The sequence below is a fragment of the Lynx canadensis genome, chromosome C1, assembly GCF_007474595.2.
Source record: "Lynx canadensis isolate LIC74 chromosome C1, mLynCan4.pri.v2, whole genome shotgun sequence".
Classification (NCBI taxonomy): domain Eukaryota; kingdom Metazoa; phylum Chordata; class Mammalia; order Carnivora; family Felidae; genus Lynx; species Lynx canadensis.
Window position 1 is genome coordinate 47,199,644 of NC_044310.1, and position 144,179 is coordinate 47,343,822.

Here is a 144,179-nt window from a genome sequence, read left to right on the forward strand (position 1 = left end):
GCAGAACGAGCTGGCATCAAATCCAGCTCGGACTGCAGCGCGTAGGCTCTTAAGGGAAAGACTAACCAGAACGTTAGCCTGCTGGACAGAACTGGGAGACTCACACTGTGAGGAGCTTGCCCAGACAACGCTGAAAGGCGATGCTAGTCACTATTCTATTTTTTTTCTACTATTCTATTCTCATACTGATTCAAGAGGCACCTCTCGGGGTGCCTGGGTGGCTCAGGTCATGATCTCACAGTTTGTGGGTTCAAGCCCCGCATCAGGCTCTGTGCTGACAGCTCAGAGCCTGGAGCCTGCTTCGGATTCTGTGTCTCCCTCACTCTCTGCCCCTCCCCTGCTTGTACTCTGTCTCTCTCTCTGTCTCAAAAATAAACATTAAAAAATTAAAAAAAAAAAAAGAATAGATCATCTTCAATTCTGTGTTGTACTCGATCAGGCAATGGCCATCCTTTTGGAAATGACCTCTTTTAACTAATAATCTTACAGCCCAGACTAAGACAATGCTAGAATATAAGAATCAGCAGGGGTATAGCTGTTTGGATGCTGTAAAAAGCATATACATGTTAACTATATTCAAAACCCATAATAATCCTGGGAAGTAATCAGGGCAGATGTTACAATCCCATGTTGCTCCCCCCAAAATAAGACTAGTCCTCGATCTCTCAAGGCTACTATAACATCAGAAGAACAGTTGTAGAAAAAAAATCAAATTCAACTTGTCTGTGTAGAAAAACAATAATTGCTTTTAAAAAATATCTTTAAATATAGAACAACAGAACACTTAAGTAGACCATCCATCATCCCTAACCTACAAAAATATACTGGTCAAAATTAATACATGTTGATTTTACTTTATATTCTGAAGAGAAGAAGACAGCAATCTGACTTCAGACCCATGTGGCCCAGGATGAGGTCCCAGGCCCCTTATGGTCCACAAAGATGGTACTGGGAATCTTTTAGCTATGCTTAATATTTCAGAGAGCCTAACTAAAAATTTTATATTTTCTCTCACATAATTAGGCCACCCAGACTAATTAAAATCACAATTTTTTCTCTTGGCTAGAATTTTGATAATAGCAGAAATCACATGATGATCAGAGGTCCTGATTGGTGTTTGATGATATCACAAAAATTCTGAGACGTGCAAGCAGGATCACACTGTGACTTGTGCCCCACACCCAACTAACTCAACTCCTAAACAGCCAGCATAGCAAGAAACCCTAGTCACGAGTCTATACCCTCCACTCCTTCAAGACAGAACTGTGTGCTGTAAAAGTCCATGCACACAGTTGGGTCATACAAAAGGGGTCCTTGATTAAAAGGCTGGGAGTCACTGGCCTACCTCTAAAGACTATTGGTTCTCGGATAGAAGTTAGGGGTTGGTGTAAAGGGGTATATACGGAGAGGGTTCCTTCCAGTAATGAAGTGAGAGATATTTCTCACCACAGATTAAGGAACTCTCTAGGTCCGAATAAAAACAACGTAAGGAGCACCTGAGTGGCTCAGTCGGTCAAGCTTCTGACGCTTGATTTGGGCTCAGGTCACGATCTCATGGTTCATGAGTTCGAGCCCCATGTCAGGCTCTGTGCTGGTGGTTCAGATCTTGCTTGGGTTCTCTCTCTCCCTTTCTGTCCCTCTCCCCTACTCTCTCTCTCGCTCTCTGAAAATAAATAAACAACAAAAAACCACATTATAAGATGATTAATAAGAATTTTAGCCCTCCCATATATGAAGGTACTTAAATATTTTTACCACCTGTCATAGAGTATTAAAATGAATGCATTTAAGAGAAAGGAGGGCTCCCAAGGGAGGGGTGAAGGAAATGAACACTCTTCATCACCACTTCCTTTATGAGATTTGCCACCTGGAGTAGCAGTAACTAGCTGGAGAGCACAGACTTTGGAGTCAGCAGATGAGGGTTTGAATCTCAGTTCTGCCACTATGAGTGGAGTAGTGCTGGGCACACAGTTGCCTAGTATCTTTGAGCTTTGGTTTCCAGATAAAGAATGTAGGTAACACCTCCCTCCGCATAGAGTGTGGTATTGCTGAGAGAGCACCGGATTACAAATCAAGAACCCTTTCCTTCTGATCCCAGTTCAGACGTTCACTTGAAGTGCATCCTCGGGTAACTTGACTCACTCCTCCAAGCTTTAGTCTTCTTCCTTATGAGTAAATAACACCACTTGTCCTTCCAATCACATGGGCTGGTTTTGAGGATAGGAGCAACGGAAAAAAAAATATCTTACGGATGATAAAGCAAATACACTAATGCAAATTTACTATCAACAGAAACAAAACTTAGGCAATATTGTTTTTGCTCAGATTAAGTTATCATTTCTGAACCAAATCTGCCAAGAATTATCTTGTTTCTTTGCCTGCTGAAAGAGGAGAAACGTAACAGGTTTTTATTCCAGTTACTGAACAGGCGCTGTGGTTGTATGTGAGCCACTCTGTTTGTAGGGTGCCGACTGTAACCATCCTCAGCTCCAGCCTGTCGGCATCACCCGTCCCCTGTGGTGGTTACTGTTTCCGGGTTGCTCTTTAGAGATTGCAGTTAGTATTGAAGGTTTTGTTTCAATAGTTGCAAGGTAACCTTGGCAGCTGCTCGCAGCCATCTTGACATCAGCAGGGAAGAGTGAAACCAGAGCTGAGAAAAATCACAGAGAAAAAGCCACTGCTCTGACGATATCACAATACTCTGGACTAAATCATGTCCAAAGCTAGTGTGCTTCTGGGCTTTTTTGTTAGGTGAGGCAATAAATTTTGAGTTTTTTTTTTTTTTTTCCTGTTCTTGCAAGTAAAATAATCTTAAGAAATACACCATATAACATTGAGCAAGTTTCATTAACCCTCTCAACTTCACTATCCTGATCTACAATGGGGGGTAAAATAATACCTATCACACACAGGGCTGCAGTGAAGTTCATCAGTGCTTGAAGAATGCTTAGCATGGTGCGTGGTACAAAGTAAGCCCTCAATAAATTGTGGCTATTTGTATTATGTTTGGCACTCTACACATTATGCTAAATGCTTTCAGTACATCACCTTCCTTAAGCATCATGTCAACCTCACGACAATCTTTTTTCTTAAATAATTTTTTTAAGTGTTCCTTTATTTCTGAGAGAGAGAGAGGCAGAGTGTGAGCAGGCGAGGGGCAGAGAGAGGGAGACACAGAATCCGAAGCAGGCTCCAGGCTCTGAGCTGTCAGCACAAAGCTTGACGAAGGGCTTGACCCCACGAACCGTGGGATCATGACCTGAGCCAAAGTCGGATGCTTAACTGACTGAGCCACCCAGGCACCCCTACAAGGTAGGATTTCTTATCCCCATTTTACAAATTTAAAGAAAAATGAGGGTTAGAGACTTGAAGTGACTCGTCCAGGGTCCTATGGCTACAAAGAGGCAGAGATTTCATAACATATAACTGTTTCTCCTTTTTTATTTTTTTCATCATCCTTTGCCCCGGTGATGTGAAGTGTACATCATCAGTAAAATACCAATTGGATACCTATGTCAAAAATCATTAGTTACCAGAGACATAGCAGTAAATACACATATTCTTTTTAAATTTAGTTTTAGAGGACACCCTTACAATGACCCAGATTACAGCGGAGTTTAGATTGAATTTGTGCCTTGTATTTACTGGCATCATGCTCCTAACAACTGAGAAACTAACCAATGACACCTAAATCCTATAGGCACATGAACAGCCCTGTCAGTATGGTATGCAACTAAATGCAGAGCTTAGAGGTCTTTTCCATATAGAACTTAGAGAATATGTATACATATTACATCCAACTATTTAATTTCTCCTAAAACCCTGAACTGAAATGTAACATTTCTTTTGTATTTTGATCCCATGGGTTAAAAAAATGTCTTTTTCACAGGCACTATAAAGGAATTCTCTTGATACTTTCTCTGTTCCTTCCGACATGTCAACTTATATATGTTTCCTACTAAGTCCGAACAGTACAATTAGATGTGATAACAGGATGGAAGGAAATATCGACTAGGGCCTCCACGACACTATTTTCTCAGGAAATATACAGGGAAATCTGACGGCATGTCTTACTGTTTACCTCTAGGTGACATTCTCCAAACGTCTTTACACGTTATGGAATGCCTCAGACAGGACTGCAATGACTACAACAGTTAATCTGAACCTCCTCCTTACAAATGTTATCTTGTATGCAGATCAAGAAAGTCCTTCCCACTCATCTGTAGTAAGCCCTGGAAAATATAAGCAGCAGCCCCTGAAATTCTCCTCATAACTAGGTACATATCTTGTCTAAGGAGAGGTGTCAGGACACATCCCAAATGCGAAGTCACGGGCTTTCAGAGGCAGCGGGGAGAGGCTCCACTGTCCTAAATTGCCTCACCCCCTGCCTCTTCGTGTACATTTTTTGATGGAAAGGTGTGAGAGGAGTGCCTAGAAAGTCATCCTGCAGGTAGGTGATCCTGATTTTATAATTAGGAGATTTTTACCTATACTGAAGCCCTATATGAGGACACTAAGACACAACCGAGGATGGCATTTGTTCCCTCTGATAGCATAGTTTTAGATATCTGAGAGCTGTGGAGACAGACTGATCTGCAGCCAGACAGATGTAGCTCTGTTCTTTCTAGGTGAGAGTCCCTGGGTGTACCACATAACCTCCCCAAGCCTGCTTCTCATTGTAAAATGAGGCCACTACAACCTACCTCATGGGGTTTTGGAATAAATGGGTCCAGCTCATAGCAGACAGTCAATAAAAGATCGTTTATTTCCCCTGCAATTCTCTAAGAAACCATTTAATGTAATGTGTCTTTAGAAAAATGTCCCTACCAGGAAGAGAACCTCAACATCACTAGACTGCATCAGTTTGGGAGTAGAAATAATTTTATACACATAATAATACACTTTAGAACCCTATTTTCAGATTTCCAGAATATACAGTAATTTCTGAGTACCGCTCGGGCTGTGCCTAGTGCTTCTTCTCCCACTTCCTTCCAACCTTTTACTGATGTCTGCTGCCCAGGGAGGTCAATTTGTGGGTGGCACCTTCTCCCACATCCTTGGTGGTACCCTCGATGACAACAGGGTGGTTGCCTTCTCTAAGAACGCCCAAGACTCCCAAATTGTAATGTCGTGAAGGAGCCAAGGTGACACAACTTTGTTAGGACTTCACAACATTAGCAGCACACTGTGTCTGCAAGGAAATGACCCTACCTCCTCGCTGTGTTTCTCATTGTCACTTGGACCACAAAGAGCACTCCTTTTGCCTCCTATGAAAACAGCTTCTTCAGCTTCTGCCTAGACAGTCCTTTTTCCCCTCAGAGTCCATAAGAGAAGACCAGTAAGTTCTCTATCCCAAGGTCCCCTGTTCCACATAATCCTATCCAAGTGCAAATCAATTTCTGTAAACAGTGCTTCAGACTGATGGTCAGTTTCCCAGTTCACCATAACCACCCAGACTTTGAGCTCCAGTTTAGGTTCAGGAGGAACTCTCTCTACAACAAGAATTACTGCACATTCTGACTTCTCATCCACTAGAGGTCTGCCTCCAAATCAAAACCAAGTATGAGACAGAGTAAAACATAATACAAATTTATTCTGTGACATTTTCTTCATTGAAGATATTTTAAAATAGATTAAAATACATCAATATTTCATGAAAATACCTAGGAGAAGAAGTTAGGTAATACCTGTAATATACATGATTTGACCCTGAATATACAATTTTTGTATTTCAAACATCATTTTTTTAAAAGGAACATAAAAATGGTAAGAATTGCTGCATTCTTCATATATCCCATGTCTCATAAATTTTAATTCAACTGCCAGTTCTTTTCTCAACTATATATGTTAAGGGTATTTGCTTCTGATTTTGAATGGTAGGAGTATCCATTTTCTGTTTCTTAGCAGTGATATTTAGGTCTTCTTTTTCCGATTCTTCAAGAAAATGCTTCATGCTGAGTTTGAACAGTAATCGAGGGTCTGGTCCAGAAAGTGGTGGGCAATTACATGTCTCTCTAATTTTAAGGGCCTACAAATGAAGAATACAATACTCTGTGTAGATATATGTGTGTGTGTGTGTGTATATATATATATATATACACATATATATACATGCATATATTATATACATATAAATATATACATAAATTATTCCAGTAATTCCTACTATGCTCTATGCAAAACAGTGAAATATAAGAATACATTCTATATTTTTGGAATAAAAAGTATCTTAATTACAACATGTGAAAGAGGACCATAGAGACATTCCTGGTAAATAGTTACATTTTTATTATTTGTTTATACAATAATATATTTGAAAAAAATATCTGCAGTGACTGTCTGATGTCCTATTAGGGATAAATGAGAGGTATCTCTATGATTTCAGTCACACTAGAGCTGACTGTGAGAACACCATTCAGATTTAAAAAGATCTGAAGACTCCAAGACTTTCTCAAGGAAAGGAAAACAAGAGGATATACAAATATGAACATATTGAAGAAAGATACATGTAACTAGGACAGTCTGAGGGAGCATTGATGCTAATAACCTACAAGATTAAGCAGATCAAAATCATGACAATTTTTAATTCCCGGAAAAACAAAATGCTACAGGAAAAGTAATCACAGAATGATGACATGGTTCAGCTGTGACTGGTGTTTACAGTTCTAAAAACAATGAATCTTGATCTACCCCAAATCACAAACAAACAACTGGAAGAGGGAGAGCTGGATACATGTGGGTGCATGCACAGGTGTATCAGTGATAAGGGAGCCCTTCGTTCTCATCCTCTACGGGGAAAAGTAAATTGGAAATGCTTAAAACTGGAAAGTTAGGAAGTAGCAATATGACTATGTGATGGTAGACGTGGTGGGAAATACCAAAAGAATTATTTAAGAGCTGGAAATGGTTACCCTTAAAACTGAGGGCAGGTAGGGGGATTGGAGCTTTAAATAACTAGACTTGAAGATCTATGTGATTCTTTACAGTGGTTTCATAAAGGACTTTAAGACATAAAAACTAAAATAGTAAACTAAAAAAAATTTTTTTTAATGTTTATTTTTTGAGAGAGAGAGAGAGAGAGAGAGAGAGAGAGAGAGAGAGAGAGAGAACACGAGCAGGGGAGGGGCAGAGAGAGAGGGAGACACAGAATCCGAAGCAGGCTCCAGGCTCTGAGCTGTCAGCACAGAGTCTGACACCAGGCTCAAACCCATGAACCGTGAGATAATGACCTGAACAGAAGTCGGGCACTTAACCGACTAAGCCACCCAGGTACCCCTAAAATAGTGAATTTTTAAAGCAAAAACATTTTATATCTAATGGGGGTTAAAAGAAAGATATTTAGGGGAGGGAGCTAGTTTAGTTTCTTATTACTTATAACTTTAATTTTTTTTTCATGTTTATTTATTTTTGAGAGAAAGAGAGACACAGCGTGAGCAGGGGCTGGAGGTGCAGAGAGAAAGAGAGAGAGACACACACAGAATCCAAAGCAGGTTCCATGCTCTGAGCTGTCAGCACAGAGCCCGATGTGGGGCTCGAACCCAGGAACCAAGAGATCATGACCTGAGTTGAAGTCACACACTTAACCAACTGAGCCACCCAGGCACCCCACTTTTAACTTTTTTATAGTGATGGATGTTAAGGGATGTAAGTAAAGCTGGGAAGGAAACAATCAATGTTTGTGGGGATAGTAAAATTTTAGAAAGATTAGCCTACTAAGGTCTCACTGTTAAATATTGATGGGGGCAGAGAGGAGGAGGGGTAGCTGGGGAGAAGACCTGAAGGCTGAAGGACAAGAGGGAAGAGGTACGTGGGTACCTGGAAAAAGAGCATTCTAAGTACCAGCAGCAGGGATGCAAGGACCAGAGATGGGAGTGTGCCTGGACTGTTCTAGAACAGTGAGGAAGCTAGCACAGCTGGAGCAGAGCAGGGCATGGACAAGAGCAGATTATGTAGGCTCTCATAGGTCATAGGGTTTTAGGTTTTACTATGAGTGGGGCTGCCTCTGCTATTTGTGGGGTCCATGGCAAGAATATAAACACTCAGATACCATATGTTTAAATATCTAAAAGCAGTAAGTCAAGCTAATAAACTACTGTAGAAAACATGTTCTATTCTCCCACTTTGAGAAATACACATTCAAAATGACCCTGAAGGCAGGTACAAAACTAGAATTCTTGAATTTTGGAATGTGTAAGGTTGCAGGGAACCTACCCACTTCCTGTCACTGGACTGCTGTCCACTCCCTTCTCCTATCCCTGGCTTCCTGGGCACTATGAGGAGCTTTGTGTGCATGTGTCCAAGGGAAGAGATCCACACAGGCCCAGAAGCAGGCTCAAAAGTGTTTGGGCAAGGAATTCCATTATCCCAAATACCCACAGTGCCACATGGTAGGGGCATAGGTTCTTAGATGGGAATATTCCTTTAAGTTCCAAAGGAGAGAAGGGCATGCAACCAGAGGAAAACCAGAAAAAGGTCTTCTACATGGGTAATGCCAGGGCAGGAGCTTAGATCTAGGAACACTTCTGATTCTGAAGAAGGCTATGGTTTACCAAAATAAGCTAAAGAGGAAAAAGCATTGAAGTGAAATTCTGTGGTGACAGGGGCCTCGTCTGAATTTTCTTTGTATCTCACAATCATCTACTGAGCATTAAAAAAATGTTCATTAAACTTAACTGAAAAATCAAGAAAACGTTTCACAACTATAGCACTGAAATAAACAGAAAGTCAGACCCTCAGCAAAATGGTGACCTACTGCCCAAAGCAGAACACCTTTGAGAGTGTAAGATGCTATTAAAACTCAACTGAGACATCAGGCACAAAATGAGCCTGCCCTGGCAAAATGGGGACACACAGTCCACTCTTGCTTTAACCCCTTTACAGCCATGCTGATGTCCTTTTCCAAGTGAGAAGCCGCTATGTTATGGTTGCTACATCACATGCCTGAGACCTTCACTGGTGTCAGTAAAGGGGCAAGTATGGAGCCTAGCAAGTAACAGCTGGTAAAGCTGAGTTTAGCAATGAGAGATGCAAAGCAGCAAAGGGAAAAGCAGAATGCCATCTAATCTTTTATATTCGGTAAAAGCTTTTCTCTCTCCCCTAAGTCCTTTTATTCAGTATTTTTACATAGTTCTAAATGGCCAATATTTAGAACACCACACTGAATGATCTGCTAGGTACACATCAGTCAGGATACATAGTCATGATCCCTGCCCTCCCACAACTTACTTTGCATTTCCCCATCACTGGGCATTTGAATTGTTTCCACAGTTTCATTTTGTTTTACTTGGCTTTAATAAATGACCCTACGAAAATCTTTGCTTAAAAAAAATGTTATAACTTCCATTTGGGTTTACTTGAAGTATACCTGCCAAAAGAATGATGTGAACAGAGTATACTTTTAGTTTATACAGGACCAGACTGCTTTCTATCAGAAAGGCTTTACCAACTTATAATGTCTTCAGCATACAGGCCTATTATCTAAGTTATTCATAATCAGTATAACATAAGATTTCATGATTTTTAACTAGATAATAACCATATAATTCCAAAATTAGAAACCTTAGAAATCATCAGCTGCAGTTTACAGATTGAGGAAATTTAAACCCCAAAGAGGTTAAGCGACTGGCAGGGAACAAAAAATTGCTTGGCAAATGTTTATAGCAGCTTTATTCATAATTGGCAAACCTTGGAGCAGCCAAATGCCCTTCAGTAGGTGAATGGATAAGTAATCTGTGTTACATCCAGACAGTGGAATATTATTAAGCACTAAGAAGAAATGATCTATCAAGCCATGAGAACACATGAAGGAACATTAAATGCATATTAAGTGAAAAAAAAATCTATCTAAAAAGGCTACACAGCATATGATTCTGACTATATACATAACATTTTGGAAAAGGCAAACAATGAAGACACTAAAAAGATCCACGGTTGCTAGGGCTGAGCAAGGAGAGGAGGACGAATTGGCAAAATATTTGTGGGGCAACGAAACTACTCTCTGTCATACTGTACTGGTGAATACAAGTCACTATACATTTGTCAAAACCCACAGAATGTACACTAAGAGTGAACCCTAATATAAACTATGGACTCTGGGTCATAAAGATGGGTCAGTGTAGGTTCACCTTCTGTAATAAATGTACCACTCCGGCACAGGACTTTGATAGTGGGGGAGACTGAGCAAAGGCAAGGGGTATATGGGGAATCTCTCCTGTACCTTCCATGAAATTTTGCTGTGAACCTAAAACTGCTCTTAAAAATAGTCTAATTTAAAAAAAAAATTTTGGGAAGAGGCACAAAAGTAAGAAGACTTAGAAAAAAAAAAAGGGATGAGAATCTACTTCTGTTGTTTTGTTTTTAATCCTCTTACACTACATGCTTTCGTACTACATTTTTTGCACCACATTGTTTCTTGCGTAAATCTTTTACTGAATAAACGTACTTTTGAGATGTCTGACCTACGTTTAATTGCTAGAAAAACTATATATTCTTCATAAAGGTATTCTATGAATATTTCTACATGTGTGAATCCTCTCCTCCAACTATCGATCAAGCAAAATCCTATTAGACCATAGACATTTCTATCAAATCTTCATCTATTTTGCACAGCAAGATTTTATCACATATGTTGGTAAAATATTTTTATTTTCTACTGTCCTTTCCACGTTTATTTTATTATATTTCAGGGTGTCAACATCTTTTATTTTTATAAATTCAAATCTATCTTATTAAATATAGCTTCATCTCCTTAAAAGTCAGCAATATTTTCCCACAATACAACAAGAATATGCCTTTCTGTTGCCTTTACTTCATTTTCTGCATTTAACTGTATGTACTCTACATAACACGTACTTAATAAATACATGGTGGATTTTAAACAAACACCTATAAAACACAAGCTATGAATAAATCATTATAATAAATGTCATAGGGAAAACACTCTTTAAGAATCGAGAGTCTAAGAGAAAGCAGGAATGTATTCTAATAACAAAAATATACACTTCTAAGAATCCCAAGGAAGATTTGGAGTTAAATATGGAATTAGCCAACCTAAGGATTCCCATTAGACATGAAAGAAACTAACATATACTGTTCATTTTCTATGTGCCTTGTCCTGTACCAGGTATTTTACTTATCTAAATTGGCATTATGATATGAACCACTTTTAATATTTATTTTTGAGAGAGAGACACAGAGTGTGAGCAGGGGAAGAGCAGAGAGAGAGGGAGACACAGAATCTGAAGCAGGCTCCAGGCCCCGAGCTGTCAGCACAGAGCCCGACACAGGGCTCGAACTCACAAACCGTGAGATCATGACCTGAGCCGAAGTCGGACGCTCAACCGACTGTGCCACCCAGGCGCCCCTAATATGAACCACTTTTAAAATCTCGGGCCCGATGTAGAGTATTTGTCATTGAAATGTCTTAAAAGAGAGAGAGGCAAGGAAAGAGGGGAAAAGGCAGGACCTTACGACACAAATACTTAAGTATGTACATAAAACAGGAGATATTATCACAATTTTACAGATGAAGAACCTGAAGGTTAGATTAGGCAACTTCTGCAAAGTTAGGTGGGTGGTAGATCCGAATTAAAACCCAAAGCTCCCAAGACCGCTGCTATTTTTATTGTACTTCCCTTAAGCATCCTTTTCCCATTATTAACTATTAGTTTGCTACATGCTAAATTTCCATGAGGGAATGTAACTGCTACTCAACTGTACTGCCCAATTTTTCTATTTTTAACCCAGTATTATTTAGCCTATCTTTCCTATTATGACCTAGCATGCTATCATTTAACAAATATTCATTAAGCATCTCAGGGACTGTCACAGGCTCTATGGATACAACAGCAAACAAGGGCCTTAGGTTGTAGGGGAGGAGACAAGACAATAAACAAGTAAACGAGATCACTTTCATTGTGTACATGAAGAAACAAAACCATGAACTTTCTTAGAGAGCAGCTGCATGGAAGAAGGGCTATTTGAAATGGGGGGAATCGAACAAAGCCTCCCAGGGGAGATGACGTTCGTGTAAAGAGCTGAGGGAAGAATATTTCAGGCAAGAAGATTGAGTAGAGAAGCTGTGAGGAGGAAACAAGCGCAGTGTGTAATCACTGGAATCAAGGAAAACCTGGGGGAGAGGGACACATGAAAACACTGGAGAAGGAAGCAGTGGCCCAATCACCTGACTCAAAGACTAAGGAATTTGGATTTTCATTCTAAATTCAAGAGATGTCATTGAAAGGTTTTATGCAGGGAAATGACATTGAAAAGACCGTTCTGGCTGCTATACTGAAAACAGGCTGTCGGGGTTGAGGTGAAAATGGAGCAGGAGGATTAAACATGAGCTGGCTGCAGTGAATTGGGGGAGAAGGGGATGCTGGTGACTTTACTAGGGCGGTAGCAGCAGGGATGGAAAAGGCAAAATCACAGGATCTTCTTGTGGGAGGACACAGAGAAAGAGGAAAGAGAGGGATCAAAAAGGATTCCTGAATTCTCTCCTGTGTTAACAGCATTGCTTTCATATGCTACCCATGTATCTGAGGATAATTTGCTTGCTCCGAGGAAATAATTATTGTTACTTGGCACTGTATTGTTTGTTGGTTCATGCCCAGTCCATAAATTCTTTTAAAGGTATTTTTTTAATCAATTTGTGAAAACAAAATGTTCATAAAATGAATAATTAACAATATCCCTTTTTTGAAGCTAGAGTTAATTATTCGTTGAATAACGGTTCTTCAAACTTTCAAAAAATTCTTCAAAGTAAATCCCCACCAGGCCTAGCTAGGTGCTCTTTTCTTTGCTAATTTGTTATGACTATGGATTTCTAATACAGTCGTTTTTATTTATTTGATTTAATTATACCTTACCTCTTTCCCCGAGAATTAATTTAAGGGGGTACATTCTCGTTACAATTTCTACTTCTAGATGTACCCACATAGGCAGTTCTCTCTCTTACACATACACTTATGCATGCACACATTTTAATTACTTCTGATCTTGACCTGAGCCATTAATTAACACCATCTACCTAAAAATAACATGCTCTCAAGTATTTTGGTTTTCCTGCATTTTAATTATTGTAGCTTTTCTACTGATCCTATTTATATTTTACTCTTTGTCTGATTCAATAATTTCCACTTTGACACAATTTCTAAAACAATTAACTATTAAAATTTTGTTTATTTCTACTTAATTTTATTTTCCCTGTCTGGGGCACACTGTATTTCTCAATTTCCTTTCTCTTTTTCTCTATTACTAATACAGACATTTAAATTGATAATTTTTTGACATATATGTTTGACACTCAATCCATGAAAATATAACTACAACCACTACAAAATTTTTTTATTTTAAGGCATGTTCTCACTGTTTATGGATTTCTCTATTGTCCTATATGTACAACAATTTTAATTTTCATGTAGTTGCCCATATTTTAATTTTTGTTATATTAATTTTAATGTACTATGTTCTGATAATTTGAACCACAACATTTTTATATTAAGTATACACGTTTCTGCCCAAGTTAACGACTAATATTTTTATGAAAGTTTAGTATTTTATGTATTTGTATTTTATGAAAAAATACATCTTTTTCCTAGCATTTCGTTTTTTATGTCAGTTGAATCTTATTTTTCATATTTTCAACTCAATTCTTTGTTAATTCCTTACTTGCTCTGTAGTTTTCTAAGAATAGTAGGGTGGAAGCTATAATCACAGTCATAGATAAACAAACTAAACTACATACTCTATCTAATTCTTGATCGTCAGTAGATTCTGGAAAGAGAACTGCTGCTGAATACTTCGTGGCATATTGTTTTATGTGTTCCATGTATTAAAGTTTCTTCTATTTCAAAAGAAAGAAAAGCTGGTTTGGCTAGATAGCACACTCGAGTGTATTACCTCCATTGTTCGTTGTTTTATCTCTTTTCCCCTAAACTCTTATACTTCTCCAAAGTCTAAAAGGAAAAATTTAAAGTCATTCTTACTCATATGTGTCTTTAAATTTTCTCTTTATATATGGCAGCTTGTAAAATCCTGTCTTTGCAATGAAGATTAAACACTTGATAGATTTATATACCTAGGCAACATCATTTCAGGGTTTCTCAGCCATAATGCTTTGGGATTCTTCTAAAAGCCCACTCTGAGAAGTGTTATCTAAATCAAACATGTGATACAGAAATCACAGTCAAAGAAACTAAGGCGTAAGTGAAGGTTCTGGACTTTACCACTGTTATATGCAGCCCGACTTGTGTCTTTTCAGTATTCTTCCATTTTTCAGATATTTTTTTTAGATGTGGGTCTTTTAGTTTGGTTGTGCTATGTTCCTTTATCTCCAGCATCAATAAGTCTTTGCTCTGGGGCATCAATTCTGCTCTTCCCAGCCTCCACTGAAACTTTTAGAGCTTGTCTGCTATATTCACAAGTTTAGCAATTTTCTGGAACGGATGTATCTTACGTTTGTAAAATCACTCTTTCTTCTTCTGTCACTTTCAATGTAGTTAGATCAGCCTTCTCATGCCAGCTTCAGGGGGCACCTAGCCTGTCTTCTCCAATGCAGTAAAGCTTTTAAATTATACCTGAGACTTGGGGTTTTTGTTTTTTGTTCTTTTCAGATTTTTCTACTCTTTGAAGTTTATCCTACTGGAAGAAAATGGGCATTTCATGGGCATTTCAGAGGCTTTTTGTGATTGTTATTTTAGATTTAGTTTAGATGAGGGTCCTTTTGGTGTTATTAGTTAAGGGCACTCAGACGCTAAATGTCTTTTAAATACAATTACCTATGATCACCTTTCTTTCCAACTATTATGTACTCATCATCATTGTGATGTTTTAAAAACCTCTCTTAACTACCTCTTAAATCTACTCTTCACGGGAGAAAAATGTGGCTGCAACATCTTTTATTCCGTTAGATTTGATTCGGTTGGTCTGAGCTCCTTCTTCATTGTTCTATACAGATTCCTCCTGAAGATGCACATACAGGTAAGCCTTTTAAGACAGAGGACAATGATAGTCCCCTCAATCAAGAAACTTCTCAGGTTGATGAAAACCTGGCTACAGAGTCCTAAAAGCATTACCCCACAATCACGTGCTGGCCTTACGAGAGAAAACCATGTTGACAAAGGAAGGGTCAGGCCACCACCATTCAAATCCCTGGTCAAATGTGTCAACACTAATGTGGAGCAGCCAGATTAAGGAAATCCTAATATGAAAAGCACAGCTTCACTGCCTATCAAATATTCTTGTCAAAACTTAACTTCTGTCTACAGGTATATAGAGAAACAAGTGTTAAAAAAAAGAACGAATAGGCCCAAAATAGAGTCACCTCTGATAAGCCCCACATCATCAAACCAAGACTTTAACTACTAATCTAACTGCAGTTTCAACCTCTTCCAGAAATAGAATTTTAAACCAGTAAATCTGGATTTTCCTGGTCAGCACTTAGTGAGGTCATCTGCCAGATGGTCCCCTTCTTTCCCCCAAAGAAGGATGAGGTAACCCCTCTTTCCCTGTGCCCTTCTGCCTACAGAAGTCGCTATTTCATTCAGCTCTTTGGAGCTCCTTTCCATTGCTAGATGGGATACTGCCCAATTCATTAATCACTGAATAAAGCTAATTTAATCTTTAAATTTACTCAGCTGAATTTTGTTTTTTAACACAAGTTAGGTTAGACAATCTCACCAAAAAAAACAAAACAATCAATAAATATAGACTGTGGGGCTAGATTTGTTGAGCAAGTCAATGGCATGTTTAAAAACAAACAAAAACGGGGTACCTGGGTGGCTCAGTCAGTTAAAGGTCTAAATTCAGCTTAGGTCATGATCTCACGGTCCAGGAGTTCAAGCCCCATGTCAGGTTCTGTGCTGACAGCTCAGAGTCTGGAGCTTGCTTCAAATTCTCTGTCCCATCTCTCTCTACCCCTCCCCACTCACACTCTGTCTCTCTCTCTCAAGAATAAACAGTAAAAAAAAAAAAAGAGAGAGAGAGAGAGAGAGACAGAAAATAAATACAACAAGGATGATGGTTATGTGACTACTTAAAAATAACAAATCCTTCCATGTATATATAAGCCTGACAGGATGATTTGATTTATTATCTTTACTTGAAAGACAAACGGATGACAACAGAAAATAAAAACCGAAAAAAATGTGAAAGACTAGGAAATGGGCAAAAAAGATCATCAGGGTATCCTCTCAAGTGCATCCTTCAGCGTCACCTCTGCCTTTCATGGCCCTAGAGTTGTTTTACAACTCTGTAAGTAGTAGAAAACTATTAACAATGCAAATACTTATCCACAGAAATGTAAGTGAACCATCTGGTGGAATGCAATTGATTATTGCCTCATAACAGATCAATTTTGCATTTATTTATAAAGTCATTTCAGCATTCCTACTTGTCTATATTCTTATGGTTCTTAAATTCTCCTGTAAGCTTCCTGTAACCTATTACTGGCTCTTTCAGTAATAGTAAGTTAAAGAAAATCTCAGATATTGTTCATCTTATATTTGCGTAAGTCATGATTTTACCTTAAAAAAAATTTTTTCCCTCTAATTCATTTTCTTTCATAAACTACAATGAAAATTGGAGTCGGATTAGTTTTTTAAGGGGTCTAAAAAATAATTATAAACAACTAAAATTTTAATAAATACAAACAATTAAATTTAAGGCCAACTTGGCACAGGTCAATTTTCTTCTAGAAAGATAAGAAAAAGTTTTCAAATAAATTTATAATCAAACACTCCTGACGTGAGAATGATATATTATGAAATGGGTGTATTTTATTCCCAGTAACAACTGAAGTATTTATGCAACTGCTAGTGCACATCAGGACTCTTCTGGGCTCTATATATCAAGGAAAACAGTTATCAATTACTCACTCATAAAAAATAAAACTATAATAATTAGGTTTTAAAGAAAGAAAAAAACAGGAGAAAAAAACTATTGGCCACAGAAGCTTTATAATTAGGTTAAAAGCTTCCTTTGAAAGTAGAAACCAAGTCATTTCAAGAGGAAAAAAAAATCACCTCAAATTTTTTAATGTTTTCTAAAGATATCATACTTTTCTTTCCTCTAAAAGCATTTTTTTTTCTAATAGCCCATTCACTTCAGCCTCAAGTAGATACACATCACATGCACCATAATGTTTTTTTAAGGTTTTAGACAATGTTACTGTCAGGCTTCCTGGCTTTATATGATTCAGAGGCCAATTCAATTACAGCAGCGGCTATGATATTTGCCTTTTCCTCCACACTCTCCACGTCAGACAAAATGAAATTCTGTAAGGTGAACAGTGTATGCTTGTGTACACTGGCCAACAACGACATTTCACTTCAGTGTTAAACACTCGTATTTCCTAACTCGTGAGATGTTTAATATTAACGATTTATGCATTTACTTTGTCCAATTATAAATGCATAAGAGAGATTTACAGGACTTCAACTCCCAGCTTCCTGAAAGTTTAAAGAATTCAAGATAAAATGAGATTAAAATGAATGCATTTATAGCCTGCTAGCAGCTATAAAAACTGAACGTGGTAAATTTGAACATCAAGATTTAAAAAACAGTTTAAAAATAAGGCTGACATTGAAAGCTCTAAGAAACATTAAGAAATAAATCTTATTCAAAATTATTATAATAATATAACCCCAAACAACAATAAGGCCATTGAAATGTTTTTCCTTTATATTCTGTCATTCTCCACCTCTTCCCCCTAACCAAGAAAAGGATGGCAGAGAGTAAGGTGGTGAGAGAAACAGAAAATTAAAAATTCAGTCTAAATGCTTTTGGTTATAAAATAAATCTTTCAGGTAAATTTCTACCCTGGGTTATCTTACAATTTCCCTTATTCACATCTATTCATCCATATTTTATAACAGTCTTTATAGGAAGAAAGTTAAATAACGTTATCTCTTTCAAGGACAACTTATGTTATACATAAATTTAAAATCTGAACAGTGTAAGTAGAATTTTAAAACTGTCATACCACTAAACATCAACAGGTTGATGTAACATCTGTTCTTCAATTTTTCACCCAAGTTGTTATGGTAACCAAAATACGTGGAGTATTTGTTTCCTAAATTTAACTGATTATTTCAAGTAAATAAAATTATAGCATATCATCTTATTAACTACAAATATTATTAATACTATAACCCTATACTTATCCTTTTTAAATGCTAGTGAATTATATTTAATAGGCATTTCTACATGCTTTATACACATTAAAAGAATAGCAAGGGTGTATATTTTTTCTAACTTGGGGGCATTTTCTTGATTTAAAAGCAAAACAACAAAACAAATAACTAGTCTATTTTCTAAACAATATTCAAAATTATACGATTTTAGTGCTTTGTAGGAGCTATAGATCACATTCTTTCCAAACGTAAGTCAATCCTATTACTCTTCTAGTCCCCTGCTCAAAATTTTCCACTGGTGGCCCATCTGTGAGCAAAATCCAAAGTCCTTACGTTGACTACAAATCCCACGTTCTCCCTTGCTTCCCCATCCAGCCACACTGGTTTCCCTGTAGTCTCTCATATACACCAGGCTCACTCCTGCCCTAGGGCCTTGTACTTACTATTTCTTCTGCCTGGAAAGCTATTGTCCTAGGAAGCCACATGGCTCATTCTTTCATTTATTTCAATTCTTCATTCAAATACCATCTTCTCAGTGAAACCTTCTCGGACTGGCCCCATTTCAAAGAGCTATTCCAACACCTCTACCACCTGTGCTCACACGTTATCTATCTGCTATGGACTGAATAGTTCCCCCTGTCCCAAATTCTTACGTTGAACCCCTAACCTCTAATGTTATGACAGTATTTAGAGATGGGGTTTTGGGAGGTAATTAAGTTTAGATGAGGTCATGAGGGGGGAGCCCTCATGAAGGGATTAACATGCCCATACAAGAAAAGAAAGAGACATCAACACGCTATCTCCCCCCACGTAAGGACACAATGTTCTAGAAGGCAGCCATCTGCAAACCAGAAAGACCTTACCAGAAACTGAATCTGCAAGAAAATTATTGGATTTCTGGCCTTCTGAATTATGAAAAAATTAATTGCTGTTGCTTAAGCCAGAACCTTGATCTTGGTCTTCTAGCCTTCAGAACTGTGAAGAAATTAATTTCTGTTGCTTAAGCCACACAATCTCTGGTTGTGGCAGCCCAAGCTAATACATTGTTCTTCTTGTATTTTCCTCATCAACAGTCATTACTAATATGCAATGTATCAGTAATTTATTCTATACATTACTAATTAATGCTATTTATTGTCTGTCTCCCTTTACTGCGTAATAAGCTTCATTAGGGCAAGGTTTTTTGTCTATTATGTTCATAACATCTATGGTCTGACATAACATGTAATCAATAAATATTTGTTGAATGCACAAAATACAGATTTTAAAATAAATGTTGATATGCTATGGTAGAAAATAATACATTTCTTTGATGACATTCAAGGAATCCAATAAGAAATATATAATCTTTAATAAGCTAAATTTTTTTAGAAAATAAAAATTATCAAGATTTGGGTTCTCACAGAACCAAATCATCTTACTTTCCTGATTTTCCTGATCTTTTTTCCTCTTATAAATCTGATTTACCAGAAGCTCAATCTTTATCCTACTAATTAAATAGGGAAACTACCTTATACAGTTAACTCTGTCCAGCATCTTTTTCTCTGCTTACTTCCTAAGTGAACTCATCCATTCTGCTTCAACTATAACATTTTCAAGTAGCTCTGAAATCCTCATCTCTTGCCTAGATTTCTCTGTCCTATGGCACGGTATTCCCAACTATCTTTGAGATGTGTATCACTCCAGGGTTACTGTCAGCAATGTCAAAGACAGAAGCTTTAGATAGAATATAACACTGCACTCACTTAAGTAAAAAACAAAACAAAACAAAAAAACAACAAAAAACAAAAAACCAACGACAACAAAAAGTAGTCTTTATTAGTAGTAGTCTATAGATTCACATAATTCTATATACTGCCTGAGGAACTGCTTTCTTTCATTACAGAAATTAGACTTACAATGTTAGGGAATTCCAATCTCTGAATTATGACTATGTATTCTAATTAACAATATACTCTTGTACTATCAGTTTCACTTCAACCACTGAATTATTCCCAATATTGTAGTAGAGTTTTATTACTTTCAAATTGAATTTAATCACTTGGGGGGAAAATATAAGAAATTATATGAGGTTTTCAAATTAAGTTTCTAAACTAGGATAGTTTATTTTTAGAAGAAAAAAATCTCCCTGTGTTTTTCATCATTGGTTGCCAAATAACGTTTGCTTCTCCAATCACTTTTCCTCATACTTACTAATCAATTCATTATTATTTTAAAGACTTCTCTAACGCATATTTCTTACAGACTTTAGGACAGATGAAAGTTGGCTAGAAGTCATTATTCACTTTACGCAAACCATATACTTTTAGAATTTCACTGAGCAAATATGCAAAGAAAAGAAATTCTGAAAGAAAACCATGTGGTTATTATGACTTTAGAGACAGGCTAAACCTCCCAAGGTGGTACAAGGTCCTGGGTCTCAGGGAGGACCAAGAAGATTCTCAGAGCCAGTGACCTTCAGCACTCATAAATTACTAATGAAACACATACGATACCAGTTCTATGTTGCCCTATTTTAAGATGAAGGATTATTATACATTATATCAAGTAAATTTCACTTATGTTTCTTTCTCAAAATTTTTTCCTTCAAATTAGGAATATAAACGAAGTATATTTAGAAAGGTCTGGCTATCCCCCAGTACTCATGAAAGGTACAAAGTATGCCCAAACTGTCAACAAATTCTCTCATTATTCCTTTCAAGATATATCCAAAATCTCACCACTTCTCTTTCTCTCTTCCACCTCCATAACGTCTTACTAGGATTATTGCAAGAGCCTACTAGTCTCTCTGATTCTGCCCTTTCCCCACTACAGTCCACTCTCCACACAGGAGCCCCAGTGATCACTGTAAAACACAGGAGTCAGGTCAACTCTGCTGAAAACCCTCTACTAGCTTTCCCCCATCACTTGACATAAAAGTCAAGTCCTTACAGTGATTTAGATGACCTTCCATCGTCTGTTCCCCTTAAGTTTCAAGCATTCTCCCACCTTTCCTTACTCCATTCAGCCCCAATGTCTTCCTTGCTATTCCATGAACACACCCAACATGCTTTCATTTTAGGTCCTGTGCACTTGCTGCTTCCTCAGCTTAAAAGACTCCCTCCAAATATGCATAAGATTGGCTCCCTGGCTTCTTTCCAGGTTCTATTCAGTGAGGCCCTTCTTAACACATGAACAGAAACTAGCAGACTTTCTCCACTGCCCAGCCCTCTCTATTACCTTTGACATGCTTTATATTTCCCATCGTGCTTATCACCACTTGACATACCACACGTATGTTTGTTTATTATTTGTATTACCTAAGTAAAATGCTAGCTCCAAGAAAGCAAAGCCTGTTTTGTCCTTGCTCATTCCCAGCAATAGAACACAGAATAGGAGATTAGTAATGAGTATCAACAAATACTGATCACATAAATTAATGAATGAATCTTGTGATTGTTTCTTATCTTAAACCAGATGCAGGCTACTATTCCTTCAAATTGCATACCACTACATTTCAACTTTTCTTATGAGAGGTCATATTCCCTGTTGTATTAAGAATCAATTTGTACTTAGCATGAAAGTATCAAGAACCATATCTTACTTCTATTGTATCCCCTGTACCTACTAGCATCATTTCTTTCTTATAATATGTACTCAATATTTCTTAAGTTGAATTTGAAGTTATACTGAAAGATACTTTTATAATACACCTGGATCTGTTGTTATCCTTTAGCAAACAGCCCAATACCAATTCTTAAATTCTAAAGAATATTCCGCTTTTACAACCAACCAGCAAATTTAATGCAAGTGAAACAGAAAAGAGATGTAGCCTGGCTTAGAGATGTCTGACATGCATTCTGCACTGATGTGATAACTAAAGAACACATTTTGAATGATGTTAAGTCAAAAGATTTTCAGAAGATAGTAAAAACTACTTGAGGGAAAGCTGCTTCAACTTGATCCATTCAGGAGTTCTACCCAAAAGCAAACAAACAAAAAAACCAAAACACTACATAGCACATACTTTACCTTTATAAACAAATAACTAAAAAGAAACTAATACAAAGAGATTTTTTTTCTAAGAAAACAAATTCTAGCATCAATATCAAGATAACCAACTGACCTAAAAATTGTGTACAAGTCATTAATGGGTATTTTTAACAAGCTTTTTAACAAAGGTTAAATCACCAAGAAGATACTAAATTAGGATCAATATGTTGAAAAAAAATGTGCCTTGAGTCTTAGACTTTAGCCAAATCAGTTAAGTTTAAAAGGTATGATACTAAAAAGGTTAAACCATCCACCAACAAGAAAAGTCAACTCTACTCCAATTTATTCCCCAAGACTGTGGACAAACAGGATTTTACTTTTCAGTCAAGTCTTTTGAAAACTGATAACCCATGATTACAGTAATCAAAATAATTGATAGGCTAGACTAGAACTCTCTTTTTCTAAACATAAGAAGTAACAACATTAAAAATAAGTGATACAGTAAAAATAAAGTCTTGCCTTATACAGTCTTAGCTCACCTGAGGTATGAGTCTATCCAAGTGTTCAGCTCGATTTCCATGAGAAGGGTGTGTGGATAACCATTCTGGCAACTTGGGATGACCCTGGAGGCTATCTGCAAATTCCATCTGCTGCCAAAACACTGAACTGGCTCTGACGTCCACACAAGCCTAGAACAAGAATTAATGACAGAAAAAAATGAACTTAGTTATGAGAACATTTTTAAAAATTTATCTTTATGTCATTACATTTTAAAGGCATTTTCTACCATTATTTGCACATGATATATCTGATCAAGGACTGGTATCCAAAATATAAAAACTCAACATCCAAAAAACAAATAAACCAATTAAAAAAATGGGCAGAAGACATGAAGAGAGATTTTTCCAAAGAAGACATCCAGATAGCCAACAGAACATGAAAAGATGCCTATTGTCACTTATCATCAGGGAAATACAAGTCAAAACAACAAGATATCACTTCACACCTGTCAGAATGGCTAAAATCAAAAACATAAGAAACAACAGGTGTTGGTGAAGATGTAGAGAACAAGGAACACTGGCGCCCTGTTAGTGGGACTGCAAACTGGTGTCACAGTGAGAAACAGTATGGAGACTCCTCAGAAAGTTACAAATAGAACTACTTTATGATCCAGCAATGCACCATTGGGTATTTAACCAAAAGATACAAGAGCATGAATTTGAAAGGATATTTGCACCCCTGTGTTTACAGCAGCATTATTTACAATAGCCAAAATATGGAAGCAGCTCATGTGTCCATCAATTGATGAATGGATAAAGAAGATGTGGCATATATATACAAAGAAACATTATTCAGTCATGAAAAAGAATGAAATCTTGCAATTTGCAATTACATGGATGGAACTTGAAGACCTACTGCTAAGTGTAGTAAGTCAGTCAGAGGAAGATGAATACCATATGATTTCACTCATATGTGGAATTTAAGAAACAAAACAGGGGCGCCTGGGTGGCTCAGTCAGTTAACTGTCCAACTCTTGATTTCGACTCAGGTCACAACCTCAGTTTGTGGGTTCAAGCCCCAGGTCAAGCTCTGTGCTGACAGCGTGGAGCCTGCTTGGGATTCTCTCTCTGCCCGTCTCTCACTTGTGATCCCTCAAAATAAATAAACACTGAAAAAAAAAGAAACAAAACAAACAAGCAAAGGAAAAAACTTGACACAAAACAAGAAACAGATTCTTAATTATACAAGCCACACTCATACTAGAGGGGAGAAAGAGGAGGAATGGGTTAAACAGGTGATGGGGATGAAGGAATGCACTTGTGATGAGCACCAGGTGTTGTATCGAAGTGTTGAATCACTGTATTTATACACTTGAAACCAATATAACACTGTATGAAAACTGGAATTAAAAACTTAAAAAAAGCAAAAAAGAAGTAGCAAGAAACAAAGAAAAAGGCATAGGAATGAAAAAAAAATTTCTATCAGTATTTTAATAAAAGAATAATATACTCATTACTTTTAAAAAAGCTCATAAAATATAGTATTAGAGAAGCCCAGAAGAGAATGCCCACCCTCTCTCTCCATGTATAACACTGACAGTACACTCACTCCCAAAGATAACCCATTATTGTCAGTATGATATATATTAAGAACACGTATTGAGGGCAAAAATCTTCCACACAAATTAGTATTTTGTTTTCATAAAAGAGAGGTTTTAAAATCTAATCCATCATGCCAAGATGGCAGAACAACATGGAAGATTTTTTGCGTCTCTACTCCATGAAATGCAGCCAGATGAACACTAAACCATCTTACACACCTAGAAAACTGACCTGAGGATTAACACAACAATTTGCACAACCTGAACCACAGAACTAGGCAGGTACACAGCATGGAGAGGTGAACCAGAGGAGAGAAGCCACAGAGGGCAGGGAGCTGTTTTTACTTGCAGAGAGAGGACAGAGACGGGGGGGGAGGGAGAGTATGGGAAAAGCACCCCCCACCAAAAGGAGCTGGAGAGAAAGTGGAAAAGTGGAAACAGCCACAGGGACTGAACAAAAAAGGGAGAAAGGAGAAAGTAGAGGGTTTAAATTCCATTAAGACTCTATAAAGAGGGGGAGCACAGTCTGAAACTCTGCAGCTCAATACCTGGCAGTGTTCTGGTGGGAAGGATGAATCCCCAAGAGCAGAGACCAAGGTCCAAGGGGTCCATGGGACACATGGGGAGTGGCAGTTCCCCTGCTGGGGACATTTGGTAGAGGCTGTGCAGCCACCCCACAGGCAAAGGTACCAGCAGACCCCGGAGAACAACCACATTCCCTGGTGTTGGAACAAGGATGTTAAGAGCAAAGCCTGGAGCCAGATGCGTGTTGTGATTTTCCATAAACCCTGAAACACTGCTGGTAAAAGATCATGCAAACATTTTCTGAGGCGGGCTGGCACCCAGGGGCAGTCTCTGGGCATCAGCAGCAGCACAGTCTTGCAAACATTCCGGGGGTGGTCCACACCCAGCCATTGCTCAGCGAGACCCTCCGCCAGAGGATCTGAGTGGGTCAAAGCCACAGTCCCTCAGAAGTGAGGTGTTGGGAAACACAGCCACATCTGAGATAAAACTCAGGATGGAGGTGCTACCTGGCAGCCTGACAGCTTAGTCACAGACAGTGCAGAAGTGGGGAGGGGACACAAGCCGGAGACTAAGGAGGGGTGCTTGACTGCCAGTTGTGGAGAGCACAGAGTTCTGATACTAGAGACTGGGTAGCAGGGTGACACCATTTTCACCCCTCCCATGCATGCACATACATGCCTAAACACACCACAGCAATCCACCCCAGTAAGCTAAGCAGCACCATCTAGTGGAGAACTGAGCCATTACACTAAACCCCGCCCAACTGGGCCAACAGTGCTCTTGACAAACACAAGACTCTCAACCTGCTTAGTTTACAGACTATAAACTGCTTCATAGCTTGACTTCTACGGGAAACCAGTTGTATCATTCTTAATTCTGTTTGCTGGTCCTTTTATTCAATTTTTTTCTCTTTTCTCATTTTTGAATACAGAAAGAAAGAATTTATTTTTATTTTCCATTATTATTAAAAAGATTTTTCTTTCATTTTTTTCTACTATATTTTTTACTTTTTCATAAATTTTTAAAATTCTATTTTACTTTCATCATTTCATTTTATTTTATTGTATTCATTTTTCAAATTTTCAAACGTTTTCCTTTTTCCTTTCTTTTTCTTTTGTCTTTGTTATCTTTTCTTATCTTTCCCTTTTTTCTCTAATCTGTCCAGCTTGTTTCAACAACCAGACCAAAAGACACTGAGGATCTAGCATCCTTTATTTGATTTCTTTGAACGTTTTTAATATTTTAATTTTAAGGGTTTTTTTTCTTTTTTACTTTATTAATTCCTTTTTTTTCCTTCAAAATGACAAAACAAAGGAATTTACCACAAAACAAAGAAAAGGAAGAAATGACAGCCAGGGACGTAATGAATACAGATACAAACAAGATGTCTGAACCAGAATTTAGAGTCACAATAATAAGAATACGAGCTAGGGTTGAGATAAGATTAGAATCCCTTTCTGCAGAGATAAAAGAAGTAAAGCTACTCAGGATGAAATAAAAAATGCTATAAATGAGCTTCAATCTCAAATGGATACCACAGGGGCAAGGATGGATCCGGCAGAGCAGCAAATCAGCAATACAGAGGAAACTTAGGGAGAAAATGAGGCAGAAAAAAAGAGGGAGACTAAGGCAAAAGAGCATGATATAGAAATTAGAGAACTCGGTGACTCATCAAAAAGGAGTAATATCAGAATCATAGAGGTCCCAGAAAATGAGAAGAGGGGAAAAGGGGTAGAAAACTTATGTCAGCAAATCAAAGTGGAAAACTTATCTAACCAGGGGAAAGACACAGATATCAAAATCCAGGAAGCAAAGAGGACTCCCATTAGATTCAACAAAAACCGACCATCAACAAGGCATATCATAATCAAATTCACAAAATACTGAGGCAAGGAAAGAATCATGAAAGTAGCAAGGGAAAAAAAGTCCTTAACCTACAAGGGAAGACAGATCAGGTTTGCAGCAGACCTATCCACAGAAACTTGGCAGGCCAGAAAGGAGTGGCAGGATATATTCAATGAGCTGAATTGGAAAAATATTCAGCCAAGAATTCTTTATCCAGCAAGGCTGTCATTCAAAATAGAAGGAGAGATGAAAAGTTTCCTAGACAAACAAAAATTAAAGGAGTTTGTGACCACCAAACCAGCCCTGCAAGAAATTTTAAGGGGGACTCTCTGAGGGGAGAAAAGACAGAAAAAACAAAAACAAAAACAACAAAACAAAACAAAAAAACCACAGTCCAAAAGCAAAACAGATTAGAAAAGACCAGAGAACACCACCAGAAACTCCAACTCTATAAGCAACATAATGGCAATAAATTCATATCTTTCAGTACTCACTCTAAACGTCAATGGACTAAATGCTCCAATCAAAAGACACAGGGTAACAGAATGGATAAGAAAACAAGTTCCATCTATACGCTGTTTACAAGACACCCACTTTAGACCTAAAGGCAACTTCAGATTGAAAGTAAGGGGATGGAGAACCATCTATCATGCTAATGGTCAACAAAAGAAAGCCGTAGTACCCACACTTGTATCAGAAATCTAGATTTTAAAATAAAGACTGTAACAAGAGATGAAAAAGGGCATTATATCATAATTAAGGGGTCTATCCGCCAAGAAGACCCAACAATTGTAAACATTTATGCTCCAAATGTGGTGGCACCCAAATATATAAATCAATTAATCACAAACATAAATAAATGCGTTGATAATAAGACCATAATAGTAGGGGACTTCAATACCCCACTTACAGAAATGGGCAGATCATCTAAACAAAAAGTCAACAAGAAAACAATGGCTTTGAATGACACACAGGACCAGATGCACTTAACAGATATATTCAGAACATTTCATCCTAAAGCAGCAGAATACACATTCTTCTGCAGTGCACATGGAATATTCTCCAGAAGAGATCACATACTAGGATGCAAATCAGCCCTCAACAAGTACAAAAAGATTGAAATCATACCATGCATATTTTCAGACCACAATGCTATGAAACATAAAATCAACCAGAAGAAAAAATTTGGAAAGATAACAAATATTTGGAGACTAAAGACCATCCTACTAAAGAATGAATAGGCTAACCAAGAAGTTAAAGAGGAAATTAAAAAGTACACGGAAGCCAATGAAAATGATAACACCACAGCCAAAACCTCTGGGACACAGCAAAGGCGGTAATAAGAGGAAAGTATATAGCAATCCAGGCCTTCCTAAATAAGGAAGAAAGGTCTCAGATACACAACCGAACCTTACACCTCAAAGAGCTGGGAAAAGAACAGCAAATAAAACCCAAAACCGGCAGAAGACAGGAAATAATAAAGATTAGAGCAGAAATCAATACTATCGAAACCAAAAAAAAAAAACCACCACAAAACAAAACAACAACAACAACAAACATAACAGATCAATGAAACCAGGAGCTGGTTCTTTGAAAGAATTAAAAACACTGATAAACCCCTAGCCAGTGTGATCAAAAAAGAAAAAAGGACACAAATAAATAAAATCAAGAATGAAAGAGGAGAGATCACAACAAACACAGCAGAAATACAAACAATAAGAATATATTATGAACAATTAGACATCAATAAAATGGGCAATCTGGAAGAAATGGACAAATTCCTAGAAACATATTAACTACCAAAACTGAAACAGGAGGAAATAGATAATTTGGACAGACCCATAACCAGTGATGAAATCAAATTAGTAATCAACAATCTCCCAAAAAACAAGAGTCCAGGGCCAGATGGCTTTCCAGGGGAATTCTACCAAACATTTAAAGAACAGTTATCACCTATTCTCTTGAAGCTTTTCCAAAAAATAGAAATGGAAGGAAAACTTCCAAACTCTTTCTGTGAAGCCAGCATTACCTGGATTCCAAAAACAAAGACCCCACTAAAAAGGAGAACTACAAACGAATTTCCCTGATAAACATGGATGCAAAAATCCTCAACAAGACACTAGCCAACCATATCTAATGATACATTACAAGAATTATTCACCACAACTAAGTGGGATTTATACTTGGGATGCAGGACTGGTTCAATATCTGCAAAACAATCAATGTGATATATCACATTGATTAAAGAAAGGACAAGAACCACACGATCCTCTCAATAGATGCAGAGAAAGCATGTGACAAAATACAACATCCTTTCTTGATAAAAACACTCAAGAAAGTAGGGATAGAAGGAGCATACCTCAAGATCATAAAAGCCATATATGTAAGACCCAATGTTAATACCATCCTCAATGGGAAAAAACTGAGAGCTTTCCCCCTAAGGTCAGGAACAAGATAGGGATGTCTACTCTCGATTGTTATCCAACACAGTATTGGAAGTCTTAGCCTCAGCAATCAGACAACACAAAGGAATAAAAGGCATCCAAATCAGCCAGGAGGGAGTCAAACTTTCACTCTTCGCAGATGACATGATACTCTATATGGAAAACCCAAAAGATTCCACCAAAAAACTGTTAGAAGTGATCCATGGGGGCGCCTGGGGGGCGCAGTCGGTTAAGCGTCCAACTTCAGCCAGGTCACGATCTCGCGGTCCGTGAGTTCGAGCCCCGCGTCGGGCTCTGGGCTGATGGCTCAGAGCCTGGAGCCTGTTTCCGATTCTGTGTCTCCCTCTCTCTCTGCCCCTCCCCTGTTCATGCTCTGTCTCTCTCTGTCCCAAAAATAAATAAACGTTGAAAAAAAAAAAAAGTGATCCATGAATTCAGCAAATTCGCAGGACATAAAATCAATGCACAGAAATCGGTTACATTCCTATACACCAATAATAAAGTCATAGAAAGAGAAATCAAGGAGCCAATCCCATTTACAATTGCACCAAAAATAAAATACCTAGGAATAAACCTAACCAAAGAGGTGAGAAATCTATATACTGAAAACTATAGAAAGCTTATGAAAGAAATTGAAGAAGACAAAAAAAAATATTCCATGCTCCTAGATAGGAAGAACAAATACTGTTAAAATGTCAATATTACCCAAAGCAATCTACATATTCAATGCAATACCTATCAAAATAACACCAGCATTCTTCACAGAGCTAGAACAAAAGACCCTGAATAGCCAAAGCAATCTTGAATAAGAAAAACCAAGCCGGTGGTATCACAATCCCAGATATCAAGATGTATTACAAAGCTGTAATCAAGACAGTATGGTACTGGCACAAAAACAGACACTCAGATCAATAGAACAGAATAGAGAACCCAGAGGTGGACCCACAAACGTATGGCCAACTAATCTTTGACAAAGCAGGAAAGAATATCCAATGGAATAAAGACAGTCTCTTCAGCAAGTGGTGCTGGGAAAACTGGATAGCGACATGCAGAAAAATGAACCTGGACCACTTTCTTACACCATACACAAAAATAAACTCAAAATGGATGAAAGACCTAAACACAAGACAAGAAGCCATCAAAATCCTAGAGGGGAAAGCAGGAAAAACCTCTTTGACCTCGGCCGCAGCAACTCTTTACTCAACATGTCTCCAGAGGCAAGGGAAACCAAAGCAAAAATGAACTATTGGGACTTCATCAAAATTAAAAGCTTCTGCACAGTGAAGGAAACAATCAGCAAAACTAAAAGGCAACTGATGGAATGGGAGAAGATATTTGCAAATGACCTATCAGATAAAGGGTTAGTATCCAAAATCTATAAAGCACTTATCAACCTCAACACCCAAAAAACTAACACAGTGAAGAAATGGGCAAAAGACATGAATAGACACTTCTCCAAAGAAGACATCCAGATGGCGGACCGACACGTGAAAAAATGCTCAACATCACTCATCATCAGGGAAATACAAATCAAAACCACATTGAATACCACCCCACACCTGTCAGAATGCTAACATTAACAACTCAGGCAACGACAGATGTTGGTGAGGATGGGGAGAAAGAGGATCTCTTTTGTACTGCTGGTGGGAATGTAAACTGGTGTGGCTACTCTGGAAAAAAGTATGGAGGTTCCTCAAAAAACTAAAAATAGAACTACCCTACAACCCAGATACTGCACTCCTAGATATTTATCCAAGGGATACAGGTGAGTTGTTTCAAAGGGGGCATATGCACCCCAATGTTTATAGCAGCGCTATTGACAATAGCCAAAGTATGGAAAAAGTCCACATGTCCAACAACAGATGAATGGATAAAGAAGATGTGGTATATATATACATACAATATAGTATTACTCGGCAATCAAAAAGAATGAAATCTTGCCTTTTGCAACAAAGTGGATGTATCTGGAGTGTATTATGCTAAGTGAAATTAGTCAGAGAAAGACAAATATCATATGACTTCACTCCTATAGGACTTTAAGATACAAAACAGATAAACATAAGGGAAGGGAAGCAAAAATAATATAAAAACAGGGAGGGAGACAAAACATAAGAGACTCTTAAATATAGAGAACAAACAGAATTGCTGGAGGAGTTGAGGGAGGGGCTATGGGCTAAGGCTTAAGGAATGTACTCTTGAAATCATTGTTGCACCATGGGCTAACTAACTTGGACGTAAATTATAAAAAATAAATAAATTATTAGATAAAAAACAAAAGAAAATAACAAGAATATGTTAACGCATATACAATATAGAAATATGTGAACTGCGAGATCAATAACATAAGGTGTGGTGGGGGGAGGAAAAGTAAAAGCATAGGGTTTTTGTATGTAACTCTTATCAGCTTAAAATAAGCTATTTTAACTATAAAACATTTTATGTAAGTCCCACGTTAACCATGGAGTACCTATATAAGATACACAAAAGAAAAAGACAGGAATCAAAGAATATCAATACAAATATCAGCAAACCACAGTGACAAAAGGACTAAAGAACTATTAAGACAAAGAGAAAACAATTAAAATAGCAACAGTAAGTTCTTTCCCTATCAGTAATAACTTTAAATGTCAATGCATGAAACTCCTCACTCAAAAAATAATGTCTGAGAGAATTAAAAAATAGATCTAACCAAATGCAGTCTACCAGAGACTCATTTAAGATATAAGGGGGCGCCTGGGTGGCGTAGTCGGTTGAGCGTCCGACTTCAGCCAGGTCACGGTCTCGCGGTCTGTGAGTTCGAGCCCTGCGTCAGGCTCTGGGCTGATGGCTCAGAGCCTGGAGCCTGTTTCTGATTCTGTGTCTCCCTCTCTCTCTGCCCCTCCCCCGTTCATGCTCTGTCTCTCTCTGTCCCAAAAATAAATAAACGTTGAAAGAAAAAAAAAAAAAAAAGATATAAGGACACAATGGAGATTCCTCAAAAAACTAAAAATAGAACTACCCTACAACCCAACAATTGCACTACTAGGCATTTATCCACGGGATACAGGTGTGCTGTTTCAAAGGGACACATGCTCCCCCGTGTTTATAGCAGCACTATCAACAATAGCCAAAATATGGAAAGAGCCCAAATGTCCATCAATGGATGAATGGATAAAGAAGATGTGGAATATATATACAATGGAGTATTACTCGGCAATCAAAAAGAATGAAATCTTGCCATTTGCAATTGTGTGGATGGAAGTGGAGGGTATTATGCTAAGTAAAATTAGTCAGAGAAAGACAAAAATGATATGACTTCACTCATATGAGGACATTAAGAGACAAAACAGGTGAACATAAGGGAAGGGAAACGAAAATAATATAAAAACAGGGAAGAGGACAAAACAGAAGAGACTCATAAATATGGAGAACTGAGGGTTACTAGAGGGGTTGTGGGAGGGGGGGATGGGCTAATGGGTAAGGAATCTACTCCTGAAATCATTGTTGCACTATATGCTAACTAATTTGGATATAAATTTTAAAAAATAAAAAATAAAATAAAAAGATACAAGGACACACACAGGTTTAAAGTGAAGGACTAGGAAAAAAATATACTATGCAATTAGTAACCAAAAGAAAGTGGAGGTGGCTATACTTAAATCAGACAAAACAGACTTAAAAACAAAAATTGTCACAGGAGAAAAGGGCCATTATATAATGACAAAAGGATCAATAAACATGGACACTATAATAATTATAAATATATATGCACCCAACATCAGAGCATCTAAATAGATAAACATTGATAGAACTGAAGGGAGAAACAGATAGCAATACAATAGCAGTGGGAGAATGCTAGAAGCTACTTTAAGTAATGCACAGAACATTCAGATAGAAAAATTAAGATGGAAACAGTGGACTTTAACACTATAGACCAAATTTATCTAATACATATATACATTAACATAAGCAGATACTCATCTTCTCAAGCATACATAGAACATTCTTCAGGACAGATCACATGTTAGGTCACAAAAAGTATCTTTTCCAGCCACAATGAAATGAAAGTAGAATTCAACAGCTGAAGGAAAACTGAATATTCACAAATATGTGCAAATTAAATGACACACTCCTGAACAACCAATGGGTAAAATTAAAAATGAAAAGGTAAATTACAAAATATTTTTGCAACAAACAAAAACAAAAATACAACATATTAAAACTTACACAATGCAGTAATAGGGGAGTTTATAGCAATAAACATCTACATTAAAAAAATCCCAAATAAACAACCCAACTTTATACCTCAAGGAACTGTAAAAAGAAGAAAGTAAGTACAAAGTTAGCAGAAGGAAGTAAATAATAAAGATTATAGGAGAAATAAACAAAATAGAGAAAAGTAAAGCCAATAGAAAAAAAATCAATGAATAACAGCTAACCTTTTGAAAAGATAACTGAATTAACAAACTTTTAGCTAGAACTAAAAAAAAAAAAAGACTCAAATAAACAAAGTCAGAAATGAAAGAGTAGACATTACAACTAAAGTCACAGAAATAAACAAGATGCTAAGAGAAAACTACAGTTACATGCCCCCAAACTGCATAATCTAGAAGAAATGGATAAATCCTGGAAACATAAAACCTACTCAGACCAAATCATTAAGAAACAGAAAATCTAACCAAACCTAAAACAAGCAAGAAGATTCAATCATCTAACAAGAAAGAAACATCCAGAACCAGATGGGCTTCACAAATTAATTCTACCACACATCTAAAGAAGAACTGACACCAATCCTTGTCAAAATCATACATAAAAGTTGACAAGGAGGAAGCACTTCCAATCATTTTGCAAGGTCAGCAATATCTTGATACCAAAGCCAGACATTAAGAAATATTAAGAAAACTGCAGACCAAATGTCCTGATAAACACAGATGCAAAACCCCTCAATAAAATACTAGCAAACCGAACCCAAGAGCTTACTGAAAGAACTGTAGAACAGGGGGAGTGAGGAGAAATGGCAGAGTAGGAGGATCCTAAGATTATCTCCTCCCATGGATATATCAAGGCAAGAACTACATGCTGCGCAACTCACGGTGTAAATGACCTGAAGACTGACAGAACAGATCTTCCACAACTGAAGACATAAAGGGAAGGTCACAACAAGAAGGGTAGGAGGGGCACAGACACAGTAGGGAACCAAACTTATGGCATAGCAATCAGTACAGAGGAGAAATAGTAACAGGTGTGGAAGAGGTAGGGGATCAGGCCCAACATCTGGCCCTTCCAACCCTGAGGACCCGAACCAAGAAGGCAAATCCCCATAACACGTGGCTTTGAAAATCAAAGGGGCTAAATTCCAGGGGAGCCAGAAGGCTATAGGGAACCGAGTCTCTGTGCTTAAAAAGCCAGGGCCCTGTATTACTCAGTCAGAGACCCAGCACAGAAGCACCAATTTGAAAAGCATCTGTGTTATACATGAAGGTGATTTAGTGTCTGATTTTAGGATATATGCCAGAGCAGTAGGAATCTGCAGATTTCTCTGGGAACAGAAGTGATGACAGGCTCCATTCTTCTTGTCCTCTTTTAGCCTCATTGGCTGGATGTTGTAGGAACCAGTTCTGACACACTCCATCACTGTGCTGGACCATCTGCCCCATTTCAGCATTCCTCTACAAACCTACCCCAGCAGGTACTCCAAAGCAGCAACCGCCCTGCCACACATGGCAAGCAGCCAGGCCAGGAGCAGTGCCCCTTTGAAGTGACTGCTGTCCAGGAGAGGGGAGCAATAAATCCCACCCCCTAGCACGGCTATAGTACCTACAGCCAGGTTTCTCAGCCAGGTGACAAGCCCTGCCCACCAGTGCACCTACAGCAGTCACAGGAGGTCATCACGGACAACGAGGCTGAGGGCTGGCCCCATCTACCAACATACCCAAAGTGACTGCCACCAATCCTCAGCCAGCTGCACGAGGGGCAAGCCATGTCCACCAGCGTGCCCACCGTAGTTTCAGTCACTTGTTGTTGATGGGAAGGCTAAAGGCCAGCTCCGGCCACCAACACACCCTCAGTATTCACAACCAAGCCACAACACAGGGAATACCCCTAGAGCACCTGGTTCTGGTGACCAGGAGGGACTGTGCTACTGGGCACTACATGACACCTTTGATATAGGCCACTACTTTCAAGACCAAGAGACATATCTGACCTAATTAATACACAGGAACAAACACAGAGAGTTAGACAAAACGAGAAGACAGAGGACTGTGTTCCAAACAAGAGAACAAGACAAACCCTAGGAAAAGAACTAAATGAAATAGAGGTAAGTAATCTATCTGATGAAGAGTTCAATGTAATGTTCATATTCACCAGACTTGAGAGAAAAGTGGATAAACTTCAGTGAGAACTTCAATAAAGAAATAGAAAATATAAAAAAGAGCCAGTCAGTGCTGACCATACAATAACTGAAATGTAAAATACACTAGAGGGAATCAAAAGCAGATTAGAGAATTCAGAAAAACAGATCAGCAATCCAGAAGACTGGGTAATGAAGAGCAATGAAACTGAACAACAAAAACAAACAAAGAAATAAACAAAAAAAATAGAAAAAATAATTTAAAAATGAAAATATGACACAAAAATAGGCATATAGATCAATGGAACAGAAATAGGCATATAGATCAATGGTATAGAAAGCCCAGAAATAAACCCATACTTATATGGTAAATTAATCTATGACAAAGGAGGAGAAATTATACAATGGGGAAAAGGCAGTCTCTTCAATAAATGGTGCTGAGAAAACTGGACAGGTACATAGAAAAGAATGAAACTAGACCACTTTCTAAAACCATACACAAAAATAAAATGGATTAAAGACCTAAACGTGAGACCTGAAAACATAAAAATCCTAGAAGAGAACACAGGCAGTAATTTCTTTAACATTGGTCATAGAAATATTTTTCTAGATATGTCTCCTAAGCCAAGAGAAACAAAAGAGAAAATAAACTCTTAGGACTACAGTAAAATAGAGAGCTTTTGTACAGAGAAGAAAACCATCAACAAAACAAAAAGTCAACCTACTGAATGGGAAAAGATATTTGCAAATGATATATCTGATAAAGGGTTACTATCCAGAATACACAAAGAACTTCTTAAATACCTCCACACCAAAAAAAACAAAACAAACAAACAAACAAACCCCTTAAATAACCCAATTAAAAAACAGGCAGAAGACCTGAATAGATCTTTATCCAAAGGCATACAAATGGTCAAAAGACACATGAAAAAGTGCTAACATCACTAATTATCAGGAAAATGCAAATCAAAACCAAAATGAGATATCACCTTACACCTATAAGTAAAGCTAAAATCAAAAATCAAGAAATAACAAGCGTTGGTGAGGACATGGAGTAAAAGCAACCCTCACACACTATTGGTGGGAATGCAAACTGTTGCAGCCACTGTGAAAAACAGTATAAAAGTTTCTCAAAAAATTAAAAACAGAGAAACCATATGATCTAATAATTCTATTACTGGCTATTTATGCAAAGAAAACACAACATTAATTTGAAAAGATACATGCACCCCAGTGTTTGCTGCAGCGTTATTTACAATGAACAAGATATAAAAGCAGCCCAAATATTCATTGATAGATGAATGGACAAAGAAGATGTGATATATATACACACATACATACAATGCAATTATTACACAGCCATAAGAAAGGATAAGATTTTGCTATTTGTGACAACATGTAGAGAACCAGGGTGAAAAAAATTGCTAAGTGAAAAAAGTCAGATTGAGAAAAAGCATATAATTTCATTTAATGTGGAATCTAAAAACAAATGAATAAAATAAACAAAAAGCAGAATCAGATCTATAACTACAGTGAACAAACTGATGGTTGATGGAGAAAAGAGGGTGGGGGAATGAACAAAATGGGTGAAGGAGAATGGGAGATATAAGCTTCCAGTTATGCAATACATAAGTCACAGGAATAAAAGCCACAGCACAGGAAATATAATCAATGCTACTGAAACGTATTGTATGACAGATGGTAGCTACACTTGTGGTGAGTATGGCATAACATATAGACATATCGAATTGCTATGTTGTACACCTAAAACTAATATAACATTATGCATCAACTGTATTCAACTTAAAATTTTTAAAAATAAAAAATAAACATAGAAAATTTTATAACAAGGATATAGGTTAAGGGACCTCTGGGACATTAAGCACATTAACATTTGCATTATAGGGGTCCCAGAAGGAGGATAGAGAGAAAGAGGCAGAACATCTATTTGAAGAAATAATAGCTGAAAACATCTCTAAGCTAGGGAAGGAAACTGACATCCAGTTATAGGAAACTAAGAGAGCTCCAAACAAGATGAACACAAGGGGGTCCACACCAAGACAAATAATAATTAAAATGGCAAAAATTAAAGATAAAGAGAGAATCTTAAAAGCAGTAAGAGAAGAGCAAACAGTTATGTACAAGGTAAACTCTGTAAGGCTATGAGCTGATTATTCAGGGGACTTACATATCCGAACTTACATCAATGGATAGATCATCCAGACAGAAAATCAATAAAGAAACAGTGACTCTAATGACACCTTAGACCAGATGGACCTAACAGATATATACAGAACATTCCATCCCAAAACAGCTGAATACACATTCTTTTAGGTGCACATGGAACATTCTCCAACATAGATCACATGCTATATTACAATATACACCTCAATAAATTTAAGAAGATTGAAATTAAGCATCTTCCCAACCACAACAGTATGAAATTATAAATTACAAGAAAAATACTAAAAAAAAAAAACAGGAGGCTAAATAACATACTACAATACAACCAATGGGTCAGTGAGGAAACTAAAGAGGAAATTTAAAAATATCTGAAGACAAATGAAAATGAAAATAAAACAGTTCAATATCTTTGGGTGACAGCAAAATCCGTTCTAAGAGAGAAGTTTATAGTGATACGAGCCTACGTCAAGAAACGAGAAAAACAGCAAATAAATAATCTAAATTTACATCTAAAGAGACTACAAAAAGAACAAAGCAAGCCCAAAGTTAGTGTAAGAAAGGAAATAATAAAGATCGCAGCAGATATAAATGGAATCTAGGAGCTGGTTCTTTCAAAAGATAAAATCGGAAATCCTTTAGCCAGAATCATAAAAAAAAAAAAAAAAAAAAAAGGAAGCAGCGTCAAATAAATGAAATCAGAAATGAAAGAAGTTAAAACCAACACCACAGAAATACCAAGGATTATGAGACCACTATGGAAAGTTACATGCCAACCAATTAAACAACGTAGGAGATGACAAGAAACTATACACAGAAGACCCTAAAGATTCTACCAAAAAACTACTAGGACTAATAAACAAACTCATAGGGGCGCCTGGGTGGCTCAGTCGGTTAAGTGGCCGACTTCCACTCAGGTCATGATCTGACGGTCTGTGAGTTCGAGCCCTGCGTCGGGCTCTGTGCTGACAGCTCAGAGCCTGGAGCCTGTTTCGGATTCTGTGTCTCCCTCTCTCTGACCCTCCCCCGTTCATCCTCTGTCTCTCTCTGTCTCAAAAATAAATAAACATTAAAAAAAAAATAAAAATAAAAATAAAAAAAACAAACTCATAAAATTGCAAGATACAAAATTAATATACAGAAATCTATTGCCTTCATAAACACTACTAACAAAACAGCAGAAAAAGAAATTAAGAAGACAATCCCTTTCACAACTGCATTAAAAAGAACAAAATACCTAGCATTAAATTTAACCAAAGAGGAGAATGACCTGTACTCTGAAAATGGTAAGAAATTGATTAAAGGAATTAAAGACAACACAAATAAATGGAAAGATAGTCCATGCTCATAGACTGGAGTAATTAGTATTGTTAAAATGCCCATAACTACCCAAAGCAATCTACAGATTCAATACAATCCCTGTCAAAATACCATTTCTCACAGAACTACAACAAATAATCCAAAAATTTGTATGGAACCACTTCAGACAAGAAAGTTAGCTGAAGCAATCTTGAGAAAGAACAAAGCTGGAAGTATTACAATCCCAGATTTCAAACTATACTACAAAACTATAGTAATCAAACAGTATGGTAATGACACAAGAGTAGACACAGAAATCAATGACCCAGAACAGTGAGCCCAGAAATAAACCCATACTTACATGGTCAATTAATCTATGACAAAGGAGGCAAGAATACAGAGTGGGGAAAAGAGAGTCTCTTCAACGAATGATGCTGAGAAAACTGGACTGCTACTTGGGAAAGAATGAAACTGTACTACTATATTACTACATATCCAAAAAGGAACTCAAAATGGATTAAAACCTAAACATAAGACTTGAATTGATAAAACTCCTACAAGAAAACATAGACAGTAATCTCCTGAACATCAACCTTAGGAATACTTTTCTGGATATGTCTCCTTCAAGGAAAACAAAAGCAAAAATAAACTGAGATGACCTCAAACTGTAAATGGTATAGGAAACCATCAACAAAATAAAAAGGTAACCTACTGAATGAAGAAGATATTTTCAAACAATACAACTGATAAGTGGATAATATCCAAAATAAAAAACTCATACAATGCAATACAAAAAAAAAAATATCCAATCAACAAATAAGCAGAGAACCTGAATAGGTATTTTTCCAAAGAAGGCATGCAAATGGTCAACAGACACATGAAAAGATGTTCAACATCACTAATCATCAGGGAAATGTAAATCAAAACCACTATGAGATATCACCTCACACCAGTCAGATGGGTAGTATCAAAAAGGTAAGAAATAACAGGTGTTGGGGAAGATGTGAGGAAAAGGAAACCCTTCTGCATTGTTGGTGGGAATGCAAACTGGTGCAGCCACTGTGGAAAACAGTATGGAGTTTCCTCAAAAAATTAAAAACAGAAATACCACATGACACAGTAATTTCACTTCTGGGGATTTACTCAGAAAAGAAAAAATGAAAACACTAATTCACAACAGACAAGATATGGAAACAACCTAAATGTCCATTAATAGATGAATAAAGAAGATGTGGTATATATATACACAGTGGAATATTACTCAACAATTAAAAAAAATGAAATCTTGCCACTCATGGCAACATGGATGGACTCAGAGGTTATTACGCTAAGTGAAATAAGTCAGAGAGAGAATCACAAATACCATGATTTTACTTAATATGGAATCTACAAAACAAAACAGATCAACAAGCAACAACAAAAAACCAGAAACGGACTCACAGAACTCATTGCCAGTGGGGGGTGGGGGGTGGTAAAGGAATAGGAGAAATAGGTAAATAGGTATAAAATTCCAGTTATAAAATAAATAAGTCACAGGGATGAAAAGTACAGCATAGGGAATATAGTTAATAAGATTGTAATAACTTTGTATGGTGACAGACTGTAATTACACGTATCATGGTGAGCACTGTGTAATGTATATAATTGTTGAATCACTATGATGTATCCTTGAAATTAATATGTCAAGTATACTTTAATTTTTTTTTTAATTTTAAAAATAAATTGTACTAGCCTGAAAAAAAATCATACACTATGACCAAGAAGATTTATTTTTGGGATACAAAGATGATTCAACATACAAAAATCAATTAATGTAATATACTACATTAACAAAATGAAGGATAAAAATTACATGATAATGTCAACAGATGCAGAAAAAGTATCTGACAAACTTCAACACCCTTGCATTAAAAAAAAAAAAAGTCAACAAACTAGGAATAGAAGGCAATTACTTTAACATAATAAAAGTCATATATGAAGAAACCCCAGCAACCATCATATTCAATGGTGAAAAATTGAAAGCTTTTCCTCCAAGATCAAGAACACTCTTGGAGCACCTGAGTGGCTTAGTCAGTTGGGTGTCCAACCCTTGATTTCAGCTTAGGTCATGATATCACAGTTTGTGGGTTTGAAACCCACATCGGGCTCTCCACTGACAGTGTGGAACCTGCTTGGGTTCTCTCTCTCTCCCCCTCTCTCTATGCCCCTTCCCCACTCAAGCTCTATCTCAAAATAAATAAATAAACATTTAAAAAATTTTTTAAAATTCTTGTTACTTTTATTCAACATAGTACCAGAACTCCTGGCAAGAGCAATTATGCAGAAAGAAAAATAAAAAAAGGTATACATATCAGAAAAAAAGAAGTTACCTGTTTGCAGATGGCATGATCTTCTATGTCGAAAACACTAAGGATGCCACAAAAGAAAACTGCTAGAGTAAGTGAATTCACCAAATTACAAAAATCAACATATAAAATTCAGTTGTGTTTCTATATACTAACAACAAACTGAAAAGAAAATTAAGAAATAATCCTGTGGCACCTGTGTGGCTCAGTCGGTTAAGCATCCAACTCTTGATTTCAGCTCAGGTTATGATCTCATGGTTTGTGAGATCGAGTCCCATGTCAGGCTCTATGCTGACAACACGGAACCTGCTTGGGATTCTCTCTCACTCTGCCCCTGCCCTGCTTGCTCTCTCTCAAAATAAATAAATTAATTTAAAAAAAAAAAAAAAGAATCCCACTTAGCATCAAAAACAATAAAATACTTAAGAATAAATTTGACTAAGAAGGTCCAAGACTTGTATACTAAAAACCACAAAACATTAATCAAAGTAATAAAGAAGATACAAATAAATGGAAAGATACCTGTGTTCATGGATTGGAAGACAATGTTAAAATGCCCATGATATCCAAAGCCATCTACAGATTCAATATGATGTCTATCAAAATATTGATGGCTTTTTTTTATAGGAATAGAAAAAACAATCCTAGGGGTGCCTGGGTGGCTCAGTCAGTTCAATGTCTGACTCTTGATTTTGGCTGAGGTTATGATCCCACAGTCAAGGGACACAATTCCAAGCCCTGTGTCGGGCTCTGCTTAACTATTCTCTCTGTCTCCCTCCCTCCCTCTACCCTGCTTGTGCTCCCTCTCTCTAAAACAGAATAGAATACGGCAATCCCAAAATTCACACAAAATCACAAAAGACCCCAAAAAGGCAAAAAAATCTTAAGAAGAAAGGCTGAGGCATCACACTTCCTAATTTCAAGATGTACTACAAAGCTACAATAATTAAAATAATACTGTCATAAAGACAGACATACACACCAAATGAACAGAAAGAAAGTTCAGAAATAAACTGTAGTCAAGTGATCTTTGACAAAAGTGCCAAAAATATACAATGGGAATAGTATAGTATCTTTATCAGATGCCATTGGGAAAACTGGATATCCACATGTAAAACAATTAAATTGGACCCTCACTTTACACCACAGACAAAAATAAAATTAAATTAATTAAAACCTTAAACATAAAATTTGAAACTTGTGAAACTCCTCAAAGAAAACATAGGAGGAAAAGCTTCATGATATTGATCTTGGCAATGATATATTGGATAAGACATCCAAAGCACAAGCAACAAAAGCAAAAACTGACACATGGGACCACATAAAACTAAAAAGCTTCCGCACAGTAAAAGAAATAATTAACAGAATGAAAAGACAACCTACAGAATGAGAAAAAATATTTGCAGACCATACAATTGATAAGGGGTTAATATTTAAATACAAGGAACTCCTACAACTCAATAGTAAAAAAACAAATAACAGTATTAAAATTGGGCAAAACACCAGAACGGACATTTCTTCAAAAACAACATACAAATGGCCAATAGGTATACTTAAAAATGCTTAATATCACTAGCCATCAGGGTAATGCAAATCAAAACCATAATGAGAGATCACCACATCTGTCAGGATGATTATGATTAAAAACATAAAAAGTGTAAGTGTTGGTGAGAACACAGAGAAAGTAGAACCCTAGTACACTGTCAGTGAGAATGTAAAATAGTGCAGCCACTACAGAAAACAGTATTTAGGTTCCTAAAAACAAAAATTAAAAGAACTATTATATGATCTAGCAATCCCACTTATGGGTATTTATATGAAAGAAATGAGTATGGAAGGTGGAGCCTGCTTGGGATTCTCTTTCTCTCTCTCTCTCCCGCCCCCCTCCGCTCCTCCTCCACTCGTGTGCTCTCTCTCTTTCTCAAAAAAAAAGTTTTTTTTAATTTAAAAAGAAGGAAATCCTACCATATGCAACAACATGGATTAACCTTAAGTACATTACACTAAGTGAAATATGCCTACTCACAAAAGGACAAATACTGCATGATTCCACTTAGGTGAGGTATTTAAATAGTCAACCTCACAGAAGCAGAGGGTAGATTGTGGTCACCACGGGCAAGAGACAGGAAGAAATGGGATGTTGCTATTCAAAAGGTAGAAAGTTTGGGGCGCCTGGGTGGCGCAGTCGGTTAAGCGTCCGACTTCAGCCAGGTCACGATCTCGCGGTCCGTGAGTTCGAGCCCTGCATCGGGCTCTGTGCTGACGGCTCAGAGCCTGGAGCCTGTTTCCGATTCTGTGTCTCCCTCTCTCTCTGCCCCTCCCCCGTTCATGCTCTGTCTCTCTCTGTCCCAAAAATAAATAAACGTTGAAAAATAAATAAATTAATTAAAAAAAAGGTAGAAAGTTTCAGTTATGCAAGATGAATAAATTCTAGAGATATGCTGTACAACATTGAGTCTATAGTTACCAGTACTATGCTACACACTTAAAAATCTGTTAAGAGGGTAGATCTGAGGTTAAATGTTCTTGCCACAAGAAAAAAAGAGAAAAAGTGACAATCATAGATCGAAACAAATATTTTAAAAATATTCAGCCCATCACAAATCTAATTCACTTGCCTCAATAAAAACTATGACAAAGTAAGGAACCTGTGTTTACCAAGTGTCTGGAAGTATATTAAGAAAAGATGGGATAATTTCTAGACAAGTAAAACTCTTAAAACCAGTAATGGTCACAGTTGACCAGGGAAATAAGAAAATACTTCAGTGAAATATATAAAATATTTCAGTGAAATATATTAGTCCTGGAATAATTTTTGAGGCATTATACTGGCATAATGAGAAGAGTACAGGTTTTAGAAACAGAAAGACCGGGTTCAAAATATCACTTATTTATGGGGCACCTGGGTGGCTCAGTCGGTTGAACGTCCAACTTTGGCTCAGGTCATGATTTCACAGTCTGTGAGTTCAAGCCTTGCATCAGGCTGTCTGCTGTCAGCGCAGAGTCCACTTCAGATCCTCTGACCCCCTCTCTCTTCCCCTCCCCTGGCTGCACATGCACATGTGCGCTCTCTCTCTCTCAAAAATAAACACTTTTAAAACAAGCACTTATTTATTTTGACTAATAATAACTCACATGGCACTATATGCCAAGTACTGTTCTAAGCATATAACAAATATTAACTCATTGAATCATCATAACAAATTTATGAGGTAAGTACTATTACACTCATTTTACAGATCAGATGAAGAAACCAAGGTCCACAGAGGTCAAACAATTTGCTGAAAGTAACATAACACAAGTAGACTGGTTAAAAAGTTTGTGACCTTGGACCAATAACTTAGTCTCTGGGAGTCTCAGATACATCTGTAAAAATGAAATTAAAGCAGTGGATCATTAGGATTAAATGTGATAACTTTTGTAAAATATTCAGCCCAGAGCCCAGAACCCAGAACCCAGTGGGTACTATTTCTACTCTTACTTTCCCCTGGTGAGCAACTAATATTGCAGGATGTTAGGTTTGGTCATAAGTGATGGTATTACAAATTTATAACTAAACAAGGATTTAGTTTAATTCAGCCTATAATACCAATATGCACGAATATGCATTAAGGGACATATTAATTGACAACAAATTTGTTACTATTCAATTAGAAACTCAGTGGGATATGATATTCATAAGAGTACAATAGTACTCTATTCTTACATTTGAACATTCCCCAATGTTCAATGCCAGAAAAAATGTATAAATAAACCTAGACCTAGTATATCCTACCGGTAGCCAAAGCTTTCATTAGAAATGTGATGACGAAAGTGTCTCTAAAATTTGCTCTCTATTCACCTAGACTCTGGAATAAAACTCTTGCCAGCCATAATCCTAAGAAGTGAAGTCTGACATTAGCAGTTCTGAGTCATTTTTCAGAATGCCATTAACACCGTACACTTGTCCCGGTCCCTCTGGCATCCTCGTCCGTATTTCACACAGACACGTGGTAGGTAAAACAGTCATGTGAGATAATATTACAAAGGACTGTGACAAAAGGGTGGGTGGACTCCTCAGAGGTAGAAGAATACACTGAGGCTATTTTAACGTTTGTTTATTTTTGAGACAGAGAGAGACAGAGCATGAACGGGGGAGGGGCAGAGAGAGAGGGAGACACAGAATCGGAAGCAGGCTCCAGGCTCTGAGCCATCAGCCCAGAGCCCGACACGGGGCTCGAACTCACGGACCACGAGATCGTGACCTGAGCTGAAGTCGGATGCTTAACCGACTGAGCCACCCAGGCGCCCCTACACTGAGGCTATTTTAAAGTAAGACTTAAAGGCACCAAAACAAATACCGAAATGGTCATCTTAGGAGCAGTGCTACAGAAAGCCAAAATTGTTCCCAGTGCATTAAAATATTATAAAAAGTTCCATTTCAGAAACAAACGTACCTTTATCCTCGAAGAGAAAAATCTCACTATCTGTGAGACCTTTGGCAAGTTACTTAATTTCTCTATCCCTTGGTTCCATCTGTAAGATGAGGATGATAATAGCACCTATACCTCATGTGTTAAAGAGTTATTAACACATGCAAACACTCAGAACAGCGCCCAGCACAGAGACGTTAATTAACATTACCGCCATTGTTGTCGATATCATCAGCGTTCTCAGTACAACTGTCATCAATGTCAGCATCAACTACCAGGAAACTGGTTCATTTCGGTCTCTTTCATACATTCATTTTCCCATTACTTCTGATGACATCACTCTCTAAAGCTCACTTTAATCTGGAACCCAGTTCTTGTCTCAACATTTTCTAGTCAATAATTAAAAAGTGCTCTTTTCCAATGGTTTCAGCTAAACCATTCTCAATATCTGCCAATTCCTCTCATTAAAAACAAAAACAAACAATAAGAAAAAAACCTTGACTTATTAAAACTATGTTATATGCCCTAAGAGAAATAGAAAGATTTACAACATTTTCTAATTCAGTTCATTTTAATGTTTTTTGCACCTTTTGACTGCTGACATGTCAGTTCCTCAATCAATACAATAAGGTTTTAATCAACTTTCATGTACATATTTTCCCTATCCTAGATAAAGTTTTATCATAAGACTCAACATTGAAAGCTAAAATCACTGCAACTAAAAAATTAAATGAACACGCAAAAGCCTGTCTTGTTTCTTCAGGTAACACAATGAGGTTCAAAATAAGATGTAAAGCATGATGTATGTGTACTTTATGAAAACTGACATTTATAACACACTAGTCAATGAGATGTTCTCATTTACTGGTTTCTATTCTCAAACAAATCACTAAGCAAATCATCTTAAAATCTTTGTGTGATTTCTCACACAAATCATCTAAGGTATCAACCCAAATAGAACAAAAATAGTCAGTTTGCTATGACAAAGGCTCAGATTACTAACCTGGAAAATTCTGAGACCTGGATTCTAGCATGGGCTCTTCCTAACTAGGTGTATGTTACAGGACAAACCACTTTACCTCTTTGGACCTAATTTCCCTATCTGTAACAGGGTAAGGTTAGATAATCTCCAACTTTCCTTCCGGCTACAAAAGTCTATGATTTTAACCTATTATTTTACAGAAAGTTTAGAATTTAAAGTCGATTTTATTTATTACCTATTTCTGTCACTAGATGGTGCTATGTGCATAGTTATCCATATTACTTGAAGAACTCATCTGGCAACATCTCTCAACAGGAGCAGTTAGAAACTTTGGGGGCTAGACAATTCTTCCCTATGGAGGGCTCTCCAGGCCATTATACAGTATTTAAGATACCTCCCTGCCATCTCTCACTCCTGCATGCCCATTAAACACCAGTAATCTTTACTATTCTAATCACTGTGACCATCAAAACAACCCTATACGGTGGTCTACTAAAAGGCTGCTCGCTCCTGCATTACAACCACTAAAAAAAAATGTTTCCTTTTTCATATTTAAGAAACAGATACTAAAAATAAAAATGATTTAGCTGTTAGTGAAATCAGTCATTTCTGTAAATGAGTGTCAAGTGTCAAATTACCTCTACAGTGACAAATAAATCTACACACACAAAATCAAAGACTTAATTTGACTGTCAGCTAGTAACCAACATCTTGGTATTATTCTGTGATTAAGTCACACCTTAGTCCAACCAATTTTTACCAACCCTGTATTAGCCTTTTTGATAATTTATATAATGATAAATTTAATGTCTTATAAATGAAAAATTAAAACCATAGAAATGTAAATATACAAAATAAGCTCACACCCAATAACAAAGCAATAAAAAAGGGGAGACAAGTGGCCTATTTTCAAAGAGGCCTCCTGAGTAACTTGATTTTAATGAATTTTCCATAGTCTGTTTAGCCCTTGGCCTTGAAATCACATAAATCTAATGGGACAGCACATGACCAATAGATCCATCTCACAGGAACAGTTCCCATTAACCAAGCTCACAAGATTGATAGAAAAGCAGAATATCACCTTATTAATTTGCTGCAATAACTCTAACTGCCAAAACTACCAAGGGCACAGAGCATTTGTGTCCTCAAGCCATCATGTTCTCTCTCTTTTAGGCATGGTACGAAGGAAGCCACGTTATAATCAGAAGGTTACCTAATAAGGACAGAATTAGGAATAAGATAATTATGTTCTGTGATTTGAATATTAAGTGGCAAGAAGTCAAGAAAGTCTGATTCATCAATGTTCAAAGAAAGGATATAATCCACAAATAAGAATCAAGAATAGCGGGGCGCCTGGGTGGCACAGTCGGTTAAGCGTCCGACTTCAGCCAGGTCACGATCTCGCGGTCCATGAGTTCGAGCCCCGCATTGGGCTCTGGGCTGATGGCTCAGAGCCTGGAGCCTGTTTCTGATTCTGTGTCTCCCTCTCTCTCTGCCCCTCCCCCGTTCATGCTCTGTCTCTCTCTGTCCCAAAAATAAGTAAACGTTGAAAAAAAAAAAATTAAAAAAAAAAAAAAGAATCAAGAATAGGACATGCAAAATAACCCTTTTTGGTAGATACTGTCGTGATTCCCATTTTTCAGACTAAAAACGGGTCTCAAAAAGGTTAAGTGATTTGTCTACAATTACGCAAAGAAAGTAAGAGTTCAAATACATGTCAGTCTGACTCTAGAGTCCAAGATCCCAACCACTATGCTGGATAAGATATAAAATCCTGAGAACTGCTAACAAAGAAGGCTCTACCTTTCAGTTTTATCTATTGACATTGGTGCTCTTGAACTCTATCTACATTTTAGCCATACTGAATTTTTAACTCCTGGACTAAGCAATCCTTTCTTTTGCCTTTGAACATGCTGTCCACCATGCCAAAAGCACCCCCATTAGCATCTTCATCAGGATAATTACTACTTAGCTTTCAGATGTCTGCTGTAAATATCTCCTCAGTCTAATCTGTAGGCCAAGTTCTCATCCCTCACTAATGTGACATCTCTACTCTTTCAGGGGATCCTGTGTATCTCTATCATTATACTTTAAGGCATAAAAATCATTTATTGAATGTCTTTTTTTTAATTCAAATTCTGACCTTCATCAAGGTATTATGTAACCCTACATCCTAGAAGATGATTAGCATGTATTAACAAATATGAAAAAGAATGTTCCAATCAATAGTCGGGGGTTGGCCAACCCAGAATCTGAAAAATCTGGTGGCAAATGCTGGCCAGTGTCCACTTAAGTCTCACCTTGAGAAAGTGAATATCCTAGCTAACTAGACCTAATTCTTATTTATGGCAAAGTGGAAGGGAATACGATTTGGAGTCAGTGAAAGCTGTCATGAGACTGGGACAGTTGTTTGGGTAAAATGCTAATGATGGAGACAGAAACATATGGAGATAAATTTTATAGGCATAACTACTGACATGTGATGAAAGATTCCATGTGAATGATAAAGAAGAAGGAAGTACTAAGGAGGACTTTAAATTTTTTCCAAAAGCAACTGAATAGAAGGTGGTATAGAAGGAAGACTAGAAGTAGATGTGAGGGAAAATTAGGGATACAATGACTATATTAGGTTTGAGATACTTGTGTAATAGAGTAAATAACAGGTAGATTTCTTTTTTTTTTTTTTTTTTTTTACTTTTAACATATATTTATTTTTGAGAGAGAGAAAGACAGAACGTGAGTGGGGGAGGGGCAGAGAGAGAGGGAGACACAGAATTGGAAGCAGGCTCCAGGCTCTGAGCTGTCTGCACAGAATCCTACGTGGGACTCGAATCCACGAACCATGTATCATGACCTGAGCTGAAGTCAGATGTTTAACCAACTGAGCCACCCAGGCGCCCCGTATTTTGGTTTTAATTTTTCTGAGTATAGTCGAAACATAGGCATATATTTAAATATAAATGATTAGCAGACTAGTGCTCTTAGGACTTTAATTGTATTACTTCTATAATGTAGGTCCTATTACTGTTCCTATCCTATAGATGAGTAAAACTGAGGTTTAGAAAGGATAAAAAACTCACCCAAGATCACACAGCTAGTACTCTACAGCTAGCAAAGCAGATCTCAAACTTGGGCAGTCAAGTTCCTGAGCTCACTAATTATCACTATATTACATTGCTTCTTTGGCAGATGATTGATACCTTCACATCATGGGGATTACAGAAAGGTTCAGTATTTGGTACTCAAGAAAAAAAGGTAGAAGTGTAAGGTTCAAATAGAGAATTAAACAAGAGACTCCACAATGAATGGAATAACCCCACCACCCTCTCTCCCTTTCTAACCCTTAAACAATGACAGCCAGCTTTACAAGATTCTTCTGCAAAGACACTTGAAAAGCCGAGAAAAAGAGCCTATATATATTCCACGTGAAAGTTCCCAAAGAGCTAGCTCACTGCCCTATCATCTTACAGTGAAGTCCACTATCCCAAACTATGTACACAGAGCTTCTGAAAAGTTTCTTAGTGCCTTCTTATAAAATATGGATGGACAATCATGAATTACAAATTTGGGGATATACACTTCCACCCATGAGAGTAACTGGTACTGGATTCGTCCTCCCACTATAAATAACCATAAAGCTGGACATTTGCCTTACGGACTACATAAGGCAAACATTTTCAGGTACTGGACAAGAGGCAAGACAGGACTGTGATTCTTTTATTTATTTTTTATTTTTTAATATTTATTTTTGAGAGAGAGACAGAGTGCGAGTGGGGGAGACATGGGATATGAAGCAGGCTCCAGGCGCTGAGCTGTCAGCACAGAGCCTGACACAGGGCTCAAACTCACAAACCATGAGATCATGACCTGAGCTGAAGTCGGACACTTAACCGACTGAGCCACCCAAGCGCTGCAAGACTGATTCCTGACATAAAGAGAAATACTATGTACTGTGATCCCCAGACTTGCTCCTGCTCTCTTGGCCTGGGGGCAGTTTCCTGACCACAATGTAAGGGGGTAGAACCCAAGCAGAGAACATGGTAAGTTTGACTCAGCTATGGAGTTAAAAGACAAGAGTTTAGGGCTGCAAGAGTAGTTGGAATTTATGGGTTAAAGCATCAGAAGGAAGCTCATCCCAGAAATTGGCAGTTTCCTTGGGTTCCTTAAACTAGCTTTCATCACAATTAAAAATGTTTGCTCTGCAAAAAACAAACAATAACAACAAAAAAACAAAAACAAAGTTTGTTAAGAAAAGATGAGCCACGAGGTGCCTGGGTGGCTCAGTCGGTTGAGCATCTGACTTCAGCTCAGGTCATGATCTCGCAGTCTGTAAGTTCGAGGCCCACGTCGGGCTCTGTGCTGACAGCTCAGAGCCTGGAGCCTGCTTCGGATTCTGTGTCTCCCTGTCTCTCTGCCCCTCCCTCACTCATGCTCTGTGTGTGTCTCTCTCTCTGTCAAAAATGAATAAACATTAAAAAAAAATTTAGAAAAGATGAGCCACAAATGAGGAAGAACTATTTTCAAGTCACATATCAACAAGTGACTGTATCCAAAATGTGTAAAGAATACTCGAAAGTCCACCATAAGAAAAGAGAAAATCCTATTAGAATATGGAGAAAAAAAATTGAATGATACTTAACCAAGGAGGAACAGAGATAACACACAAAAACATTAGTTAGGTTATGAAAGATTAAATCTTCCATAACAAGAAATCTTATGTCTAAACCTAATGAGTCATGAAGTTACAAAATAAACATATTATATGGAAATATAGAGGTAAATAACTAAAGAAGTTAAGGTGACTTTATTTCTGGGGTATAAGGCAGATGGGCAGTAAGAGCTGTTATTTCCCATTATGAGTTTACAATACTAAATGACCTTCTATACTATAACGAAATGTGTGGCTACACACGCAAATGTACACATATTTTCAAAGGGAAGCATGATTCATAGTGTCAAATGCTACTAAGAGAAAGAATAAGATAAAGGTAGAAAAGTAAGCATGGTATATGACAACATGGAGATAGACAAGTTTATATTGTGAAATATAATTGTGGTAAAGGGGTAAGATCAGAAACAAAACTGGAGCATGGGCTTTGAAAACATACACGCTTGGGTCTGAATCATGATTTTACCATTTTGCACCTATAAGAAAGTAACTTAACCTGTCTGAGCTTCAGTTCATTTATCAATAAAACGGAGATAATGATAATAATAACTACTTCATGGAGCTACTATGGGATTAGGTTAGACAACACACAAAACTTAAGCTCAGTTATTAGAATACGTTAAGTATTGGGGCTCCTGGGTGGCTCAATTGGTTAAATGTCCGACTTCGGCTCAGGTCATGATCTCACGGTTCCTGTGTTCAAGCTCCACGTTGGGCTCTGTGCTGACAGCTCAGAGCCTGGGGCTGCTTCAGATTCTGTGTCTCCCTCTCTCTCTGACCCTCCCCCAGTCATGCTCTCCCCCCTCTCAAAAATAAACATTGGAAAAAAAAAAAAGAGTATTATGAAATGGCAGATAATGGTGTTATTATCTAAACAGGTGATGTCACAGAATAAATGTGACATATAAATGTAGTATATATTTATATTTAAATATATTTAATATATTATATTTAATAGTATATATTTAATATATTATATTTAATATATAAAAATATATTTAAATATATACATTTAAAATGTAGTATAAATATAATATTTGAAGTTCTTAAACTATTTAATTTTGAGGTTTCTCCCTTTTGATAGGAAAAAAATATTTATACTCAGAGATGGCATTTTTATATCCTAAGTGCTCCATAACAAAGATACTACCTGTATCACTATATATTCATGACTTAACATCTGTAGCAATATCGTTTTCTCCTTTGAACTAAATATAGTATCACAACTGGCAAAAGGTCATCTACTCCACAATACAATATTTAGATGTGCTTTAGAAAATGAAATGATAGTTTTCTCTATCCAGATGCACTGGATAAAAAATGTATGGCTTCCATATTATAAATAATCAAAAGAATATCAATATTTACTAACCTCTCTAATTCCATTCTTCTTTCTTAAATAAAACAGAAAATTTAACTTACCAAGTCGCCCAAAAACACAAAACTGGCATTTGATCACTCAAAGTAGTAATTCCCATACCTGCCTAGACAGCAGAATCACTTGGCAGTTTCTAAACACATTTAGATTCAGGGTCTCATCATCTAGCTACTGACTGAGAATTTCCAAGTGGGGCCTAGAATATGTATTCTTAAAATCTACTGAGAAAAACATTTAAAAAAAGGCAATCTTCAAAACAAGAAATAAAATAGCCAATAAAAAGGAAACATCCTCAACTTTACTACTAGGCAAGAAAATGCAAATTTTTAATTAAAAGCTATGAGATTCCATTTTTTGTCCAAATTAACAAAAATTGAAGATACTAGAAACAGTGCTGATATGCACGTAAAAAAAAAGGCATTCTGATATGTCACTGGTTAAGATTTGCTACAACATTCTGTAATAACTGGGAGTATCTTTTTTTTTTTTTCAAGAGAGAGGGAGAGTATGAGTTGGGGATGGGCAGAGGAAGAGGGAGAGAGAAAATTAAGCAGCCTCCATGCCCCATGCAGACAGAGGCCTATAGGCCTGAATCTCACAACTGTGAGATCATGACCTCAGTCAAAATCAGGAGTCAGACACTTAACCAACTGAGCCATCCAGGCACCCCTGGGAGTATCTTTTAAAAATAAAAAGGCAATACCGGAAAAGCACAAGGAACATAAGGATATGTATATAAGGATGCCAAATGCAGTATTATTTGCAATTTAAACAATAACGAAAAACTCTGGAAATAACCCCAAAACTCATTAATAGATACATGATTAAATGAATTAGTGACATTATAGAATACTGAATCGCTATTAAAAAGACTAAGAGACTTCCTCTTCTAGCAGTGATGGAGTAAATAAATTATAGCAGACCAATGTTCCTATCAAACACAATTAGAAAATCTATCAGGTGAAAGGGACTAAGAGGTAAAAACTTTCAGTTATACAATAAATAAATCATGGGGATATCATGCTTAGCATAGGAAATATAGTAATACTGTAATAACTGGCAACAGATGGTAACTATACTTACCATGGGGATTATTTTGTAATGTATAAAAATACTGAATCAATATTATATACACCTGAAACTAATAGGATACTGCATGCCAATTTTACTTCAACAACAAAAAAAAGAAAATCTGGATAAAATATAAATAATATTTGTTCCAAGGTATTGGAGAGTTACTGAGTTAGCCAATACTAGAAAAGCCAAAATCCTAGGAAGAAGGAAAGCTCAGGGAGAGGAGTCTTATCCGTGTGTTGCTCTTGTTTTCAGCAAAATCTGTTAAATTCTAAGGAGTGAAGGGCCAGAGGCTAAGAAAACTAGCAGAACTCAAAAGAAATCCAAGCAGAAAGAGGTGACTAAGGAGTGCTTATGGCTATCCAGCAGGACTAAAGGTCAAAACTTACAAGTCAGGCTTGATGAGGCAGCCAAATTTGAGAAGTCAAGATCTGAAAGACAGGAAGGCAAAGACAACACCAGATGCCAGTTCACCAAGGCGCCTATCAATTCTAAAGCTGCATAGGGCACTTTTTAAAACAAAAAGTGGATGAAAACTGAGATTTCAACATCCTCATGGTGCTGGCAGAACAAAAAACTGAAGTTCAAAAACCACTACAGAGAAGGAACTTAGTTAATCCTCCATTCCTTCAGTAGACTTCCCGACAGTAATATCCTTATGAATGAAGGTGAAGTAGAAGCAAATTGAAATTTAAGAAGACTCAGCTCAGGCTGTGACTGACTGAAGGAATCCGCTTTATTCTAGTTGTTCTCCAGACTAAAGGCAGAATCCTCAGTGATGGAATAAAGTATCATTCAGAGCCAAAAGTACTGTTTATATGAAATGTTCAGAATTTGATAAAAAATGGGCAAGCATACCAAGAAACAAGACCAAAGGCAAAAAACAGACAAAAGAAACAGACCAAAAGTTAATAAAAATAATAGTTAACAAACATGAAGGTTTAAAAAAATTATGATAAACATATTCAAGAAAATATGAAGAAAGTTATGACAAAACAGAATTTCACCAGTGAACTGAAATTTATAAAAGAGAATCAAATGGAAATTCTAGAATGGAAAAATACAGTAACTAAACTGTAAAAGTCAAAGATGAGTTTATGGCATAATGGACACAGCTGAAAGTAAGATTAATGAACTACAAGGCAATGACAGAAAATATACATCCTGAAACGTGTGTTATCTTTGGAAACTATGAAACAGATCTGCTAACAGTCAAATTATTTTAATCTTAGGTATTGGCACATTCCAACAATCTGTACTATTCTAGGGTGTGACAGTTTAAGAGTAAATATGGTTTGAACTTATTCATGTTTAGAGGGTGTCTGAAATTGAGAACTAGGCAGATTTACTCAGATCCTAAGCATGGCCCTAAGGAAAATTGCTTGAAGAAACTGGATCGCAAATATTACAGCTGGAGAATTTTTACAACATGTCCATATTCAAGTGGAGATCAAAGAAGCTCAACTAAAAGAACTATGGACTGAGCAAAACTTCTTTTTAAAAAAAGGGCTGACTTAAAAATTACGACTTAAACTTTGGAAGAACCAAGGTGGTTGGCAGTGGGAGGAATTACAACATGTGAAACTCCTGAAATAAAAATATATTAACTTTTGGGGCGCCTGGGTGGCTCAGGCAGTTAAGTGTCTGATTTCCACTCAGGTCATGACCTCATGGTTTGTGGGTTCCAGCCTCATGAGTTTGAGCTCCTCGTCGGGCTCTGTGCTGTCAGGTCTCTCTCTCAAAAACAAACACACATTTTAAAAATATATTTAAAAACTGTATTAACTTAAAAAAAATTTTTAATGTTTATTTATTTTTGAGAGAGAGACAGAGTGTGAGTGGGGGAGGGGCAAAGAGGGAGACAAAGAATCTAAAGCAGGATTCAGGCTCTGAGCTGTCAGCACAGAGTCCAATGTGGGCTCTGAGCAGGAGGCTGGAACTCACAAACTGTGAGGTCATGACCCGAGCTAAAGTTGGAAGCTTAACCAACTGAGCCACCCAGATGCCCCTGTATTAACTTCTAAAAAAATAAATAAAATATATCTGCGGAATGCAGTATCCTTGAGACACTAAAAATATAGTAAGGGAGGGGGGCACCTGGGTGGCTCAGTCGGTTAAGTGTCCGACTCTTGGTTTCGGCTCAGGTCAAAATGTTACAGTTCAGTGAGTTCAAGCCCACGTTGGGTTCTATGCTGGCAGCATGGAGCCTGTTTGGGATTCTCTCTCTCAACCTCCCTCTCTGCCCCTCCCCGACTCATGCTGTCTCTCTCTCTCAAAATAAATAAACTTCTAAAAAATACATATATGGTAAAGGTAACAAACTGATGGCTGGCAGCAGAGAGGGGTGAGGGGACAGGCAAAATAGATGAAGGAGCAGGAGAAACAGGCTTCCAGTTATGGAATGAATAAGTCACAGAATGAAAGATATACCAGAGAATATAGTCAATGGGACTGTGACAGCATCGCATGGTGACAGATGGAGCTACACGTACAGTGAGCATAACATACAGAGTTGTAGAACTTCTGTCTTGTATACATTAAACTAATGTAATATTGTGTCAACTACACTTCAATAAAAAATACAAAACACAAATATATATTAGAAAACTTCATAATAATGTTGAAAATTTAAACAAAACAGAAGATCCTAGAAAAACAAAACTTATAAAAACTGACACAAAACAGAAAAATGTGAGTAGCTCTATATCTATTAAAGAGACTGAATCTACAACTAAAGGCCATCCCACAAAGAAACCTGTAGGCCCAGGGCACCTAGGTGGCTCAGTTGGTTAAGAGTCTGACTCTTGATCTTGGCTCAGGTCATGATCTCGCAGTTGTGAGTTCGAGCCCTGTGTCAGGCTACACATAGTCAGTGCAGAGCCTGCTTGGGATTCTCTCTCCCTCTTTCTCTCTTCCCTTCCCCATTCACTTGCTCTCTTTCTCTCTCTCTCAAAATAAATAAACTTTAAAAAAAATAAATCTGTATGGTTTCTACCCACAAAATCTCCAAACATTTAAAAAATAAATATCACTAACGTTACACAAACTCTTCCAGAGAAAAGAAAAAAACCACTTCCCAACTCATTATATGAGGCCAACATAATCTTGATACTAAAACCTGACAGGACATTACAAGAAAAGAAAAGGCCAAGCCATTATCTTTTATGAATACAGATAAAACATTCTAAATTCTAAGCTAAACATTAGCAAGCCAACTTCAGTAATATATTGGAAGAACAATATTATTGATAAAATTGGGTTTACTTCAAAAATAAAAGTTGTCCTAGTGCGTAAAAAAAAATCAATATAGTTTGCCACATTAAGAGATTAAAGGAGAAAATTGATATAACCAATATAAAAAATGTATTTGATAAAGTTTGTTATTCATAATTTGAAAAAATCTCTTAGCATATTAGAAATGGCAGGGAAACTCTTCTAAAAAGTCAGATTAAAAGAAAAACAACTTAGACATCAGAATGGTGAAAAATGGTGATGAAGAAACAAAGGTGCTCACCGTCAACACTGTACTAAAGTTTCCGGCCATTGCAATTAGGTAAAAAAAAAACCAAAAAAACAAAAACAGAAAGTACACAGACCGGAAAGGAAGAACTAAATCTGTCATTATTCACAGGCAGCATAAATGTGTATATATAAAATCTAAAAGAATCTACACACTATCAGAATTAAGTGGATTTAGCAAGGTTTTTAGATACAAGGTCATTTATAAAAATAAAGTGCATTTCTATATATGAAGAAGTTTATTTTTTAAATAACACTTTACAATTAAAATGTCAAACATTTAGCAATAAATCTAACAAAAGATGTATAATTCCTATACACATACACACACAAACATTTAGAAACATCACTAAAATTATAAGAATATCCATATAAATGGACAAATATATCATTCATGGATTGGAAGATTTAATATTATTTTTTCAGTGTTTATTTATTTTGAGAGAGAGAGCACGGGGAAGGAGCAAAGAGAGAGGGAGAGAGAGAATCCCACGTAAGCTCTATTCTGTCAGTGTAGAGCCTGATGTGGGACTCAATCGCATGCCCCTGAGATCATGACCTGAGCTGAAATCCAGAGTGGGATGCTCAACCAACTGAGCCACCCACGCTTCCCAGGAAGACTCAATATTTTTGACAGTAGTCAACTATCTCCAAATTCACCCAATTGCCATCAAAATTCCAAGCGTATTTTTATACAGGCATGTAATTTGATAAAGTGATTCTGAAATGTATATGGAAAGGAAAAGGATTAAGAATAGCCAAATCAATCTTGCAGAACCACGCTGGAAGACAGAAGTTACCAGGTATCATGTCTTACTACAAAGCTACATGACAATGCAGTATTGGCTCAGAGACAGATTAAGAGGCCAAGAGAATACAATAGGGAGTCCAGAAATAGACTCCTATATAGCCTCCCACATTTATGACAAAGAGACACTCAAGAATAGTGGAAAAAGATAACTCTTCAATAAACAGTCCTGAGGCTATTAGATATCCACATTGGAAAAAAATTATCTTGACTTCTTCCTCATTTTATATTTTAAAAAGCTAATAAAACAATAAGCTTCTTGGAAATAAAACAGGAACAATTTATTGAAATAGGCCAAGATTTCTTAACCAGAACACAAAACACTCTTACCTTTATAGCCAATCTGTGGTCCACTATTTGGGAACCTCTTAATCTATGTAGTCAGAGAATTCACTCAAGTCTTATTACGTAACATTCAAATAACTACTTTTGCTTTTGTGAATAGTAGTATCTTCATTTATGAAATTAAATCCATAAAACTAACTAGAAGTTCATATAATAGTTTATTTTTATACCTAGGACTTTTTAATAACTACTGGAAACTCAACAAAGATCAAATACAATTTGAATTTAATGTACAAAGTGGCATTGTTTTTACTCCGCTTTAAAAATGCAGTTTTACTTCTAATATTAAATTCTACTACTAATAATATCAGTTATCACAGATGATAAAAATAGGAGCCAGACATGAAGTGCCCTGTAAAGGAGACATGAACAAAGCCAACCTAAATCATAGTAAAGGCCCAGGGCTGCTCTCTGTGCCTAGCAAATGTAAGTCATTGGCTGCAACAAAAATAATCTCAAAGACACAGAGTAATAAGTCTGCTCCTCTACCATTTATTTAAAAGGTAAAAATTCAATCTGCTCATCTGGGATCATAGCTACAATAGCATAAACTTTTCTCTGAGGGGAGGAAAAATAGTCTTACGTTATTTTACTCAAGCCTTCTTAGATCAGTGAAACAAGGGAGAATAGTGAAATAAAGATAGTGTATCAGTTTACAGAGGGCACAAATTTAAAAGGTATTAATGAAAAATTTCATACAGCTCTCATTCTCTCCTCATACCACAGTTCATTAAGACAATGTGTATTTATCTTTTACTGTGTGAAGGACACTGTGTAGTCTCAACTACTAAACATTTTACCTTTGCAGCAAGCTGTAGTCCAATTTTGTCAGCTTCAGCCTCCAAAGTTCTACTGTATGGTCTATCAAACATATACTAAGAAGAAGTAAGAAAGAGAAGTTTCATTAAGGATATTTATCATTTCACAACAAAATAAGTAACAAAGTGAGATTTTTAAAATTAATTTCATGGAGTATCTAGGATAAAGGTTTTATGCTCGCGATGACTGACACTTAACACCATGGTAGGGGCGCCTAGGTGGCTCAGCTGGTAAGCATCCAACTCTTGATTTCGGCTCAGGTCATGATCTCACAGTTTGTGAGTTTAAGCCTTGCCTCAGGCTTTGTACTGACAGTGCTGGGCCTGCTTGAGATTCTTGCTCTGCCCTTTCTTTGTGCTCGCTTGCCTCTCTCTCTCTTAAATAAATAAATAAACAGAAAGAAAGAAAGGAAGGAAGGAAGGAAGGAAGGAAGGAAGGAAGGAAGGAAGGAAGGAAGGAAGAAAGAACACCATGGTATGAAACATAAAGTACAGTCTTTATTTCCCCCATCAGATATTAATATTTTAAAAACATAAAAAATTAGGCCTACAGACTTCTAGAGAGTCTATAGTATTTTATAGAGTACAGTAGTCTCCCTTACCCACAGTTTCAATTTCCACGGTTGGAGATACCCGCTCAACTGTGATCTGGAAGCAGATGGTTCTCCGGACATACTGTCAGAGGTCTATAGCAGCCTAACACCACGTCACAGTGCCTACATTGTTCACATCACTTTATCTCACCACATAGGCATTATCACAAGATGGTGAATACAGTACAGTAAGATACTTTGAGAAGGCCACACTCATGTAACTTTTTTTTACAGTATATTATAATAGTTCTATTTATAGAACAATTCATCTCTTACTGTGCTTAACTTACAAACTTTTATCATAGGTATGTATGTATAGAAAAAAAACCCATACTGTAAATAGGATATGGTACTATCTGAGGCTTTAGGAAACCACTGGTGGGAATATATCCCACCCTCCCTCAGCCCTATGGATAATATTGGGGGAGGGGTTACTACTATACAGGTATACCCCTCTTTCAAAAGTTTGCCTTATGCTACTTTGCTTTTACAAAAGACCTACATTAGAACGTGTTCTCACTAACCAAAAGAAATCCAAAGAGTATGTTTGCTTTTATGAAAAAGCCTAAAAGTGAAGTGACATAACATGAATTTTAAGAAAGGAGAGGATTTCCTAAGAAAGTTTCTTAATGCAAGCTTTTATTATGGCCAAGGAACATTCTGACCTTGCAGTTTTAAAAGAAAATTGAAAAAATATGGCTATATAATAACCACTGACACTACTAGAGAATTTATTTCAGTTAGAAAATTAACCAGAGAGCAGAATTTTCCTTCTTTGATAAATTATCTTAACTCCGTCTTTCTAAGTATTGATTAGTTAGGAAAATGAAATTTTCTTCCAACTTCAATAAAAAAATACAAACAGATATCGTAACTTTAACTTCCCTAATTACTTGTATTTATGTGAATGCTTTCCAGTTAAATTCTAATTTTCAGTAAGTACTAAAATTTGTAGGAAATGGATCAATAAGCAGGACTTTTGAGAACAGTTATTTATTAATAGGGGAAACAATTTCACAGAGGTAGCTACATGTCAGTGATGTCTAGAAATAATATAATCAATCTAGTATATAACCATGAGATAGGACTTTCTTCCTTCTCGATCATGACTTTTTAGGTTGTTGAACTGTATTATATAGTGTCTTCACTCTCAATGAGCAGTCTGGAGGGGTCCATCAAGTTTACTGATAGTATAACTGGTTTAAAACATTGGCTTTTTTTTTTTTTTTAAGGATGGAAACTTACATTAAGTCCAAATGCTGACACTTATTAACTGTTAACCCTCAGCTAATTGTTTAACCCATCTAAGCCCAGTAGCATCATATGTAAAATGGAGTAGCACAGGACCAACCTCCTAGAGTTGCAGACAGGATAAAATGGGCAAATGATAATAACTCCTATTTATTGAGTCCTCATTTTGTACTAGGTACCGTGCTAAGTGCTTTAAATCACTGGTTCTCAACTGGGTGCGATTTTGCCCCCCAGGGACATATAAAAATGTTTGGAGACATTTATGATCATCACAACTGTTGGGCAGGGGGAGTGCTACTGGCATCTAGTGGGTAGAGGTCAGATATTTACAGTAGATGTTTAGAGGCTACTGAACATCCTGCAATGCACAGGACAATTCCTCACAACAAAGAATTATCCAGTCCAAAATGTCAGTGTTTAGATTAAGAGATCCTACTTTAGGGATGCCTGGATGGCTCAGTCAGTTAAGCGTAAATCCGACTCTCGATTCTGGCTCAGGTCATGATCTCAAGGTTTGTGGGTTCAAGCCCTGCATTGGGATTCTCACTGACCCTGTGGAATCTGCTTGGGATTCTCTCTCGCGCTCTGCACCTCCCCTGTCCTCTCAAAATGAATAAAAACTTTAAAAAAAATAGGTCCTATTTTAAATGTATCATTAAACCAACAACAGTGCTTTGAGTAGCCAGTATTATGCCCATTTATAGATGAAGAAACTGAGACCTATAATTAGTGAAGTAATCTGCCCAGTATAGAACTTAGGTCTAACAGCCTAAATTCAAACACAAGTCCATCTGTTCACAGCCTGTATTCTTAACCTCTGTACATAATTATAGTGCTTATCCTAATGCCTAACATATAGTAAGTACTCAATAAATATTAGCTATTGTAATTATTACTAATTAATACCTGGTAGCACGGTATGATGGCTGCTACATTATACCTAAATCTTTTAAAATTACAAAAATAGAGGACTCCCCAATGGTTGGTTATGTAAAGGCCCCTCCTTCTTCCTTCATCTCTTCCTTTTTCTGGCAAATAAATGTCAGCAATTCCCCCTCTTTAATGATTCACTATCAGCATCCCCTCCTGCTCTTCAATCACAAGGAACAAGGCTTTCTAGAGAAAGAAACATTTCCCCATCACCAAAATCATGGGGGTGGGGGTGGGGCTGGATTTAAGGAAGTAAAGTTCAAAGAGAAGTAATCACTCTATTTTTAGTTTAATTATTAATTAGTATATGAAGTAGCAGGATTCATCAAGTTTTTTTTTAACTTTTTTCAGAGAGAGCACAAGTGGGGTGGGGCAGAGAGAAGGAAAGATAGAATCCAAGGCAGGCTCCAAGCCATCAGCACAAAACCTGACCTGAAGCTTGAACTTTGAACTGTGAGATCATGACCTGAGCTGAGATCAGGAGTCGATGCTCAACCCACTGAGGCACACAGGCACCCCTTCATCAACTATTTTAAAGAAAAAACAGCCACAGGTTATATTTCCTATAACAAAATCTTCAGATTCCAATACAGAAAAAAGTGATGTATTGATAAATGGGGTAAACACTACATTAACTCCTTTGACTTCCCGACACATAATGGAAATAAAATTCAAAATATGAAATCCTATAACCTAAGCAATAACCATTCTTTTTTTTCCCCTTTAAGAGCCTTTATTTCAATATAAATGCAGCCAAATGATATGGTAACACTGAATAAAAGACTTAGTTATCCAATTTCAAAAGCAATTTGTCTCAAAGAATTTTACACATTAGATTTAAACAGTACCCAGATGGCACAATGATGGTGCTCCACAAATCATTAAATAAACAAATAACAGATTGTTCCTGAATAACCAAACCTCCCAGGACAAAAGGAAACATGTGAAGAAAGATGTAAAATAAAATAATTAATCATAGTTAACAAAGCAATTATCAAAAGTGCAAGACCTACTTTCAGTAGTGAAGTGTTTTGAACAAAATGCGGGCCTCAGTAAATTTTATGACATGAACACCATTATACATAAGTACTAGAAATGAAAGTGAACAAACACCTAGTAAGATTATCCTTTCACTATTGTGCAGGTAACCTTAGTATAACTGGGAGTGAGAGGATGAGGATGGTAAAGCAGCTTTAGCTAATTCTGTGCCCATAAAAATTTACAGGTTTTAAGAGTTCTACATCAAAATGCAAACGTTTGAGAGAAGGGAGAGTCATCCAGAAAGTATACCACAGTCACTATGAGAGACAAAAGTGAAAAGTTTGAAGGTAAAGTGACAAAAGGAAAGAAAGGATCTGTGACCGGGTTTTCTCTAAGACCAATAACTATATAACACTCTGCCCCTAAATATTATGTTAGCCAAAAATTGCTATGCCCTTGAAACCCATCTATCTCCATCATTTAAAAGATGTAATATTTTCCAATTTGAATGCTCATTTTTAAGAATGTCCCCTAGGGGCGCCTGGGTGGCGCAGTCGGTTGAGCGTCCGACTTCAGCCAGGTCACGATCTCGCGGTCCGTGAGTTCGAGCCCCGCGTCGGGCTCTGGGCTGATGGCTCAGAGCCTGGAGCCTGTTTCCGATTCTGTGTCTCCCTCTCTCTCTGCCCCTCCCCCGTTCATGCTCTGTCTCTCTCTGTCCCAAAAATAAATAAACGTTGAAAAAAAAAAAAAATTTAAAAAAAAGAATGTCCCCTAAAAATGAGAAAACATATGACTAAAAATTAGTAGCTATATTTCATGATACGTGAAAACATCTCTTGTATCTGTTACTTTATAGTAATCTTTAAAATATCCTCACCACATACCTTTAAAAATCCAACTTATTGTCTCACACTTACCTCCTGCAGTTTAGACTGTATCCACTGGCCCAAGAGTGCAAAACTATCTCGAGGACAAACAGCCCAAATCATTGTGAGAAAAATCATACCTAGGAAATCCAGTAAGTGAACCAAGCTAGCCTTTTCTGCCTGAGAATAATCAAAATAATGAAAATTACATTTAATAAATTAAGAAAGTGTAACCTTAGATTTTCTAGTTCATGATGTGTAATCACATTAAATAATTACATGTTTAAACTTACCTTCACCAACTAAGATCACATGTTCTTTTTCTTCTGTGTGTTTTTCTTTCCATCCCTTGCTTACAGGTATAAACATTCATTCAACTAACATGTACTGAACCACTTACTATAACTCAGATACAATGACAGGTTCATAGATATGAATAGAAGTTCACTAACCTACAGTTCTTATATTAACAAGCATAATAATCTTGTGAGATAGGTACAATTATCCCTCTTTTATAAAGAAACTAAGATGGGAGAAACTAAAAGAGGTGCCAAAATTCACACAGCTATTAGTAAAAGGACAAGGAATCAAACCCAGAAGTTTTAGTTTCTAATGTTATTGTTAAATTTTTTTTAAAGGAAATAAATGTGTTCATTATGCTTATACCTTATACCTTTGGATAGACTAAACACTGCTTAACATATGAAATAGTTAAAACAAGAAAAATTCAGAAAAAGACTGGAAATTTATTTTTAGTAAAAAACTTCTGGACTTCATGACCTAATATATGAAGTATGATTCATTTATGCAAGTTTGCAATTTTACCACTCTGGTATTTCTCACTAGGAAATTGAGTTCTATAAAGTTTTATATTTACAGCACTAACCAATTTTACTTAAAATAGTTGTTTTAAGTAATAATTTCTAAATACAAGTTTAACGCACTGGATTGTTCACATTCCCCATCAAAGATGATTAATAAATGCTGATAATACAGGAATCATTACTTGAACGTATGAAACATGGCTGACAACTAAAAATAATCACACGGAACACTTCTCGTAACAATATAATCTGTCCTCACAAAGCATTCTTTGCTTCATTATACAAACTGTGTGTCATGAAAAACAATTATGGAATTATTTTAGCACAAAAGAATAACACTACAAATGATGAAGTCATTATAAAAGAGAAAATCCTTATTATTAATTATTAAAGAATATAATTATCCATTACATAGTCTTAGAAAACTAAAAAAAATTTTTAAATATGTATTTGTGGAAGGAAGAAAACATGGAGACTGCTAAAAGAGAAAATATAGTGCTGATGATATCTAAGGCCTCTACAAAGAAATATTAATAACTACTTTCAATTTTTAAGACTGTTATTTTCTTTTTATGTCTTATCTAATTAGTGTTCTGCACTGACAGAGATGACAACAATATGCTGAATGAGACAGTGAACTAGAGGCCAGAAAAATAAAGGTGTATGTAAAATGAGTATCTTTTAAATGCTAAAATTGGCCAAAACTGATTTTGCAGTTATGAAGTCTTTTCTTGAAAGACAATCTTTTTCGATTGCTTAGATTTATTCTTATATAGATCTATTTAAGGAAAATGTTTTTTTATATTTTTCTATAATTCAGAAGAAATAAATGAGATAATTACTGTTTGTGCTTCAGAAAAGCACAACTGTGACCCACCTCAACTTATTAGTACTTTAAGGAATAGACAGAATTTGAAATGACTTTTAAGGAGATTAATAACACTAGCATTTCCATTTAAAGTTAATATTACTTACATTTCTGACATAACATTTCACAATCCTTTCACTATTTACCTTCATGTTTTCAACAGAAAATACACCTCTCTCTAGTTAATGTGGACAAAAGAAATATACTTATTTTTAATAAAAATAAATATATGAATAAACAAATACATTAGCTTTTTGTACTCATACCAAGTCAAACAGATGTGTATTCACAGAACCGTAAATCAACCTGAATTCTATGATCCATTAAAAAAAAGGCTGCCAATACCCAGGTAATTGTGGTGAAAGAAAGCAGGGCTGGATTTGCAAACAGAAGACCTGGGTTAAAGTCCCAATTGGCCAGTTGACCACATTACTCATGTTACTCCAAGTCTTTTTAAACATTAGTTTCCTCATATATAATGTAGGGATATTAAATACATACTTAATGAGGATGGTATTAAAATTATAATTGAGAAGGTATGTATTTAAAAGCTCAGCAAACTGTAAAATGGCAAGGTATCATTATTATTCCTCTGCATTAATTATATATGGCATATCATTCTAGAGATTTTCAGAGATGCTCCAAGCCATCTTCTGAGAATGAATAAAAAAGCAAGAAAACTGATTTACCCACTTAAATAGTAATATCACTTTCATATAGTTAACTTTCAGACTAGATTACAAGTATGTTAATAATTATGGAGAGTTTAAAATCTAATTTGAAATAATTAGAGGTTGAGAATAATTACTTTTTAGCAAAAGAGACAGCTGATAAAAATAGTACTTAACAGAAACACTAATTATTCAGGTATCAAATACTAAAGACCATAAAAATTCTCAAAATTAGCCAGTCATATTTTTTCAGGTAACAGAGTAAGTCAACTGCTAAAAACTAAAATACCATCTTTTAAAGAAAAAGAAAACTGAAAAGATTCAGTTTTACAAGATTTAACTTGCACACTTCAAAGCAGTTATTTCAACAACTGAACATTCATCCTAGGTACTTACAGCATGCCCAAGTACTGCATGTGCTATTTCATGGCCCAGAAGAAAGGAAAGTTGATGAATATCAGTTACACTATTTAAAAGCCCAGTGAAGATAAACACTTGTCCATTCTGCACCATAAAGAAAATAATGTAAGTAATTGGAACACCTTAAAAAAAACAAGGATATTAAATTTACGATTTAAAGTTAGATGGGCGAACATTTACTTACTGGAAGCACAAAGGCATTTATATCTGGGGAATCAACCACATGAATAGTCCAATTGATCTCAGAGATCCCTGGAATATCTTTATTGCACTCAATCAAATGATAAACCACTTCTTTAACCATTAGGTATCGGGCATCCTTCTCAGTTAGCATATCATTTTTAAACTCTTCCATCCACTGAAAGATTAAAAAGTCGTCTTTATTTTAAGAGAGTTTTAGCTCAGCAAAATGTTTATATTGCTTCATGAAGAGTTAAATGGCTACTTATTGTTGAACATTTTAATTTTTAATTATGTAAAAATCTACATATACAAAACACTTCAATTCTTAAATTTGAATTATTCATGCAAAGGCAATGTGCTTTCTCACAAATGGAATAAATTCTAATAACTAAGATTTTTCATATAAATTGGTTGAAATAAAACTTTCATCTTTTCTATTAGCCTATAAACAAATAAAATGTTTAAATATTATTTCTACTTTCCTAAATATTTCAGAAAACAAAATACTGCCTAGGAAACAAAGATTTCATATAAGGAAGAACAATATAAAAGAAAATTACTTTCATAACCCACTGACTAGAAAAACACCCTATACTTAATTAAAAAAGTTAAACTTCTAAAAAGAAAAGGACATTTTGGGGACACCTGGGTGGCTCAGCTGGTTAGGAATCCAACTTCGGCTCAGGTCATGATCTTGAGGTCAGTGAGTTTGAGCCCCGCGTCCGGCTCTATGCTGACAGTTTGGAGCCTGGAGCCTGCTTTGGATTCTGTCTCCCTCTCTCTCTGCCCCTCCCCAGCTCAAATTCTGTTCTGTCTCTCAAAAATGAATAAACATTAAAAAAAATTTTTAAAAAAAGGACATTTCACTAATTTTAAGTGTTTTATTCACACAGAATGATAGGAAATTACTGAAATTTTAGAACTAACAGGCATGTCATTTTCTCTACACCATGTTGAGTAGGACTAGCCACTGTACGAACACACTTTCTGAAGCTATATTCATGAGAAACCCTTTCAAGTATAGGAAAATTAAGGATGTTCTGAAAATATCACATTAATTTCCATAAAATGTGTAGCTTCGTTCACATATAGATCAAGAAGTTTAGAATCTTCTTCCCTTAGATGTATTAAAAATAGATGATTTTGTAGAATTGAATCTGCAATAGTCTTTATATCAATACCATTTTTTAAAAGCACAAGTCACCAATGTAAATAAACTGAAACAACTATTAACCCATATGAAGGAAATAAAACAAGCAAAATTATATATAATTATAGTACTTTACCATATCCCTATAGGAACATGTGCTTGAATTTTAGTATCAAGCAGGTTATTATACTTGTAGGCTAAAAAAAAGAATATTATGTACATATATATTATTTTTTAAAGCTTCTGAGTGAGACGAATGGTGGAAGATACACAAATTTAACACTAGGCCTATCTCAATCTTTCCAGAACACTCTCCTCAAACCTGCTTCAGACAAGACTACCCTAGAAACATCTCCAATCTCTGTAAAAGCTCTACTAGAAAAGATGCATCTTTTTTGTGAAAAAACATTGTTATTTCTTTTTTAAGGTAACTTTCCACTGACAAACTCAGAAGCTTAACTGAAATAAAAAGACATAAAGACTTCACCAAAGTGGTCAAGTGAGACCATGAGCATCAATTCAATAAATACTCATCGAGTATATACTAGGTGTGTATATACTAGGTATATACTAGGTGTGTATACACCTAGTATATACTAGGTTTCTCCACAACTGGAGAAAGGGTCTGTCCTCAAGAAACTCACTAGTGGTATAAAATGCTTAACTATCTGAGTTACTGTACTTTCTAAAGAAGTAAGGCTTCTTGGGGCTCCTGGGTGGCTCAGTCAGTTAAGCGTCCAACTTTTGATTTCAGCTCAGGTCATAATCTCATGTTTCCTGAGTTTGAGCCCCACCACAGGCTCTGTGCTAGGAGCACGGAGCCTGCTTGGGATTCTCTTTCTCCCTCTCTCTCTGCCCCTCCCCTGCTTGCACCCTCTTGATAAAAATAAAAAACATCAAAAAAAAAATGACTTAAGGCTTCTGAATTCCAACTTGATTTTGCATTCAAAAAATATAATTGCCAAAAATGAGGTTTTGGAAAAAATTACCGTATTCTACATTACTTTCAAGGTACAAAAATTCATATTACATACCTACTTACTCAAAAAATATGTACTAAACACTACCTTCTACATTGTGCTAGTACTTAATATAAAATGATAAAAACAGACAGGGTCTTGGTTCCCAAAGAGCTTAGTCTAACAAAGGACACAGATCAGTAAAGAAATAATTACGCAAATAACAATTATGTTACCTCCATGATAAGTGATTTAAAGGAAAAGTACAGTATGCAAAGAGAAAATAAAAGCAGGAGACCTGACCCCAATATAGCCAAGCACTGGACACAATTATAAATGAGCTGATTCATAATTCAGTCTGTATGAAGGATTCCCACTAGAGCATAATGTAGCCAACCTGCCTAACCCAGTCTGGATAATCAAGGGAGACTTTCCTGAGAAAGTGACATTTAAGGTGGCATGTGATGAGCAGGAATTAGCTAGATGAATGAAAGAAAATGCAATGTAGGTAGCAGGAACACTAAGTATGAAACTTTGGAGGCCTTTTGGGAAAATGCGAATTTTCTATCAAAGACTAACATAAAAAAGTAGTGCATCTTTCATACTTAAGAAACTTTGCCGCTTTGAGTATTATATTAAGCAATCTAATTATAAACAATTCTTACTACTTACTGCTTCATATTCCAGTTCGGATAAAAGTTTGAAATGTTCTTTCCCCAATAATAGTAGCTTATTCCTTCCCGTGATAGGACTCACTTCCAGGTGAGTAAAATAAAACACTACAAAGAGCAATCCAAAACTACTGAAACAAAGGAATAACTTCCATTTATTCTTCCTTAAACTTTCTTTAAATAGTTCCTTCTTGTTAGGAGGAAGTGCCTGCCACCATTTCCTTATGCCCCTAGAGCAGAAAGAAAAATTCAAAGTTCTGACAATAGTATCAGCACATATCAACAAAACTTGATCTTATACTAGAATTCTATGTCATCAAATACTTGAATTTTTGTGAAATATTTCTCTGTATAGATGGGTTTTCTCCATTTATAAAATTCTTAGCTAAATGATGAAAAAGTAACCAGTTATAAAAATTCTAAAGCTCATTTAAAGTTTCTTCTTATTTTAAAGGTGAACACTAAATGAGTAGCTATTTTACAACTACCACTAGTTAACATTTATTGACTGTTTACCACATGCAAGCTGCTGTTCTAATTGTTATACGTATGTCATCTCACTTCATCTTCACAAAAACCCTGTTATCAAAGATGAAACTGAGACAGAGAGAACTGTCCAAGGACTTGTCCAAGGTTGCAGAGGTGATAAGGGAAAACCAGGCAAGGAAGACCATGTGATCCTAGAGTATGGGTACTTAACTACTTGATAGGGATGATCTGTTCAAAATTTTTTTTTTTTTCAACGTTTATTTATTTTTGGGACAGAGAGAGACAGAGCATGAACAGGGGAGGGGCAGAGAGAGAGGGAGACACAGAATCGGAAGCAGGCTCCAGTCTCTGAGCCATCAGCCCAGAGCCCGACGCGGGGCTCGAACTCACGGACCGCGAGATCGTGACCTGGCTGAAGTCGGACGCTTAACCGACTGCGCCACCCAGGCGCCCCAGGGATGATCTGTTCAAATAAACATCTGAGGGGTTACAGCACAATCATCTATACCTGTAACCACAATTCACTCCCCCTGCTCATCAGACTTCCAGCACAATCTGCCAGTACTTCAGCAAGGTACAAGGGAAACTACCTCAGCATTTATTTTAGAAATAAACACTGCTCACCAGCAGAAACTTCACTATCCCTTCAAGAACATAATAAAGGAAAGGTAATAAGGGCATAAGCATCGTAAACAAGAAAATGAGAGACTGTGTAGTTAACACATGGAGGTCTAATTTCTACCAGGCAACAATACTCCCTGCTGGTTATCAGAGATCACAGACATTTTGACAAGCAATGTTTTCAACAACAAGACAAAATTTTTCCTAGTGAGTTCATCTGTGAAATCACAACAAAAGTTTAAGATATATACATCATTCTCTTGACAAAATCCATCTTACAAAATAACTTCAAGTTATTTTAATTTTATTAAGTGACACTCCTAAGATGCCTCAAAGTGTCCCAACCTGAAAAGACTTAGGCCAGACTATTAAGTATATTTATTTCCCATTTAAAACTTCATATGACTTATCATCTGCCTTCAATGTATGATGAAAACACAGCTTAAAAGAAAATGTTAAGTGATTACAATGGAAACAACAACCAAAAGTTAAAAATAATATTAAAAAGGATGAGAAAGAGCCATTGGCCTAAGACCCTGGGCTGAGTTATGACAAAGATCCTCTCTTGCACCAGACTCTACTCAGGCTCCCCTGAACTTTTTTCAACTAGGCCTCACTTCTGGACTTCTGTATTCATCTCTGCATTGTCCAGGTTTAGCAAGAATCCTGCTAAGTCAGGTTAAACAGAATTTCCCCATCCTCCATATCTTATCACTCTCGATACCTGATCGAGTTCCTTATTCATTCTCCAGCCTCCAGATGATGTCTGATCACATTCACCTGCCTTCAGCAAGAAGCCTAGTGGGGTCAGGTTAGGGAGAATCCCCACTTATTCCTGATGCTTCTTCTGAGTAATCTTCTATCCACCAAACCCCACCCTGCTTCTCAGCTATGAATTCCCACTTGCCCATGGTATATTCAGATTAACTCTGGTTCTATACTTAGGTCTCTCTTCCTCTACTGCAAAAGTTCTGCATAAATCTGTGTTTACTGCTTTAACTGTTGTCTAGCTCTGGTCTTCTCTGACAGTCATTACCTACAACTAGAGTTAACACAACTGCATATTTTCTGGGTGCCAGTGTCAAATCACAGAAAACTGGGTTGGTTAGTATGGGAGTAAGAGAGCTAGAAAGGCCTTCACAGTCATCAAATGTAAGAATGACGAGACAATGCTTAACTTTACCTTTCTTCATTCTTCATGGAGCAAATAAGAGAAAACAAGATTAATTATGGGGGGAGGTTTAAATTAAATAAAAGGTACTATTTAGCTGTGAAAACATAATTATTATGAAGGACTACCCAAAAGAAAATAACAAAGATGTGATGGAAATAGAACTGAAAAATAAATGCTAATTAAGCATTAACTTGGCTAGGAATGAGCCTATTCTTAAATAAGTGAACTCCCAGTTTCATGACCCATTGCCTCAGATTTCGTAAAATAAAAAGTTATGTTTTTAAGTATTGTTCTTACAAACTATACCCAACATTTCTCATTCTTGTAATCAAAATAGGAAGATCGTTTAAAAAGTGTCCTATATAATTTTTTAAAGATCTCATTTTTATACTATAATATGTAGTAAATTATTTCAAGATCAAATCATTTCTAACAAAACTGGGTAGAACCAACCGTTTGGAAACTTAATTTTGAGCTAAATATGGGAGGGAAATCTAACAAGTTTTCTTTAAAAGTATAGTTTTACAAATACCTTTTAAGTTTTTTTTGTTTGTTTTTTGTGTTTTTTAAAGCTTTTTACCTGCCTACAATGATTGCAAATAGTTTCTGCACTGGTTTAAGAATAATCAACAAGAGAGGAACCGGAGCAGCTTGAAACCGAGGAGAAGTGTGGAAACTCCTGATGTCTCTCTCTCTCATGTGAAGACACTTTAGGGGACGCAATACTGAGAGAAAAGGAGCTCCTGCAACTTCTTCTATCAGGAGCTGTCTTGAAAAAGAGTCATTCCGTGCACCACATGTTGGGGTAACCATCCAAATTTCTTTATGGCTCACGCTCAAGAGGCATCCTGGTCTTTTGGTATTAAGAGTCCTATAAGAATAAAAATTTTTAGGCAGAAAAGTCAACCTATCACACTGCTGTACTCCCAGACCCTGATACTTATGAACTGTATGAGTAATTTGTACTTGATGGCAGTCTGGTGAGGTGACAGCTAGTGTGTTACACAGTCTCCAGTTGGTCAGCAAATGAAATCGGAAGAAAACACAGTTTCTAGTAGCAGATTGCAGTCCATAGATGAAGCTCATCTTTCTTCTCCTGGATTATCTGGAACACAAAAAATAAGTTATAAATACCTCTGGAAATACTTATTTATAAAACTGTTGCTGTTCAGTTGTTCTTCCCTTGACACATCTCAGACTGAATTATCTTAGGTTTCTGCTCACCAGCCCTATAGCAATGCCTCTCAGCAATACAAACCAAAGAGGTTAAAAAAAAAAAAAAAAAAAAAAGGTTTTGCTCACTTCTTTTTACTCTACAACATATACTTTAGAAACTTGGTTGTTATTTTTTGTTTCTTCTTTCATTTTTTAGTTTTGCTTGGGGGAAGTCTGTTTTTATTTTAACAGTTAAATTACTGGGGATTAAGAAATGGATTAAACAAACAAAAACAGTCAACTTTAGTAATTGGCAGTAACTAGGAGGCATTACAGAAAAGCATGTAATGGAATAGTAAGATCTAAGTTTTAAAATGTATTTTTTAAAATACAAATTTGATGCAGAAAAGCATTTGACAAAATACAGCATCCTTTCTTGATTAAAAACCCTTAAGAAAGTAGGGATAGAAGGATCATACCTCAAGATCATAAGGGCCAACACAAAAAAACCCCACCACTAATATCACCCTCAGTGGGGAAAAACTGAGAGCTTACCCCCTAAGGTCAGGAACATGATAAGGATGTCCACTCTCATCACTGTTATTCAACATAGTGTTGAAAGTCCTACCTCAGCAATCAGACAACACAAAGAAATAAAAGGCATCAAAACTGGCAAGAAGTCAAACTTTCACTCTTCACAGATGACACGATACTCTATGTGGAAAATCCAAAAGACTCCACTGAAAAACCACTAAAACTGATACATGAATTCAGCAAAGTTGCAGGATATAAAATCAATGCACAGAAATTGGTTGCATTTCTATACACCAATAATGAAGCGAGAAATCAAGGAAACGATCCCATTTACAACTGCACCAAAAGTCATAAAATATCTAGGAATAAACCTAACCAAAGAGATAAAAGATGTATACAATGAAAACTATACAAAGCTCATGAAAGAAACTGAAGAAGTCACACAAAAGAATGGAAAAACATTCCATGCTCATGGTTTGGAAGAACAAATATTGTTAAAATGTCAACAGTACACAAAGCAATCTACACATTCAAAACAATCCCTATCAAAATAACACCAGCATTCTTCACAGAGCTAGTAAAAACAATTCTAAAATTTGTATGCAACCAGAAAAGCCCCCGAATAGCCAAAGCAATCTTGAAAAAGAAAACCAAAGAAGGAGGCATCACCATCCCGAACTTCAAGCTGTATTACAACACTGTAATCATCAAGACAGTATGGTAACGGCACAAAAACAGACACTCAGATCAATGGAACAGAATAGATCTCAGAAATGGACCCACAAACGTACGGTCAACTGATCTTTAACAAAGCAGGAAAGAATATCCCATGGAAAAAAGACAGTCTCTTTAGCTAATGGTGCTGGGAGAACTGGACAGCAACATGCAGAAAAATGAACCTGGACCATTTTCTTACACCATACACAAAAATAAAGTCAAAATGCAAGAAAGACCTAAACATAAGACAAGAGGCCATCAAAATCCTAGAGGAGAATACAGGCAGCAATCTCTTTGACTTCGGCTGCAACAACTTCTAACTTAACGGGTCTCTGAAGGCAAAGGAAACAAAAACAAAAATGAACTACTGGTACCACATCAAGATAAAAATCTTCTCCACAGCATAGGAAACAGAAATAATCAGCAAAACTAAAACGCAACTGATGGAATGGGAAAAGATATTTGCAAATGGCATACCAGATAAAGGGTTAGTATACAAAATCTATAAATCGCTTGTCAAACTCAACACCCAAAAACCAAATAATCCAGTGAAGAAATGGGCAAAAGACCTGAACAGACACTTCTCCAAAGAAACATCCAGATGGCCAACCAACCCATGAAAAAATGCTCAACATCACTCATCATCAGAGAAATACAAATCAAAACCACAAAGAGATACCACCTCACACCTGTAAGAATGGTTAAATTAACAAGTCAGGCAACAACAGATATTGGCGAGTATGTGGAGAAAGAGGAACCGTTTTGCACTGCTGGGGGGAATGCAAACTGGTGCAGAAAACACCGCACTCTGGAAAACAGTATGGAGGTTCCTCAAAAAATTAAAAATAGAACTACCCTACGAGCCAGTAATTGCACTACTAGGTATTTAACCAAAGGATACAGGAGTGGCACATGCACCCCAATGTTTATAGCAGTGCTATTGACAATGGCCAAAGTATGGAAAGAGCCCAAATGTCCATCGACAGATGAATGGATAAAGAAGAGGGGTGCCTGGGCGGCTCAGTCAGTTAAGCATTGGACTCCAGTTCAGGTCATGATCTTGCAGTTCACGAGTTCAAGCCCCACATCGGACCATTTGGCTCTGTGCTGACAGCTCAGAGCCTGGAGCCTGCTTCAGATTCTGTGTCCCTCTCTCTGCCCTTCCCTCGGTCACACTGTTTCTCTCTCTCTCTCAAAAATAAACATTTAAAAACAAATATGTGGTATATAGATACAATGAAGTATTACTCATCAATCAAAAAGAATGAAATCTTGCCATTTGCAACAAATTGGATGGAACTAGAGTGTATTAAAAGTGAAATTAGTCAGTTAGAGAAAGACAAGTATCATATGACTTCACTCGTGTGGAATTTAAGATACAAAACAGATGAACATAAGGGAAGGGAAACAAAAATAATATAAAAACAGGGAGGGGGGACAAAATACAAAAGACTCTTAGAGAACTGAGGGTTGCTGGAGGGGTTTTGGGTGGGAGGATGGGCTAAATGGACAAGGGGCATTAGGGAGGACACTTGCTGGGATGAGCACTGAGTGTTACACACAGAGGATGAATCACTGGATTCTCCTCCTGAAATCATTATTGCACTCTATGTTAACTAATTTGGATGTGAATTTAAAATAAATACATATTTAAAAAATAAATATAAAATAAAATACAAACTTGATCCTTTCACACATAATCCTGGCACTTTTAATTGGGGTCAACATGGAATAAGAGGAACTGAAAACAAGTGAAAAAACAGAATAAATACAACAATGGTTTCAAAACACTGGACATTAGGCAATGAAGAACAAATGACGCCTGAGAGATGGGAAATAAATTAACTGAGTCCTACAATTGCCCCAAGTTCCTGCCTGGAGAGTTTCCCGGCCACTATGCAGAGAGGGCAAACCTAGCACAGCCCACAAGTGGCCCTAAATTGGAGAGATGAAGCTGGGAGTTCAAGTAGGCCATAGTAGCTAGACCTTGCAGAGCACAGTATGAGAGCATTATGCACTGTTTATGAATTTTTAAAAAAGAAAGGACTTCCATGAGTAGCACAACAGTTCAAGGCAACTATTGTTTTTTATGCTGTTTGGGTAGATGCAGAAAAAAAAAATTTTAAAGAATTGTTTCAAATGGGGAAGTGTACTTGAGGTTTAACAACAGAAAGTCTTTTGCTAGAAGTCATGCTACAAAAACAACACAAACCCACATTCTTTACTATAGGAGATAAGCTTCAAACATTTGTCCAATCACATGCCCACTTTCTAAGGGCATCCTATAGCCTCAATTTAAGGGATAGGCCCAGACTGTCAATCTTCCCCAGAGACTCCTTCCACTGGCCACAGAGCCAGGTGTGGACATCTGACACTAACAAGACTTTTCGTGAGGGAGTATCAGGCAAAGAAGTACAAGGGTATGTATAATTTGGGGCTGTACTTGGTGCTACACAAAGTAGCACGCAAGCAAGAACTGGGAACCAAAACCCTTGCAAAAGAAGTGGATCAAGAGAAAGGACGATGGAATCGATCAATGTGCAGAAAGTAAAAGATCACGAAGCCTTCGGGAGAGAAAGAGAGAAAGAGAGGGGGCAAGATTCATACCCTCCCAGTTCCCAAGAGTCCACTGTACTTCCTAAATTTAACTGAGCTACATGAGCTTTTACTTTACCCCTAAAACAATTCCCTCTCTTTAAAGGGAAGAGTCTCTCATAAATAAATGACCTCTGACTTAAGAGGTTACGAGGTATAAAAGTTACACACTTCATACATAAGCTAATAACATTTTAATATACATGCTGTTTATTACAACTGAGGGTTCCTTCTATACTTTGCAAAGCCAAATTCCCGATTTTCAACACTGAATCAGTTCCAGATTAGTAGTGGATTATCTCTGCAGTGACTTTATCATACAACAGATCTCAATCCACATTAAATCAGTCGTGTCAATTCTGCCTCCTTAATGTCTCAATCTAGCCCTTCCTGGGCTCTGTGGCCTTAGGCCGTGGATGGCTATATAACCTCCAATCTCTCTGCCCATTTTACCACCAACTCCTACCCCTCCAGTTCGTCCCCCCCAAACAAGAAGTAAAGCTATCTAAAATACAAATCAGACAAGAGAATCCTACTCCCACAACTCACATAAGCCCTACATTGCTAAATATAAGGCAACCATTTTTTTTTAATGGAGATTTGTATAATGACAAAGATATACAAATCTTAAAAATAACAATACTACTTGCCAAAATTCTGTATATCAGGAATGGCAAATCCAGATGTGTAAACCAGCACTGCACAACAGAAACTTCTGCAGTCATAGAAATGTGTCTTCATTGTCCAATGTGCTAACTTCTACCTATGGCTACTGAGCCCTTGAAATGTGGCTGGTGTGACTGATCAAAAGAATGTTTTAGTGTTCACTTATTTATTGTAAGAGAGAGAGCGTGCGCTCATGCCTGAGCAGGGAAGGGGCAGAGGGAGTGAGAGAGAGAATCCCAAGTAGGCTCTGCGTTGACAACAAGGAACCCAACGCAGGGCTCAAACCTATGAACCATGAGATCATGACCTAAGCCGAAACCAGATGCTCGACCGAACTGAGGCACCCAGACACCCCTTTAGTTCATTTTAGTTCATCTAAAACAAAATGGCCATAGGTGACTAGTGGCTACTGTATTAGCCACAGTGCTAGTCCGTAGAGTCCAGGCAAAGCCATCCTGACATAAATGCAGATTCACGCCTATCTAAAGAAGATGCAACAAGTGTAATGGAATTTGAACTTAGTGTTACCAAACAGTTCAATGTTTTCAAGAAAAGCAAGCAATTCAAACTTTATGTGGAAGTTAGCAGTTTTAAAATGCTAGCAACCAACTTAAAACAAAAAACAAACAAAGCTTATTAACCACCTTGACCAAACCAACATACACAAGACCCCATTCAGTGTTCCATCTAAATGATGTCATTCATTCATTAAATATTTAATGAGCGCGTCCTACATACCGTATCATACCATTCTGGATGCTGGAGATAACCACAAAAAAAGAGACAAAAATCTCTGCCCAATTTGCAGCAACAGTAATGCTGCAATATGCTAACATACACAAATACAAATAAATCTAAAGCAATACATAGCAAACTACTCATAGTGGTTATTTTGAGTCACTGTAAAGGATTTTCATCTCATGTATTTCTGTGCTGTTCAAATTTTTACAAGGTGTATTATTTTGTAAGCCCCAAAACTAACAACTATTTTTGTAATTCCCAACGGTTTCCGTGGGCTTCAATAAACTCCTGCATATGAAAGACCAGGCCTCTCATAATGCCACCTCCTACGATTTCTCCAGCCACCTTCCCCAGCTGTCCTTCACCCATTCCTAAGCTCCAGACCCACTGATTTACTTACACCCCTCAGAAAACCTCTCATCTCTAATATCTATGCGCACCAATTGGCTTAGCTCTGCGATTATAGCAAGCAAAGTCTTGCTCATCTCTCATGACTTATGTGAAATTAAAAAAAAAAAATTCTGACACAGAAGGTACAAGCAAAAGCCCCAAACATTACATGAACATAAGTAAAAACATTATCACTGACATCACTGACAATAAACTGTCATTTAGAACAGAAATGGAGCCTGATATTTTGCAATCCCTGGCTTATCCTTGAGAAATGGTAAAAAAAAAAAAAAAAAAAAAAAAAAAAAATTGGGGGAAGAAACCTATTTATACATTTCACAGAGCCAACGCTAGACTACACAGAGCCTAAGAAGGATTCAGGGCTGGCCTATCCTCTTCAAAGAACTAGAGCAGGTCAACAAACATGGCTGGCAAACTTCAAGGATTACTAAATTAATGATGTGAGAAAATTAAGCAATTTGGATGGTTAGCCTCTAAGACCATTTCAGATCCTTAATTCTTTAAGTACCATCTCAGAATGAGCAAGTACAGCACTCACTGGCACTCACAGCTGAAGCCTGGAAGACAGTTTTAACAACTCTGCTGAAAATGACTATTTCTTCTCTGGTTTCTATGGAAACAGCCGTCAGGTTGGCAAAAATAGGACATGTACTTTAAAATAATCATTCAAGCAAAGTACACACATGATGGAAGACTTAAAAAAAAAAATAAATTGGAAGGCAACAGCCTTGGTTCTTAAGCTTCCAAATGTCAGACTGCATGCACCCCGTCACCACGGCTGAGATGATGGATATAAACCCGCTGCATTTCAGCGAGGGATACACGGTACTGGTTGGGGTCCCTACGGTGGATCAATCCCTGAATTCCAAATGAGGTCTTTTCGTCACCCCGGACTAAAATTGCTCATTGAGGACTGCATGGCACAATAAAACTGTTGCTCAGCTTTACACAGGCAAGTGACATTATTTAAAGAGTATAAAAAGCTCTTTTTGTAAACAAGTTTATGAAGAAAGTATCAAAACGCCTTTGCACTGGTTACACGGGAAATGTTGGGTTCTTCATTGCAGGGTTTAGGTAGGAAAACTTATGTTGTCTACTTGAAGAATGAGGAGGAAAGAGAGGGACTGCCTCTCAAGTTGCTGTAGGCGGTTGGAAGCGGTTTTGCACGGCTGAAAGTGTCGAAGTGAGGCACACCGTGCCGTCCGTGTTAATAAGAAATACTACTTTAAAAAAGGAGCTGCTAAAGAGAAAGGATGAGGGGAGAGGGAGGTATCTTCTCGGAAACCACATCCACCTGCTAACTAGCAACTTCCCAGCCGGCAGAGTAGCACCCTGGGGTCCCTGCACTCCACGCCGGGAGCGGGGGGGGGGGGTAGAGGAGGGATGAGACACAACTCTCCCGTACCCCTTTTCCACTCACCCCTCTCCCCCGGCTCTCCCCAACCCTCCCCCAGACACACCCGGCGCCCCTCCGTCCCTTCCCCCCAGGCCTCGCCACCCCACTCCCCTCCCCGTGCTCACAGGGCTCCGCCCCTCACCCCGGCGCCCCTCGAAGCTCTCGCACTCTGCCCCCACCCCTGGGCCCGGCCCAACTCGTAAAAGGGGGACAAAGACGTCCCCACAGGACAGACCCTAGGAGTGGCGAAAGCGAAGACGACTCTTCAGACCGGCCCTTTGCGCAAGCGCGTACCCCATCCAGAAGCCCCGCCTCCTTACTTCCTGCCCTCTGCCCGGTCCTTGGCGCCTTTTGCTCCGCCCACAGCGAGCAGTCGACACACCCGCCCAAAATCTTCCTTCCCGAGGGCCGCCGACCGGGAGCCGACCGTGGCGCTCTCACGCCCCCGTGTGGCTAGAGGAGGGACGTGGCTGCGGGCTGTGCTGTTTGCCTGGCACTCTTCACTTATGTCCTTGGAACCTGATTTGGCTCCTCTAAAGAATGATCCAGGCAAGGCTGTGACCGCTGAAGATTCTAAGGCAGTGCTGGCCAAAAGAAAAGAGATTCTAGAGGGTTTCTGGAGCCCAAAGACTAAGGTTTCTCGGTTTTAAAGTTGCAGTGCTAGAAGCAGTCTTTGGAGTGTGAGAATTTTGCTTTCACCTGACTTTCTGGAATGGCACAGTTTAAGAAAAATGAAGTATAACCTGAAGCATCTAGAAGTTAACTGAAAAGAGCTGGCTACAAAACAATGGGTATGGTATGTCTCATTTATGCCACCAAAAAATATTTATCCAGCACCAAATGCATCTTTCATGGAGCTTGTATCACAGTGAGGAGATCTAGGCAATAAGCAAGCAAACAAGCAAATAAACATGGCATCAGATAGTGATATGATTCTGTATTAGTTTGTGATATTTATATTCTCTGCACAATGAAAAACATCTTAAAAGATATAAACACTATGAACAATTTTACGTGTCGCTTTCACGGGATTATAGGCAATGTTTTCTTTCACCTTGCTTATTTGTGTTTTGTAATTTGCCTTTTACTTTGAAGGAACTATCCTGGCAGATCCCTGACCACTGGTTCCCTAACAACTCAAGTGACAGGTCTCTGAATCTTCATGGGATTATGTGAAGTGCGTGTATCTTTCCAAGGTCTCCAATGTACTAGCTATCTCTTGCTCAACATGCCTGATTAGCATGCTGTTATCAATATAACAGATAGGGTTATACTATTAGCATGCTGTTATCAATAGAACAGATAGGTTCTCTGGGATGTCCAGGTGGTCCCGATCCTTTTGGACTGTATTATGACAGATCGCAGAGATGGCACAATGACTATAATCAAGTCTACTACATGATTACATCTTCAGTTGTCTATAAACCATTCTCCTGGTTTCTGAAGTGGCTAGACTGGCAAATTAAATGGAGACATGACAGGGACAACTACTCTGTATCTATTAGGTCTTTAATGGTGGCATTAATCTCTACCATCATCATCCTAGCCCCTTGGATGAAATATTGGTTCTTATTTATTATCTCAACTTGGTAAGGAAGGGACAGTTTTAGTGGCTTTCACCTGGTTTTCCTCACCATGAGAACTCAAGGCCAAAGACCTAATGTGGAGCTTGCTCTCAATATATATATACTCCCAATTATGCACTCAGGGACTGAGGAAAGACTAGTGGATAGGTCCATGCTCCCATGGACTCATTGTAAACTGGATATTATACAGACCTGTGCTCATTACCTGACCCCCATAAGTCCCCACTCTTAAAAGAGGCCATGATAACACTTTGAGTTTCTGGGCAACAAGATCCTCTGGACTCTGCAAAATTTCTGGGTACTTCTTTTTCCCTAACATATAGTTGGCTGTGAAAATGGCCATAGGCCACAGAGTAATCATTGCAGTAATATCTGTTTCTGTGTTGCAGGGTTCTTCTTCTTAGGGAATGGATTCTTCTCAGTCAATGGATTCTGTGGTCCAGGTCTGAAGATTGACTCAGATCTGAGAACTGTACAGGAAGTGCGACTTTTGTATTAAGGCAACCACCCTCAGACCCCTCTTCTGCCATTCTTGCCTTCTTCTGGTTATAGATATCAAGCAGCACCCTGTTGGCTGCCCATCTATTTTTCCCCTATGGACACCTTGTACTATTAAATACCTTCACAGCACCTGAGGGTCAAGTACCCATGCAGCCCCTCTTAACTTGCCAGCTATTATAGTAATTACAGCCTCCAGGCTTCTGGTGGTTAAAGTCACCACCTAGCTTCTATCGCTTCGGGATGCTATCATTACCCTAGAGATTACCCTAGCCCCCTCTGAACTTCTTAGTGATGCTGGTATTTCTCTCACTAGTGCATTTCCCATTGCCATTGAGTATGGCCTGTCCTTTGGACCTCCTGTGGAGCATAACCCTCTGTCTGACCTTTTGATTCCACACAATAAATCCTTCGAGCAAGCTCACTTCCCTCAGGACCTCTTTTCTTCCCCTACAGTCTGCTAGGGCAATTCAGCTGCCTTCCTCCCTGGAGACTTCCCTTGACTGAGGTTGATATAACCGGCCTCATCAAAGAATATGCCTTCACCCCAGGAAACAGCATGCATTCAGTGACTGATGTTTTTTATTTTTATTTTTTAAATTTTCCTTTCCTATTTGAGTGTGTGTTTGTGTGTGTGTGTGTGTGTGTGTGTGTGTGAGAGAGAGAGAGAGAGAGAGAGAGAGAGGGAATCTCAAGCAGGCTCCATACTCAGCCTGCTCCACACTGTGGAGCCCAGTGTGATCCCACCCTGGATGGGATCATGACCTGAGCCGAAATCACGAGTTGGATGTTAACCGACTGAGACACCCAAGCGCCCGCAGTGACTGATTAATTTAGGAGATATAAAGGCCTGGCCCCTGTGCCTCAATTGAGGACAACCCCATAAGGCCACCCCAGCTCCAGAGCTCTCCCTAGGATTGGTAAGAAGAACCACTTCTCCCTCTGCCCAGGCCTCTGTCCCTTATTCAATTATAGGTGTTGTCCCTGAGGACCCCTCCACTGCACCCCAAAAACCCTGAACACAGAGACTCAGAGTCTGTTTCCAGGGAACCCAACCCAAGGTAACTCGGGTTTTCTCCAGAAGTGGAAGCTGCTTGGATACAGAAAGACCTTCATTTATACCTCCCAGAGGAAGTACCAGAAGCTGAATACTGAGTAACTCTGAAGAATTGTGAGGCTTGGCTTGTGTTAGAACCGGGTGTAGACAGAAAGAAGCTCAACAGACAGCACAACTCTGCTGATCTCAGTTCAAGTTGAGAGCCACACAAGATGGCCACAGGACTTGAGAAGGGTCACAAGTTTGGTAGTCTGTAATGGACAGGTCGTTCCTTGACTGAAGTGGCCTTTCATTTTTCTTGAACATGTGCCAGGCATGACTGTTCCAGATGTTGGAAATGACTGGTTCTGGGTCTGAAGTCACCCAACATAGACGACTACAGCAATATAGACAACTGCCTGTTCTACTCCAACAAAAAGTAGCTCAGCGTTTTCTTCATCCATGGGCTTGACTGACTTTACTTTCTTCTCTCAGCCCAGCCTTTCTTCCCACAGAACATGAACAGACATGTCTTTAATTTCTTTTCCTTTTTTTTTTTTTTTTTGGCTTGAAAACAGTGGTCACACCAAGTTCTAGTGTGTTATTGCCACCTGAATTGTTATGCTCTAGCTCATTGAGTGGTCTCCCTGCCTTCACCTCATTCCTCTTGTCTAACCAGCAGCCACCTGGACCCAGGTCCTGAAGCTGAAGCCTAGATGATACAATGTGGGTCAACAACTCCAAGGCCACAGCTTGGACAAAACCTTGCTCGCTACCCTGGGATGAGTTTTCCAGAGATTCCAGTTGAGCACTTTTCTAAGAGTCAGCACAAACTATTACTCCTTTATTGCAAAAGTAAACCATTTTTTAAATATTTTTGAGAGAGAGCCAGAGCACAAGTGGGGTAGGGGCAGAGAGAGGGAGACACAGATTCCGAAGCAGGCTCCAGGCTCTGAGCTGTCAGCACAGAGCCTGACACGGGGCTCGAACCCAAAAACCAGGAGATCATGACCTGAGCCGAAGTCGGACACTTCACCGACTGAACCAACCAGGCGCCCCAAAAGAAAACTATTAATACCAAGAAAAATGAAACAAAAAAGAGAAAAGTACCCTTAACCCACTACCCAAAGATAATTAATCACTGTTAACATTCGGATATGCCACTCTCTTGGAAGTCAAGATTAAAATTAAGTATTTAAAACTTGGATAGAATGAAAGGTTTCTCGCTGTCCTTTTAATGTGCAGTCCTTTGATTCTTAACCATGTAAACATTTTTCCATGCTTATATGCTTTTCGGATTTATTCTTTGGCAAATCTCCTGTCCATGCCCTCAACCCATTTTTCTATAAAATATTCCTTATTATCTTATGGTCTTACAAAAGTACTTTACATAGTTAAGAATTGTCTGCCGTTTGCGTAATAAACATTTCCCCTGCTTGGCATCTGTCTTTCAACTTTGTTAATTCGTGTATGCGGATATATGTACTTTAAAAAATTTTTGGTATAAACAAATCTCTCTGTCTTCTCATGGTGGTTTCTGCCTTCGAGATTTATTTACCGTCTGTCTCAAACCCAAGATTATATGTTTACCAATATTTTCTTCTGGTATTTGAGTTTGTTCTCTCTTAAATCTTCATCAGGAATTCATTTCAGTACAAGATCAGACAGAAGAATATAACCTACAATATTTTCTGAATTATCAGGCCAGTGGAGCTTTTACAAAAGACACATGCAGGTGCTGTGCCCATGGGAGGATCACCAAGGTAACTGCTGTCCCAACAGTTTACTGAATAACCCATCTTGTCCTGACTGACTTGAAGCGTCACTTTTGGTATATACTAAATCCTCTGCTTCTGGGCTTTTCTCTTTTGTTCCTTTGTCTGTTCTGGCAGTAGTGCGTGGTTCTAATTTTACCGTACAGGTTTTATTTTCAAATATTTTCTGGCTCTTCCTAATACACTTGACCTTCAGGATGGACTTTTGGAATAACTTTTCAAGTCCTCCCCACCAAAAAAATGCACTGGGACTTTAATTCTGTTATTGCTGTTTTTAAACTTAGATTAATTAAGGGGCACCTGGGTGGCTCAGTGGGTTGAGCATCTGACTTCGCTCAGGTCATGATCTCAAGGCTCGTGAGTTCAAGCCCCGAGTCGGGCTCTGCTGACAGCTCAGAGCCTGGAGCCTGCTGCAGATTCTGTGTCTCCCTCTCTCTCTCCCCCTCCCCCACTTACGCTCTGTCTCTCAAAATATGAATAAACGTTAAAAATTTTTCTAATAAATAAACAAACAAACTTAGATTAATTTTGAGGAATTTTATTCTTTTGCAAGGTTGACTCTATCAATCCAGGAAACTTGACATGTGTCTCCATTTACCCAGGTCTTCTTTTATGTCCCTCCATAAAGTTTTATAGTCTTCTTATATGGGTCAAAGCAGTATATTTTTTAAAGGAACTATAAACTTTGACTCCTTAGGATTATAAAATCTCCGAACTGGAAGGGACTTTAAAAACCATCTTGTCACCCCGCCCAATCTGTTGCTAAGCCCACCTCTTGAACAACCAAAGATACAGAATGAATTTTCGTGTTGTTGTTGTTGTTTTTAACATGATGACATCATATTATATGTATTCTCTGTGCCTTCCAGTTTATCACTTGAACAACAGGTCTTGGAAAAAGTTCTGACCAACGTATATAGATCACCTTAATCCATTTTAATCACTGCATCGTGTTCTATAGAAATGATATTGCATCATTTAATTTATCACCCCGCTGTCCCTCGACATTTAAGCTATCCCTGTCATTTTGCTGTTACAAATATCTCAGCTTACAACCTTGAACCCTAACTAAAATCAAAGTCCCCGAAATTCTAGAGCACAAGACTAGTGCCGGCAAAGTCCCCCCTCCTCCTCAAACTCACCACTAGGTGGCACAACGCCTGTTCAAAGAAAGTCTGACTTGCCGATGTCCTTAGATTCTGTTCAACAAACGTTTATTGAACATGCATTATACAGTAGGCACTGGAATTTTTTAATACACTAATTTCAATAAAATAAACAAGTTCACTAATTCAAAATCACTTACGGAATGCACACTGCGTGCCCGGCACTGTGTTTGCTGGAGAGTCCAGGGAAAACTAACAATCCCCTGCTATTCTGAACTCCAACAACCCTCAAAATAAAACAGGAGTCATTGCAACATGGTACCCACTTACTTCTAAGCCCCAGGCGAGTCCACACAGTAGGCCAAAAGACCAGGACAGCAGATTCTCAAATAATTTGGACAATCACTTAAATGTGTCATGAGATTTCCACACTTACGTTCCCAGGCTCTTGCACATGCCATGTTTTCTGTGTGGAAGACTAATTTGGTGTTCCTTCAGAAGGACACCCTGAGACAAGGAATCAGATGCAATCATTCATTTGGGAAGTGATCCCAGGCAGCACCAGTTGGGGAGCAGAGAAGTGAGACAGGGAAGGAAAGGAAGCCAATAAATGATGCATTAACAAACGAGTTACAACTGGGGGCAGATGGAGAGAGTCCCTCTGATGAATGTGGGAAGACCGTGTAACACACACCTCAGAGTTTCCAAACAGAGGGATGAAGTTGCTGGTCTATTTATCCACTAACTCCAGCTACTCATTGGTTGAGGGCTGTCCTGGGGATGATTAATTCTCTAGCACTTCCAGCCTCCTTCATGTGCTCCTGGAAGCTCAGAAAAAGCCTCCAGCAAAGGGATTCAGACGCTGACAGCTGCAAGCTGAACCAGCATGTGCAGAAATATGGGCCAGGCACCAACATGCCAGTAGGTATGAGTGGGCACCAGTAGCATCTGCTACAAATGCCTTTTCTGCTGTCACCTGGCTAATTTATTCTTCAAAACACAGGGCAGTAGTCGCCCACTCTGGCAAGTCTTGTATGCATCTGCACCAGGCCTGGTGACTTGTCCCACTTTTCTGTGCACCAGGAGCATTTTGTGCTCATGTCATTCCTACTAAGACTATAAGTGGTGGCTCTGAGACCCAGGTTGGCCCACTCTAAATCCCAGAACAAAATCACTAACATGCTTCCATACAAGTGAGTTCCTTGACTTGTAGATCCGTGACTCCAATCTCTGCCCCTGTCTCCATGTCATGATCTGCTCTGTGTTTCTGTGAGTCCTCTCTTTTTATAAGGACACCCACCGGTCATTAAATTGGGGGCCCACCCTAAGTCCAGAATGATGGCCTCTCAAGATCTTCAGCTTAGGGGCGCCTGGGTAGCTCAGTTGGTTAAGCATCCAACTCTTGATTTTAGCTCAGGTCATGATCTCAGGGGCGTGAGATCTCTTCCGGGGTGCCTGGGTGGCTCAGTTGGTTAAGTGACCAACTTCGGCTCCGGTCATGATCTCGCAGTTTGTGAGGTCATGATCTCGCAGTTTGTGAGTTCGAGCCCCGCGTCGGGCTCTGTGCTGACAGCTTAGAGCCTGGAGCCTGCTTCGGATTCTGTGTCTCCCTCTCTCTCTGCCCCTCCCCTGCTCATGCTCTGTCTCTCTCTGTCTCTCAATAATAAACATTAAAAAAAAAATTTAAAAAAAAAAAGGTTGTCTCTCTTCCTCTGCCCCACTTCCCCACTCACATGCTCTCTTTGTTTATAAATAAATATCCTCAGCTTAATTAACAACTACAACAATTCTATTTCCAAAGGAAAGTTAAAGGAGATAACTTTCCTTTGGGGCCCTTAAATTAGGAGAATATAGGACTGGAACGATTGGTGGCCATCTTGCCCATGATGTGGACAAAGCTGGCCTAAAAAACAAAGCCAACCCAGAAGCAGAATAAAGATATGAAGAGAGAAATAGAAACCTGACATTAGTTGAGCCCTTGGATCCAGCCATACCTGAAGCTAACATCTCCCCTTCTCACTTTCCAGTTACGAGTCAACAAATTTCTTTTGCTTATACTAGTTTGAGTTGTTAACACTTGCAACTGGAACAGTCCTTGCTGATACACTCCAGTGTTGCACATCTGCTGTCTCTCTCCATCCATTTTCCCTCCCTCTTGTTCTCATACCTGACAAATCCCTATTTATCCCCAGGTCTCAGTTCAAGTAGAACTTCCTCAAGCAGATCTTCCCTAAACTGATACCCACCTCCACCCCAGATTCCATCAGTTTTCCCTAATGGATGTTGTCATAGCCCCGTCCTCCTTTCTCATAATAATCATCCCACATTATTGCAATTGCCTTTGTATTGATCCTCCTGTCCCCAAATCACTAATGCAACATAGTCATGAAATATAGTCAGTGGCTAATGTCTAGTCACTCACAACTTAGAATATTCATTTGTTTTCTGAAAAGTATAGTAAAATAAACAATGACCAAGCCTAACTATTTCTGTGTGGCTACTAGACAGTTGTTTAATATGTCCTGATTAATTTTTAGTATATAAGCCAGTAATTGCTTTTACTTAGGATTTCTTAATGAAATAATAATAATATATTTTTAAACTCCCCAGGCTGATCAAAGAGAATAATTAGAAGAGGATAATTACACTCATGAAGGATGAAAATTATTACTTTAATAGTATTTAGTGGTCTGATTAGACTAAGTAAAGGAAGAACCCAGTATGCCAGTTCTTTAAGCATTTTCTGAAGATCTGAATTAAAGTCTAAATAATACAGCACCACAAACTGCCCTTCTTTTAAATAATTTCTGCATTTTTTCCTTGATTATTAAAACCAGTTATAATCATTGTGGAAAACTTAGGAAATACATAAAAGCATAGCTGGAGACAACAGAAAGCTCTATTATCCCCATCAATGAATATTTGCATTTTATTTCTGTGTGCATCCATAACCAGACACCAGCTCAGATCCTGGCTCTTACCCCCAAGGATCCTCCTGCTCTTACCTTACGCTCCTCTGGGGTTCCTGATTTCACTTCTCATGGTCCTTTATCCCGCAGAAACAAAGAAATGCCTTTTCCTTCTTGATTTCCACACAAATGACACTGCCCATACAGCACACTTTCACGGCCAATTTGTACTGAAAATTTGGCAGTAAAGGCAAGGAGGAAATTCACATCACAGGTCCATATGCATCATTCATTCATTCAGCAGAAATAGCCTTTTAAAAAAATGGAATATTAGAATTCCCTTTTCTCAGTCAAGTCACACACTAGGGGTTCTGTGCTGGGTTAAATAGTATCCCCCCCCCACCCCCGCAAAATCACATCCACCTAGAACCTGTGAATGTGACCTTATTAGGAAAAAGGGTCTTTGCAGATGTAATCAAGTCAAGATGAAGTTTCACTAGATTAGCGTGGGTCCTAATCCAATGACTGGTGTTTTACAAGAAGAGGGAAATTGGGGAAGGACCCCCTCGGGAAGGAGGCGAGGTTGCAATTTTGGTGCCACAGGCCAGGGAATACCGAGGACTGCTGGCAACCACAGCAAGCTAGAGAATGCTTTCCTAGAGCCTTCAGAGAGAACACCACCCTGCTGACACCTTGACTCTGAACTTCAAGCCTCCAAAGCTATGAGAAATAATTGTTTTCTGTTATTTGAAGCCACCAAATTTGTTGTGCTCAATTCTGGCAGCTCCAGGAAACTAATAGAGGCTCCAACCCCTGGCCAAGGGATCCTTTCTCTGCCCCCACCCCCATCCCCTCCTCCCCCCCCCCCCATCCCCCAGCGTCCACCCAATGCCAAAAAATTCCTTCTTGCTTCTGGATGCAAAGCAATTTAGGTTATTTTGCTCCTCCCCCATGCAAGGGCCCTTCCTTTGCATATCCAAAGGCCCATTCTTGGCTTCCACTAAAGGCCTGGGGCCAGGGAGGACTTCCCTTTCTTCTGCCTCAGCGGCTGTTCAAAGAAAACTGAGTGAGCAAAGATTGATCCCGACCCTGATAAAAATTATACCATTCTGAAGATTAAAAAAAAAAAAGAAGGAAAAAAGGAAAAGGAAAGCAGTTATGGTCAGCTTTGATGTAAAACAGCAAATTGTGCATATAAAGTAACAAATCCCATTTTTGTTTTTTAAAATGGAGTGGGGGGCACCTGGGTTGTTCAGTGACTTGAGTGTCTGACTTTGGCTCAGGTCATGATCCCATGGTTTGTGGGTTCCAGCCCCACGCTGGGCTCTGTGCTGTCAGAGCCTGGAGCCTGCTTCGGATTCTGTGTTTCCCTCTCTTTCTCTCAAAAATAAATACACATTAAAAAAAAAATTTTTTTTTTAATTAAATAAAACAGAGTGGGATCACTATATAATTTTGTTATTCTTCCCCGGCCCCATATTAGAAAGTCCTCAAGGGTTATACTATAATTTGTACAGATCCACAATCCCTTATCTTCAAATCCAAATTGCTCGGAAAACCAAATGCTGTTTTGAACGTTTGGTGCCAGCTCATGTGGCAGTAAAGCTGACCTGAAGTGGCCTACGGCTATTTACGGTCTATTTATACCAATTAGTGTGACTATAAATAAGTTTCATGGCAGAAACCTGTCTCTGTTGAGGATGCTGCCGCAGACCCTACTGAGGGGGCTAGATAACATGTACCAAGTTCTCCTAAAAACCCAAGATTCTGAATTGGGCAACATTCTCTCGAGGAGTTGTGGACCTGTATGACCATCCCCCTGCTGTTGGATATTTGGGCTCCTTTCAGCGTTTTGTTATTATAATTTTTCTGCCGCAGGAGGCAGATCTTATCTGTGAACCTTTGTGTACATCACTATTTATCTCCCCAACATAAATTCCTTGACATGGAATTAGGAAATCAAAAAAATAAACACTTTTAAGGTCCTTGGTGGATATTACCAGCTTGTTTTCCAGAAAGGTTATACAATGAACACGTCCCTCACCAGCACTGAATAAGACCCGTTGTATCAATTTCACAGAGAAGAATTTTTATCCCACTTTGCTTTGAAGTGCGGTAATTACTGGTGATGTTAGACATATTTTTAAAAGATGTTTATTATCGGGGCACCTGACTGGCTTAGTCGGAGGAGCATGTGACTCTTGATCTCAGGGTCTTGAGTTCGAATCCCCACGATGGGTGTAGAGATTATTTAAATATATAAAACTCAAGAAACAAACAGACAAAAAAAGATGGTTATTATCATTTCTAGTTCTTCTTCCGGAATTGTCTATTCGGGACCGTTGCCCATTTCCTACTGAAGTCAGGACCATCTCATAAGGTTGTTCTGTGTATGAACTGCACCAAGACAAACAGGGTGCAGTGGCTAAAATCAAGTCTGACTCCAATCATCTACCTACCTGTGCACCTCAACTGAGGGACACTTTTTCCTTCTTACAAAGGCTCCTGCATACTTGTGTACTTGGCAAGCCTGCACTACAAGACTGGGTCCAACTACATGGGGTGTCTTTTTCTAATTTATCTGCCCAGAGAGGGGAGCCCTTTTTAATTTGCACAAAGGTACCTAGCTAAGGCCTTGATTAGATCATTGTTTTTCTAATCAATTTGTCTCAGTTCTTTATATAGTAAAACTATTAACTTTTCGCATATCATTTTGTGCTGTATTTTCCTTGCTTATTATTTTGTATTTGTTCCACTCATAAATTATTCAAATGCATTCCATATTGCTTTTCATTAACAAAACCTTCATGGAGTTCTAAGTGGCTTTCTTTCTCTTCCTTTTGCGACTGAATATTTTTTTGAGTGGTGACATATGGGAAGAAGCATATGAAATTTACCTCCTTGAATGGTTAATCCCTGATGTCGAAGGCCAGAACTAGCCATTTGGGGGAACATCTATACCCACCTCATCTATCTAGCCATTTAATCAGTATTAATTATTGAGCATTAAGTACTGAGCACCTGCTATGTTCCACGAACTATGCTAGAATTTGAAACTGCAGAGGTGAATAAATAAAAAGAAACAGCTCTTTCTTTCATGAACTTGCATTGGACACTGTGTATTCAAGTTTAAAGTAACTATTAACATTAGCTAACATTTATGAGAGCTCACAGTGTGGCAGCCACTAGCTTAAGTACTCACATGTACTAGCGTATTTACTTATCTCACCAACCCTTTGAGGAGGTAGGTATACTAGTGTCCCCATTTTACAAGTGAGGAAACTGAGGCATGAGGAGTGTAAGTACCCAGATCCAAGCTCACACACTGACAAGCAGCTTTGCCAGAAGTTGCACCTAGACGTCTCAGCCACCTGCCTTCCTACAGGACTCTCACAGATTGGTCACTTGAACTGCCTCCTCCAACCCTCCCACCCTGTTCTCAGATGGTTGCCCCTAAACAGCAGGCAGTGGATGGACGATAATCACAAATGGCAGACACTCAAGTCTCTCGGTCTGGGGCTCTGCTCCTACCAACACCCTCCCCCTCCACGGGTCAGTGGCCCCCAACCTCTGACATGGCCTTGTCTCCTGGTGCCAATCTGGGCTTGTCCTTCTGTCTCCATCTCTAGTTTTGACCCTTCCTCGTTTCCTTCTACAACTCATTCTCCTCTTTCTGCCCCTGAAGAGCTGGGGTCTTTGGAGGCACCGTGCTAGTTCTTTTCCCTTTTCAGTCTTTTACCTTTCCCTAGGCAACGGCATCCGTGTTTGTGGTTTTAAGTACTACTACCAGTGCCTTTCAAAACCTATATGCTGGTGCTTCCAGAATTCCCAGCTCCCGCCCATAAAACACCAGACATCTATACCCAACGCCTGGCTGAACCCAGTATGTCTGAAAACGATCCTCACCAATTCACTCCCACCAAAGATGTTCTCACTGTGTCCTCTGCCACAGGGAACAAATGGTACCACCAACCAGTCACAAAGGACAGAAACCTGGGAACCATTCTTGATACCTCTCTCCTCCTTACCACCCCTATATTTGAATCCATTCCCAAGTCCTACTGATTCTGTATCCTAAGCATCTCTCCAAAACACCCACTTCTCTCCATCACCCCCACCATCCTATACACCTGCTCTCAGGCCAAACTATCTTTATCTCTGAGATTCTTTTTTTCTCGTCTTCTGTTGTTTCCTTTCCTCTACTCTCTCCTTTTTAGTCTGTTCTCCGTACTCCAGCCAGTGATCTTTTTAGAACATAATATGATTATGTCATCCCCTGAAAAATATTTTTTCAACAATTTCCCTCTGCTTTTGTCTGGTGCATATTTCCCTATGCTCTTGTCTGGGGTGAAGTTGTGTCATTAGGGAGGAGGGGGACCCTTTTTCTCCATGCAAACGTTCTCACCAGCCCATATGCCAGTCCTTGCATGGCAGGGTTTAGTTCAACTAGAAAGGATGCCATTTTATGTGTGCACAGAGGGCATGCCCTTTGCTAATTTGCACAAAGGTGAAAATATTTAATAAGCTTGAAAGGCCTTCCATAGTCTGTCCTCAGCCTACATCTCCGGCCTCATGTAGTACCACCTTCCCCTTGTTATCTATATTCTAGCCATGCTGTACTACTCTCGGGTACTCCCTGTGCTAAACCACACTCCCTGTGCTCCAGGACCCTTGCACATGCTGTTCTTTCCTACCAAAATGCTTCTCCTCACTCACAAATAGCATCTACTGTACCTTGCATCTCAGATTAAATGTCAATTCCTTAAGAATGTGACTCTTGCTAAGACTAGGTCAGAATTCTACACATGCTCGTTTTCTTTACAACACTTACCTCATTTTTAAATTGTGCCCTTACTTATGTGATTGTGGAGTTAATAAGTATCTTTGCCCCTTGCCTTTAAGTTCCACAAAGGCAAGAACTCTACCAGTCAGATTGTTGGTTGTAAGCAATAGAGACATTCTAATAGCAACATGCCCTACCCAACTGAGCTAACCGGCCAGGTGCTAAGAAACTGATTCTAGCTAAATTTAATGAAAAAAAAAATTATTGGGAGGATATTAGTAAGTTCACAGAGTCAACGGGAAGACTGGAGAACCAGATTCAGAAAATGGTAAGCAACTAAGGTTCGCTGGACAGTAGGAACATGGCCAAGGTCAAGCAATGAGACAGTCTGATGGAAACGCCCCACTGATGCTGCTACCAGTGGGTACACGGCAGCCATGGAACAGCTGTACACATTGCTGGGAGTAATTGAGCAGGTGGTCTGATGTACCTTCATGTCCTTTAGATCAGTGTCCAAGGCAGGAAGGTTCAATGGCTGTGCCTGGTCACATGCCGTATCCCACCAGCCAGGGAACAAGGTCATCGGGCCTCTCACTAAGATTCACAAAATGAGGTGCTTCCCCCATCTGAGAAGGTTGTGGGGATGCCAGGTAAGTTGGATAAAAAAAAAAACAAAAACTGACAAATGAACACCAGAGAAACCAAATCTGTTCAATTCATGATATATTCCCCCAATTAGCACAATATCTGACTTAAAATAAGACAAAAAATACTTGAAGGAATGAACGGGTGATCTACCCTCAGCATCCTTAAAGACACAGGTTGTCCAACTTGGGACTGCTTCAGGATAACCACCTACAGTCACTCAGGGTGTCTACACTGCAGGTATACCCAGAACCAGGCAAACTGGCCATTCCATCAAGCTTATTTAGGCAAGATCAGAAGACAAGAGCTCTGTGAGGTAGAATCAGTAGATATTATCAGACCCATTTGATGACGCCAATGTGAGGTTCAGGGAGGTGAACTACCACATTTAAGATCACCTAGCTGAAAAGAGAAAACCAAGACATAAAGTATAAACCTGCTGACCTAGTTGATACCTCCTATATCACATTGTGGTTCGATGGCATATAATAATGTTCTTCTCATCAAAATAGTTGGGTGGACAGAACATTCCCTCAAAGAGCATCAGCTAACAAGGGATTTGAGAGTAGTGGGTAGTACTAAGGAGACTGAGTCACATGCAGTGTGGGAGCCCTGAGTGCACAAGCCTTCTGAGGGTTAGCATGAACCAGCCAAGGGATTGGTGTCTCTGTCTTTTCCAAGGAGACATGATGCCATGCATTGGTAAGCTGCCTGCTGTTAATGTGTTCAAACCCTCACTGCGTATCTTTTCTCTTTCCCTTCTCACCCACCTCGGTTTGGCCTCCTTGCACAGCGTGGACGTGAATTTCCCCCTAAATCGAGGACATATGGCTGTGTGGTACCTGGGGAGGCAGCTCTCCTGCCTTCAGTGTACCCTAGAAGTGAATGGGCTCAGCCCCCTCCCCCTCCCCCCTCCCGACAATTCCTTCCTGAAGACTGTCATAAAAAAAAAAGCAATCAAGAAACGTCTAGTGGTATTTAGCAAAGACAGAATGGTTTCAGGAGGGAAATTACAGCTGGAAGATGTCCACCAGGGTTCTCTATTGGTTGTAAAAGAAATCAATTACGTTCCCAAACAGTCCTTGGAGGGATTCTATCTAGGTCCCTGAGACTAAGCGTCTTCACTACTTGGCAAGGAGTGTGGGTCTCTACCCTGCAGTGTCATAGGGTAGGGTGTAGTGGTAAAACACAGACTCTAAGGAGGGGAGCCCTGGATTTGAACTCTAGCTGTACTCCTTACCAGCGATGTCATTGCTGGAAAGTCTTTTTTTTTTTTTTTTTTTTTTTTTGCTTTAGTTTCCTCGTCAGTAAAACAGGAACAGCAAAACATACTTCATGTTCATGGGGTTATTGAGAAATAAATCAGAGCATCAGGATGAAAACACCATAGGGCAGTGTTTGCCATGTCCTATGTGCTTAATAAATGGCAGCCATAGGTATCAGTTCAATTTGACACACTTTCCTGAGAGCTTATTAGTTGCCAGGCACCCTGGACAACCCAGTGTGGGTTATAGAAATAACTCCCCAGAATCCCTTTTTCCCCTTGGAAAGGCTTGGTTCAAAAAAGGATGGAGGAGAGGGCCATGGGAGAAACAGCTCTTCTGTAACTAAACACAAAAATGCACCCTGCCTTACAATTCCACAGAGGCAAGATAGTATATTGGTTACGCACATGATTTGGGGGCCATCTTCTATGTGGTAGACAGAATAATGCCCCCCATCACCAAAGATGCCCACTCCTAATCCCCCAAACTTGTGATTATGTTACATTACATGGCAAAAAGGACTTCGCAGATGTGGTTAAGGTTAGAGACCTAGAGAATGGGATAATCTAATCTGGCATTATGTGGGTAGACCCAGTCTAATCACAAGTCCTCGTGAATGGGGAACCTTGCCCAGAAGCGGCCAGAAAGAGATGAGACACGGTGGAAGAATGGTCAGAGGGATGTAGCGTGAGAATTCAGCTTGCCATTGCTTGCTGCAAAGAGGAAGGGTGGGAGGGAAAGTGGATTGCCACTACAGACTGGGGAAAGCCCTTACTTTACACTGCCAGTAAGAAAGCAGAGATCTGGGATCTACAACAGAAAAGGAAATGAATTCTGCCAACAACCTGAATAAACGGAAGATAAAATTTCCCCTGGCATCCCCACAAAGGACCACAGCCCTGCAGGCAGCTTAATTTTTAGCCTACTGAGATTTATATAGGACTTCTGACCTGGAGAATTACCAGATAATGAATGTGTGTCAACACAGGAAATTAGCAAAAACTAATATGCTCTGGCTTGCAAATTTACAAATTGGGAGGCAGTACAGCACACTGGATTTCAGGGCCAATCTGCCTGGTTCTAATCCCAGATGTGCCACTTACTAGATCTGTGACCACAGGCAAGTAATTTCACCTTCAGTGTCTTAATTTTTTCATCAGTTACACGAATAATAACACAGCCACTCAAACTAACGAAAGAGTATGTTAAAGTAAAATAAAAGACTATTATGGAGACCTATAATTTCAAAAGCAAGACATTTATTTCCTTCTCATATCATAATAAAGGTGGGCCACTTGGCAAGGGCAGCTTTTTCTTTTTTTGTATATAATTTATTGTCAAATTGGCACCCAACAGGTGTCCTCCTCAATGCCCATCACCCACTTTCCCCTCCCTCCCACCCCCCATCAACCCTCAGTTTGTTCTCAGTTTTTAAGAGTCTCTTATGGTTTGCCTCCTTCCCTCTCTGTAACTTTTTTCCCCCCTTTCCCCTCCCCCCCTGGTCTTCTGTTAAGTTTCTCAGGATCCACATATGAGTGAAAACAAATGGTATCGGTCTTTCTCTGCCTGACTTATTTCAGTTAGCATAACACTCTCCAGTTCCATCCACGTTGCTACAAAAGGCCAGATTTCATTCTTTGTCATTGCCAAGTAGTATTCCATTGTATGTATAAACCACATCTTCTTTATCCATTCGTCAGTTGATGGACATTTAGGCCCTTTCCATAATTTGGCTAATGTTGAACACTGGGGTACAAGTGCACTTATGCCTCAGCACTCCTGTATCCCTTGGGTAAATTCCTAGCACGCTATTGCTGGGTCATAGGGTAGATCTATTTTTAATTTTTTGAGCAACTTCCACATCTTTCCAGAGCAGCTGCACCAGTCAGTTTGCATTCCCACCAGCAGTGTAAGAGGGTTCCCGTTTCTCCACATCTTCTCCAGCATCTATAGTCTCCTGATTTGTTCATTTTAGCCACTCTGACCAGCGTGATGTGGTATCTCAGTGTGGTTTTGATCTGTATTTCCCTGGTGAGGAGTGACATTGAGCATCTTTTCATGTGCCTGTTGGCCATCTGGATATCTTCTTTTTAAGTGTCTATTCATGTCTTCTGCCCATTTCTTCACTGGATTGTTTTTCGGGTGTGGAGTTTGGTGACTTTATAGATTTTGGATACTAGCCCTTTTATCCGATATACCAACCAGGTGGCCATGGCTCTGCCTTTGTAAATAGGTGACTTCCAAGGTTGCTCTAGCTCCCTAATAGTGGAAGTCCAGGGACAGAGACATCCCCTTAAGAAAGTACAATGGAAGTGCCATTCACATTGTTGGAGAGAGCTTAACCATTTCTAGTTATTTTTTCCCCAGGTTCTTGGGGGCCTTGCTGTCATTCTAACAAGAGTGATCATTTACAAATACATACTCAATTTTTCATGTCTTCTATCTAATCTTTAAATTTTTTTAATGTTTATTTTTGAGAGAGAGACAAGAGACAGAGTGCAAGCAGGGGAGGGGAAAAGAGAGAGAGAGAGAGAGAGAGAGACATAGAATCCGAAGCAGGCTCCAGGCTCTGAGCTGTCAGCACAGAGCCTGATGCGGGGCTTGAACTCACAGACCGAAAGATCATGACCTGAGCCGAAGTCAGTGCTCAACCGAGTTACCCAGGCGTCCTCTAATCTGTTTTTTTTTTTTTTTTAAGTAAACCTATCCCCAACGTGGAGCTTCAACTCATGACCCTGAGGTCAAGAGTCGCATGCTCCACCAACTGAGCCAGCCAGGCGCCCCTCTTCTATCTAATCTATAAAATCAAGCGTATTAGATAAGACTCTACCTATTTCACAAAGGCGCCTGGCTGGCTCAGTCAGTTAAGCATCCAACTTCGGCTCAGATCAGGATTTCACGATTTGTGGGTTCAAGAGCAGAGCCTGCTTGGGATTCTCTCTCTCTCCCCCTCTCTGCTCCTTCCATGTGCTCTCTCTCTCTCTTTCAAAATAAATAAATAACTTAAAAAAAAAAAAAACTAAGAAAAAATGGGAGTCTAAAAGACCACATAACTTCAAATCCCATACATTTTACACCTAACCAAAGTGTCTCTCCCATTTAAGTGATACCAAAAAGCTAAAGAACAACACAATTTAAGAACAGAAATGATCAAGAAAACAATAAACAGGAGACTAGGGAGACAAGTGGAGCAAACACTAGACAAGATAGAAATCCGAGTATTGGCGCTCTAGGGTAATGCTGCCACTATGTGCCTGACTTGGGAAAATCCATTCTCCTCTCTGGGCCTCTATGTCTCCATCAGCAAAATGGAGTCGCAGATTCAATGATCCTTTTTCCAGCTCTGACGTGTGGTGATTCTATTTGGAAAACAGTGAAGCCAAAAATATGTGAGCAGGGGAAAAGGCTATGATTTTTCAAATCGCTCCAATTAAGGAAATAGCAAGAGTGGAGAAAGTCCCGGGACCGAAACAAGGAAGCCAGATGAGCCTCCCACGGGGCTCACAAGACAAGCCGTGACCTGTTTGGTGAGCCACACCTGCTCCTCACATTCCTTCCAAGGGCAGTCCCAGGCCTGTGCACACAGCAGTGAAGAGGAGTTCTGAGGGGAACTCCTGGAGGTAGAGACTAAACCCCGGAATATAGCTAGTTCTAGATACTCCTGCCCTCAGCAGATGCAAGCTGAGATTCAAAACATACGTGTGAAGGGTTCTTCCTTAACACAAGTGAAGAAGAAAGGTGTCTCAACCCGCTTGGTGCCTAGGAGAACAGCCTGGGCTAGGAAGCCAAAGACAAAAGTTCTCAACCCTGGCTTTAGCACACCGAGGATGTGATTCAGAGCTACCCAAGCTCTTTGGACCTCGGTTTTCTGTCACGTGAAATGGATAAGGTCTATAGGAGAGGAGCAAATTTAAGATACCCTGAACTCTAAGTGCTCATATTGTTCCAGGCACTTTATCAATTACTTCCTTTAATCTTGGCATTGATGACAGAGATCTGTAGTTTCATGCAACACAAAGGGAAACTGCAGAAAGGTAAGGGACTTACCTACTTACCTGCCTAGTGGAGAAGGATTCGAACTCAGGTTTGTCATCACTTGGGCTATTTCCAGGAAGCCCATGTCTCAAAGACGATTCATGTACAAAGTGCTTTTGTGAAGTATTAAGTGCAATAAAGTGCAAAGACTCTTAGTCCTGAATTAATGCAGAAATTTAGAAATTATCCAGAAGGGACAGTGTATGAAGAAACTGGCATTTTCAGGGCTTTTTCCTTTGTTTAGCCGCCCACTCAACCCTCAATCTGTTTATTTTGTAGGCAGTCAGGTGAATTTTTTGAAGTGACTCTTGAAACAATGGCAGTCTGCTGTAGTAAAAAGAATGCCAGCCTGTCTAGTTTCCAGCTGTGCCATGGGAACATTCATCTCCAGAAGTCACTAGCCTGTTCCCTCTGTAAAACGAGGGGCTAGGTTTGAGGGGCCATGGTCTCTTGAGCTAAGCTGGCTATTCAGTGACTCAGGGAAGCTGCACTCACACTATTACAGTTCCCATTCTGGCCTCGGCCCCTTCCACTTTGAGGAAGCCAGCCAACATCCATCTTCTCCCCCTCCCCCTCCCCCTCCAAGCCCCATCTGAACCAGAGAGGACTTTGGGAGGGGGGGTGGGCGGCGCCCTAGCAGGCGTGCTTACAGATTTAGGGATCCGCCAACCACAGCCCCAAGCCGGAAAGGCGGCAGCTGAAAGATACCTCCCCCATTTCTTACCTGTGTTTCAACCTTTGTGGGGCAGGCAGAAACCACAGGGCAGGAGTGGGAGGAGGCAAGATGGATTCCAGGGGAAGAAACTGAAATCCTGATTTAGCTATTTGCTGTCGGGGTAGCAACCACTCCCTCCTTTGTGCACACCCATTGTTGCCCCAGTTTCCCAGTAATTACCCTAACTTGTTTACCTGCAGGCTCCCCAACAGTGCCCTTCTAACACACTCCACATAAATGAATGCGAAGGGGTGAAAATGAGGAAGTAAGCATGAAGGAGCCAGGTTGCCAGTTTTTACAGCTAATAGGAAGCAGAACTTTTTAAAGTGTATTATTGGTGAAATTTTAGGAAAACAACCTGGGTGCGTGCCACCCCCGCACTTCCACGGCCAGAGAGTAAGACCCACTACAGACTAGCTGTAACTACTTGGAAGCTTCCTTTAACCTGTCTGGGAGCCACAATACTTGGCAATTAAGTAAACTGCCAGGGGCTAAATGGACATAATACCACTACTTGAGGCAGGGCAGGCATTCAAAGAACTACCGCATTTCTTTCTCCACAGGAGGTTCTTGAGAGAACCTAAAACTGGTCCCCTTTCCCTACAACAGCAGCTCGTTTTAGCCGCCTCCTTCAGACCCACCCTTATGCAGTCTGAGGGAGGCTTCCAATCTTATTTAGAAAAGCCAGTATTTAAACCAGCCTGTTAATGCATCTCAGGAAAACAGGAGAGGCAAAATGAAATGCCTGCTCCTGCAAAAAAATAAAATAAAAAAGGTGTTAGGATTTGAAATGAGAAATCTGAGCCCAGGGAAATGAGAGGACCTGAAAGTGATATAAATCTGGAGCGAGTTTTCACAAACTCCCATCTTTTGGTCTGTGCCTTTTCCATATTTTATTACATTTGTGTTTTAAAAAAATCACATTAGCATTATCAACGACAAAATATGTACAGACATTTTACAAAAGAAACATTACTAATATCAGCTATAATAAGGGCGGGCTGAAGCACAGACGCGGAGTTTCGGGGGCAGAGTCTGCCCTCAAAAGACATCTCAAATGTGTTCAGGCAGTTGAGACAGGCTTCTTTCCCGGTGACAAGCACATGTGGTCGGTAATACAAACGACAGCAAATGAGGACACTACACGGGCTCAGTTGGCGAAATCCTCTTCTCACCAGGAAGGCCACGACACAAGTGGAGCTAATCAAATAACTTAACCCAGGACAGTAAAAGCGCCTTTCCCCCCACCTAAGCGCATTTAAGCCTTCAACATCGATTGCAAACGACGCTGGACTGTAATACAGACACGTGGTTCTTAGAACCCTGCGCCACACTTTCTTTAACTCTTCGAGCCAGGTTTCTTGTTGGACCCAAAGGGGAGGAATTTTAGAAATGCTTTCTCTGAAGGCAGAAGTCAGAAAGAGGTGACCCTGAGCCCAGAATCTATTAGACTTCATGGGGTGGGGAGAGGCAGGAATTGGAAAAGAGAAATGTCTCCTTTGGGCCACGAGTCAAGAAGCATGGCTCACTTTGGTCTGGGTACCCCGCCCTACACCCCCCTGCCCCGCCGGTACCTACAAGCTCGGTTCCTTTCTCAACTCCCCCAGTTCTTTGACCTCCACCTTCTTGTACTTCCCCGACTTCCTCCGGTTGGTGATCACCAGGACGGCCACGCCGGCGACGAGGGCCACCACGACCACCACGATGACGGCGATGAGGCCGGCCGTGAGGCGCTTCATGGAGAACTCTGGGGGTTTCTCGTCCAGGTAGTAGATGAGCGTCCGCTCCACTAGGAGGGGCTCGCCGCGCACGCGCACGTCGAGGCCGCCGCGACCCGGGAACAGCGATTCGCCCTTGACGTCCCTCTCGAAGTAGTAGGCGGCGTCGGCGATGTCCACGTCGCCGGGGGCCTTCTCGGACGCGTTCTGCCGGAGCTCGATCTGGATGGTGGGCCGCTCGTAGTGCACGGCCGCCACGAACCTGGGGTGCAGCCGGTAGCGCTCACGGAAGAGCCGCCGCAGCTCGGCGTCCAGGTCCGAATGGTTGAACGCGCGGGCGGCCGGGCGGTGGCGCAAGTCGATGAGGATGTGGTGGGTGCGCACCAGCTCGTCGCAGCGCAGACTCAGGTCGCCCTTGTCCGTGCGGCGCACGCCCACCGAGTTCACGCACCAGCACACCGACGTCTGGTTGCACTGGCGGGCCTTGAAGCGGCCCTCGTGGTCGCAGTCGGGGTCGTACAGACCGTCGTTGTCCACGAGCGCGTGCTCGCTGGGCCGCACGAGCGCGCGGCCGCTCTTGGGGGTGCTCATGCGCGCCTTGAGCAGCAGGCACTTGGAAGTCAGCGTGGAGCAGTCCACCGGGAAGCCCGAGCCCAGCGCGCGGCACTGGCAGCGGCCGCCGGGGCCGTCCGCGCGGCACAGGGTCATCTTATTGGTGGCGCACGTGCAGTTGTCCTGCGCGGCCGCAGGGCCGGTCGCCGCCGCCAGGAGCAGCAACAGCAGCAGCGGCAGCGGGAGCGACGGCAGCGCGAGGCCCGGCTCCCGGGCCATGGTGGGGACGCGGAGCGCAGACGGGACGCGGGTGGATCAGGCGCTGGGGACTCCGCGGGGCTCCGGCTCCGAGCTGGGACAGTCTCCGGGCATCTGCCGCTGGCCGCTCCCTCCCGCTCTTATACTCCGCCCGACCTGCCCGGCTGGTTCGGCCGACTCACCCTCTGGTATTTGGGTGACACATCCCGCCCCCCGTCACCGTCCCACGGAAGGCACAGCCCGCCCTGCGCCGCCCGCGATAGGATCAGGGGAGCGGTGGCTGCTCCCGCCTCCTCCGGACCGAAAGCCCGGGAGAAGAAAACCGATACTCACCTGCGGGCTGCGGGGGCCCCGCCCCCGGCCCGCCCGACCCCACCTGGGGAGGGGCCGCGGTCGGTGCGGCCTCCAGCCAGACCTCCGTGGGCGTCCTGGCTGCCCTCCTGGACGGGAATTCTTAGGGATTTCATTGAAAAGTAGGGTCGTCTCGCGCGAGGTCGTCTCGCTTTTGTCCCCTATCCGCTTGCCTTTCTCGCTCCGTTTCCTACCCTCTATCGCTACCCTACCCCCAGGTCTTATAGTAGCAGTCAGTTGCATAGTTTACAGTTCACAAGCATTATCTCATCCTCTCCTAGGTCCTGACAGGTATTATGGACAATGTTTCAGACCCATTTTATAAGCGATGCAGTCGAGGCCGAGGCGTAAAGTCACTCAGCCGTCAATATCCTCAGATCCTTCGGAGGGGTCTTTGGTATTCTGCCTGGCAGTTATGAAAACTTACATCAATGTGTATGGAAACTGAAAGTTAGGGAGTTTTTGTTACTCACCGTATCATGAGTAAAACCCAGGTGTCCTGGTGTCCAATGCGTCAGAAGTTCTGTTAAACACCATTTTCCTTTACACACACACACACACACACACACACACAGAAACAAATAATGTTTATACATGAACTGAGTATCGGGAGACAAAAAGGAACTAGTTCTTAAAAAGAACAAGCAAGAGTATAAGGGGTTCTTTGTGCAACGTGATTCTAAAAGAGTAAATCGTTGCTTTTCTTTCTCTGTGTCCCATATAAGTTGCTGCACCACTGCAAATGAGGAAAGAATACAGACTGTGGGAAATTGGCTGATCTGCCTCTGTGTTGCTACTTTAATGGGATGGAGGGGTTGCAATCTCTTTTTTGAATCATTGAGAAAGTCCAGGGTTTCAAAGCTGTGGTAAAATTAACAATAATTAGCAAGCTGTAATTATTCCCAGCTCGTCCGTTCAAAGCACATTTTATGTGTTCAGCATTTAATGAACACCAGCAGCAGTACAAGGGTGTTGTTTAACACATGAAAGCCAGCGAGGCCTCTACCCCATTAATTTTCGAGCAATTCCTGAGGCAGGCAGGTGGAAATACACCATTCTGCATTTATAGGTAGAGAAAGCAGAGTCACGTGAGGGGCGATTTCTTACCCATAAGCCCCGGGCACTGTGGGAATGCTCCCCGGCTCTCTACCACCACTGCCTCTGTTTGTATGTTCAGGTTCTTTTTTTTTTTTTAAGTTTATTTTATTGAGAGAGAGAGAGAGCATGTGCATATGAGCAGGGGAGGGGCAGACAGACAGAGACAGAGGATCCCAAGCAGGCTCTGCACTGTCAGCACAGAGCCCCATGCAGGGCTCCATCTGACCAACCTTGAGATCACGACCTGAACCGAAATCAAGAGTCAGCCAGTCAAGTGACTGAGCCACTCAGGCACCCCCCTCTGTTTAGGCTCTTGAACCAAAAGCCTACTCAGGTTCCAGTGTCTTTTCCCTTCTCCAACACCCAGTCCTCCCTGTGGTCAGAGAAGGCTTTCTAAATCACAAATTTGTGTCTATCTCTGCGGAGAACAGAGTGGGAGGTGCTCTTGGTATAGAATTCACACTTTTTTTTAAAAGAAGGATATCCATCACACAATTTAAGTTTATTATTTTTGAGAGAGAGAGAGAGAGAGAGAGAGAGAGAGAGAACAAGCAGGGAAGAGGCAGAAAGAGAGGGAGAGAGAAAAATCTCAATCAGGTTCCACACTGTTCATGCAAAGCCCAATGTGGAGCTCGAACCCATGAACCGCGAGATCATGGCCAAGCTGAAATCAAGAGTTGAATGCTTAACCAACTGAGCCACCCAGGCGCCCGTAGAAGTCACAGTTTTTAAGTGACAAACAAGATCATATATGACCTTGGCAAGCTACTTCTCTATGCCTCAGTTTCCTCATCTGTAAAATGGGGATAATAAAAGTACCTACCTAACAAGGTAGGTATGAGAATTGACGTAGATAAACTGCCTAGAACAGTATCTGTTCTAACAGTGTCTGCACTTAGTATAAGCATGGATAGGGGTCAGCTGCTGTCGTGGTCACCACCACCATCAGCCCCCTCATCTTGATTCTGCTAGTGTCTCCAGTCTTCTTCACATTTTCAAGCTTTTGTCAAGTCATGTACTCTCCCCTCATCTATTTAGTGCATAATTGTGCATTTCTACTGAGCCCTTGGATCACTTCCAGGAAGCCTCCCTTGAGAGGCCCTGTCTATCGCACTCAGGGGAGTGCTCCCTCTCTGTGCTTTCCTAAATCCTGTAATGCACCAGACTTTTCTGGGCTTCTGTCTGCCCATGTGTAAAATGGAGATAATAGCATCTCTCTATTTCATGAGACATTCCAACAACCAAATCTAAAATAGATGAGACGGTAGATACCAAAGTTTTGTAAAATGTAAGACACGGTCAACATGTCAGGTTGCATTTTTATTTTTTAAATATCCTTTTTGTTCTACCAGCTCCTGACTACGTAGCCACAATCCTCTATACGGGGCAGAGCTACCTGCTTGTTAGTCCAGTGCTTCCCAGGCTGGCAGCAGGAAAGCTAATGGGGAAGGGTTCTCAGGGCTGAGCAATGTCCACAATGGTGCTTTTGGATGCTTAGCTAGATCAGCCCCAAATGGCTGGACCTTTCTCACGCTAGAGCTCTGAGGTCTCCAAACCTTGGCCTTTTTCATCCATGTAAGTGTTTGGAGGATGCGGGTAAAAGGAGCCCATTCTCAGTATCCTCTGTGGAAGATGGAGGGCCACCCCACCCTCTTTCCTTTCTTAAATTCTATGATCTGCCAGGCTTTCCCCCAACAGGCACACAAACACTATGATAAGTAATGTTTTTGTCTTGTTTTTACTTTTTAAATTTATTTTGATTTTACTTTATTTTAGAGAGAGAGCACAAGCGGGGGAGAGGGGTAGAGGGGCCGAGGGAGAGGGGGAGAATCTTAAGCAGGCTTCATGCTCAGCTTGACATGGGGCTCGATCCCATGACCCTGGGATCATGACCTGAACCCAAATCAAAAGTTGGTTGATTGTTTTGGTGCTGCTTGTTTTTTATTGTTTTTGTATAGATTCTTTTGGGAGTTAGTTGGAAAATATTTTATTATTTTTTTAAGTAAGCTCTATGCCCAACATAAGGCTTGAACTCACAACCCCAAGACCAAAAGTCACATGCTTTGCTGACTGAGCCAGCCAGGTGCCCCTAAGATGAGCTTATTAAGTAAGCACAGCCTCAGCTCTGATTCTCCTTTCTCGTTTCATCCCTTTTCTGAGTAGGTCTGTAAAATTTCACGTGTTAGCTTTAGCTCTTTGTATTTTTTTTTTTCATTTTAATTTTCAAGTATTTAACAAAAGCATTCCATGAACTCAGCCTTGTCAAATGTATACCAGGGACAAGAACCATATCTGAGCACTATAACCCCAGCGCCAGCATATATTTAGGGGCTCGGTAATGTTTATTGGGTTAATTAACATTGAGTTGTTCCCAGAATGTTACAGTATCAATATACATTCCTGGGAGTGTTCATTGTGACCATTTCAATTCTCTGCTGTCCATTTCTCATCGCCTACATTGAGTTGTTCCCAGAATGTTACAGTATCAATATACATTCCTGGGAGTGTTCATTGTGACCATTTCAATTCTCTGCTGTCCATTTTTCATCGCCTACTCCAACCATGAATCTCTATCCTTACCCTAACGCAACCTTCAAACACCCAGTTTCAAGGAAGACTGAGTAATGATGAACTGTTACTTTTGCTTTTATGCATGATCCCAAACTTTCATCAGACTGTGCTATAGGGAATAGAGATAGAGTCTGACAGTCTATGAGCACATGGGGATTCTGGAGGCAAGCAGTCCAGTGAGGTTGAAGGAAAATGGACTTTGGATCTAGTGAGACTCAGGCTCAAATCCTAGTTTCACATAACTTACTGGCTGTGTGACTTTGTACAAGTTATTTCACCCCTGGGAGCCTCAGTTTCCTTAATTATAAAATTTCATGTCTATCTCTTAAAACTTAATGTCTCCATCTCCCCAACATCTGTGAAAAGGATAATTTCCCACCTTGTGATTATGAACATGCTTTTCTTCAGTTGAAGTTCCTACTTCTCATATGTTCTTATACTCTGTTTTCTAAACTGGTGTTGATTATCTGACTTTGCTTGGTATGAGACCAATAAGGGTGTGATTTATTAAAAACAAAACACAAGAACAAAACTCTAGCTGATTAGTAAAAAAAAAATACTTACCATCTATAATTATTTTAATGACTCAAGATAAAGAATATAAAATACCCAACACAGTGTTTGGCATGTACTAAGTAGAATTAACCTTAGCTGTTATTATCAGCCATCTCAGGAGCGTGAGGATGCTTTGAGATCATTAAAGGTTTCTGCACAAAGCTGGTGACTGTGGAGATTGCCAAAGATCAGGCCCAAGGAGCTGTTTGTTAGGGAGGGGAGCTGCCCCAGGGCCCTTGTCATCCTGGCCCCCTATGTTACAGAATGTGGAAACAGAGACCTTGGGAGGAGAAGAGAAGGACTTGATCACGGTCACATGCTTGTGCGTGGTAAGGCCAGGCCTAGAATCCGGGTCTCCTGACAGCACATGTACATACAAATTAACAAAAATGGAAGAGGACTGAAGAAGTCAAGAGGATAGAGTCTCATCTCATGTTCCTCGGATTTTCTTTTCTTTTTCTTTCTTACCCTTAGAAAGTTCTGGTTTTGCAAAAAGCAAAAAAGAGCTACTTGTGTAGGGCATAGCAGAGAGCCCACACCTGAAACCCTAGGACTTAGGCCATTAACCACGACTTCCTCCCACACTAGAGTGGACGTGTTCCTTGCTGTCTGCGTTGCTGTGATGAAACAGCTTGTGCTTGAATTCTGCACTGCCAGGCCAAGGGCAGGTCTTTCTGCTTGGTTTCCTTTTTTTTTGTAGAACAGCGATGATGTTGCCTCTTAGTGACGTGGTGGGGATTCTATGGTGTGACATTTGTGAAGCTGCCTGGGCCAGGTTGGAAGACGCCTCACTCTTCTTGGCCTGTGACCACGGTCAGCTCTGGCCTCTATCAGGAGCAGTCACTGAGACAATGGGCAATGCAAGAAGGCTGGTCAGGGTTTCCCTTCCTTCTCAGAGACAGCTTGGAGCCCCAGGGGAAGCAGGTGATCCTTCAGCCAGAATGCAGAAAACACAGACAGAGAAGTAAGCTGTGGTGATTGTTAGCTCGGGATGGAGGAAGGAGGCCCCAAGAAACCATAGAAAGAATGGGAAGTCAGCCCAGGGGCTGCAGACAACAAAAAAGATAAGGGGTACATGATTCTAGCTTTGATGTTTCATTTCTTTAAAATTATGTTTAAAACAGTATTACAAAGCATTAGAATTCAAAAGAGCTAGGGTAGGGTACAGATAAACTCACTATATTTTCTTGTTTATTATTATTAAAATGTTTATAATGAAAACATTTTTAAAACAAGTCAATCCCTCAAGTTAAGTTTTAGAAGTATTTGGGGTTAAATTTCTGTTTTTGCTTCTAATTGTCTTTTTTTCCCATTTCCATAGTTTCTGTTATTAATATGAACTGCCATGTATTGATCACCAACATTGTACCAGGCACTTTATAAATAGGTCCCCTGTTGTCCTTCCAGCAACTCTATAAAATAATTACTCTTGTTCCCATTTGCCTGATGAGGAAGCTGAGGCTTACAATCACCCTGCTAGAACTCAGCAGAGGAAGGACTTGAACCCAAGTCTGGTGACAGGGACATCTGCACTTTTCTATGACAAAGTTTGGGGTCTTGCTGAAGAGTCTTCAATGAACAGGAGTAGATGGAAGAGGAAAGATTGGCAAAATGGGTGTGGTTTGTAAAGTGGGTGTGGTCTCTAAAGTGGGTGTGGTTTGGGTCTGGGCAGCCTAGCCACTGGAATGTCTGATCTTTTCACTTTTCTGGAAAAGACAATAGTTTCTCTGTTTGCTTGTTTGGGTGAGGCCTCACTCAGTTTATTAGGAGAGGTTGGCTGTGCCATCCGTGGCTCTGCTTGGCTTTTGTAGTCCATCAGGATTTGAAAAGGGACTGCAGTTTCACCTGAAAAGTGTGTGTCACTATTTCATTTCGGTATCTCCTACCTGTGACCTTCTCTTCATGATCTTCTTGTCATGATCTCCTCATCAGGAAGTGCAAACCATAACTGGCCCCCTCCCCTCGCATCTGGTCTCTACCTCTAGTGGTAGTTGGCTTCTTTTCCAAGGGTCTTACACTCAAGGAAAAAGCTGATAAAACACCCAACAACTGTGTAGTCACTCTGTAGTTGATCTCACTGGCTCTTGGGCCCATTGTTTCTGGAGAGATTTGGCAGCAAATGAGGAGAGATTGGGAAATCTCATCACAACATCCCCAGGGCAGCCACATTTCTCCAACCCCATGTTTATGAGTCATGGTGCTTCCTTTCCCAGAGCTAGCCAGCTGAGGTGTGATGCTCCCGTGAGGGGTGTGGAGGTGTTGCTGTTTCTGAGCACTTCTGGCCCTTCCAAGGTGAGGACAGTGGCGACAGGTCTCAAATGTGCTGCTGCTGCCTCTCCCAAACTAGCCTGCCTGTTGGGCAGTGCTGGCCCAAGGGATGCTCCTCAGGATTATTGAGAAGGACATCAGAAGTCCTTTATCCCAGTCTCCCACCCAAAGTATGGAGTCCCTTGTCCAAGTCCTGAACAGGTAGGTGCTTATGCGCTGCTTTGGTGATGAATCAACCATCCTCCCCACGAGACAGCCCGGCCCAATCCCAACCAGCTCCATGAGAAAGTTCATCATAATATTCAGGGAAACTCTGTGCCTCTGTGATCTTCACAAACTATCTGAATTTCCATTCTTGGAGCAATGCAAAACATTGTAGCTCAACACATGATGTTATGGAACGAGGCAGTCTGGGGAGATACCAGCTGAGGAATCTGTGGAAGTTGTGAAGGAGGGTTTGTTTCTGTTGACCTGCCTCACTCTTCTGTCTAGGAGGGTAGGTGTAACCCCAGCTGTCCCCTACCTAACTACTAATTCCCTGTTTTCTTGGAGCAGATGATGTCTGGGCAGTATTTGTAAGATCTACAATATACTCAGAGCCTGTTTTTGGCCAGCTGTTCACATGGGTTATCTTTATCCTTACATCATCTAAATGAGGTAGGTTCTGTTTTTCTTGCCTCACAAATAAGAAACTCATGCCAAAGGGCACTTGCCTGAGAATCTGTAGATAGTAAATGGCAGAGCTGGAATTCACATTCATTTTTGCCTGGTTCTGAGATTGTGGTCTTTGTTACACCATGCTACTCCAGACCCTGTGAGTTTTCCTGAACACAAATGTTTTAGCCTCCACAACACCTTTGTACAAGTTCATTCCTATACCAGTTCAAACCACATCACCACTTTCTTTTTCTTCTATAGCTACTGAATCAGAGCATCTGAATAGTCTCTCAACTGAATCCAAGTAATGATACGCCTTCAATTTTATAGGACAACTTACAGTTTTGCTATCTGGCATCTTGGTTGAACTCACCCTTTGAGGGAAACAGACAAGGCATTACGCACTCTGTGCAGATGAAGAAAGTCCAGCCGAGCACAGGTTAATGGCTTGTCCAAAGCTCAAGAGCAGGACAGACCCTTCCAGCCTTCCCCGCAGCAGATACTTTCCTTAGCTCCTGTGCTGCCTTTCCGCCGGCTCGGGCACCCCCGCCCTGTCCTGTGCTGTGGTTTGCCCTCTGCTCGTCCCTGCCTCTGCAGCTGTTTATCTGGAGATGTCTCCAGACCCATCAGCCCAGGAGCCAGCTGTGTGGAGGGGCTTGCACTCCTACCCTCAGCAGCTGTGAGTCTGACTGCGGACGGAAGTAGAGGCAAGGAGGAGTGGGAGAGAGGAAAAGTTCAGAAGTCTGGGCAGAATGAGAAGGCAGGAGAGAGGAGAGCTCATTGTTCTCCAATGCGGGGGATGTCTGAGTCCAAGAAAAAGGACCAGGAAGCCCCCATTGTTCCTCTGGCCTAAGTGGGATGCAAGAAATCGGATTCATTTCTCTGGATTCATGTGGGAAGTCCTGGCTGTGTCAGCTAACCTTCAGCTATAACCTTTCAAACTGTGGCTGTTGGGAAAATGAAGACTGCCTTCCAAAGCTTCTCCAACAACACAGGAGTCTGCTGATTGGAAAGGCAATGGGGAGCCAACAGAACTAACCTGCTCGGCACCACACACCCCCTTTCCCACCCACACTGCTGGTTTCTCGTACACCCGTTCTCCATCTCTTCATCCAGCCAGCCAGGCATTAATTTCTAGTGCTCACGAGTGCCTCCCATGTGCCAGGTCCGTACTAGGCCAAGAGGCTGAAGGGCAGATTAGCACCTAACCCCTGACTCTGAGGACCTCACAGTCCACACAGCAATGACCATCAAGTCAGGGCTCAGTGCATATTTGTTGAACAGATAACACAGAAACATGAATATTGCAATAAAGGGTTATGCAGTCTTGTGCCTGCCCTCCCCACCAACATGAGTTATTCACCTAGTTACAGAACACGTCGCTAGAAAAACCTCCCTTGCTCTTAAGCGTGTTGGCTTTTTCTAGTGTTTCTCAGGGATGAGTACGTAGAGCTTTGAGGGTAGGGGGTGGGGGAAAAACGCAATCCAATAGGTAACGTGTACACAAAAAAGATGACTGAAAGAAATAACATTTGGGCAGCCTAGAAAGATAACACCTGAAGGACAAAAATGACAACCCAAACTGGTAACATCAAAGAACGTTAAACCTGGAAACGACTTTCCAAGAAAGCTAGTCCAGTAGCTCTCATCTGTTTTGAGTCATGGAATCCATTTCTGAGGAGATTGCCAGATTCTCTCCTCAAATGAAAGCAACTGTTCACAAACACTAACCTTTACCCTAAACTCATTAACCTTGATTAGGTTTCCATTGGTGGTATCTCGGATTCCCTGGAGTTTATTTGTCTCAAGGACCCTCCCACCCTCAACTTAGAACCTCTAATGGAGTTCAATGGCTTTGCCTCTCTTAGCAGAGACCTTGCGATGACTTCTTCAAGGTCACACAGCCAGTTAGTGAAAACATTCCTTTGGTTTTAAGAAGGAACACAGAAACCAGCTGCTTGAGTTCAAAGCCTGACCTTACCTTTTGCCAGCTGTTTGATTTTCAGTAAAATACTTAACTCTTCTTGGCCTCTTGTTTTCTCTTCCGTAAAATGGGAACAATAGTACCCACTTCTTAAGGTTATTGTGAGGATTAGGACTTCATCTATGTGAAAAACTTAGAGCAGAGGTCAGCAAACTGTTTTTGTAGAAGGCTAGATAGTAAGTATTTTAAGCTTTGTTGGCTAAGGAGCAAAACTCATGGCTGTTCTGGGCATACTTATAGAATTATTTAAAAATGTCAAATACAGGGGCACCTGGGTGGCTCAGTCGATTAAGGGTCGACTTCAGCTCAGGTCATGATCTCGCAGTCCGTGAGTTTGAGCCCCACATCGGGCTCTGTACTGACAGCTCAGAGCCTGGAGCCTGCTTCAGATCCTGTGTCTCCCTCTCTCTCTGCCCCTCCCCTGCTCATGCTCGAGCGCGTGCTCTCTCTCTCTTTCAAAAATAAGTAAACATTTTAAAAAATGAAAAAAAAAGAAAGAAACATGTAAAATACATTCTTAGATCACAGACCGTATAAAAACAGGTGGTCATACAAACACAGGATTTGGCCCGTGGTTTGTAGTTTGCTCACTCTTAGCTTAGCAGAAGTGCTAGTTTCTGCTGTCCCAAACCAGCACTTTTTCAAACATCAGGATTACCTCCGTGTGGCACGAATCACAACAGGAAACAGGGTGCTGGCCGCCCAGCTCAGCCAACCTGTTTGTGACAAATAAGTCAACGTTGCTAAGGTGTATGGAGCCTCCCTGCTCCTCCCTGTCGCAGAGGGTTTCCCATCCGCATCCAGCTTAAATAGGCAAAGGAGCAAAAGCTCTAATTATTTTCAGGAAAGCCTCAAGTCAGATGCCGGCATCACAGGACAGAGACAGGTGGGAGGAGCTGGAATGGGGACCACAGGCCTTGGTTTCTAGGGAGGGGCAGAAGCACAGGAAAGAGAAAGGTACCATATTCTGGCTCTGGGGCACTCTGCCCTCTTCCAGCTATGGGGTATTGGGAAACCCCTGACTCTTGTACCTATAGGTGGCCAGTTCTGCCAGCTCAACCACCTTCTGCCCATGTCTCCCTTCCTTTAGAGCATCCCTGACTGAGGAAACTCCAGACACAAACACAATCACAGTTTGTGAGTTAGAGGGGACCCCACCATCTATTTGCAACTGTTTCATTTCACTGATGGGAAAACAAAGGCCCAGTTTGGGGAAGTGACTTGCCTGGGATCAGATGGCAAGCAGAGCTGCACTGAGATTAGAAACCCAGGCTCCTGGGGCGCCTGGGTGGCTCAGTCAGTAGAGCCTCTGACTTCAGCTCAGGTCATGACCTCACGGTCGGTGGGTTTGAGCCCCGCATCGTGCTCTGTGCTGACAGCTCAGAGCTTGGAGCCTGCTTCGGATTCTGTGTCCCTCTCTCTCTGCCCCTCCCTCGCTGTGCTCAGTCTCTCTCATTCTCTCAAAAATAAGTAAACATTAAAAAGAAAAAGAAAAAGAAAAAAAGAAACCTAGCTCCTGCCTTCCAGGCCAGTGCTTCTCCCCTGCCTGCATTAGTACAAGTTTCTGTCTTTGGCACACAAAGGAAAGTGGCAGAGGAGTTGTCCTGTGTGTGTGTGTGTGTGTGTGTGTGTGTGTAGGTGTGTGTGATGTTCATCAAGTGCAGTGGATTCGACCTGGGCACAGTTCTTTGCAGAGCGCATTCACTTGTTTAGCTCGCTTTAAGTGCCTTCTAGGGTGCGAAAGATGAAAAAAGATAGAATTTTTGCTTTTGAGGACCTCAGCTTCTAATTTGGTGTGATTACCGTTACTCATTAGTAAACCCAAAGGTCAGGAATGGAGATGGCCAGCCATCAGAGTCTCTGTGCCAGCCCAACAGCCCAAACACTCATGGTGTTTATAGCAGCCCACCTCTGCGGAGTCAAAGAATGCGTCCCCTCCAGAATCGTGACGCCCGGGGATGCCTCTTCCTGCCATGTCCCCACGTGCTCCCTCTCTCCATTCGAACCCTGCTCTTAACCAAGGGTCCCCTTGGGAACGAAGAAGTCACACATACCGAGCATCATTCAGGTAAGCATTTTTATGTAGCACTGACTCATTTAGCCCACACAGAAAGCCTATCACACAGGAACCGGTGGAGAACTGAGGCCCAGAGAGGGGAAGGGCCTTACCCAGGCTCACATGGCAAGTGCGTTTTAGAGCCTGCATTCCGACAGTTTGTCTCCTCTACAGTCTGCATGCCTTCTGCTGGAAAATGGGGCTAATGTTAGACACGGCAAAAGGGCTGTTGTGTGGTGTGGGGAAGATAGCTCTTGTGGACATGCCAGCCCAGTGCCTGGTACATCGTAAGTGTTCAGTACATGCTCCCCACCCCCCACCCCCGCCCCTTCTCTCCCTCATCCCTGCTCCATCCCAAAGAAATTCATGACTTGCCGAGGACAGAAGTCCTTCAGCAGAAAAATAACCTCCACCTGTTTTTGAGCTCTCTCTGGTGTAGGCTTATGGCGTATCTGATTTAATCCTTACAAATATGTTATGAACTAGGCACTATTGTTAACTCCTCTTTACAGATGATCGAGTCAAGGCAGGGACTTGCTCAAGACCACACAGCTAATCAGCGATGGATTCGGGATCCAAAAATCTGGTCTGTTTGAGTCTGAAGTCCATGCTCTTCAATAGTGAAGGCTGCGTTGGTGCCTGAATTGGCACTCCTATGCCAAGTGCATGCCTGGCAGGCTGCCTGATGGAGCAGGACTGGGCAGGCCGCTTAATGAGGGGACTGACCTGGGGAAGGAATGAGGTCACATTCCAGGAGGCTGAGGCAAGGCAGTCCACACATCGCTTCAAAAGACTCACTCTCTTGGAAAAAAAAGAAAAAAAAAAAAAAACTAGCAGGGTTGGATACCTCCACCAAAGAAGAAAACTGGATACACAAAAGGGATATCAGGACTGAGCAAAGGACTCAAACTTCCAGGGCCAGAGCCCTAAAGGGGACCAGTCACTCAGACTCCTGTGAGGCTAGGCCCAAAAGTGGAAGCAATTGGCATCACCATCCAAGGACTCATTCATGTCCTGTCTCCTTTCCATTTCCACTCCTAAACTCCAAAGAATCAACAGGCCTTTCTTCCAGGTTTTTACCCCTCTGTGTATGTGCCTTAAACACTTAGCACATTATTAATTAATTCACTTGTTTTAGAAATGTTTTAGAGCACCTGATTTATTCCAGGCACTGTGCTAGGAGCAGTGGGTATGGTGCATTCACTACCCCCATGCACCTTACCATCCATGAGGAAGCCAGACATTAAACTAAAAGTGAGCATTATGTTAGGTGAAGTACAGGGGGCTACAGGAACTAACTTTCTGCTTTCCTTCCTTTCTTCCACTGCCTTTCTCCTCCTCCTTTCTTATCTTCCTTCCATAAATACTTATGACATGCCTGCTAGATGCCAGGCCTGGTCTTGGTCCTGGGGATAAAGCAACAGATAAGAGAGGTAAGATCCCTGCCCTCTTTCAGCTTACATTGCACTGATAGACTGGGGGATTTGACCCAGGAGAGGAAAAGCTTATGAGCCATACTGAAGAGTTTGAATTTTCTCTGGTTGTTGAAAGAAACCCAATATTGACTTTGGGCAAGGGAATGGTCTGAGCATATTTGTGTTTCAGAAACACCACAGTGGAAAACAACACATAGGATGAGTGGGCCTCTCAAGGATAAGACTGGTGGCAGGAGGTTCAGATCGGAGGCTCCTGGGACATCCCAGAGATATGGCGGAGCCCTAGACCAAGAAGGGCTGATGGGAAGGATAGAGAACCTCACAGCTTACCCAGGACAGGGCCAGCCAGTGACACTGGCACCCTGGTATGACAAAGCAGTACCTCTTCAAACCAATATTTTAAAAATAGACACCTCCATTTAGTGGGCACGAAGGGAGACAAAGTATTATTAAAAGTTACATGCCAGGGCACCTGGGTGGCCCAGTTGTTTAAGTGTCTGACTTCAGCTCAGGTCATGATCTCACAGTTTGTGAGTTTGAGCCTCGCGTCTGGCTGTGCTGACAGCTCAGAGCCTGGAGCCTGCTTCAGATTCTGTGTCTCTGACTCTCTCTGCCCCTCCTCCACTCTCTGCCCCCCCCCTCAAAAATAAATAAACATTAAAAAAAAGTTACATGCCTATTCCTTTATGTTTTTTACATGTACTGAAGATAACATTTCAGATAATTTGGAATCATCTTTTCCTTCACAGTCTGTCTCTTACAGCTGGGTAGCAGACCAGCCCCTCTGCTAGAGAGACCACATGGAAAGGTCCTGAGACTACATAGTAAGGGAGAAGTGTCCAGTGCAGTCCAGCCCGCAGCTGTCCCCAGGGAGCCAATCATTCAAGTGATGACATCCTAGGACCCTCAGACCAGCCTGGCTGCCAGCTGATACCAATGAGTGACCGCCATCAAAATCACATGAAGCTCAAGTATCTCCCAGCTGAGCCCTGCCTGAAATCATGACCCATAAACTGTGAGATATAATAATTGTATCTGCAAACCACTAAGTTTGGGATCATTTGTTGTCCAGCAAAGGATAAATAGAACATCCCGATTTGTTGACACTTGATAAATATAAAAGTAGGTAAGTCTTGGCACCATTTGAAAGCCTCTTCATATGATCCCTACAAAGGTCACAGTGACTGAACTCCGACATCCATGCCACCCCATCTGATGTGTCTGCAGAAACCATGGCAACATCATTCTCCTTTCCAGGTAGATGTGGGGAGGTCCCCAAGTCATGAGGAGAGTCTCCTGGAAAGGCCAGAAAAGAATATTTCAGGGGCATCTAGCCTTTTTTTCTCCCTCCCGGGATGGCAAAGAAGACACATGTGTCCTGGATGCCATTGGCAGCCACCATATGAACACAGGGGAGCCAGGCTTAGGAGGAGGCCAGTGCTACATAAGACAGAGGGGAGGGATGAAAAGAACAAGACCTAGGACCAAAATGGCATCATCACATCTTTGAATCAACCAACTCCTGAAGCCTCCCCTACTGTTGGACATCTGCTATGTGAACTAATGTGCTTGCCTCTAGCTTAACCCAGTTTGTGCAGGATTTGTTGCTTGCTGCCCAAGACAACCCAATTAATGCCATAGTTCCTTTCTCTGAAATCTGAACATTTGCTCAGTAAGTTTGATTTCTTTAGTTCTAGCTCATCCAGAGATCGATCAACCTATGCTCACTTGCTCTATTCATTGTCCCAGAATGGAGAATGGGAGAGAAACAAATTTGATCTGTCATTTAACCCATACATTTGGCTTACTACATAAAATCCATGAAAGCTATTCCTCTAAACAGTAAAAGAGTGCTACACATGAATATTAAGAACAATAATTATAAGAAGGATAATGAATATCATTGAGGAGTTCCAATATGCCAAGCTTAATTTCAAATGCCATATAGATTACTCCATTCAATTCCGACAACAATTCCACATGGTGAGGATATTTTAATCTCCATTTTACAAAGTAGGAGCTGGGACAGGGAAACATTAGGTTAATTTTCCTAGGTTACACAGCAGCAAGTAGTAGATCTGGAATTTAAACTGACAAAGTCTGACTCCATAGCTTCACCTCTTCATGACTATCCTAAACCAAGAAAGTAGTAACAAAGGTAACAGTAGCACTGAAAGAAAAAATTAAATGTTTCATAGATTTATAAGCAAGGCAGGAGGATTCATGGGTGGTGTGGATTGGGGGTGAATGGATCAATACTGATATCAAGTGAGAATGAGGCATAAGCGGGTCCTCAACATCTTACATGACCATGACCACTATCTATCAATGTCTTATAAATAGCTGTACTTCATACTTACATATATATGTATACATATGCATACACACATATTATAAAGTTCTAATTAATACCTCTTTTGTAGGTCACCTTGATCTTGCAAACTTTAGTTTTGTTGTCCATAGTTGTGTGTATCTTGGGGGAAGTGTGACCCTAGACAACAGGTATCAAAACTAAGACCCAAAGCAGTGGTTCTCCCTGGACCAGCCCTAGTTACTCCCCTGGGCTTTGCTGCCTTTGGGCTGTTACTAAACTCACTCTGCTAACAATTTCCATTGTAATCAGTTTTTTGGAACAAGAGGCAGAGGGGCTGGGAACCCCCAAAGTGGCTCTGCATTCATCTGGCACAAGACCTTGGTCCATCCAATGCAACTGGTTCCTCTATTTAGAGGAAAAGAGCTTCGGATAGACTGGATTTTCAGCCAGAGCCTAAGCATTACTGTGTCAAACAGGTAGTGCCATTCAGGCTCTTTCTTCAGAGAAGTAAACGTTTCAGTATTATGGCTAGGCTTCCACAAAGATCCAGGCCCCACAGGCGAACAAGGTGTCAGGTCAAATCCTAGAGAAGTGAATCTGTATTCAAAACATTCCTGTCCCAGAGCTATATGGGAAATGTTCCTTCTCTGAGATTCAGTCTGTTCTGAAGACTAGGCTATGGGCAACCTCTGAACAAAGACTATACCTGCATCTTTTAGGCTTCTGAGCATCTCATTCATCTCTAGGCTCCTCAAAGTCAAATACTCTGGGGACTAATGTTTCTTATTGGAGACAGAGACCAGTGAAAGGGAAATGCCATTCTCTTAGAAGCATCTGGTTCTGTTCAAGGCTGCTTATGAACATTACTGAGAGTGTGATGGATTCTTCCAGATGATATCCACGTCTGCCATACTTTATACTTATCAGTGTATCTACTTCTGCAAAGCAAATCACAGAGATGGAAACCCCCTCCTGTTCAGAAGAATTTTCCTCCAAATGATGTCTGTACTTGCCTCATGACCCACTGTTCCATAGCTCTTACCCCCATGCTGTCCTTTGTCAATCCAGTCATTAATTCATGCAATACATTCACTCATTTCATACAAGAGGTTGTAGTGTAGCATGCGCTGGGCAAACTCCTGAGGACACAGGGGTGAGCAAGACAGATAGTCTCTGCTATTGTGGAGCTTCTCAGAGAAGACAGACAAGCTCTTAGAGTGGGAGGATGGTGAATGTATAATCTGTAATGGAAAAGTACAGAATGGCATGGGTATTTTCAGCAAGGAAGTGACATGGGGCATCTAACCGGGAAGACGATCAATACTGGGCCAGGGGGAGAAGGAGAACAACTTTGTCCCAGGCTGAGGCAGATGTCATCCATGGCATACAATTTCTACTCCACCCTCCTAGCATGTATTGGCTGGAAAGCTAAAGACCACGTTTCCCAGGTTCCTTTGTGGTACAAATTCTGGATATGAATGAGTTCTATCAGTCAGATGCGCTCAAGCAGGGTTTGAAAGATGGAATGACAAGGCGGCCTCGCCTGCCTGCTTCTGTGGCTCTGCTGGCAAGTGCACAGGAGGTCTGGCTCTCCTGAGACACTTCTTGATTGTGGTGGCTTCCTGGTCATGTTAGCTTCTAGACTGTGGCTTTTTCTGATTCGGGTGATTTCCTGATCCTGGCAGAGAGCAGCTGCAGAGGCAGCTTCCTCGTTTGGCTGCCAGTTCCCTGAGGCAGAGGAAGCAGAAGTTCTTCTGGTGGCCAGAGCCACCTATGGTTCTTGAGGTTGTGCTCAGAGTCTCGTTATCCAGGTTTGCCATTGCTTCTAAAACTGATGACCATCGTATTGGTTAAGACTTATATTAAATGCAAATAGAAAAATCTCAGGCAAGTTTTACAGGTAGGAATTATACACACATGCACACACACACACACACACACACACACACACACAGAAGTCTAGAGTTGCTAATTCAGTGGCTTAAAAATGTCAGGACAAGGACTACACAATTGTGCAAGGTTGCAAGATGTCTAGTATTGTTCCAGTAACTCCATCTACATTCCAGATGAGAAAAAGAAGAAAGAAATCAAAGAGGAAGTGGCAATACCCATTTCAGGAATATGAACCAACCCCAGAAGTCACCATTAGTCTTTTGCTTACATCTCACTGGCTACACCTGTTACGTGGCCACCTGGATCTGAATGAACAAGAGGCTAGGAAATGTATATAAGTTTGAGTTGTGCGCCTGGCTGCCCTAAACAAAACTGCAGTTCTGGGAGGGGACGTTGACTTCGAGTTAGGGACCAACAGAGCTTGCCCTGTCCTCCTGTTTCCTCAGCCTGGGATGCCCTTCCCTCCTGCCCACCTCCTGAAGTCTTCCATCTTTTAAGATTCCAATGAAATGTCACCTCATCCAAGTTTTCTCAGATACCTCAGAAGAAATTTTCTTATAACTCTTTGGTCTGGTAAGCAATATCGTTGATGCCTAATATATGCCAGGTCCTGCTAGAAGCTACAGATTGAGATGAGTCAGATAGAATCACTGTCCTGATGGAACTCAGCTTAGTTTTGGTGTCTAAAAATCAGACTCAGGTTATAGTTTAACAGGCACAGAGTTTCTGTTTGGAGTGGTGAAAAAGTTTTGAAATCAGAGCATGGTGATGGTCGCACAACAGTGTGAACATAATTAAAGCCACTGAATTGCACACATCAAAATGGTTAAAATGGCAAATTTTAGTTTATATATATTTTGATGCATGGGTGCACTCATTGAGCATGTGTGTGTGTGTGTGTGTGTGCGCACGCGCATGCGCATGTGCATACACACACACACACACACACACACACACACACACCAGACTCGGAAACCAAAAAGATCAATGCAGTGTGGCAAATGCGAAGACAGAAAGAAAAACAGGATAATGGGGATGCACAAAGAGTCATCAACATTGCCCAGGCAATGGGTCTGTTGGGTGTACCAGGAAGTAGACGCTGAGATGCAGTTTGGACTCTACGGAGGAGTAACCTTGGGAGGGGAATGAGCAGGACCCGGCAGAGGAAGCTTCCAGAGCTATGAAACCATTTGATAAAGTCTCTGCTTGCCACAAGGCATGCACTGGAGGAGGGAGCTCCTTAGAGGAATCCCCCTGTGGATGGGGATGCTCCTTGTGCCATGACCTCTCCCAGATGTCCGGCTGGAGCTACACTGAGAGGAGCTGAGGGCACCAGGAAGAATGGGCAATTGGGGCTTATCATGTCCTTTCAAGGGACAGAAATACAGCCCATCTCTTCGTTCACCACAGGCACTATCTGCTGTGCGATCTTGTGGCATTTATAACTTCTGCGCATCAGTTTTCGCATTGGCAAAATCAGTTGTATAATAATAATAGCAGCCTCACCTGCTTGTTGGGACAGTTATATGAGCTAATTAATGAATAGTGCTCAGAACAGGGTCCAGTTCATCATAGGTCTCATTACGTGTTGGCTATTCTTATCAACACTGCCACACTAACGTAGAATGTATATTATGAAATGAATACAAGAAAATAAGTTACAAAGGACATGCTACAATAAATATAAGTAGAAGTTCCGGTATTTTCTGGAGCTGAATTGTCTTCTGCATTGCTTTTTTGGACTCACGACTTGAGCCACAGATGACAGTGACTATGGCTAAGCAAGTGTGAACAGACTCAAAATGCATTTTAAAATGTTAGGAATTGCAGCGGAGTGCTCATGGGGAGGGAGTGAAGAGTCAAGGCCAACCCCTAGGTGCCTGTCTGGCTTGATCAGCTGTGTGGATGGCATTGTCACTAACGTGAGAAAGACTGGATGGGAGGGGCACATGGGGGCCAATCGAGGCTTTTGTTGGAACACACAGATTTCTGTGAGGCAACAGAGAAGCCAAGGAGGGAGCTGGGGATGAGAGCTCAGAGGTGAGATTTGGGCTGGGGATATAATTGAGGAAGTTACTATCCTGAGGATGGTGTTTCGGTCCGTGGGAATGGACAAGACGGCTCAGAGGGAGAAGAAAACCAGTCTCCTCCTTCTCCCTCACCTCCCAAATCCAGTCACACTTTGTTCTACTTCACTTAGTGCCCTGTTTCCTGGCATCTGCCTGGTCGCCAGCTCTCCCCCGGATGATTACACCAGTCTTCTTTTTTTTTTAATGCTTATTTTATTTTTGAGAGACAGATCCTGAACGGGACAGAGAGAAAAGGAGACAAAGGATCTGAAGCAGGCTGCACACAGTCAGCACAGAGCCAGATGTGGAGCTGGGTCTCACCAACTGCGAGATCATGACCTGAGCCAAAGTTCGACACTTGACCAACTAAGCCACCCAGGCGCCCCTACACCAGCCTTATTGTTCTGTTTTGGTTTTTTGTTTTTGTTTTTCCCCTTACTTTGCCCTCTCTTTCCTATACCACTCTCCCGTTCTACTAATCCATCCTCCAAAACGCCTACGACTCATTTTTCCAACACCCGATTCTGGTCATGTCAAGTCAACACTTCCATTGTGCTTCGGATAAATCCCAGCAGCTCTCCTGGCTGTTGGTGTCTGGCTGACCTCTCTGGTTCATTCCTTCATGATCTCTCATGTGAACCTGCCAGTCCAGTCATGTTGGACTTTTTGTAAGTTCCCTAGTGCTCACTACTATCTTATGCCTTGAAACCTCAATGGCTTTTCCTCACCCTTGGAACAGAATCCAGACTCCTAACCATGACCTGCACGGCTCTGTCTCAACCGGTGCTGGATACCTTTCCGGCTTAACTCCCTGCCTCTCTTCCTTTCCTTTTCTGCTCCAGCCCCTTTGATTTCCTGGCTGTTCCTGAAGTTGTCCAGGAAACTCCGGCCTCGGGGATTTTTGCACTCGCTGTTCCTTCTGCCTCACCTGCTGTGTCTCCAGAGGGTCACACGTTTAAGGCTCTCATTTCAAATACATCTCCGCTTGGGGCGCCTGGGTGGCGCAGTCGGTTAAGCGTCCGACTTCAGCCAGGTCACGATCTCGCGGTCCGTGAGTTCGAGCCCCGCGTCAGGCTCTGGGCTGATGGCTCAGAGCCTGGAGCCTGTTTCCGATTCTGTGTCTCCCTCTCTCTCTGCCCCTCCCCCGTTCATGCTCTGTCTCGCTCTGTCCCAAAAATAAATAAAAAACGTTAAAAAAACAAAAAACAAATACATCTCCGCTTGAATCTTACCTCATCAGAGTCCTCCCCTCTCATTCAACTCAAAATAACCTCTGGCCCCTCTCTCACCTTCCCCACTGCCTCCTTCTGACTCCTTACTGGACAAACTTTATTTGTTCTTCATTGCCATTTGTCACTACCTGATATTCTATTACATATTTATTCTGTTGTGTTTATAATCGCATTCTTCCCACCAGAATATAAATTCCACCAGGGCAGGGATCTCAACGTATCATTTACTGCTGTATTCCCACTGCTTATATCAATTTTTGAATTTGGTAGGCACCCAGCAAATATTACTGGAAGGAAGGAAGGAAGGTAGGAAGGAAAGAAAAAGGGAAGAAATAAACACAGGAATAAATGCCACCATTTCTGTCTGTCCTTCTCTGCCTGGTCAGTTCCTACTGACCCCCAAAGATGCAGGTTAGGCACCACCTCCTCCAGCAAGTCTTTCCTGACTGCCCAGGCTGGGGTGAGCACCCTTTGCTTTTCTTCTGTGCTGGCCTCTATTGCAGCACGTCTTAACCTCGTACTGGGATTGTGAGTAGTGCCCCCCATCCCAATCGCTACACTTCTCGAGGGCAGAAAAATCTTGCCCATCTTTCTCTTTAGTTCCTGATAGAATGTAAGCACTCAGTAAATGTTTGTGGGACAAATAAGTGAAAGGATTATAGCAGGAAATTAAAAAGTCACACACAACTCTGATGTGCAAAACAACATGATTTTCTTCGGCGGTGATTGAATTTATTTTGCTCTCACATCCCCATTCCCACTGAGGGTGGAAAATCGTCCTTAAAGTTGCCAACTGGAAGTAACTCAGTTTATGTGGGATTCAGGCAGTCTCTTCCTGCCAAAGCCAGTCGTGTTGGGTTGCTAGTTCATTTAAACTCAAGCCCCTTATCGATACTGCTTCTTTTCTCATTCAAAAAGCTTTCCTTCTCTCCCAAGATATGGTGTCTGGGTGCAGGTGTGAGTTTATGCATGCCCATGGTGATGGAGTGGCAGGAAAGAGAGGACAGATGAGAGAAGGGGTCCTGGTCCAAGAGCTCCTATAGGTCTCAGGGTACCTATTCCAGAGGGCTGGCAGGTTTAGCTTGGTCCTTTGGAGCACTGGGTAGATGTCTATTGAGGAGTTTATAATATCTGATGTCTTCTGGGTATCATCCATCCATCCACAGCCCCTCATGCTGACAGCTTCATACCTGCTTTACCCTCTAGTTGTAAGGTCCCTGTTCTCTGTGGCTTCTAGCTCTTGACCCCAATTCTGGGGCTTCCAGGAATGCTCTGTTTCTCTATTACCCCCAAGTTAGTGTGCAGCCTCTGTGATATTGCCCTTAGACACCTTCTTAGCTTGACTGCTTATATAACCATGCTGTGTTGGACACGATGCCATGTTGAACCTGAGACTTGGTTTAGAGCTAGACACTGAGACTCAAGGAGCAAACTATTCTGCACTACTCTCCCCTCACCTCTCTCACAAAAGAGCTATTACTTCAGAGAGCTTAGCGTTCAGGTTGGGCTTTCTTCTCCCTCTGTCCATTGCCCCAAACCCTGATGCCAGAATAGCTTTCCATTACCCATTTCTATCTAGAAAGGTATCCCTATATTATTTCCCCCTCCCCCTCCCCCTCCCCCTTCTTCTTCTTCTTCTTCTTCTTCTTCTTCTTCTTCTTCTTCTTCTTCTTCTTCTTCTTCTTCTTCCTCTATACGCTTCTATTCTCCAGGTGGTTTCCTCTCTTGTCTTACCTGGGCAAGAAGCAGCATAGCCTGGCCACCTGGTGGAAGGATGTGGGAGATTTAAGAGAAAGGAAATGACACTAGAGATCATCTATTCAGATGATGGCTGGATGCATGGATGGAAAGATTCATGGATGGATATTAGATGACTTATCTCATATCATAAGGACCTTATAGAGAGAGTCCAGGACTCCAAGCCTGATATTCTGACCATTCTTTCCTTTGTCTTTTGGATTGAAAATCCAGTTCCCCAACTTCCCAACTTTCCCAAATGCCATTCACCCTAGAAAGCTTTCTCAGAGGGTAATTATGAGCTTTGGGAACTCTGAGCTGTTCAGATGGCCTTGGGAACTCTGAGCTGTTCAGATGTGAGGTTACACTTCCCAAGCTGCACACACAGAGCAGTGATTTGTCCCACAGGTTTCCCAGTGCCCAGTGGTCTACAGAGCTAGTTAATTAAAAGCCATTTTACAATTATGGGAAATGACAAGGCAGTAGCTTGATCAGATATTCTCTGTGGAATTCTATTTTGTACCCTACGTTTTTGCCCCAAAGGTCTGTTTTTATGCTTAAGGCAATTCTCTGTCCCCTGAAATTCCGATGCCTGAATCCAAATGCCCACCCATCACTTGGATATCTACCAGGTGTTTCAAAGTTGTCATGTCCCAAATGAACTCCTGACCTCCAACCCCATCCATGCTCTTTTCCTAATCTTCTCCATCTGGCAGCACATTATTTCAAATCTTGGAATCACCCGTGACTATTTTTCTTATGCCTCACATTCACCCCACCAACAAATCTCATCACCTGTATCTCTGCAATACCTCCCAAACCCATCTGAGCCTCTCATCATCTTCAAAGCTACTACCTTTTTCCAAATCGCCATCATCTCTGCCTGGACTATTTCAAACGTTTCTAGCTGATCTCTCTGTTCCCACTCTTGTACTCTGCATTAATGAGTATGTGTGTTTATACATATACGTATAAATTTGGTGTATGTGTACCTATGTATATGTATGTATATGTATATCCATGTTTGGTACTCCAACTGAGACCCAAACCAACAGTGGCTTGAACAAGACAAGAGTTTGTTGTTGCTCATGTATCAAGCTGGGTGAAAGCAGTCCAGGACCGTGTGGCAGTCCCACAGTGTCAGGCTCCTTGTGTTTGTAGCCCTACCCTCTGTAAGGTATTTCCTTTGCTTACGTAAATTGCTCACCACCGTGTCTGCATTCTGCCCAGCTGGGAAGAAGAAAGGGAGAAGGGGAAGGCACACCCTCTTTTTTTTCTAACTGCGTGGCCCACAGATTGCGCCCACTTCCATTTGTACACGTTGTTCAGAATATAGTCAAACAGCCACACCTAGCTACCTGGGTGACTGTGAACAGAGACTGTTCTGCATAGCCAGGTGTCCAGCTAGAAATCAGGCTCTGTTGCTATAGAAAGAAGGTTGAGTATGAGTGGATCTTGGGATATCTGTCATACACATACCCTTGTGGTCTGCTTTCCCTACAGCAGCCGAAGTGAACATTGTAAAGCAGCCAGCAGGGAATGTCACTCGGTAAATGACATGATGGCAATCGGTAAATATTTGTTTAATGCCCCCACTTAAAAAATCCCAATCAGGCCTGGAATCATAGTCTGGACTAGCTAAAAGGGATCTCAGATAATATTGAGCACAATGGTTTTCAAAATTATTTTAGAGCAAAATACATACATAAATACATACACACACACACACACACACACACACACACACACATATATATATATATATATATATATATATATATATATCTCCCGAGAAAGCTGGTGTGTAAAAATGGATAAATGTCAGCAGCCCTGGTTGAAATCAGGGGCAGCCAGGGATCCCCTTCCTTTCTTTCTCTTATCTCTCAGTCCAGACCAGATACAGATCCAGACTGACATCCCCAAAGCGCTGTGCACCATAGTTTGAAAACTGATTCTAGCGGAACATCTTTATTCTCCAGATGGGGAAACTGAGGCCCAGGGAACAACAGGAACTGGCTCTTACTGAGTGTCTCCTTCTCATGTGGTGCCGTGATAAGTGCCTCACTCACAAGAGCCCAGCTGCCTTTCCCAAAGTCGCACCGCAAGTGAATGACAGCTGAGGCTGGAGGCCAGGGCTGCGGCCTTCCGGCCGGAATGATGAGATCCTGCCGCCAGCAGAGACTGGTCACTGTCCCTGCAGCACAGGGCAGTCGTGTAGGCCAGAGGGTATTCCTGAAGATTGATTCTTGCAGTCGCCAAGCGCCGTCATTTCAAACAATATGTACCATGCCCGTGTTTCAGTACCTCCAGACTCCTAGTGAGGTTTTCTCACCCCAAGTGAGCCCTTCAATTTGAACTAATGTAGCTCTGAAAACTTGGGCAAGTCTCTTAGTTTGATAATAGTATCTACTTTGGCTGGTGTAAAGATCAGAATGAGGTGAGGTCGGGACGCCTGGGTGGCTCAGTCGGTTCAGCGGCGGACTTCGGCTCAGGTCATGACCTCGTGGTCTGTGAGTTCGAGCCCCGCATAGGGCTCTGTGCTGACAGCTCAGAGCCTGGAGCCTGCTTCAGATTCTGTGTCTCCCTCTCTCTGACCCTCCCCTGTTCATGCTCTGTCTCTCCCTGTCTCAAAAATAAATAAACGTTAAAAAAAAATTAAAAAAAAAAAAAGAATGAGGTGAGGTCTGCAGACGGCAGTGGTGATGTAAGGGCTGCTTTGGCTGTGTGGGCAGTCCTGCTATGCTGCCTCCTGTCTCCCGAGGGGCTCATCGGCTGCAGCAGAGACAGATGAGAAAGGGAGCCAAGAATCCCAGCTGCTGGCAGAGAGCAGTGCATACTGTGCGTGACAGGGATGTGCCTGCCAGCGATGGGACAGTGAGAACCCCGGGATGAGAAGGAACCTCGGACAAACCTGGGGTGGTGCAGGACAGGACTTCTCAAAAGTATGAATGGACATTGGAGTCACCTGGGGAAACTTGCTGAGAGGCAGATTCTGGCCAGGAGGCTTGGGACCCAGCCTGAGATTCCTTCTTTTTTTAAACAAAGTTCTAGGTGAGACTGAAGCTGCTGGTTGTGGCAACACTTTAACAAAGGTATGGTTAAAAGAGACCCCATTAGTGCAGGACTTGGACCAGCCTGAGCTCCAGGCTCTCCTCCACCATCTACCATCTGTGGATCTCAGGTAGGGCCTCAGGCTTTTTACCTCCTAAATGGGCACAATATTACCAACTTTGCACCCCGACTTCCAATGCCCAGAAGTCACCTCTCCTCCCCAAGTGGGACAGGAGACTGGATGTGCTTGGCGTGGAATGGGCCACCTAAGAGTGGGGAAGTGATCACCTCCCCCCTTCTCTGCCTCTTCTCCCCCAGCCCCAGATGCCACCTAGTTCCTCCTACTGCCTGTTTTGTTCTGTTTCGTCTCCCTCAGTTCCCTTTTCTGAGAAATGGAGATTAATACTTGTCTCTCCGGTTTGTTGACAATCGGGATTGTTGGATTTAGTGAGTTATCCAGTCTTCTCAGAAGCAATTAGACCCCATCTCCTGCCACCCTGTTGCTCTGCCCCTCCCCCAGTCTAGGGTTTGTCCATTGCTCTCTATCACAAGACCCCAGTGTCATCCCCTAAGACAGGGACCCTCATTCCTTCCTGTCTTAGACATGGGCAAGTACTGGAGAGCAGCCTCACTGGGTCAAAACAAACACCGGGAGAGGAGCCAACCCTCTGGAGGAGCAAGATAAACCAGCAGCCTGCTTCCTGCCTGAGAAGTGAGTGCTCACGTGACTCAGCTCTTCATCCCTGTGCTGGGTTGGGAAGCACACTTGCCTCTCTCTCTCCCTACCCCCCACTCCCTCTCTCTCTCTCAGGTCTGTTCATCTCTCTCAGGTCACCTCTCTCTTTCTTCCTCTCCCCCCCACCTCAGGTCTGTCCATCTCTGTCCATCTCTGCAACTTCCAGTTGGCAGGACAGGAAGAGGCTGACAAGTGGCAAGATTTGAACCCAGACCCTGGAGATTTTATCTCTGATTTAGAAATGAACCTTTTGTCTTAGAGGATGCATGATGCTCTGTGATTTGGGGCGACTTGCTGATTTGCTTACATGTTTTACCTGAGGCAGGGATAATACATGAGTCTGGACACAAACCAAGACTTTGGAGGACAGATCATGCTTTGAATCTCAGTCCTGAACTCGTGACCTTGGTCTAAATTATGTCCTCTACAAAATAGAACAAACGCAATACCTACTTCACAGGATTGTTTTGAGGATTAAATGTGTTCATATACAGGGGCGCCTGGGTGGCGCAGTCGGTTAAGCGGCCGACTTCAGCCAGGTCACGATCTCGTGGTCCGTGAGTTCGAGCCCCGCGTCGGGCTCTGGGCTGATGGCTCAGAGCCTGGAGCCTGTTTCTGATTCTGTGTCTCCCTCTCTCTCTGCCCCTCCCCCATTCATGCTCTGTCTCTCTCTGTCCCAAAAATAAATAAACGTTGAAAAAAAAAATAAAAAAAATAAATAAATAAATGTGTTCATATACAGATTCTACAGCCTAGCACATCATTAAGCACCTAAACAAATCTCAACCATTATTAATAATACAAGGGAATGCAGGTTCACTCTACCACTTCCTTGGTTTATAATCTCAGATGAGTGACTTAGCTATTATGTACCTTGGCTTCCTCTTCTATAAAATGGGACTGATACCTACCTCGGTCTGCTTTTGTGAGGACTGAACGATCTGACCTGGGCGACAGGATCCAGCGTGGTGTTTGACACAATATAGTTGATCATGGGCAAACTTTCTTGCTGGTGTCTGGTGCTTCCTTCCTGTAAAGAAGCCAAATGAGTACAGTCTCTACATTCTGGGTCTCTCTCCCTTTTTTCACTCTGTTTCTGGCAGGTGGGTGATTTCTCTCCGAGTATATTTGGGAGAATAGCTGGGCATGCTCAGCTCAGCTCTGCCGGTCTTCTTCTTGGGAGCAAGTCTGCCCACAGAGAGCACACACTCTGTCGTGATTCTCCTTCTCCACCCTTTACTGCCCCAGTGCCCTTGAACCTGAGTGGGCAACTGCCTAAAGCCATGGTTCCCTGGCTGACTCATTTGGCACCCAAGCTAGGTTACATCTTCCAATGGAGCATCTGTCAGTAGTAAAGGTGATATTTAGTCTGTGTCTTTACTTTTGACATATTTCTCAAATTATTCAGAAGTGTTATTTATTGAGCCTCTCTTTAGAAGGGCCCGATTAAATGTTTGTTCTATTGGTCTTTTACTTAGCATTTATTGGGATCTACTATCCCCCAGGAATTGAGCTAGAGATTAGGAAGTAAATGAGACAACACCTGCCCTTCAAAAGCCCACCATTTACTGTAAGGGGGACAGGTGTGTCCACAGAGACAATGCAGTATGTGCTGTGCTATGGGAAAGAACCGGAGATAACTGGGGTGGGGGGTGTGATGTCCTCACCCTGTTCCGTGTCTCTGAGAGGAGTGGAAGATGAGCTCAGGGATAATATTGGCAGGGAGGGACTATGGTATTTTTGGGGCCAGGAAAGAGTGGAGGATTAAGAAAGTCAGAATTCATGGCATCATGAGCATGGGGAGGGAGCAGATGACATGGTCAAATCTCCAAAGACCTTCACAAGGCAGCTTAGGAAGGAACGCAGTGACAGCAGGGCACCATGGGTCCCCCATCCAGCCTCCAGAGGAGGAGAGCATTGACCCTGATAGAAGACTGACGTTTAAAGTGAATAGGACCTCTCTGGTTTTGTGTATGTTTGAAAATTTCCACTTAAATTTTTAAAAACAAAAGGTATGTTTTTTAGAAAAAAAATTTTATTAAAAAAAAACAGAATCAAGTTTTTAAAAGCAGAATTAGACTAGGCTAGTAGTCAAAAGTTGTTGAAAATTAAGTAATCTGGCCAAGATAGTATTAAGGGAGCCACTACCAGGTGGGAGAGGGAAGACAACATAGCGTGGCTTGGAACTAACACTTGGAAAAAAATGAAATCATTTCACATTTATACTCAACAATTTGAGACTCCCTATAAACCGGTTACAAATTGAATTTCTACCATAAGAGAAATAAATAAGGGAAGACAAAAAGCCCGGTAAATCGGAATACAAAACAAGATGTAAGAAAGGTGTCCAAATAGCTCAGGATTCAAAGAACAGTAGATTGATTTAAGGCCTCTATTAAAAGAAGCAGTTGACACAGTGGCCATATTTGCTATCGTTTTTTATGTTTATTTATTTAGGGAGAGAGCACATGTGCATGAGCAGAGGAGGGGCAGAGAGAGAAGGAGAAAGAATCCCAAGCAGACTCTGTGGTTAGTGCAGAGCTCAACATGGGGCTCAAACCCAGGAACTGTGAGATCATGACCTGAGCTGAGGTCAGGAGTTGTACCCTTAACCTCCTGAGCCACCTAGGCGCCCCTTATATTGGCTTTCCTAAAATTCCTTCTTTTCTTGGCTCCCCTACTCTACCTTCTCCTGGTGTTCCTCCCACATCACTGACTGCTCCTTCTCAACCCCCTTTTCTGGATGCTTCTTCTCCTTCAGTTCTTGAATTATTGTAGTCCCCCGGTGGCCAATCCTCCCATCTCTTCTGTCTCACCTACACCCTCTCCAGCCCCTTGACCTTAAATAACATCACATCACTCCAGTCCACACCTCTCCCTTGAGTCAGACTTATTTACCCGACAGTATACTTGATATGAGCACTTGGTTATCGAATATGCCTACTGAAACCGGGGGAAACAGTACCCTGGAAGTTACCCATGCCTATTCTTCCCAAGACTTCCCCACTTGGCCCCCCCATTTTCTCGATAGCTCAGCCCAAAAGCCATGCAATCATCCTTCATCTCTCTCTTTTTTCTCTCGAGATCCTGGCCTGTGGATACCCCTAAAACCCATTTTCTATGATCTCTCCCCTTACCCCATTATAGTAACACTGGTTCTTTTGTAAGTCCTAGGACACCCCAAGCTTGTTTATACCTGAGGACCTTTGCATGCATTTCCCCCTTCTTCTTAGAACAGTATTTCAACAGCCTGATCTTCACCTAACGTACTCTCTCACTTTTTCAGGTTCCTACAAATACACTCACTCCTCAGAGGGTTCTTGTCTGACTTCCCCCTAAATAAAATACGGCTCTTCCCCCATACTCTATTTCTTCATCCAATTTTATTTCTCTTAATAACAGTTTCCTCTATGTCAAATGACATTTCATATGCATTTGTTAAGTAGTCTTTCAGCCATTTGCCCTGACTCAGTGTAAACTTCATGAAGGCTGAGACTTTTTCTTGTTCACCACCACGTCCTGGTCACTGGAACAATACCTGGCACATAGAAGATAGTAAAGTCAATGTTTTTAGACCAGTGGATGCATGGATGGATGGATGGGTGGGTGGGTGGATGGATGGAAGGATGGATGGATAGATTAATGAATGCAAAGAGATAGATTAGGAGCTGGAGAAATGGTCTAGATGAGAATTAATGAGGGGCTCAATCAGGTCAGTGAAGTGAGGATGAGGAGAGGAGGGGAGGTAGGGGAAATTAAGGCAGCCTAGGAAGAGTCAGCAAATCAAGCTATTTGGCGTGGGTGACTGGGGTTTGTTGGTGCTCCATCCCAAGACAAAATACAGATATTCCCCAGCAGGTGTTTTGTAGGCAGCTGGATTCATTCCTTCACTCATTTATGCATTCATCTGGTCCAACCACCTGTTTCACATATGAGGTACCTGAGAGCCAAGGAGATAAGAGAATTTTCCTGGATTCATACAGCAAATTGCTTAAATTTGAGAGTTTGCTTTTTTTTCATTATACATCTGATAGGGGACTCAGTTTTCTGGAGTTGGCCATTGCCCAAAAGAGCTAAGTTTTCAGAGGATTCAACATGTGAATGCCAGTTAAGAAACTGCCCAGAAGTGTCCCAATTCCTGGTTGTGGCCTTTCTTTGTTACTTTCTGAAGACTCAATCTCTGTCATCCCTGTGGAGGTCAGGCCAAGATTTCTTGCCCTGGCTTGGCTGCTGCTCCCTGAGCTCAGTTTCTTCCCAGCAGCAAACGAGCCAGTGAGGCTGTGGGTGTGTTACGATGTGTATCTAAATAATGATGGCCCAGAACTTTGGAAAAGCAAAAGGCTTGGTGAATTATTGTTATTAGTCCTTCTTCAGAAGTCCAAGGAAAGGGATGCTATCTCACTGGAGAAGTGTGGGATGCACCAGGAAGACGGTCAGAGATGCTGAGAGAAGCCCTGAGGAAGAAGTCTGTAACAAGTGAAAAGTCTGACCTTTCTTTACTGAGCTGTTTGCAAAGTGATTTAAAATACACTGGGCACTGGAGCCCCACCGCTATCCTTTGAAGCGTATGTTTTTATTACTTCAATTTTACAGAGCAAGAAACTGAAAATCAGAGAGCTCAAGTGACTTCCCCAAATGCCATACCTAATAATTTACAGAGCAGAATTTAAACCCATGTCTTCTGATTTTTCATCTTGTGCCCTTTCTCTGGGTCAGAAGTTTCCAAACATCAGAGTAAGGCTGTTTAAATAGGGATCTCTTATGGAGTTTATTAAAAGTAGTGATTCCTGGGCTTCACCCCAGAAAAGTTCAGTGTCAATAGATCTTTGAAGTCTTTGAATCAAAAAATTTATCAAATATGTGTCTTAGATCAAGCCACTATAATAAAACACCATGAATGGGTGGCTTAAACAATAGACATTTATTTCTTATAGTTCTGGAGGCTGGAAAATACAAGATCAAGGTGCTGGCAGATTCAGTTCCTGGAGAGGCCTTTCCTCTCTGCATACATATGGAGAGAGAGAGAGAGAGAGAGAGAGAGAGAGAGAGAGATTACATGTGGAGAGAGGGAGAGAGATCTCTGTTTTCCTCCTCCTAAAATGGCACTAATCCCATCTGAGGATCCCACCCTCATGACTTCATCTAAACCTTCCAAAGGCCCGACCTCTGTAGACCATCACATTGTGGGTTAGGGTTTCAGCATGAATGGGGGGGGGCACAAATAATCAGCCTATACAGTAAGTACCCTATAAAATTTCCTGCGCAGGCAGGATGTTAAGGAAGCCCCCACTAGCATACATATGCATATATGCTATGTGGGATTTAAGAACTATAGCAAGGGACAAAATTAATTGGTGTGTGTGTGTGTGTGTGTGTGTGTGTCCATCTGTGCCCTCTCCAGGGAAGTTTTATTGATGCCATTTGTAAACAGCTTTTCCCATCAGCCCCCATGGTTTTGCCTGCCCTTGGTGAGAAGGCAGTTACATTCTGATTCTGGTCCCCCGGACAACAGCACATTTGGTCTGTTGCTGCTACATCACATGTGTGACCTCGCAGGTGGAGGTTCATGAGCAAGTCTGTGCCCAGCCCTGGGGACCAGGGGAGGGAGGGTGAGGGGAGCAGGGGAGGAAGGGTGAGGAGAGCCAGGTCTGTGTGTAGAAATTAAGCAGAACCTTGGCTGGCTGTGGAGATATGCGGGCACAGTGAGCAAGCTGGGTGTGCACCCCGGCTCCCGTGCCCACTGGTGTGGCTAAAGCTCAGGGCTGGGGATGGTATCATCAGAGATCCAGAGAGAGGAGCCCTTAGGCCAAAGAAGTGTGTGGAGCAGGCCAGGGCAGGAGCCCAGGGGTTATTCCAGACAGGGCCACGTAAATGTACATAGATAGTCCAGGGTCGAGGAAGCGAAGTGCAAGGAGACTTTGGTAAGTGTGTGTCTGTCTTCTTCCCTTTGGGGATCTGCTTGCCTGAGCCCCTGTTTTCCTGAAGCTGAGGGAACACGATTGAGGGTGGTGATTCATAGTGGGGGGAAGTTGGGAAGGAAACTCAACTGAAAGTGGTTTGAGTCTCTGGCCTCCTGTGGGAGAAGCTGTCAAGGGTCAGTCTATCTGTCACAGTCCTTAGGGCTGCTAGAGTGACAGTCCTGTAGGGGCAGAGATGGGTGGGGTGCTTCAGGAGAGAAGGTGGCCTGGAGGCTAGGAGGTGGGGTCAGTCCTCCCAGATACAGGATCAGGAGGCCCTCCTTGCGTAGCAGTAGGGAACAAAATTGGCAGTTTCTACATTTTTAGTCTCTAAGGTGAGATAAACATAAAATAATCATAACAATAAGCAAGATATTTTAAAAGTGATAAACATTAGGAAGAAATAAAAGGAGACGACTAGAAATTTAACTATCTGATTTAGATAAGGTCAACAGGAAAATTTTCTGAAATAAAACGACATTTAAGAAGAGACCCAGAAGAATGAAATGGATTAGCCAGGTAGAGAGGGAGGTAGGGATTGATCAAGGCAGAGAGAAGAGTACGTGTCCCTGGCCAGGCAGAAAGAATCTAATGTGCTATAGAAATGGAAAGAAGGCCAGTGACACTGAAGGCTGATGAGCAAAGGGAATGAGACAGAAGCAATCACCGTGGATGAAGGCCAGTTAATCCAGGACCTTGCAGACTATGGGAAGAGATTTAGAGTTTGAAGTACAATAGGAAGCCAATGGAGGATTTTATGTAGGAAAACGCCAATAAAATTTGCATTTCCAAATGATTTGGATAAAGAATAAGGAAGAGAAGAAGGGTAAGAGGGGATTAGGGAGGTTTATTAGGTGAAATCCAGATGAGAGACAGTGATGGTTGAGACCAGTGTGGCTAAAGTAGAGGTAGAAGGAAGTGAAAGAAAATGATCAAGAATGGCCCTGAGTTCTTGTCATGAATACCTGGAGTACCTGAGAGGGTTGAGGGCCACTTGTTGAGCTGGGCCATTGCGGAGAAGTTTCTTTAGGGACATAGAAAGATTGAGAGTTTGGTTTCTGACATACTAAGTTTGCGATGTCCATTGAACAGGATGTCAGGTCTTGGCTGGAGATGCTATGCAATTGCCATCACAGAGATGGCATTCATGGCCGTAGAAGTAGATGAGATCACTTGGGAAGAGAGTGCATGGTAAGAACAGCAGAGCCACATAGAATCCTGAGGAATGGACTAACGGAGGAGGCCAACACGTAGCTCCTCCTGAGTGGGGTGATGTTTCTTCTTGATCTGAAGGGGCCAAAGTGAAGAGTGACAGCACATGTAACCATACAGTGAACAGTTTGTCTGTCTCGATTGCCCAAGAGACTTTAAGTCCTTCAAGGGTGAGGAATGGGACACACAGGGTTTTTATTCTGAAAACCCTAACACCTAGCACATGTGGCACCTAAAATGAACCATGCACTCTGCTAAGAGCTTTACATTCATAATACAATTTGATGCTCCAAAATGATCTTAACGTCATCATTTTACAGAAGATGAAGCTTGAATTAAGAGAAGTTGAATCCTTTGACCACATTACCATACCTAATAAATGGCGAGGCCACATTTAGAAGCAGTCTGTCAGACTGAAAAACATAACTTCAAAGTCCAGTGGAAGAGAATTTTTGACAGTATCCTGTGATAAGTGTCTTTTGCTGTGGAGAAAATTTGCACCTGATAGTGTCCGTTTTATCAATCTTCATGTGGTGGTTTATGCATTGTGTCCTATTTAATTAATCTTTTCCTACTCTGATGTCATAAAGATATTCTCTTGTATTGTCCCCCCCCCCAAATTTTAAAGATTTATATCTTTAGTGCATCTGGAATTTGTTTTTGTAAGTAGAGTAAAGCAAGCAACTAATTTTATTATCTTCTTGTATATATAAATACTAAACTGTCCCACGACCATTTGTTAAATGTTTTTATTTTTATTTTACTGTATTTTTTATTTTTTTAATGTTTATTTATTTTTCGGGGGGGGGAGGGGCAGAGTGAGAGGGAGACACAGGATCCAAAGCAGGCTCCAGGCTCTGAGTTGTCAGCACAGAGCCTGACGTGGGGCTCGAACTCATGAACCGCAAGATCATGACCTGAACTGAAGTCAGATGCTCAACCAACTGACCCACCCAGGGTCCCCTTAAATGTTCTTTTTAAAGGACTCACTTCCTCCAACAAATTACAATGCCACATCTGACACTCATTCATTCAACAACCATGTGTTGGGAGTTTACTATATAGCAGGTACTGTTCAAGTCCCTGGGGAAAATGTTGAAATGCATAAAGCTAGGGAGATCTGACACAGTTGTGGAAACTGGAAGGATTTCAGTATACCAGAACAGTTATAAGCATTTTGCAAAATATCTACATCCAATTTTTAAATTGTGTAGTGTATAAATAAATAAACACGTATTCCCATTTTTTCAGCTCCACTTAGTCCAATTCCAGGAAGCCTTCTAAGAGCTCCCCACACTGGGTTAAATCCTCTTTCGGGGGCGGGGGGTGTTCTTTTAGTACTGTATGAAGTTTCAGCTATAACACTGATCACATTACGTCACTGCCTGTTTACTTATTTTCCCCAACAAAAATCATCGTGAGAACAGAGCCCCTGTTTTACTGAGTCAGATCCTTGGATGAGGCCTTGCTTCAGGTCTGTATTTGTTAGGTAAATGGATTCATCTCCAGGACTTTGGATATACCTGTTTAAAATACAGGAAGAAAGCCATCTTGCTATTGGCCAATCACAAAATATGGAATTCAGAGGATGTAAAGAGAAAACTTTCACCCTTCTCTGCCAAGTTCCTTTTGTAAAGATGTGCCTCAGAAAAACCAGGGGGAGAGAAAGACATAACATCCAGGCAATAGAGGACTCTCCCCAGAAGAGGAACGAAGAGGACTCCCGATGGCAGCTGTGTGACAGGCCCAGGGAGCAGCCCTTTTGTCTGGAGCCGAGGACAGGAGCTCCTGGGGAGAGGTCTCCATGTCGGAACCAAGACAGGAGGTAATGAGATCAATAAAGTGAAGAAATGGGCAGAAAACATGAATAGACACTTCTCTAAAGAAGACATCCAAATGGCCAACAGGTGCATGAAAAGATGCTCAATGTCGCTCCTCATCAAGGAAATACAAATCAAAACCACACTCAGATATCACCTCATGCCAGTCAGAGTGGCCAAAATGAACAAATCAGGAGACTATAGATGTTGGAGAGGATGTGGAGAAACGGGAACTCTCTTGCACTGTTGGTGGGAATGCAAATTGGTGCAGCCACTCTGGAAAACAGTGTGGGGATTCCTCAAAAAATTAAAAAGTAAAAATGACCCAGCAGTAGCACTGCTAGGAATTTACCCAAGGGATACAGGAGTGCTGATGCATAGGGGCACTTGTACCCCAATGTTTATAGCAGCACTTTCAACAATAACCAAATTATGGAAAGAGCTTAAATGTCCATCAACTGATAAACGGATAAAGAAATTGTGGCTTATATACACAATGGAATACTACTTGGCAATGAGAAAGAATGAAATATGGCCTTTTGTAGCAACATGGATGGAACTGGAGAGTGTGATGCTAAGTGAAATAAGTCATACAGAGGGGCGCCTGGGTGGCTCAGTCAGTTGGGCGTCCGACTTCAGCTCAGGTCACGATCTCGTGGTCCGTGAGTTTGAGCCCCGCGTCGGGCTCTAGGCTGATGGCTCAGAGCCTGGAGCCGGTTTCCGATTCTGTGTCTCCCTCTCTCTCTGCCCCTCCCCCGTTCATGCTCTGTCTCTCTCTGTCCCAAAAATAAATAAACGTTAAAAAAAAAAAAAAAAAAGAAAAGAAAGAAGTCATACAGAGAAAGACAGATACCATATGTTTTCACTCTTATGTGGTCCTGAGAACCTTAACAGAAGACCATGGGGAAGGGGAAGGAAAAATAAAAAAGTTAGAGAGGGAGGGAGCCAAACCGTAAGAGGCTCTTAAAAAGTGAGAATAAACTGAGGGTTGATGGGGGGTGGGAGGGAGGGGAGCGTGGGTGATGGGCACTGAGGAGGGCACCTGTTGGCATGAGCACTGGGTGTTGTATGGAAACCAATATGACAATAAATTTCATATTAAAAAAATAATAAAGTGCCCAATGTGAAAATGTTTGAAAACAATAATGTGAGAATGTTTGAAAACAATAATCCACGGGTAGGTAGATGGACATCTGACGAGTGTGAAAAAAAATTAGCCAACTGTATTGAACAATCATTATAATGTAAACCCTGATAAAACTATGGGACAGAGTGGGGACGGGAGCATGGTATAAGGAATGCTAAATGTTTGGATCATAATAGAAAGACAATACAGGGGCGCCTGGGTGGCTCAGTCGGTTAAGCGTCCGACTTCGGCTCAGGTCATGATCTCGCGGTCCGTGAGTTCAACCCCCACGTCGGGCTCTGTGCTGACGGCTCAGAGCCTGGATCCTGCTTCGGATTCTGTGTCTCCCTCTCTCTCTGACCCTCCCCTGTTCATGCTCTGTCTCTCTGTCTCACAAATAACCAAACATTAAAAAAAAAATTTAAAAAAATGAAAGACAATACATAATGTCTACATTTGATAAACTAGGAGATAGTGAAATATGCGTATTATTTAGAAACACAGAGGTAACTGTCTGGTGAGAGAGCTGAGTGAGACGAATGAGGCTGCCTTTGGAACATGAAGCTAAATGGTGGTGTACCTTTTTGTTTTATTAAACTATGAGCCTCTATTAGTTTGATGAAATATTTTATTCTGTTATTAAATGTTTTAAGTTTATTTTTGAGAGAGACAGGGACAGAGTGTGAGCAGGTGAGAGGCAGAGAGAGAGGGAGGGAGAGAGAATCCCAAGCAGGCTCTGTGCTGCCAGCGCAGAGCCCAACGTGGGGCTCGAACTCATGAACCTGTGAGATCATGACCTGAGCTGAAACCAAGAGTCAGACGCTTAACCGACCTAGTCACCCAGGTGGCCTAGTTTGATGAGGTATATATATATTTTTAATTTTTTTAACGTTTATTTATTTTTGAGACAGAGAGAGACAGAGCATGAACAGGGGAGGGGCAGAGAGAGAGGGAGACACAGAATCTGAAACAGGCTCCAGGCTCTGAGCTGTCAGCACAGAGCCCGACGCGGGGCTCGAACTCATGGACCGTGAGATCATGACCTGAGCCGAAGTCGGGTGCTTAACCGACTGAGCTACCCAGGCGCCCCTGATGAAGTATTTTAAAACCTAAGTGAAGCACTGGTTTACAAGAAGAGTTTTAGGTAAATCAACTTCCCGTCGAGCTACACGGAAGCAGACTGACAGAAGTCTTGCTCATTTGGAGAGCTGGCTTATCCTGGCCTGTTTATTTTGGCCCAGGGAAGTCATTCCTCTGACTCCTTGCTTCTTGTTTAGAAGTGGAGGGAATGTCGAGGGACCGCTTTTGGCTAATGACAGTGGCCCCCGTGAATGAGTGTCTGATTTGCTCGTGTCTAATCTTGACAACAGCTCTTTAAGGTGGGTATTAATATCCCCACTTGCCAGATGAAGAAACTGAGATTCAGAGACACGGCCTTGCCCGAGGTCAACAGGCTAGTTACAGGTGGAGTAAGGACTTGAACTCCGGTTTGCTGACTCCAGAACACAAGTAAATCTGGACAGCAAGCTATCTCTAAAGTCCCATCTAGATTTGTCCTCTGCACTGACATGTGCCCTATCACATCTGCCTCAACCCCTTCTACGTCCATCTTCTCACACTGAAGCAAGGCCAATTCCAGCCCTAGTTCCGCTCCAGCATGGCCTGGTCCCCATCACCCCCACTGACTCCTGCCCTCACTGTCAGCGCTTGGATGTATATCCTTCCACTTAGCTTCTAGATAGACGCAAACAGGTATCTTTCAAAATAGATGGTTATCACGTGATACATATTGCCATACCCTTTGTTGTTTTTCTTCGATGTCTTCTCTCTCCACATCAGTTCTGGTTGTGCCAGACCATTTATTTTGCACACACGATCTATACTATTCCACAGTACAGATGACCTTAATTCATGTAATCTCCCATTATATTTCTATAGGATCAGTTATCACCGTTCTGTCACTCTGATCCTTATAGCAACGCTTTGGGCAGAGATGTTATTATCCTGGCTTATAAAGATGATGAACGCAGTCTTAGGCAGTCAGTTCTTTGGTGTCAGCCACTAGCTTGACAAGAGAGGCTTGACAGTAAATAATCACTGTCCAGAAACAAACCCAAGATTCCAAAAAGTGCCCCTCAGTGGGCATTGCCCCCGACCATAGGGAGACGCTTCACTCCTCCCGGCGGTGGCCAAGGGCCAATGTCTAGCTGGTGCAGGGACACGAAGGTCCCGTCCCCTCTGCCTCAATTTGGACAACCCTGCAGAGTTCCCTCCAGTGCAAGCTCACTGTAGTAGCCACTGAGGGCTGAGATGTAATCACACTATGGTTCAACCTCTCCCCTGCCCAATTTTGCTGTCCTCATTTTCTCACAGGTGTATTTCTTGAGAGCACTTCCCAATCAACCTTATGCAAGCAATCTCAAGCTCAGAGTGTTTCTCCAGGCAACCGAGACTAAGACACTACTGTTTTGGAATTTAGATGCCTCCCTTCTTTAAATAGTTCTCCCTACACACCCTCCTTACCCTTGTTCATAGCATTTACCAAGATCTGGTATATTCTGTATTTAGTCATTATTTGCCTTCTTCTGTCCCCAGAGTGCATGTTCCATGCAAGCAGAGACTTTGTTTTGTTCTCTATTGTATCTCTAGCACCTAGAACAGGCCTGGCACTATTTAGCAATAAAGAATTTCTAAATTATCTGCATAAATGATTCCTTTGAGAGTCGTGGAGACAGCATGAAGACGTGGGTGAGATCATGTTCTTTGGTAGCAGACAGATTGCACTTAGTTCAATCCTGTTACCAAGGGTCATTTTGGGCAACATTCGACCCATCTCAGGCTCAGTTTCCTCATCCATAAAATAAGGCAAATAGGACCTACATCACAGTGTTTTTTGGGTAACCAAACAAGATAATGTATACAAAGCCTAACTCAAAGTTAGCTCTGAAACCTGTTAAGTGATGGTTATAATTCTGAACAGACTTCTCAAAAAAAAAAAAAAGGTAATTATAAAAATCACAATTCTAAATTATTTTTCTAGACGAGTGGGTTAAAATACTGGGGAAAAATACAATTAGGCAGTCATGATCTCCCCAACCTGCTGCAGGAATATTTTCCCTAATTACAATGTAGATTTCATTAGCTGGTTCTGCAACATTCAGTCCAGGACACAAAAAGCCCATTGGACAAATTACCACCTTGTACTCACTGGGCACAGAGCCCTTCATCTGAGCAACTAGGGCTCTCCGGGCATATCATCATCATTTGTGGCAGGTGGCAAGGGTAGGTATAATTTGGGAAATCTGAGAGGTTGGAGAACTGGTTTGAAAGCTCGGTGATACAGAAGTAAGAATATGCAAAGAAGTTTTGGCTCCAAGTCCTTGTTACTTCATCCACTGGCCATGCCATCTTGAACAAGAGACCCATCCAACCATTCATCCATCCACCCTCCTACCCAACACTTACTAAGCACTTATAGCTGTGGCGGCCACACTGCCAGACCCTGGAGATAGGAATGAGCAAGTTCAGCTCTCAGGGAGCGCACCCTCTAGTGGAAAAGAGAGAAAACAACTTCATATCCAGGTAGTAAGCATTGGAGTTAAGTGGAAAGTGCCATGAGGGGGCCTAGTGTTTGTGCTGGGACCAGGGACATCAGGTGAAGTTTGCCGCAGAAATGGATGCAAGTCAGTCAAAATTCCAGGCGGAGAGAATGAGCAGGGATGGAGTCTCGAGAAATGAGGCACATTAGTGAACTCTGAATATTTGAGAAAGACCGGGTTACAGAATGCCAGCGAGGAAATGAGGCGTGATGGATCCAGAAAGAAGGGCAGAGATAAAAACAGAAGGGGATTTGAAATCTGTGCTAATGAGAGTGGGCTACTGCATTGTCTAGAGGAGAACAGGGCCCCCATGCAATCGGTGTTTATAAGGATCAAACTGTCGGCAATGAGATGGGTGGTCCGGAGGGGAGGGGAACGAGAGCCGGGCTTGGGTGGCAGCGAGGCTGGCAAGACAGGAGGTCAAAATAGCATCCAGGCCACACGTGAGCCAGGAGAGGTGATCAGGGCCTGAGCCAACGCCGGAAGGGTAGTTTGGAGAAGAGAGCCTGGAAGGTGAGGCAGTGGGAGGTCCACTCCACAGACCGGGGCACATGGGGAAGGAGGGCAGAGGCTGTCCTGCAAAGTTCTGGTGGGATGGCTAGGAGGGTGGTGGTGCTGGGACTTGGGATGGGCCATTCTGCAGAGTGAACGAAGCCTGGTTTGGGTCAGCAGGGATGGGAGCTTGCAGAGTCCCTTTTAGGACGCATGGTGTCTAGAGTGCTTGTGGGTCATCAGAGATGCTCTATGGTTGTGGGAAACACAGGATGGAGGAGAGAAGAGAAGCTGGAGGGGAAACGTGTCCTCACCTACAAAGAGGATAAACGGTACTTTTCTGGCAGGGTGGCCTCGAGAATTAAGTAGCACCGGGGATGTGAAGGCACGTTATAACGTGAAAAGCACTTTGCCATGTTATAAGAATGAATGGGCAACTCAGTGTTAGGATCCCCAGGTTTCTATTTACTTTACAGACCATAAGTAGGATCTACAAATGCCGAGAACCGACTGTGCTGTGTCCCCCACAAGGTGGACACCAAGTCGCTGTCCTGTTTCTTCTCCTGGGGGGAGAAATTACCATCTGTGGCAACATTTCCTCAGGTTCCCTGAAGGCCTGAGTGAGCCGGGGCACAGGCCATGTCCTGCTTTCTCTGTCTAGTGTTGGTCTTTACCTCCTCGGGCCTCCCACCGAGTTGCCCCTGTCTGTTTCCTACCGGTCAAGGTTTACGGGGTTGCACATGGGTAGTAGGGCCCTCTGACATTGGGGGTTGGACCCCCAGGGACTGCCGTCTCCTACATCCCCACCCTCACTCCCTGTTCTGCTTCCCTCTGTGCTCCCGGTAAGCTGAGAACGAGGGGTTCTCAACTCACGCTTGGGGGGTATTCCGGCCCAGGCTTTTGTTAGGCCCCGTGTGCATTCGGCTGTTTGGGGGTACTTTTACCTGCACGCTGTCCTCTGGGCATCAGGCTCCTCTTACGCATTGCCTCAGGTGCTTTTGCCCCGCTGCCTTGCAGAGGCATGACCGCCAGGGTGGTC

The 144,179-nt window shown here is 40.8% G+C and overlaps 2 protein-coding genes across 4 annotated transcripts; both read right to left on the minus strand.

Annotated features, from left to right (window-relative positions):
* Positions 1 to 5,573: 5,573 nt before the first annotated feature.
* OMA1 (OMA1 zinc metallopeptidase) lies at positions 5,574 to 80,361 on the minus strand. Of its 3 annotated transcripts, XR_003970818.1 has the most exons (10): positions 80,281 to 80,361; positions 72,411 to 72,935; positions 69,548 to 69,776; positions 66,768 to 66,941; positions 66,560 to 66,667; positions 63,852 to 63,980; positions 59,162 to 59,236; positions 22,643 to 22,792; positions 9,226 to 9,364; positions 5,945 to 6,028 (listed from the first exon to the last, which is right to left on the minus strand). XR_003970818.1 is itself a non-coding variant. In XM_030325087.1 (9 exons), exons 2-9 carry the CDS (start codon positions 72,914 to 72,916, stop codon positions 5,816 to 5,818), a joined length of 1,584 nt encoding a protein of 527 aa, XP_030180947.1. In that variant the 5' UTR covers positions 72,917 to 72,935; positions 80,281 to 80,361; the 3' UTR covers positions 5,574 to 5,815. The 3 variants fall into 3 exon arrangements, 2 of the variants coding, with proteins under 2 accessions (XP_030180947.1, XP_030180948.1); XM_030325087.1 differs by lacking the exon at positions 9,226 to 9,364 and having other exon boundaries at positions 5,574 to 6,028; XM_030325088.1 differs by lacking the exons at positions 9,226 to 9,364; positions 80,281 to 80,361 and having other exon boundaries at positions 5,574 to 6,028; positions 72,411 to 72,701; positions 72,797 to 72,889.
* Positions 80,362 to 101,246: 20,885 nt separating this feature from the next.
* Positions 101,247 to 103,181, minus strand: TACSTD2 (tumor associated calcium signal transducer 2). The gene has a single exon (XM_030327765.1). The coding sequence runs from the start codon at positions 102,945 to 102,947 to the stop codon at positions 101,973 to 101,975; it is 975 nt and encodes a 324-aa protein (XP_030183625.1). The 5' UTR covers positions 102,948 to 103,181; the 3' UTR covers positions 101,247 to 101,972.
* Between the last annotated feature and the right edge of the window lie 40,998 nt (positions 103,182 to 144,179).

Coding starts and splice junctions, on each gene's coding strand:
- OMA1 (XM_030325087.1), bottom strand. CDS start 72,916: ATGAGCTTCATCTATGGACTGCAATCTGCTACTAGAAACTGTGTTTTC. Junction 59,237..63,851: donor TACAGTCTAAACTGCAGGAG/GTAAGTGTGAGA, acceptor ACTTCTTCTTAG/TATATGTTTGATAGACCATA. Junction 22,793..59,161: donor GACTACAGCTTGCTGCAAAG/GTAAAATGTTTA, acceptor TTCTTGTTCTAG/GCTTGTGTGGACGTCAGAGC.
- TACSTD2 (XM_030327765.1), bottom strand. CDS start 102,947: ATGGCCCGGGAGCCGGGCCTCGCGCTGCCGTCGCTCCCGCTGCCGCTG.